At 37.1% G+C, this 144,179-nt stretch overlaps 1 long non-coding RNA gene across 2 annotated transcripts; it reads right to left on the reverse strand.

Annotated features, from left to right (window-relative positions):
• Nucleotides 1–16,242: 16,242 nt before the first annotated feature.
• On the reverse strand, nucleotides 16,243–77,253 carry LOC103096189 (uncharacterized). Of its 2 annotated transcripts, none has more exons than XR_008915602.1 (4): nucleotides 76,690–77,253; nucleotides 45,087–45,176; nucleotides 19,450–24,363; nucleotides 16,243–17,009 (listed from the first exon to the last, which is right to left on the reverse strand). It is a non-coding gene; the product is annotated as an uncharacterized LOC103096189 (long non-coding RNA). The 2 variants fall into 2 exon arrangements; XR_459092.3 differs by having other exon boundaries at nucleotides 19,450–19,613; nucleotides 76,690–77,101.
• Between the last annotated feature and the right edge of the window lie 66,926 nt (nucleotides 77,254–144,179).

A 144,179-nucleotide genomic window follows, 5' to 3' on the forward strand; every position in this document is an offset into this window, starting at 1 on the left:
CTTGGCAGAGGACCTGCCTGAATATAGATCTAAAAACCATGTCCTACTACCCCTCTCTCCCCCAAAATTTATGTACTCAACCTTGACATCCCTCCCTACCTAAGATTGAGCTGTCCTGATTGGTGAGTAAATATAAACTCACTTAACTCACCATATTTTGCTAATCCCAGACCACTGTTAAGATTAAAATTCCCTAGAGACTGTATCATAATTTATAATTATTTATGAAATAATAAAAATAGAGCCAGGGAAGAAGAAGGTACCAGCCACATGTGGCCAACCTGACCAGCCTCCTTCCTGAGCTGGCTGTGCTCAGTTTCACTGCCAGAACTCAGACACTCTGGTACTCCCCTAGCTAGCTCTGCACCCAACCATGTGTGTGTGCCAGGCTTCCATAGGCAGACCTGAGCCAGCTTACCCACACTGGCACTCTCTTGGTACCCCCCCACCCCGGCCAGCTGTGCACCAGCACTCTCCTAGTCACCCTCTCTGTCCTCAGTTCTGAGGCAAAAAAAACCCAACCCTACTTCCTTCCCCTACTCCAATTTATGTTCCTTTTGATGTCCCTTTCTTGAGCACCTCTGATTTGGCAGACTCCTACCTCAGATTGGATCAGAGACAGTTCTTCCCCATGCCAGGAGTTACTACTTGGTCCTTAAAAATGGCCACACAGCATCAACACCATGTCTCCCAGCATTGTAGAGAGGACTCCACCCATTGCCTCAGAGAGATATGTTTCAGAGGTTCAGAAGTAAGATCTTTTGCTTTAAAATAGAAGAGTTATCTTGGGGTGCCAAAAAAGGGGTACAGACTAGTATTAAATTTCCACACCATACTTCATATTGCATCTATCTAGATATCTTCCCATTTGTCCTGCCACCCTAGTAGGAAGTTTCCTTCTTTCCACCTCTTGTTCTAGGAATAGTAATAAAGTCAATACTAGGGTTGTTTCTAGAACTAGCCATCAATATGCATCTACCAAACACCTCTTCTGTGCTTAGGCACTGTAGTAAGAAATGACACAAAGAATCAAAACTAGTCCTTGCCTTCAAGACACTCACAATCTAGAAGGGGAGATGAAAGAGCAAGGTCTATGTAAATATAAGACACATACCCAATAAACTGAAGATAATCACAGAGGGACAGCACTAGCATTAAGGGAGACTGAGAAAGGTTTTTATGCAGAAGATAGGATTTTTGTTGAGAAGGAAGGCAAAGAGCCAGAGAATAGAGATGAGAAGGGAGAGACTTGTAGGAATGGGTGAGCCACTGAAAACACAGCCAGGAGATGGACCATCTTATACAAGGAACAGCAAGGAAGCCAGTGAGACACAACTCACAGACTCTGTGGAGTAGGAGGAAGGCACAAGGAGACTGGAAAAGTTAGAAGGAGTCAGATTACACTGGACTTTCAAAGCAAAAAAAGAGAATATTATGTTTGATCTTAGAGACAATGGGGTGCCATTAGGTTTTACTGAATGAGAAATGACAGGATCTGATCTGTGCATTGGATAAATCATTTAGATAGCTGAGTGAAGAATGGACTGGAGTGGGGAGAGAACTGAGGAAAGAAACCAACCATAGTCCAATCATGAGGTGACAAATGCTTATCCCAGTCATGGCCGTGTCAGAGAAGAGAAGGGGGCATATGTGAGAGGTATTACAAAGACAGAATCTTGGCACCAGATTGCATATGACAGGATAAGAGAATGAAGACCAGAAGACGACACAGATTGCAAGTCTTGGTAACCTGGAGGACCCAGGAGATGTAGAAGTAAGGAAACAGAGGGTTCGTAGGTAAAAATAACATGTTTAATTTGGGACATTTGTTTCAGTTTAAGATAGCTCTGGAATATCCCATTCTTGAAGATCTCCAGGAAGTAGTTAGAAATGTGAGAAGGGACCTGAAGAGAGAGGCTAGGTCTAGATAAATATATCAGAATCATTAGCCTAGAGATGATAATTGAATCCATGGTTTCTGATGAGATCACTAATTAAAATAGTACAGAAAGCAGACAGCTAAGTGACTCATTGGATTAAGAACCAGGCCTAGAGATGGGTGGTCCTGGGTACAAATTTGACCTTAGACATTTCCTAACTATGTGACCCTGGGGAAGTCACTTAACTCTTGTTGCCTAGACCTTACTGCTCTTCTGCCTTGGAACAAATTGATTGATTCGAAACAAAAAACTAAGTTCTAAACAATTAAAAGATTTATTCTAAGGCAGAAGGTAAGGGTTAAAAAACAGATACTGTATAGAAGAAAAGAATAACTAGCCCAGGCCAAAGCATTGGGGTAGAGGGATAGTCAAAGTCAGGATGTGGGATCTTGATGCAGATCCAGAAAAGAGATTTAAAGGGAGTTAGAATCAGGACAGAGAATTGTGACAAAAATCTAGAGACTAGAATATCAAGGACAAGGTAAGAGACACAGTCAAAGGCTACAGAGAAGATACAAATGATGAAGACTGAGAAGAGGTTTGAGAATTGATTGCCCAAAGAGATTGACTCTGCTGAAAATTGCTTATGACTCTTCAGGTAAAAATAACTCTCTTCCTCTCCCTCACACTCCTTAGAAATGTTCTCTCCTCAATTAGACTATAAGCTCCTTTGATTAGAAAACATCTAAGGAAGCTATGGTACATGAATGTAATGGAGTATTCCTACACATAATAATAAATTATGAATATACATGAATCTGAGAAGACTTAGGTGAACTAACGCAAAATGAATTAAGGACAATCAAAAACAAACACAATGAACACAATGCTATAAATGGGGGGGGGGAGCAAAAAAAATCAAAACCAAATACTGTAAAATTTAATACTCAAGCTTGATCCCAAAGAAGATATTTGAAAAGCCAGGTTTTTTGTTTCCTTGAAGAAATGTGGAATTATGGGTATGCAACACCACAAACGATGTTAAATATCCAAACAAAAATGTAAGTTCCTTGAGGGTTGGTGCTGTCTCCCTTTTGTATTTGTGTCTTTGATTCTTGGACCAGTGCCCAACCCTGAATAAATGCCATTGCAGTGATTCTCTTCTGATCTCATGGGCCCACCTAGGCCCAACAAGACACAGCTGGTTTTCTGTATGTTCCTGAAAGTCAATTGAAAGATGAGTATCCTGATTTGTCCCCTGAGCAATAGCTAAACACTTTTTTCATGCCCAATGCCAAGTGGACGCCCTTTTTATTTGGCACCAGGTATGAAAATGAACTCAAAAGTCTTAAGTTACTGGTGTCAGCAGGCATCCCCACAAACTCTCAGGGTTGGGATGTGCTCATTTCAGTGGAAAGGGTCTGCTGCTGGACAGGGAAACTATGTGTGAGAATAGAGGGAAGGAATAGGAACCAAGAGCTAAGGGTCAGAGGCAGTTAACCAAAATGTGGGGGGGGGGGGCTGTATACTCTTTTCCATCTTTCAATTATATGAGAATAGGAGCAAGTGCCTTCCTGACTGTGGGAATAATGTCCCCTCTCATTCATCATCTTTATTCTGGGCCCCTCAGTGTTCTAGCAATGCCTCCCCATAGAAGTTAGACAGTTGGCTATAGCACCAAACCTCCTCAGTAGAATGCTTGCAAGAAGTTATGACTAAGTAATCTTGCTTCTTCCAGAAGGTTCCAGAATAGTATTAGTATTGGAGGCAGCCAGGGGTACAGTGGATAAAGTGTTGGGTCTAGTGTTAAGGTATTTTCAATCATGTCCAACAATTTTGAACTATTTGGGGGGTTTATTGGCAGAGATACTAAAGTGTTTTCTCCAGCTCATGTTATAGATGAGACAACTGAGGCAAACAGGAATCCAGAACATATCAAATCTGGCATCAGACTATCTGTGTGACTCTGGGCAAGTCACTTTGCCTCTGATTATCTCAGTATCATCTATAAAATGGGATTAATAATCGCACTTATCTTGTGAGCTTCAAATGGATAATTTCTGTAAAAGAACTTAGTATAGAGCCTAGAATATAGGAGGCACTCCGTAAATGCTGATTCTCTTCTTCCATGTCCTTAAGTACAGAATATATGTGAAAATATTTTGTAAATACTAAAGCATTGGACCACATGGTGTGAAAAGAAAAAGACCAGGCAAGGATCTTTTGAGACCCCGAAATCAGAAGTTAAAACTTAACACATTAATTAACAAGAATGATTAGAAACTAATTAATTGCAAATCTCCTTACTATGGGACAGCTAAGTGGCTAGAGTACTGGACCTAGAGTCAAGAAAATTCATCTTCTTGAGGTTCATGATTGGTTTCAGATACTTACTAGTATGACCCTAGGCAAGTCACTTAACCCAGTTTGCCTCAGTTTCCTCATCTATAAATGAATCAGAGAAGGAGACAGCAAAACACTAGCATCATTACCAACAAAACCCCAAATGGAGTCATGAAGAATCAGGCTCAACGGAGCAATGGGACCCAAACTGGACCACTGTACAATTTTTCAGTTTGTGAGAAAGAGAGAGAGAGAGAGAGAAGGAAGGAGGAAGGAAAGGAGAGAGGGGAGGCGGGAGAAAGAAAGAAAGAGAGAGAGAGAGAGAGAGAGAGAGAGAGAGAGAGAGAGAGAGAGAGAGAGAGAGAGAGAGAGAGAGAAAGAAAGAAAGAAAGAAAGAAAGAAAGAAAGAAAGAAAGAAAGAAAGAAAGAAAGAAAGAAAGAAAGAAAGAAAGAAAGAAAGAAAGAAAGAAAGAAAGAAAGAAAGAAAGAAAGAAAGAAAGAAAGAAAGAAAGAAAGAAAGAAAGAAAGAAAGAAAGAAAGAAAGAAAGAAAGAAAGAAAGAAAGAAAGAAAGAAAGAAAGAAAGAAAGAAAGAAGGAAGGAAGGAAGGAAGGAAGGAAGGAAGGAAGGAAGGAAGGAAGGAAGGAAGGAAGGAAGGAAGGAAGGAAGGAAGGAAGGAAGGAAGGAAGGAAGGAAGGAAGGAAGGGTGTTGTAGGGCCTGTGGGAAAGCAGGTATGTTAATATATTGTTGGTAAAGCTGTAAATTGGTCTAGACATTCTAGAAAGCAATTTGGAATTACACAAAAGAATTGGTTAAAATGTTCCTACTCTTTGACACAGAGACCTCACTACTAGTCATAAGCTCCTGGGAAGTCAAAGAGAGGGGGTGAAATGATATATTCACCAAAACAAAACAAAACAATAACAAACAAACAAACAAAAAGAAATAATGAAGAATCAGAGAAGCATGGTAAGACCTATATGAACAAATGTAGAAAGAAGAATGCAAAACAATCTATTCAATGTCTTCAGCAATGGAATGGGGGAAAAAACCCCAAAATATTAAGTAATTAAAGGCCACATAATTACAGTATTTGAATTTATTCACAAAGATTTAAAAAAAACATTTCTCTAAAATAACTGAAACTGAATGCAATAAAATTATGACTTAAGAATGGCCACAATAAGAACCTGAGAATTTATGAGAAAGCACCTTCCCAGACTTCTTTCCAGAAATGAAAGACTCTAAAGGGCAGTTAGATGCTAAGTGAATAGAGAGTTAGGTCTGAGATGGGAGATCCTGGAGTCAAATCCGGCCTCAGACACTTCCTAGCTATGTGACCCTGGATGAATAACTTAACGCCAATTGCCTATTCTTAACTGTACTCTATCTTGGAACTGGTATTTCTAGCAATTCTAAGACAGAAGATAAGAATTTGGGGAAGGGGGAAGTAAAGGACTCTGAGTGTAGAACACTGCTTATTATATTGGACTTTTTCAATGTGTTATTTAATTTGCTGACCTGTTTTTTCTTCCGTGTGTATGTGTGTGTTATAAGGAATGGCTCTCTGGGAGGTGAAGGGTAAATTAGGAAATGTAAATTAGCTTATGTAAAAACAAAAGACAGCAATAAAATTTTATTTTAAAAGAAATCTTAGTACTAAAGGTTTATTAGTTCAGCCTTCTTTCCTGCTAAGAGAAAGTAAAGAATAGGAAATAAGCATTTATTAAAAACCTAATATGTGCTAATAGATACTTTACAAATATTATCAAACATCATCTTATTTAATCATAAATCAAATTAGCTAAAGCAGCAAGAAGTCCTGGTATATGAGAGAGAATTGAAAGGAACAAGCAGTGGGGGACAGAAGGATAAAATAAGGTTTTACTGGGGACATAAACATCCTCTGGAAAACATTTGCCAAGACACAATCCCCAAGATATTTTAGTATGGCCCTGAGGACAGTAAGCCATTTTTGATTCTGATAACACAGGGCAGGGCCTGCCCAGCTGAATTCCTGGAGAGGAGGGACAGCCCCATGCAGCACAGATCTCACACACATGCTTTTTGCTTTTACTTCCAATTTAAAAGAAAATGCGTTGCATTCTTGTTCTGTATTTATCCACTTTCTATGTTTAATGATGAGTTCCAGTGATAATTACCAATTCCTATATTTATAGAAAACTGGCACCTCTGCAGAAGATAAATAGAACAAGCAGACATTTCAGAAGTGCTGATTCTCTATAAATAAAACTATTTGATAATCAGCCCAAGCATGAACTGCTAAAACAGCAGAGGAGAAAAATAACAGTGGGGGTCCTTCAAATTGCATTAGAATGCAGGAGAATGAATACTTTTGCCTCCTGTTGAGCCCAGGAGGCATAAGTTTGCACCCCTTATTCTTTCTTTAAGCAGAATAATTTCTGGCAAAGGGAACTCCCTCACTTCTGTGGCCTGCCTAGTGGTACACAGGTCAGTTCACTACATGGATATCTTGGCCAATCACACATTAGCAAGTACATTTAGATGAAGGGGTGTCATAGTGGATAGAGTATTGGATAAAGTCAAGGGAAAATAAGTTCAAATCTGGCCATCAGTCATCAGTGCAAATCATTTAACCCTGTTTGCCTGAGTTTCCTCATCTGTAAAATGAGCTGGAGAAGAAATGGCAAAGCAGTCCAGTGTCTTTGCCAAGAAAACTCAGTGGGGTCACAGAGTTGGGCATGACTGTACAAGCTCTCCAGAGGATATATCCTTATTTTTGACCCCATTCTCTTGATCACAGCAAGATAACTTTTTTTTATTTTTGTACTACTGTTATAACATTTTATAATACGGTTCATCTGCCCCACCTGAAGTTCCTAGAATGGCCAGGTCCCTGGCAGAGAAGCCAGTCCAGGAAAATACAAGAAACGTCCTGCCTGAGGCAGGTATTGCCTCATTATCAAGGTTCCTCTGACAATATTATATACCTTTGCCTTTGTGCATGCACTAGAATAGCCCAGAGATTTGGGGAATGAAGTCATAGATATAACAACCTTCTGCTATTAGTCAATAGTTACTCAAGAAATATTTATTAAGTATTTATTATGTGTCAGGCACTGGGCTTCCTGCTGTGGACACAAAAGATGGCAAAAACATGGTCTTCGCCCTGGAGGGATCCACATTCTGGTGGGGAAGACAACATGGAAATAACTATGCACAACCAAGACATATAAAAATAATGTCAAATAAAATCTTGTATATTAAATACATAAATAAAATCTTATATTTTAAATATGTAAATATACGACACAAGGTAAGGGCTTAAAAAAAAAAAAACAAGCCATGGAATTGAGAGGGAGCATTCCATTGAAGGCACAGCAAGAAGCCTTGTGTCCTACTTAGTAGGGAATGGTAAAGGGAGTAAAGTAAAAGATTGGAAGGGTAGGCAGTATCCCAGTTATGAAAGGCTCAAATGTCAAAGACAGAATCTTGTATTTGATCCTGGGGGTAATAGAATAAGGTCAGACCTGTGCTTTAGGAACATGACTGGATGCTGACAGAGGATGCTCTGATGGGGAGATGTTTGAGGAAGCCACGAGCTGGTGTTATGTATGCTCTTTGTGACTAGCTGATAGGTGATAAACATACTGGTTTGGCCCCAGCACACAACTTCAGACCAATAGTTTTTACCATGTGCAAGAAACATTATCTTGTAATTATTGTTTTAGTTGTTTAGTTAATTGTCACGCCCAACTCTTCATGATCCCATTTGGGGTTCTTTTGGCAAAGACATTGGAGTAGTTTACTTTTTCCTTCTCTAGCTCATTTTAGAGATGAAGAAACTGAGGCAAACAAAAGTTAAGTGAATGCAAAGGATCGCATGGCTCAATTTAATCTTAGGTCCTTCTGACTCTAAGGCTGATAATATCTATTGCACCACCTAGCTGTACACTGCCTTAGTAGGATGAGTATTTGAACTGTAGAGAGATGAGTTGGCTTGTGGGTTAGTCATCTATTACCTTATCTTCTCCTCTGATATCTGTAGGGTTCCTCACTCCTGTCTGGTTTGGTTCCCTTGTTTCGGACACTCTCACATGCCTTGCCCTTGCCCATCAGTGTCCTATTTGATGCCTGATTGCTTGTCTGTCAGTTATCTAGAATACATTCTCTCTCTCTCTCTCTCTCTCTCTCTCTCTCTCTCTCTCTCTCTCTCTCTCTCTCTCTCTCTCTCTCTCTCTCTCTCTCTCTCTCTCTCTCTCTCTCTCTCTCTCTCTCTCTCTCTCTCTCTCTCTCCCCTAAGTATCTTTGGTCTTTCTTTGTAACCCTAATGGTTAGTGGAGTGCCTGGCAAATAGGAAACCCTTGCTTGTTGATGATGGCTGGGGAAAATGGGACAAAGGTGACCAGCTCTCTTGGGGAAACTTTGAAAACAAAAGTTTCCTCAACACAATTTCACTCAGTACCTTAGCTCCCTCCATAAGTTTAAGAAGCCCTGTTGGACCACATACTGGCATTAGCCTGGAGGGCTTGACAACAGTCCCATACCAAGAGAATAATGTTTATCAGAAGCCTATTGCTCTTGAAAGTAAAGGACTTTACTGAAAGTAAGACTCATCACAAAATGGTGTTCTTGGCTTTGAGACAAGTTGTCACTGATAAATCCTGAGAATATATATACATCTCAATTTCACATATGGACTGACAACAATCCAATGACATATTTTGACCCGATGCTGCCTGCCAGAAATTGGTAGCAGCATTAGCCATCAGTAAGCACTAAGATCTAAGAAAGATGAATACAGATGAAGACTCCTTGTCTCAGACACCATAGAGACCAATATTCTATTGACAGGGGTAAAAGTGGTCCTGTAAAACATAAGGAGCTGAGTCCCATCAAACAAAATTTCCACTGATGGTTTGGAAATTTCCCTGAAGGTCGGGTTACCAATATGTAACCAGATCTCCTTATCCCACTTTTCCTGTGTGTAATTAGAATTTGCTCCCTAGGATTCTCTCTCCCATCTTCCCATTTATGCATCTACATTAACTAACATAGAGAAGATATGTTTTGTGTAGCTCCACCCTGGCTCTCTGCTTCCCAGAATGAGGCTATGGCCATTGGGTGAGTGTCAGATAGGAGAATTTTACTCATGTGGCTTTACTTAGGCTTTTACTTTTATTCTTGTATTTCTTCTACTTCAAGTGATTACTAATAAATCTTATAAAATATAACACTTGGAGTTATTGGATATTAATTTAAATCTTATACCTGGAAGAATAGATAATTAACAATAGTCCAAACTAAGAAACAATGACCTTCTCAGAGACTCAGGTTTTATTACCAAGAATTATAAGATGGCAGATCTTGTAACTACAAAAAGAATACTTACTTATAACTGAACCCATACATTGAACTAGGAAACAATTAGGGTAACTCAAAGAATTTTGTTCTTCTCCATGAAAAGTTTACAAGATGGTTTTGGATACCTGAATCAAGAAAAATCCTTGATCCTAGAAGAAAAAAACATTCTAGAGGCCCTAGAGCAGATATCTATAAGTAATATCTAGATATAGATATCTATAGATAATATAGATATCTAGAGCAGATATCTATGAGTAATATAAAATTGGTGCTCAAAGGAGCATTAAGAACTTGGGTTGTATTCTTAGATGGTACAAAACTAACACATCTTTGGAATTTATATAATAGATTATCTCTGTAAAGAGGTAGGAAGAATATAAACAATGTTCTAGCAATGGTAGACCATTTCTCCTTATAGTATATATCTACTCGAAAATGAGAAAGATGCTTCAGTAGGTTTCCTGCCAGGATCCACTATGACCAAGGCAGAGCTATAAATACTCCATTCCGCCTCCAGGAAGACCTATAACTTGAGTGTTTTGATAGCATATTGTTGAACATGCTGAGAATGCTGAGAACTATGCAAAAGGCTCAATGGAGTCAACATGATACCATTGGCTTTATTCCATATCTGCTAATATTTGGGCAAGAGTTGTATTTGAGTAGCAACAAGCTATGGAGTTTCAGAAAATGGAAATGATATAGAGACTTACAAACAGTAAAATCTCTCAGCTGAGAGACAGGCTAGAGGAGTGGGTGGAAGAAGATCTTTATTAGCTATGGCCTCATATCAGAAAAAAAAAATAAGATAGATCAGCTAGTCAGCACAGTGGAGAGAACAGCAGACCTGGAGTTGTGGAGGCCAGGTTCAAATCTGGCCTCAAGCATTTCCTAGCTGTGTGACCCTAAGAAAGTCACTTAGCCCCAATTGTCTAGCCCTTGCCACTCTTCTGCATTGGAATCAATTCTGAGTATCAATTCTAAGACAAAAGGAAAAGTTTTGTTTTGTTTTTTTAAAGAAAGGAGCAGCTATATGATTGATGATTTAGTGCTTTGTCAAGATCTTTAATAAGGGAACAAAGTTCTGCTAAGAAGTCTTCATCTTGAAGCCAGATAACATATCATTGGAAAGTCATCCATCCTATACTAAGTTGTGGGAAAGATTAGTCAATTTGCTAGTCTATGCAGTAGTCTCAGAGAATGACTGGGGCTACACAAAGATATCACAGTCAACAATTGCTATTATGGAACTGGACTCTGGTAAACAGGATGAAGAGAGTTGTTCAAAAGGACTCTGAAGTGAAGAGCACAATCACTAATTTCCAAAAGAATGATGATTCCAAAGAGGAAAACTGAGAGTTGACACTCATTAGCTGTTTAGGGAATTCAACCATGTCTATCCTAGTCACAAGGGGTTATCTATTCAAAAAGGGCAAAAAGACTGAATCCTAAGGCTGTGCCTTTGTTCCTTAATGCTCTATCTCTAAAGAACCCTGGAGAACAGGAGACAATGCATAGAAACAAGAGATGGTAATAACAAGTCTGAGTTGGTCAGGGTTAGCACTGTAGGACTGTAGATTATGGTAGTTAACCTGTGTCACTAGCAAACTGAGGATGCCGTGCCAGAAATGCCTATTCAATCAGTGATCAAGCTCACTTTTGATCCTTCTAGGAAAGTGTGAGAAGCAGTTACCCACACAGCTTGATGATGCCCAGGGCTGAAACTTTTATGAGTCTTCCACTTATCATTGTGTATCCTGCATGACTAATGAGAGACCGCAGGGCTTGGTGTATAAAGACCTGGCCTCAGAGTCAAGAAGATCTTGATTCATGGTCTAACTCTGATATGTACTGGCTGTGATTCTCTGCAATTAACAACCTCTTAAAGTCCTAGGCAACTCTCTAAGACCTTAAGTTGAGGAACAAGTAGTTATCTGCATTGGTAGACAGAGTTCCTGTACTATCCAATAGTTATATGACTAAAAAGATGATGGAAGAGTTACTTTCTGTAAGTTCTTCCTGCCTCAAATGAAAGGAATTATTTACTAGACAGAGTAATTAAATCTTTTTTCCCTTTTTTAATTTAAATTTGTTCCATTAAAACACCTAGTTAACTCTATCCCTCCCTTCTCTCCCCCATTAGAGAAGCTATCATTTAACATGAAGATATGTGTATATATTTCTATTGATCAGTTTTTTCTCTTGAGATGAACATACACAAGCCATTCTTCAAATAATATTTCTGTTGCTGCATAAAAGGTTCTCTTGGTTCTTATTTCACTCTATAATTTCATGTTGGACTTTTCATGTTAATATATAAGATTAGAAAATGGTTCCTCCAGCTCCACACATGAGATAAAAATATGCCAGAGAACTTTAATGTTTGGAGCTCTCATGTGGTATCACTTCTCCTAGCTGTGCCCAGGTACTTTCTTCAAGGGGTACAAGCAAGGTGAGAGATCTCTCACAGTAGTGACTCTAGCCACCTCATTTTTCTTCTATCTTGAAAGAATATATATATACATACTGATTCTACCTAATGACTCAAAGGGCAACTAGATGGCCCATGATATAGAACTTTGGGCCTGGTTTCAAGAAGACTGATATTGAATTCAAATCTGGCCTCATTCACTTATAGCAAGTCACTTAACACTGTTTGCCTCAGTTTCTCATGAACTAAAGAAGGAAATTGCAAACCATTCCAATATCTTTGTCAAGAAAAATTCAAATTGGGTCATGAAGAACTGGACATATCTGACACAAGTGAACAACAATAGTCACTCAAAGGATAGCCAGAAGGAGGATGAGGTGGAAAAATACAAGGAAAATCTGAAGTTGAGTGATATGTTGGCATTCAGAGGGGAACAGAACATGATCTTGAGTAAATACGATCAAGAAACCCCAGTTCTCCCTGAGAAGTAACTCAGGACAGGAACTCACACCAAGAGCACCCACATAACCCCAGTAGAAGGCTGAGGGTGCCCAGAATCCCTGCTATGCACCAAAAGAAGGAAGGATTAAAGAATAAGAAGAAATCCCAATGTTTAGTGAGGGAAATACAAGAGAAAAGCTTTGAGAACAAAAAATCAAGAAAAAGATATATAAACCCATTTCTCACAGAGAAAAACTAAGATAGTATCATAATACAAAAGGAAGGATGGATGAAGCTTTTATATATGGGGTCATGAAGAGTTAGACACTACTGAAAAGACCAAACTGCTTTTGGATATGTGTGTGCTGATACAAGTGGTCATGTTTATTCTATGCTGTTATAATATGGCTATGTACAAATGGAATAATAATTATTCTGGATATTGATCTTTTATGTTTTACATAATGCTAAGTAATTATGTCATAGAGGTTTCAGTATACCTTGTGTCATCCCTGCTAGGACTTCAAATTATTTCCAGAGATATGCTATTCTCACTTGCTTCAGTTTCCCCTTCTAAGTAAAACACATCTAAATGGTACAGTGGATGGTGTTTTAGACTTCAGGTCTGAAAGACCAAGTTCTAATTATGGCTCATATATTTACTAGCTATGTGACCTTGGATGAGTCTCTAAACTTCTTTAAGACTGCACGAATTTATTTTTAAAAATTGGGGATCGAATAATAGCCCAAGTCTGTTTAAAAAGGTCCACATAGATAACATATATAAAGCAACAAGGATATGGTATTCTATTCTAATGTAACAAATATATTGGTTTCTGACTAAATATGAGACTTATAAAAGGTGAGATTGAGGTCACAGTTTATAAAATATTAACCCCTAATTCAAATTGACTGTTAGTAGTTTTTATTTACAACGTGGTAGAGATAGTGAAAGTGGGAAATACAGGAAGGAGACAAAGCCTGGTCTAGCCTACCAGCCCTAAGTTCTTCTCTGGTAAAATAAAGTCCAGTTCAGTACCTGGAAGGGGCTTCCCCAAGTCCAGATCTACACTTGGATTTCCCAGTAGTCCTCAGCCAGAAGTCCTGGTGGTGTCCTTAGCTAGAGATCCACCAAAACAGAATGACTCCAAGGAAAAGTGTGTCTCTTCAGCTCTACTCACTGATGCATTATCCAAGGGAAGAGTCTTTCCAAAAGCCAAAGCAGGAATAGTCTCCCAGGAACCAATCTCTCCAAAATCCAAGGAAGGAAAAAAGACCAGACCATGTTGGTGTCTTCTTTTATACCCCTTTTTTCCCCCACATCATTTCTTGTCTTTCCCCCTCTTCACAGAAACCAATTGCAGTCTTTTAATTTGCCTAGCACTGCCCAGGGATGGGCAGTACCCTTTGGAGGTGAGAGTTTTCTCTAGTAAATGACTTGTGAATTCTCTTACTTAAGTGTTAAATAGTGTTGGGGTAAATTTTAGGGTTGAGACTGAATATATTATATTAGTGGTCACCAGGGATTTAAATTCTAAATCCCAATGAAATACTCAAGTCAGAATAGAATTTTATGGCGGTTTATTTACAATAGAAGGAAGAAAGAAAGAAGAAGGAGAAGAGGGAAAGGGTAGAAGATCTGCTCTGGCCTGGCCTAAGCCAGGGGGAGTTCAGAGGCCTCAGCCAAGGGGCCTTCCCAGAAGATTAAATCTAGCTCAGCTTCCAGCCATGAGGCCTCCTCCAAAATGAGGGGCCTCCTCAGAGGATAGTGCCTTCAGAAGGTCAAGGAAAAAAAGAGTCAGCCTCATCACTCACCAAGGCTGATTCCAGGAAGACACCTCACCTAAACCACACTACAGAGCTCCTCTCAGTAACTCCACTGCCAAAGTCCACCAAAGCCACAAGCACACCAAACACCACCAAAAGCTCCCAACACCGCCAAGAGAGAGCTCACAGGAAGTGACATGAAATATATAGGCAATGTGTCTCACATGTACCAATTGTGGCTTAAGCTTGGCTTAGGACAGCCCAGGGGGTCAGTCAGTTGTTTCTGATTTGTCACTTGCTAGCGCATGTCAGTCATAGGCCATCCTCCCCGACACTTAATCCTTAAGTGGGGGTGTATACATTCCTGGTTGCTAGAATTCTAAAGACTAAGCAACATGGAGTAAATCTAAAATTCACAATAGGGATATTTTGAGTTATTGATTGATTGATTGAGTTAAAGGTTGCTGATAGATTACATTAAAAAAGACAAAGAGAGTTAATTCTCTCTTCACACTAGCATGTCTGGATCTGTCATGAAAATTGTGAAACAATCTTCAGAGGGGCAGCTAGGTAGCACAATAGATAGAACACCAGGCCTAGAGATGGGAGGTCCAGGGTTCAAATCTAGTCTCAGAAACTTCCTAGCTATGTGACTCTGGCCAAATCACTTAAGCCCAGTTGCCTAGCCTTTGCTGCTCTTCTTTCCTAGAATTGAAACTAACACAGAAGGCAAAAGTTTTTTGGGGAAAAAAATCACACTTTAGGAAGTTTGGGACCTCAAGGCCACCAAACTTGTGCAGATGACCCTAGCAATTTTTGTATTCGCCCACAGAAATAAAAATCATTTTGCCAACATCACTGAGCTGGCCAGGTAAGACACATAGGACCACTGCAGAGGTCAGTGGTAGCCAGTATTGGTCTAGCAGAACTATTGCAAAGACTTGTAGAGCCAATGTTCAGTAACAGTCTACAAAAAAGGTATTCTCACTCATGTCCCACAGAGACTAGATAATCCTGATTGCCCTTCACTTCTGAGGTTTGGTGATATTGGCCAATACACAAAGCTAGCTCACTTGTCCTATTGCAATGTTCCATCTGTTAACAGAGGATGTGGAGAACTTAAAAGATAGGTCTAAGGATCTATTTATGCTGAAATCCAGTCAAGAAGAAATCCAGTCTCAGATATTTATTAGATGTATAACCCTGGACAAGTCACTTAACTCTTTGCCTCTATTTCCTCATTTGTAAAATGAAGTAGAGAAGAAAATGGCAAGTAACTCCAGTATCTTTACCAAGAAAATCCCAAATGTGTCACCAAGAGTTAGATATGACTTAAATGACTGAATGACAAGTTGCCCAAACTCTCAATTTTCAAGGAAAGAAAGACATGCAATAAATCACTGATAGTTTAAAATGCCCCAGATATATGAACCTGACCATTATTAAAGGCATAAACAATAGAGTTCTTTATATTCTGGTTTTTAGATTCCTAGAATTTTTTTTTAATTTCCTGACACTGGGGTTTTGGAGTTGTGGAGGTTGTTTTTGTTTTTGTTTGAGGATATTGTACTTGCTAATTCATGATGGGAAACTATCCTCTATTCCATAGGTCACAGAGTTAGAGCTAGAAAAGATGTTTGAAGGCATCTAGTATAAACCCATCATTTTGCCGAAGGGAAAACTAAGTCTTAGGTGACTGGTCTATGATCACATGGGTAATAAGTGGGACAGTTGATCATTTGCCTTAGACAAGCAATGTCCTAAGCAGAATTTCATTGTTTGCCCAGATCTGGCAGGTTGGAGAGTCAGGGAACAATATTTATTGCCAGCTTTAAAGCTTCTCGAGGTTCCTGAATTGATTCAGCACCAGCTCTCCCCTTTTGATGCCCCTATTCCCATTGCTCTTTTTATGTTGACACAATATTATTCATAGCTCACAGGTAAGGGCATATGGAATTTAGTCTATTTTTTGTTTTAAGAGAGATAATTATGAGTGTTGAGTGTTAGATTTTAAATCAATAACTGCAGGTTCTTATTTTCCATAGAGTTTATTAATTATCACTTGAAACAGAGAAAGCAGATATACAGAGATTTAAGCCTAATCTAATATAACTCTGACCATGTGTTTCTCCACATGGCTACCTTGTTCAGCCATGGTCCTTCCCCACCACCTCCAAGGAAATAAAGAGAGCTGGCATGTCTTGTCCCACACCTTTATCCTTTCTCTTGAACCTGGACCAATAACCTTTAGTTCCGGGTCATGTTCCTAGGACTCTTCACCTATGACCTCTGTTAGGAGCATTCATGTGACATCCAGCCATGCAGGAAGGTGGGGATGAGCTGGGGGGAGGGGAGCAGAATCCATATACACCATCCCCCCTGTGATTCTATTGGGAGATGAGCCTGTTGAAATCTCCCAGATTTATATGCCTAGTCTCCCCAATGAATCATCTCAAATATCCAGCTTATACCTCTAAAGATCTTCTAGCTAAAGGTGCATATAATACTTCACTTTCTAAGGTGAAATTACAACAGTTTGAAATAAGAGGGAAATAAAAGAGGAAGAGAGCAAAACCAATGATTAGTAGGCACATTGACAAAAAGCCTATTAGGAGGCAATTCCCTTTGGCATAAGAGTTTACATTCAAAATAAATGTGTTCAACCCCCCTCAGTTCAATTCATTACATCCCAAAGTTCATTCTGAATCTTCTGGTGTCCACAGACTTCTTTATGGTGCCTTCTTTAAAGGAGTTCACTTTCTTGATTCAGGGAGTTAACAAACTTCTTTTCCTGAAGTTTCTCTAAAACAAAAATTTAAATCTTGGATTGTACAAAAATTATAAACAAGTTAGCACACAGAGATAAGTATTGTCATTAGACAATATTTCGCTTCATCTACTCACCAATTAAGAAAAGGAAGGATTATGGCTTCTTAAAGGTCTTAGAATATTCTAGGGCCATAAGTAAGATTTTTAATTAAAATAGTCACTTTGAGATCTTATAGTAGCATCACCTTCTTCTGAATAGCAATATCATTTGTAACATTAGGGAGTCAGCTAACCTTATCTGTGAGTCATAGATCAATAAAACAGGTGCTCTGATAGCAGTAAGTGCCAGTGACAAAGAAAAATGCTACACCCAAAACATTATCTACTTTATTATGAAAATTAACCAGGAAACCATCTCCAGGGATTTCTGAAATAAATGAGACTCAAATGCTGTGTTGGCAAACCTATGGAATGAGTGCTCGAGTGTGCAGGAAGGGGTTACTGCTTTCCCCCTCTCAACACACACCTGAAGACATTTTCCCCATCACCCACCCCTTTGCCTAGCAGCCCAATGGGTGTGCTTCCTCCCTCCTCTGTCTGGGGTAAGATGGGGGGCTCATATGTGATGTGAAAGTTTCAGTTTGGGCATTCCATCTCTAAAAGGTTCACCATCATGTCTCCACTCTCTAGCACAATTTAGATTGGTGTATAGCTGCTTACAAAATGCTTGGAATTCTTTTATGAATGGCAGTGGGGGAAAATTAGAATTAGGATTAGCCTCTGCATGCTGGATGAGCAAGGAATCTTGACCACAGATCACAGAATCATGAGCCAAGCTCTGGAAGGGACTCATTTTTACAGATAAGATAACCTCATCTTTACAGACTATATGCCCAGACAGGTGTAGTGCCTTGTGCATACCCAGACACATGAGTTGTAAATGCCAATGGTAGATACAATGCAAGACACAATGGCCACTGAGGGGGACAAATTGAATGCATTTGGAAACTTGCAAGTGGTATTCCTCACTCCAAAGGAAGACCCCTTTTCCAGAAGCTCAATCTCCTTCATTTCACAAATAATATATTGGGGGCAGCTGGGTGGCTCAGTGGATTGAGAGCCAGACCTAGAGTTGGGAGGCCCTAGGTTCAAATCTGGCCTCAGATACTTCCCAGCTGTGTGATCCTATGTAAGTCACTTGACCCCCATTGCCTAGCCCTTACCACTCTTCTGCCTTGGAGCCAATACATAGTATTGATTCTAAGACAGAAGGTAAGGGTTAAAAAAAAAACCAAGCGCAAATAATATATCAAAAGTGAGTTTCTAAAGCAAACATGGAGTGTCAGGCCTCCTAATTCCCAGTTCAGGACACTTGCCAATACATGAGAAGAGAGCCATAAACCAAGGCAGCTCATTTTCTCATTCATTCTATATAGCTGATCTGAATTATGTATCAAAAGTAGCAACATAAAGAGATTTAAGGAAGAAAACACTAGAGTTTAAGGGATGTTAGGATTAATAAAATCCAAACAAAAATCACTGCTGAGGAATCAGAACCATAAACTATTTTTTTTAAATGAGAGAGACAATAGGGAAGAATTATTCAAAAAGACAAACCCAGAAATACAATAGTAGAAAGAATAATATTTTCTTTAAAAAGAATTTTTTTTAAAGTATGGCTGCAATAAGGAAGAAAAAGGTGAAGTATCTCTTTTATAAGACTAAAGTCTTTTAAGAAAATGAATGAAATTGAGCAAAAATACTACATTGAGGAAAAATACATCTCCATGAGGTTCCATTTTAATTTTTTTCCTTAAAAAACTTTACTCTTTTTTTCCTGCTAAAATTTGTGGAGTACTACAGTGAAAAGAGAGTTCAGATGAAAGCCAAAGGATCTGGGTTCAAATCCTTCCTCTACCATTTGTTATCTCTGTGACCTCAAGCAAGTCATAATCTCTCTGGATCTTTTTTTTTTTTTTTTAGGGTTTGGACTTGGTAACCTCTAAGGTCCCTTCCAGATCAAATTTATAATCCCATGATTATGCCCACTCTACTTTGTGTCTGCTGCTCTGCCTGGTTGCATACCCACACAATAAAATGCCTCTCCCAGGATATACTCATAACTTCTCACTTCTAATCTCATCAACATAGTACTTGCTGATTGACCCCGCCTCCCTTATCCTCTCTTTAAGATTCAGAGGCCTGTGGAAAGAACACCAAACTCTTTTCAAAGCTTTCCTTTATAGAGGGCTGAAACTGGACTCTCAGCTCACTCTACTAACTGGTTTCAATTGTTCCTCCCAACCAGAATTCCCTCTTTCCTCTTCTTTCCTTATCTGTGCAATTTATCCCTCAAAATCCACTTCAAGTCTCACCTCCTCCAGGAAGACTTCTCTGATCACTCCTGCCCATAGTAGGCTGTCCTTTCACTATACAATATTCACAGTCATTTTTATAAAAAGTTGTTAATTACCTCTGATGGTCGACTTTTGTATCCCGTACCTAGACTGCAGATTGTTTGTAGGTAGGCACCACGTTAGTTACTTATAAAGCGTTTGTTGGCCTCCTCATCCCCTTGAACACTTTCTCAGTTTGTCAGGAATTAGGTTATTCAATATATCCAGAAATGTCCTTCTACTATTAAAACAGAATAGAATTCAGCATGAGATAACTGTGTTTTGGATATTGGACTTTTTTTTAAGTCTACAGAGATAGAGTAGATAGAAGATACATGGGGAGAGAGCAGAAAAGCTCAGTTGTCCACAGGAAATGACAGGATTCTTAGAAATAAACCTTGAATTGAAAATAAAGCTGAAGCAATTTTTTTTTTCCATATAGTGTTAAAATGGACCATTGAAAGCATTTGTTAGTGCTTTGGGGCTTTGAAAGGGCAGTGACAAAGCTACAAATTAGAAGTTTGTTCAAGAAAATTGGATTGAGAAAGTTATTAGGGGTTTATTCTCTTGAAAATATCTATGATGTGGGTTTGTGTTACCAGAGTTTTGAAATACATACCTTGATAAGAAGGCCCCTCTGATGTTCACACCAATAGATTTTTTAATCGTGGTTCCCCAGAGCTGAAATAAAATCCCAACCCTAAGAGAAAAGTGTGGGGAGGTATGGCTGTGGCAAGATTTTTCGAAGAAAAGTAATAAAATATAAAGGAAAAGAATCCAAATTATTCTTGTAATTTGAAGAATGGGTCCTTGAGACATTTAAGAGAACTAGCCAGCGCACTTCTGCCTGTCTATGATCATCATTGAGGAAATTTCTCCCTATCTTGCGTCATTTTCTTGGTCCATTTGCATACTAGCAGGAAAAATAATTACATTTGTGTCTATGTCATACATTCTGAAAATACTTCAGAAGAACAAAAAATTCTAGACCTATATGATGCCTTGCTATGTAGTAAGTGGGTTCAAATCTAACCTCAGGCACTTGCTAGCTGCATGACTCTGGGCAAGTCACTTAACTCCTTTTGCCTAGTCCTTACTGCTCTTCTCTCTTGGAACCAATATAGAGTATTGGTAAGATAGAAGGTAAGGGTTTTTAATTTTAAAAGATAACAATATGGAAGCACCCTTTCATTTCTTATTCTGGACATTATATTTTACTAATCTATCCAAAGCTGCCTTTAGATTTTCTGGCAGCCACATTTAACTGTTGACTTAGATGCCCATGTTGCTACCTTTTGTTTAAAGATAATGTACCAACCAACATCTTTCTATACCACACAGGAAAATCACTGTCTTTTAGGCATAGATTTTTTTAACTTTGTACTTTCTAAACTTGCTACATCTAGTTGGTAAAGTGGATAGACTGATGAGCGGGGAGTAAAGAAGATTCATCTTCCTAAGTTCATATTTAGCCTCAGCCACTTACCAGCTTGTGACCCTGGTCAAGTGACTTAATACTTAACTATGCCTCAATTTCCTCATCTGTAAAATGAGCTAGAGAAGGAAATGGCAAACTACTCTAGTATCTTTGCCAAAAAAAAAAAAAAACAAAAAAAAAAAACAAACCCAAGTGGAGTCATGAAGAGTCAGACACAACTAAAATGACTAAACAACAAACTCTGAGAAAGTGTTTAGGTTCTTGGCAAGGAGGAAGGTGGGAGGATTTAGTTCACAGTATCATATTCTTAGAAACTTAATTAAGTACTGATAAAATTTTCTTCATTCAGGTAAATCTAGAAAGGTCTTGAGACTGGAAAAAAAGATATATTTTCTCAGTATTAAAAAAAAAAAAGATGGCAGATGAGAGAGACCTTAGTGTGCTTCCACTAGTATGAGGGCATCATTGTCTGGAGCATTGAGCACATGGCAGGTGCTGATCTTCACTGGTAGTGAGAATTTCCTTACTAGGAATTCCCTAGGACATCTGTCTGGTTTTAAAAAAAATAGAACAATAACAGTTTGGGGAGGGGGTGGTGATGCCGTGAGGAGTGGTATCTGAACTGAACTCTGAAGAAATCTAAGACAGAAATGAGCAAGAAGTATATTACAATCATGAGAACCCATCTGCCCAAAGACACTTGGGTGGGAGGTGGAATGTTGTGTATGGGCAGTAGTAAGTACAGTAAGCCAATATGAATGGAACAGAAAGGGTTTTGAGAGACTATTGTGGAACAAGAATGGAAAGAGGGGTAAGAGCTGGCTTGGGGAGGGCTTCAAATGCCAGACCAACAGTCTGTCAGATACCTTGCCCCCAGAAGAACAGATCTTGTTCCTGATTACTACATAGAAGGTTGGTTGTCTTTCAGCATCTTGGCTTCCTAGTGGCCATATCCATGTTGCATCAGTTGAGGCTGAGAAGCATATGCTTGATTAAGACATGTTCACTCTTCAACCTAATCTGAGCTTGCCTCACATCTGCTCACCATTTAGCAGCTGGCTGAGGGGAGTCCTTCTATCATTCATTCTTTACATACTTCCAGCCCAACCAAACCCCGTTGCCAGGAACATGCCTTTGCTGCTAATAAAGTAGCTACATTTAAGGGGGAAAAATAATAACCCAGGTCTTGTTCTAATGATGCCATTCTCTATTTATTTCTCAGTACAGGTCACAAGGTGTCATTAATGAAGCTGTTCCACAAGCCAGCTAAATGCATTTTTCTATATTCCTAGTCTTGGAAAACTTGGTGTTTGGTATCCATGGAAACATTCATATAGGGAAAATAAAATACTCTCTCAGTATAGAGGAAAGAACCCTGGAGTTGTAGTCAGAAGGCTTGCCTTCAAGGGGTCCTTCTTATAACCAATCTGACCTTTAAAAAGTCATTTACTGGGGGGCAGAAGATGACTCAGTAGATTGAGAGCCAAGCCTAGAGAAGGGAAGTCCTGGGTTCAAATCTGACTTCAGATACTTTCTAGCTATGTGATCCAGGGCAAATTACTTAATCCCCACTGCCTAGCTCTTACCACTTTTCTGTCTTGAAACCAATATACAGTATTGATTGTAAGACAGAAGATAAGGATTATTAAAAAATGAGTAATTTAATGTAAGCCTCAGTTTCCTTCTCTATAAAACAAGAATAATACTACCCATTCTAATTCAGAGAATTGTTTGAAGGCTCAAATAAGATAATACATATGAAAACATTTCAGGTCACAACGATAAAGCTCTTTATAAAAAACCCAAATGGTAACTTATTCTTCACCGACACAAAAATTACATTGACCATAATCTGTCAGGAGGCTTTTTAAGACCCAGACTTAAAAGAGAGACCCTCTTGGGAATAACAACTGAAGAGGAAGGACAGGAATCTGCATTGTTTGAAAGGTCTGCTTGTGACTGAGATCAAGCCTTCTTTGACACTAAGATCTTGGACACCACCACTGAAAGTAGTCTCATCTCCAGGCTTAGAGATGCAGGTCAATAACTTCACTCTGTTAGGAGATTAAAGACTTCAACTATCCTTGCATTCAGCAAGATTTCAGATCTCAAACCCGACCCTTCACAAACTTCACACCACAAAAATAGTGTTCTCTTTAGTGTCCATGGAGACCTGGAAATTATAACTTTCAGTCTTGCATCTTGTAAATGAGGTACAATTTGGTCAGAGTGCCCCAAATTTTATTCCTATTCTAGTACAAGGTAACTCTTGGCAAATCACTTATCCTCTGTGCCTCATTCATTCAACAAACACTCATAATGTGACTATTAAGTCCCAGGAACTGTGCTAAAGTGGGGGATGAAAATCTAGGAAAGGAAATAACCAGGAATGTAGGTAAATATTTAATAATCAGTACTCTGGTGGAAAGGGAATACAAATCACCACTTTTCAATTTGATCTGCATTATTAGCATGTGATCCCACTTTCTGAAGTCTAGACAATTAATCAAACAATAACACAAACCCTGATTTGTAGTATTTGTCAGTTTCTGAGTTGTAAATGCTATCCCTGAAAATTTAACAACAGGCTCTGATGAGTCGGTTTGAGCTGCTTCCAGTATATCAATGAAAAAACACACAAATAAAAACATCTTGAACCAGGAGATGACTAGTCAATGTTTATTAGATTGAGAGGTAGCATGGTGCAGTGGAAGCAGGGCTAGATTTCAAGCCAAAATAGATGGGATTAAGAGCTGCTCCAGTTCCTGTCCTTTGTTATTTCTTAAGTCCCTTCTCTTTTCCAGGGTTTAATTTCCACTTCTGTAAATAGACTAGATTATCTTCTAAAGCCTGCTCCAACTTTAAAATCTATAAAATGAATTGATTTTTAAAAATCAAATATGATGAGAAAAATATAAGCAAAGTTTTAAAGAGCAAACTTGTTTAAGGAGATACTATTGACTTGTGGCAATAAGATATCAGATAAAGGATGGTTCAGAGGTATCTTCAAGCTGGGCCTTAAAGTATGGATATTTATCTGAGAGAGATGGAGAGAAGATAGTCCAGACATTTCTACAAAATCATACTATGACAACTAAGGAAATAAGGATAGAAAAGATAAGGGGTCCTCAAATTCAATAGCTCCAATCACTTCCTCTACCAGATTTCTCATCAATCTTGCTAAGGAAGGATCCAAATGGACTGATAAGAGTTTCATCCTTCCTGGCCCTAAGCACCCTCTAGTGGAGATGCTACTGAGCTCTGACCAAAGTTCAAGTAGCTGGAGGGAAAAAAAGATACTGATTGGGAAAATCATCCAACTTTGCATTTTACAGGAGGGAAGATGGAGAATTATTGCCCCCTCTCCTCCACACATACAAACTCACCATCTGGAAAACTTTGTCTACTGACCTGGAGATTTTCCCAGATTACTTTGTAGAAGTACCTATCAATGATGGCCTAGATAATATAATCCTGCAGTAATGAGAATTGACTCTACTTGCCATATATGTGGATCAAGGGATTATACCTACAGAGATCCTTCCAAGGAAGGCTGCAAAAACAAACAAACAAACAAATAAATGAATGAATAAATGAATGAATGAATGAATGAATGAATAAATAAATAAATGAACAAATAAATAAATAAAAATAAATGAATAAATAAATAAACAAACAAATGAATGAATAAATAAATGAATGAATGAATGAATGAATGACAGTTACAATAGTATGGTACTTGGTAAGAGTGTTTGAAGACTATGGCTCTCAATAAAGTTCACAAACCCCTTCCTACCAACTTGTTCCTATTGGCAGGAGTTCTTTATAATTCATGTAATAAGAGGAACATTAAAATGTTAATTTTGGAACCCAAAACTTCTTTGTTATTATGTCAAGAATTCCACTATTTCTCACTTCTTTGTATTGAGGCATAAATGGCACATTTTAACATACATATGTCTATATCTATAAAGTTGTTCCTAGATCTAGGCCATTCAGTCTGATTTCCTCATTTTATTTGTAAAGGAACTAAGACCTGAGAAAAATTCAGGTAGAATTTAAGCCTAGGTTCTTTGGCTTCATAGTTGGTACTCTTTTAGTTGTATTACCCTATTGGTCTTGGGAAGTTAGTACCCATTTTGGTATATATGGATACTACTACTAATAAACAACCTAGTTAAGGTAAAATATGGATCAGTTGTTACTGAGGTAGAGCTTGGAAAATTCTTCCTCCTCCTCCTCCTCCTCCTCCTCCTCCTCCTCTTCGTCCTCCTTTTCCTCCTCCTCTTCCTCCTCTTCCTCTTCCTCCTCCTCCTCCTCCTCCACTGGACATCACTGAAGCTTTGACTTACCCTATTTCCTACCTGGGTCAATTGATTCCTCCTTAGGTAATTCAATGACCCCCTTGCCCCTGAGGGCTCATATTAATGCCACACTTAGTGAAGATATATGATTGGCTTTAGCCTTACTATGGCCCAGAGAAACCTAGATGAAGCATTCTACCAGCTTTAGCTTCACCAAAAGCAGAGATTAAAAAAATATTTTTTAGTACCAACCTACATTTTAGAAAGGAAGAGAAACAGAACAGTAAAGTTTTGGTGAAAGATCTTATCATCTACCACCTGGTTGATTTCAATGATGTTTAGAAACTCATCATTCTACAAGGTTAAATAAACTCTGAAACTTACACCTCCTCTGTACCCCCTACCCTTGAGGCCTCTTTTTCCTTATAGTTGGAGAGGGTGAACGCTGGAGAACTCCTTCCTGAACCACCACCATCTTAAGAAGGACACTCAACAAACTCACCTCGTCATTTCCCACTTGGCTAACCTCTTGAATTTCATGATTTCCAGAAATTTATCATTCTGGAAGATGAAATCAACTTTATAATATATGTTCTTGGGTCACATCTCAATCATCTGCAGAACGTCATCATCCCCTCCACATCTCTATAAACTTCCCCCTGACTCCCTTTTGATTTTTTAATGTGCTGTGTCCCCCATTAGATTGGAACCCCCTTGAAAGCAGGCACTCTATTGCCTTTCTTTGAATCATCAGCTTGTAACACAGTGTCTGGCATATAGCAGGATCTTAATAAATATTTATTAACTATTGACTAAAATAAAAGAAGACAAACATGTACAAAGAACAGAGAACTGACAAGGAAAGGTTTATCAGTGAGAATTCTATATATAGTCCAAGGTCAAAGGCAAATTGCAACTGAATGATAATGGGCACTTATGAGTTGAGAAGAAAATGAAAGAGAAAAAGGAAGCCCAGGAACTGGAATAGATGTGAGTAAGGGTGATTACAAATAAAATGGTGGAGAAGAAAGGTGTCTTTCGGATTCTCCAAACTCAATTCAATTCAGCACACTTTTATTAAGCCCTTAGTATGTGCAAAGCATTTTGCTAGGAAAGGGTGATAATATGAGGGGAAAGAATATGAGACAAGGTAGAATGGGATTAGGGGAAAGAGTCAGACAAAATACTCTAACAGGTTTTGAGGAAAGGGTGATTATTTTCCAGAGGGGATCAAAGGAGGCTTCATGTAGTTGGAAGCATTTTTTCCCAAAGAAATTGAGAGATTTCAGTAGGCAAAGATTAGGAAGGGTTCTTTTCAGCTTTGGAGATTATACAAATGCACAAGTGAGAGGCACAGATAATAAATTAAGAGCCACTCTAGATTGGCTGTACCATAGTCAAGTCAGGACAAATCAACTAGCAATTATTAACATTTATTTAGCACTGACTGTGCCAGGTTTTGATAAGCTCTGGAGATACAAAGAAAGGCAAAAAAGCAGTCTGTACTCCTAAGGAATTCACAGTCTACTATAATGCATGAAAGGTCAGTAGGAGATAGGGACTGAGCCCCTGACTTTCTTGATATATGGAACTCCCAGAGGGAACACCCTTTAGCAATACAAGTTGGCACCTTCTCTGCAACTTACACTCAGAAAATTGTCATTTTCATGAAGAGGGGAAAGCCTTGCCCAAGGTCATAAATGCGCTTGCTTTGGCAGCACATATACCATGGTCAGAAATGTTGGAGGTAGCATTTAAACTCAAATTATCTTGCTCTAAGACGAGTGTTCAATCTATTGGGGAAGCTGGATACTGTGGATAGAGTGCTGGACCTTGAGGTAGGAAAACCTACGTTCAATTCTATCATGAGATGTTTACTAATTGTGTGTCCTTGGACAAGTCACTTAATCTTTGTTTGCCTCAGTTTGCTCATCTTTAAAATGGGGATAATAATAGCACTGACTTCCCAAAGTTACTGTGAAGATCAAATGAGATAATATGGATAAAATGCTTAGCACAGTACCTGACACATTAAGGCACTATACATATATATATATATTTTTTCATTTTTATCATTATTATTGCTACTAGGCTATGAAAGGGGAGTTGTGGTAAATAAAGATGGAAAGGTAGAGGAAACCATTTTGTTAAATTTCCAAATGCTGAGCTAAGGTGTCTGAAGTTATTCTAGAGGAAAAAGTAAACTGGTACCATTTCTTTCAGCTCCAGCTCTATGATTTTAAGATCACGCTGCTTCCTTGAGTGAACGGAAAAGAGAACAAAGCTCCTTCATAGCAGAAATGGTCCTTTGTCTTTTTTTATGGCCCCAGGACTTAGCACAATGCCTGCCACATACTTAATAAGTGTTCCTTGACTGACCGATGCTTCCTGGCCATGAGAAGACAGGAGACATCCTTGATTTCTGAGTTGCATTAGTTGTCATTGCTGAAGCTGGCAATCAGCAGCCCTTCCTCTCCCAAATCCTCTTGCTGGCATTTTTCTGCCAGTGACAGGATAAGAAACCTCCAAGGAAGTCCAGCTCTACCACTCAGTACATAGAGCTGACTCCTGACAATTGATAGACATCGTTGGAATTGCCCATCAGGCAAATACATGAGACAATAAGGAAGTTATGATGTGACATACAACTTATTTGGGGAGGGACCAGACCTGAGATTTTATCAGCAAAGAGAGCTCTTAGTTAGGAATTCTTTTCTTTCTACAAATCCAGGTAAGCATATTCTTTACATGTTATGGGCTTAGAGAATGACCAGGAAAACTAAGAGGTCAGTGGGGACAGAGCCAGGCCTGGAGAACAGAGGTCCTGGGTTCAAATTTGACCTCAGACATTTCCTAGCTATGTGACCCTAGGCAAGTCATTTAACCCAAATTGCTTAGTTCTTCCCATCCTTATGCCTTGGAACTTGGTACTAGTTCTAAGATAGAAGGTAAGGACTTAAAAACAAACAAACAAACAAAAAAACCCTAAGGGGTCAAGTGACTTGCCCAGGTCCACAAAGACAGCAGGGGTCAGAGGTACGACTTGAACTCAGGTCATCCTGATTCTGAGTCCAGATCGCTAATCACTGTATCACAGAAGCTCTAAATAAAACTATAGCTGGGTGGCACAGGGGATAGAATGCTGGGTCTGGAGTCAGTAAGACCTGAGTTACAATATGGCTGCAAATACTTCCTACCTGTTTGACCTGGAGAAGTCACTTAACTGCTGTCTGCCTCAGTTTCCTTTCCTATAAAATGGTGAAGATAATGGCAAAAATAATAGCACTTCCCTCTTAGGTTTATTGTGAGGATCAAATGAGGTAATATTTGTAAAGCACATTTGCAGAATCCCTAGCCCATAGTAGACATTTAATGAATGTCCATTTCTTTCCTTCTACTCAAGGGAAGCAATACTGGATCTTGAGTCAGAGAGTCAGGATTTTAATTCTGACTCTGCTATTGAATACCCATGAATAAGTCACTTGATCTTTCCAAGTTTCAATTTCCTCATCGATAACATGAAAGATTTGGACTAGATTGACCTTTAAGGTCCTTCCTAACTCTAGATATACTCTTCTATGAGGTACCTGACCAAGAGATTAAAGGTAGAAGCAGACAGAGAAAGGTAATGTTAACATTTTGGGTATCAACACCAATAAGGTTGACCATTTCTGAGCCCAGAATGAAAGTCAATAGGAAAACTGTATTCTACTTACAGAATCTCATTTAATAGAAAAAATGTTCCAGTCTCCCCTCATGTAAAATGAAATACACTTGTATAAATGAAAACTAAGTGCATAATCCTTTTTCTATTCTATGATAAATTCATAAAACCTCTCTAATCACAAAGGGGAAAAAAGACTTTCCTCTATACCAAGTACTGAATAGATTCACATCCTTTCAGATCAACCTGATTAATATTTGGAAGATAAGAGAGATCTTGAAATTATTTATCTAGATCTTAGCCAAGCATTTATTTAATGAACTCTGATGTTATTCTGGTAGAAAAGACAGGAAAATGTAGTTAATAAATAAAGTTATATGTATTCAGACCTGACTGAATGGTTGGTCTCGAAGATTTCTCTCTAGTGAATGGAGATCAAGTTGAAAGGTCCCCTGAAGTGCCCCAGGGATTTGGGCTTAGCTGTGTGCTGTTCGAGTCTTTTAAATCAAGTAATTAAATAACAGACATGTTGTTGTTGTTTAGTTGTTTTCAGTCATGTCCATCTCTTTTGAGATTTTCTTGCCAAAGATACTGGAGTAGTTTGCCATTTCCTTCTCCAACTCATTTTATAGGTAAAAAAAAAATGAAGGCAAAAATGGTTAAGTGACTTTGCCCAGGGTCACATAGCTATTAAGTGTCTGCAGCCAGATTTGAACTCAGAAAGATGAATCTTCCTAACTCCAAATCTGCACTCTTTCACACTGCATACCTACTTGCCCTGGAATAAAGGTATAGCGATCAATTTGATCAACTTTGGGTGTTAACACAAAGCTGAGAGAGATAGCTAACATACTATATGAGGGAATCAGGATTCAAATAGATCTTGATGGGTTAAAATATTGAACCAATATAAGTAAGATGAAATTTATAGAATAGAGGGCATAGGGCCAGATTTGAATTCACTAAGACCTGGTTTTAGTGGACAATATACTCAATATAAATATAATATATCCACCAAGAAAATAGTATTAAGTTACGGAAACCTGCCAGAGTCAGACTGCATCTGCAATGCTTGGTCCAATTCTGGGAATCAAATAGAAGAAAAGATGAGTTGGAGAGTGTCCAAAAGAAGGTATGCAAGTTGATGAAGGGTCTGCTATTCATTGCATATGAGGGTCAGTTGAAGAAACTGGGACTATTTAGTCTGATGAAAAGACAATAAGACTAATGTGATTAAATTTATTTCACCTAAGCCCAGAGGGCACAACTAGGAGCAATAAGTGGAAGTCACAGAGAAGCAATTTTAGACTTGACATCAGGAAAAATATTCTTAATCTTAGAATTATCTAAAAATGGGATTGACTGAACCAGCAGACAGAATTCCACCTTCACTGAAGGTATTTCAGCAAGAACTTTGTGCACATTAACAGCAAAAAATTACGACTCATTGTGAATAATTTAATTATAATCAGCAATGATCCAAGGAACTTATGATTGTAAACCTCAAATTTCCTTAGACTTATAATTGTTGAAAATTTCACCATTGGGATATTTCATACTTGGAAAATTTCTTACTGATAGTCTATTGGAATGGGAACTCCATTGGCATGGGAGGTTCCTTCTCTTCCCTTCTTAAGATTACTTTAGGACAGAAACCCTTTGCTGAACAATGGAAAGGACTTTGACCTATGCTTAAGCATAGAACAGGAATTTCTTTGAGTCTTGATTGATTTAGAATTGATACAATGGAGATACTTGGAATCAATCTCCACCCTATTCAGTCCTAATAGGATTGAGTAAGGGCTGCAGCCTAGATCAAAATTTAATTATTCCAATCTCTACCATACTCAAGTTAACAGGATTTAGAAAGGGCTGTAGCAAAGGAGTATAGATTTAATCATTTGAAAAATATGACCTTCAAAAGACATGTGCAAAAGCCAGAAACCTCTGGGCGGTCCTGGGTTAAGCGAGAGCCTCCATTGACAGGGAAATTGATGAAGAGTGATTGGTAGATGTGAGGACTGAGGGGAGGCAACTTGGATGGTGTCCTTAAAGATAGGAGGGTCTGGAGAGAGAAGGGGGGTGGATTTTTGGGTCGGTGTTGTTCCTGGGCTCTGAGGAAGCTTGCTCTGAAGGAAGCTGAAGGTGGGGGCCTCTGAGACTGTTTCTCCATTTTGGACACGTGAGTAATAGGGACTGATCTCTTTTCTTTGCCCCAGCTATCTAAGGGCTTGGGCCTTTTGGCCCAGCCTAAACAGAAGGGGTATTTAAGCCCTATTCCCTTCTCTCCCCTTTCTCTCTCTATATATATCTCTAATTCCTTTCTTGCTCCTATTGTAATTAAACTCCAAAAAAGGCTGACGGCTGACTTGAGTTTTTCATTTAGGAATTACATAGCTGATTCCTTGGCGACCTTAAATTAATATATATCAGTCTTTTAAAGTGATTCCCTTGTAACATGATGGAATAGGCCAATGATAGTGAAATTTTTAGAGAGGTGGGTGACATGAAAAATATCCTCAGGTACCTGTGGTGATGGGGAGGGGACCAGCCCATCCCTGTGTCCCTCTGGCTTTCTAATAACAAACTCTGGCAAACTCTGTGATGGTGTGAGTGCCCCCTCTAGTACACATACCATAGGTTCACCACCATAGAAATAGGCTATCCACTCCTATAGAAAAACTGACAGTCTGAATGCAAATTGAAATATACCATTCTTCACTTTATTTCCTCCATGAAATTTTCTGGTGTGACATGTGTCTTCTTTCACAACATGATAAACATGGAAATATGTTTTATATGATAACACAAGTACAACCTATATCATATTGCACGCTGTCTTGGGGAAGAGGAAGGGTGTGGAGGTAGAAAGAGAAAATGGATTTCAAAATGTCAGAAACTGATTATTAAAAATTGGATCAACATATAATCTAGAAGAAATTAAATAAGAAAAAAATAAGCAAAGCATGAATGATCATTTTGTCTGGTATGTTATAGAAGAGAACCTTTTTCAGATGGGATTAGACAAAATGGCCTCTAAGATCCCATGCAACTCTGAGATTCTGTGAAATTCCTGGACATGTTTAAGTGCAATAAGGGTATCACTCCTAGAAGGATACTTCTTTCCAAATACTTGATCAATCTAAGATTTTTGCTTATATGTGTGAGAAAAGTTATAGAGAAAAGAAGATTTAGGAATAATTTCTTTTCTTAGCTATAAAAAAAATTTATTGGATACAATAGGACCTGACAGGTATGAAAACTCATTAGAACATAGCTTCCTTTTAGGCTCAGGTTAACCATGCATACTCTTATCCTTACCTGAAGTCAGTATTTGGTTCTATAGGTCAAAGATGTCAAGAGGGAAATTTAGGCTTATTTAGGAACAACAATGTCTTAACAATTAGAACTATCCAAAAGTGGGATGGGATTCCTCAGGAGGTTTTGAGTTGTTATCTTTTATTGGAAGTCTTCACAAAAAGATTACTTTGGTATGTTATATAAGAGATATTCATTCAGAATTGGATTTCACTATATGACTTTGGAGATCTCTAATCTGAGATTCTACAGTTTTGTGACTCAAGTTATCCATATCAAAGGCACAGACATGCCTACATTGTGGCACACAGAGACTATGATCTATGTATATCTTTGACAAAGGGAAGATGCTTCCTGGCTGAAGCAGAATTGACCTCCATTTAAAGCTCCTCTTTTTCTATGGCTTCCAATCATTGTCTTATCTTGACCTCTGGTTTCCTCCTTATCCTTGGTTACCAACAATCCACTCAGTTTTGTCTGCCATCTATCTTTAACTACTAACTTCTGTCTCCATCATGGCTCTAGACCATCCTGTCCTGGCTCCCAACTCTGACCCTCTAATCAACCTCCATTTCTCCCTGATGAGACATGATCTTTTCTCAAAGGAACCAAGTTCCTTTGCAGTACCTTGACCATGCCTCTGAGGTAGTAATCAGCCTCTGCTCCATTCTACTGACAGGAAAATGGAAGTTCAGAACAAAGAAGAGATTTGCTAAATGTCATACATCCAGTTGATGGGAATAAAATTGGAGATTAATCCCAGACTCACCACAAGAATTCCTTGAGGCTTTTCTTAGCAGAGGCAGAGTAAGATTTGGCTGTTGAGCTTAAATTACTTCATGATTATTCCACTGTACTTTATCTGTACTATGATGTATTGGTTCAAATTGGTAATGGGAAGGAGGAAGGGTTAGAAGAAGACTTTAAATGTTCAGATAATTATTTTCTTAATTAAAAAGGCATTCTAACCAAAAGTATGACTAAGTCGTTGTGTTTATTTATCATCAACAAAACACATGCCTGAAGATTGTAACACTCGTCTCATAACATGGAAGAGAATTCGTCTCTATCCTCTAGGAGTTACAAATTGAAAGTAAAGCCTAATACATGAGAGGGTAGGAATAGAATATTGACACTGATCTGTGAAAGAAAAAAAAACATTTATTTCAAACACAGATGCTTCAGTACCCATATCATGACATTCCTCTAATTAAATGTCCTCTAAATACCCTCATGAATCTGGAAAAATCTCAAAAAGGCTTCAGAGCTGAACCATTCTCCCTCACTGTACTCTTCCTCTTCTATTAGCCTACCTATATGCCCTGCTTAATCCAGAGCCACTTTTTCCTTTTTCCCTCTCCAATGGTTCATAAAAGCTAAGGCACATTCATTCTCTACAATTCCTCATCTGTAAAATGAGCCAGAGAAGGAAATGGCAAACCACTCAGGTATCTTTGCCAAGATAATCTCAAATGGGGTCACAAAGTGTTGGACCCAACTGAAATAAATGAACAACAATATTCATTCATGGCAATCAGCTTCTTACCTTCCACTTCTACTTCCTAAAAATCTCTGCTTAAATTCACCTTCCTCCATGACAAGCTACCCAAAATAGGTCTCGTCAAACTACTAACTCAAACTGAATTTGACCATATTGTTCTCTCTGCATTTGTTTGTTGGGCTTTATGACTACTGGGTCCTCTAGAAGACAGAAGACTGATTAGAGAAAGTTACACCTTTTATTCTGACATTTTAGGTCAATAACTTAAAAAAACAAGAGACAAGGTTAAATTTTCTCCTTCCTTATTAACTTTGACTTTTCAGAGAGGAAGGACTCCTTAAAATCAGTATGACAATGGAAATAGAGAACTGAACAATTCTCTATTCTCTAGAAACCTAAAAATGAGTACTTAAACAGTGTCTTAAAAATTTCCAAGTGCTTTATATAGGTATTTTCTTATTTGAGGTATGAGTTTCAAAATGTTGTGATGGGAAACTGCATCCCCCAGTGTGCCTCAGGGGTCTCTCCTACTTCCTGGCCATGGTATTGTTCTTGAATGGACCAATCCCATGGTAGGGAGGGGCCATGCACCCTACTTCCTGGTGGAAGATTGGTCTATATAAGAATCAATCCAGGCCTAGGAAGGGGGGATCATTCTCATGAATGAGGGTGGTGAATAGGGTTAGTAGAAGGGAAAGTGTTAGTTAATTTCAGCCAGGAAAACTGGTTGTTTTTGCTTTCAATAAAGCTTTAGAAAGATCAGAGTGAGAGAAGAGTTTTCTTTTTTGCTTTCCTCGGAGGCATATAACAATCCTATGAGGCAGGCACTACTATCTAGTAAACTTATTCACTAGTAAATGCCATACATAAAAGGAATTTGAACCCAGGTCTTCCCTATCCCAAGCCTAGAATTTTATTGATAATATCCTTCTACTTTCTCAATTCACATTTCTACCATATCTTATTTTTCCAATAGTAGTAGTAGTAGTAGTAGTAGTAGTAGTAGTAGTAGTAGTAGTAGTAGTAGTAGAACACTTAGGTTGCAAAAACACTACAGATTTTAACTCATTTGATCTTTATAATAATCATAGGAGTGTTAAGAGAGTTTTTTATTATTAATTTCTCCTTTTTCTATATAAGAGGGAAAGGAGGAATAAGATTTTGGATTAAAAGACCCCCTGTTGTGCTGCTTGGCAGTTGGTGACAGTTAGAAGGGTGTGGCTGAGTGGGGCTTGTAAGTTGTAGACCATTGGAAAGGGCTTTTTGTCTCTGGATGCTCTGGGGAGAGGAGTGTGTGACTTGCTCTCTCTGGGACTGTGAGGAAATTGAGAAATGAATTTAAGGCCTTAATAGCCTTATTAATTATTAATGATCTGGGTAGATAGGTAGATAGATAATTGTTACATTATTAGATAGAACAAGTAGGAGAGTAGATGAAGGCTTAGGTCTAGCAGAAGATACTGTTCTCTGAGGCAAACAGATGTAAGGTTTTTTTTAGAAAAATTTAGTTAGGATTCAGATCAGGGGTATAGTTATAATCTATGATAAGATTTCTTTCACTTTCTTCCTTCCTATTTCCTATCCATATTTCCTAATAATAAACTAAGTGTTTTGCATTTAACAAATTTCACACTGATTTTTGATCAAACTCCTGCCCCCCAAAATTTAACCCTTCATAGACTGGTGAGCCAACTAGGAGTTTGATTAACCAATTGATCTCTTGTTCTTTCCAATATTAGGAAAAGGATAGGAGTATAACCATGCTGTTCAATATCATGTCCTGCATTGCAAGGAGATAGTGCCTCATTACTTCAAAGAACTCCCAATACCTGGGACTTTCACTAAGATTTTACAACTCATAGTTTTAGATGGTTTCCAGTTAATACCACTTATGGGAGTATTTGTTCTGTCAGGATTGTTTCTAAGATACCAACTGTATCAAGTATTTAGTTTAATCCTTACTAAGAAAAAGAAGCAACTGAAAGAGAAATTAATGGAGACTAAAGTTACATATCTTGAGGATTGCATCTTTCAATTAACACTATTGACCACCAAACTGAAACTATCTCAAAAGTGGAAGATAGTATCTCTCAAATGACTAAACCTCTAAAGTAACAAAATAAACTATCTCTAAAGTTGCTCAACTTGAAGATAGTATCTCCCTAATGTATAAAACTATTACACAACAAAATGAAACTATCTCTGAACAAAAAGAAATTATTGCTCAGTCTACTAAATCTTCTTCTCCTACTGTTCCCAATTCTCCTATCAAAGTACTTAAAATTAAAAGCCAAAAGAAAAAAATACAAATCCTGGCCTATTCCTTTTAAGATAAGTACCAACTCTTAACACTAAGAAGAACAAGTTAGTAACCATTAGGCACCACAAACCATTTATCCCCCAGTATATGGATGGATTTAAGTGCAACATCCCTTCTTTTGAGGAGGATCCCACATTGGTTATTTAAAAAGCTTGAAACAATATGCAGGCAATTTGATCCAACTTGGATTGATTTCTAATATCTTCTTGATGAGTTACTAACTAAAATATAAAATATATAAATATAAAATTATCAAGCTTTATTATCAATAATACAATCAATCATAATTATCAATGAGGAGAGTACATTGACTTAATAAGAGAAAGAGACATTAGACAATTGAGAAGGTCATTTGTAACAGACTGTTGTAAAGTAGTCAAGGACTATTTTAAAACCAGTTGCACTAACTGGAAGAATATAGACCTTGATGAATTAAAGAGAGTGATAGTTTATGCTTATAAAGGGCTTGAAATGAAAGATGCTGATGATAGTGATTTAGTGGATGCATTTTAAAAAAAAAGGAGATAAAAGCACTAAAGTGAAAAATGGATAAACTTGAAAAAGGTGATAAAGTTTTGGGTTAGCTATGGCTCCTATGCAAGAATATACAACCCACAGAGAATATACAAACCAGAGGTCAATGTGCTACTTGTGTAGAAAAAGTGACGATAAATTGCAGATGCTATAATCAAATATTCCACAATTTTAGAAATAATGGTGGAAACTTTAAGAATAAATATTCTAGAAATAACAATAATAACAGGAACAATTTCTGAATTAGTAATTTTGGAAATTATGGGAATGATAGAAACAGTAACCAAACTGAGGCAAATGGCTTATTATAATATAACTGCAATGGGGCATAGCCATGTAACAGCCAAATTGTAACTTCTCAATGTGAGGAATCTCAGAGGGCTACACGTGGTCCTTTATAATGGTTTTCCAGGAAGAAAGAATTCTGAAATTAAATAGTGAAACATTTGATTTTTCAGACCCAAATATAATTTAATCAGTTATTCCAATCTATTCTTCCCTAGATAGCTATGAACCACATCAAATGATGTAAAAATGTAAATGTTATTAATGTTTGTATTTAACACTAATTTCCAGAGTTTTATTTTATGGTCTAGGAATTATAGATGAAATATAAAGATTCTTACAGGTGATACAGTTTATATAAAGAACTTTCAGTGAACAGAAGCAATTCCATTGCAGATAAAATGCCATTCAAAATGATTAGCTGCATAAATAGACAAGACTACAGATACAAATGGATGCTGTTTTTTAAGGACATTGAAATTCAAGAATACTACAAATGAACAATTACACAATTGGACAATACTTACAAGAACACTGGATTACTACAAGGACTACTACAAATGGACATTATTTTAAGGATACTGAACTTTGTATTTATATAAAAGTTTCTCATACATAAAGGTTTGAAATTGAATGTAATGGGTAAGTGTATAATTTGTTACATTATTTTGTTATGTTATTTGTTATGTATTATGTTATATGATTTATTAGTTCTAATTAGAAATAATTATAATAATAATACTTTTATAAGATTATTACAAAGTTATAGAAATAATATACTTGATAAGAAAAAGTTAAAAGTAACTAAAGGATAAATAAATGGTAAAGTGTTATAACTGTTCATCAAGGCCCTCCTCAGGGGGGAAATATTAGATGTATAATATATTAGAATATATATTAGATGTTTAAATGTACATATTGAGATTAGATCCACCTCAGGGGGGATATTAGATGTATAAAATGTGTTTATAAGGTGGATATTAGATGTATATTAATGTGTATATAAGGTTCTTGTTTATTTTTAGAGATATATAATGTGTATATAAGGTTCTTATTTATTTTTCTTGTTTATTTTTTTGTGCATAGTAACCATAAGGTGTATTTGAATTAATATCTTTAGGTTATTATTTCTGTAGAGTATAATAAGAATAGGTTTTATTTCTGTATAGCATAAATTTTGTGACTGTAGTTTCTGTAACTGTAAATATTTGGAATTGTATATTATTTGAGACTTGTATATTGCAAGAATTATTTTGTTTTTTCCTTTCTCTCTTTATTTCTCCCTATTTATAATATAGAGTATAGTTTTATTTGAAAGATCCATTGGAGAGACTATTTTCCCAATGGATCTCAGTGGGGATATATTAAGTGAATTTTTTTATTAATTTCTCCTTTTTTCTATATAAGAGGAAAAGGACAAATAAGATTGTGAAGTAAGAGACCCCTTGCTGTGCAGGTTGTCAGTTGGTGACCCCCTGCTGTGCTTCTTGACAGTTGGTGACAGAAAGGTGTGGCTGAGTGGGGTTTGTAAATTGCAAACAGTTGGAAAGGGCTTTTTGTCTCTGGGTCCCTGGGGGTGGGCTGGGGGGAGAGTGTGTGATTTGCTCTCTCTGGGACTGTGAGAAGACTGAGAAATGGATTTAAGGCCTTAATAATCTTATTAATTATTTATATATATTTATATATGTAGCCTAATTACTTATTAATGATTTGGGTAGATAGGTAAATAGATAGTAGGTTATATTATTAGATAGAACAAGTAGGAGAGTAGGCTTTGGCCTAGCAATAGATACTGCCCTCTGAGGCAGATAGATGTAAGATTTTTTTAGAAAAATTTAGTAAAGATTGGGATCTGGGGTATAGTTATAATCTATGATAAAATTATTTTCACTTTCCTCCTTTTTATTTCCTATCCATATTTCCTAATAATAAACTAAGTATTTTGTGCTTAATTAACTACACTCTGGCTTTTGATCAAACTCCTGCCCCCCAAAATTTAAGTCCTCACAGGAGGTAGGTGCTATTATGGTCCTATTTTACAGTTGAAGAAAATGACTTATCCTCTTCCCCATACTGAATCTGTTATCAATATGTTCACTTTTGCAACATTTCTTGAATATGTTTCCTTGTCTCTTCTGATACTGCTGGTCCTGGTGAAGACTCTAATCACTTCATGCCTAGATTATTATACTAGCTTAATGGTGGTCTGACTGCCTTGTCTCTTCCCAATCCTATATGTCCTCCAGTCAGCCATCAAAGTGATTTTCCTAAAGCATAGGTGTGATTATGTCATCCTCCTACTCAAAAAACTCCTGTGGTTCCCTATTGCCTCTAGGACTAAATACAATATACTCTGTTTGGTATTCAGAGTCCTTCATAATCGACATCTACCGCTACTACCTTTCCCGTCTTCTCCATGCATCCTCTTTAATTAAATGGCATTGGGTTCTTAGCTTTTCCTTGAACACACCACTCAAACTCTTGGTTCTGGACATTTTCTTCAGCTGTCCCCCATGCCTAGGATGCTCTCCCACCTCATCTCTACCTCCTAGCTTCCCTGGCTTCCTTTAAACTCCAGTTAAAATCCTATCTTTTAAAAGAAGTCTTTCTTAATTCCTCAATACTAGTGCCTTCCCCTTGTTATTATTTCCCATTTATCCTGTATGTGGTTTGTTTGTACATTTGTCTACTTGTTGTCTCTCCCATTAGACTGTGAGCTCCTTGAGGGCAGGGAATTTTTGCCTCTTTTTCTATCCCTAGTACTTAGTACAGTGCCTGGTTACATAGTGGGATCTAAATCAATATTTAATGATTGATGGATTTACTTGTCCAGGGTCACACAGCTAGCAATTGTTTGAGACTGAATTATATAACTCAAGTCTTTATGATTCCAGAACTAATACTTTATCCACTGTGTCACTGAACTGCCTCTAAGGATAGTCCAAAAGTTTTCACTTAAAGGTAGTAGGATTTTTAAATAATATAGAAGGGGATAAAGAACTTGAAATTTTCCTATCAGCTTGAAAGAAAACAAGATTGGTCTTTGTTACACTTTCAAAGATTGAAAAAACAATTTAAAAATGAAGAAACTGAATATTTGTCTCTCCAGTGCTATTTAAATTGAGGTCTCTAAACTAGAAACGCTTTTCAAGTGTAACTGCTTTTAGATTGAGATATTGATAGAGCCCCAGATGCTGGTTCATTTTTAAATGTTAAGTAGATTCCAACACAGATTTCTAAGGTGACTATGTTATTGACTGGGAAGCAGGGGGTAAAAATGTCCACATGAAACCTCCTATCATATTTTCTTGGAAAAACTTCCATGCTTTCCTTATTTTAGTTAGCATCCTTTATTATGATCAAAAAAAGCATTTTCTACCTTTAAAATCTTGATACCCTGGAGTTGAGGCATCACAGCAGTTCAACGGAGGTCTCACACTGTCACAATTAACATGACTGAATGATTTTCCTATTTGTAGATGACCTCCGGGGGGTGGGGGGGGGTGAGGAACATACTTCATGGAAACGGACAGTGCTAGACTAAGAAATAGTACACTCATCTCTGGTCTTTCTGTTTCCTCTTAAAAAGGAAGTACTCCATAGAATATCTCTCATTCTCTCTAGCAGACTTTTCTTAAGACTAAGGCAATCTACCTGCTGTTTGCCCCCTAGAGGTAGAGATAGAACTACAGAGAAGTGCAGGTACTACGGAATTGAGTCAAACTTTGTAAGTTTCCTCATACAAAACCATACATACAATTTCAGTGGTGGATGGAACCATAGGGAATATTTGCACTAGTTCCTTCATATTGCATACAAGGAAACTTGGAATTCCCCAGGAAAGGGAATTACTATACCCAAGACCAGTGGCATATCCTGATGCAGATTTCATGTATCTATAGTTATACTCCACTGCTCACTGACCTTTCCAGTGGAATATTCTGCCTCTCCTTCATTTGTTCCTTCATTCATTCAACAAAAAAATATTTTCTAAGCATTCATTATATAACTCTTTCTTAGGTACTATGAGGCAAGAAAAGAATTATAAATAGTGCCACCCTCATAGAACTTACAATCTACTTGGGAATATATGACATAAAAATGCATTTAAAAATAAAATTCTTAAATTTAAATTTTTAATTTTAAAAATTAAATTTAAATATTATGCTATCATGAAAGAAATAATACTGGGAAGTTTGGGATTAAGTATCTAATGAAAGATAATGGTAGCAAGTCTTAAGAGTTTGGAATAATGATATCTCCCTCTGAGATCAAGAGAAAATATATTAAAGATCAAGAGAAAATATATGTAGACATTAATAACCATAAAAGAATCAGTGCAAAATATGAAGATGAGATCTTTAAAGATGGAAAGATGTTTTCTACCTGGAAGGGTTAGGGAAGGTTTCATGTGAAATTCAGAGACTCTTGAATTTGGCTTTGGAGAAAGAGGCTTCAATAGCCAGAGACAGGACAGAATGTAGGGATTCTGTTCTTAGAATTAAATGAGCAAAGATATAGAGATAGAACAAGGGAGAATAAGAATGAGAAAGAACATGTCCTAAGTTGATTAGAATATAGGATACGTCAAGAGTAATATATGACTGGAAAGGTAGGTTGAAACCAGTTTGTAGTAGGCATTGGATGCCAAGACTAGGAGTTCATGCTTTAGAAATTAGACAATGGGGAGTTGATAAAATTTTGTGGGAGATTTATAGTTGTTTTTACTATAAATATATATAATTGGTAATGCCAAGTTTGATCTTATCAGACACAAATCTATTTCAATGTAAACTACATTCTTTTTTACAATCTATTTCCATTTTATAGATCATATGCTTATATGCTCATTCATTCCATATGAATGATTCATAAATGGACAGGAGGCAGCATGACTCACTGTTCTAGGAATCAAAAAGATCGGTTTAGTAGTCTCACTTCTATTTCCATGAAATTACTAGCTTGCTGGGTGACCTTAAGCAAGTCACTTCATCTCTGTTGGTTACATTTTTTAATTAAGAAAAAAGACTATATGATCTACAAAATCTCTTCTCATTCTAACATTCTATAACTAATTGAATTGAGTATTTTATATGTGTGCCTTGGAGGGTGAATCTTGTGGCTTAACTAATTCATCCTTATAGCAGTTGCTTACTGTCTTTGAATAGGATAAGGTCATCTCCTAATTGTCTCATCTCTCCTACATTAGACCCTTTTCCCATTCCAGAAATCTCCATGTCTGAATCAGTCCAGTTGGATAGGATATAAATGGGCAGAGCCAAAAGAGGGCAACTCTAGACATCCCAATAAGTCCATGTGGACCACCTCTGATTTATAAGGAAATAATTTCATTCTGAGGAGCAAAAAACTTACAAAGGCTGAGCTAGAAGCCCAAGATTGCTTTCTGGTGGTGGGGTGGGGGGTGGATTATGATTTAAGAGCATCTCTTTCATGAAATTATCTTATAAAAAGGACCCTCTGCTACATAGGTCATGTTATTAATTAGTAAGTACTAAATTATTCCTAGTAAGTATGTTCATCCCTGTGCTAAGTACTATGGATGACAGAGAAGTATAACTCCTTCAAGGGAGTCTGCAATCTACTTGGGAGGGTAAGACTGACATGCATGAAATAAGTAGTATTTTACAAAATTAAGCAGTATGGTCCTTAATCATAGAGAGAAGATATAAAGCCACAAAGCTAGCAAATGGCAGAGCTAGGATTTGAATCTAAGTTCTCTGACTCAAAATTCAACACTTTTTTTCCCAAATAAGGGAGGGTATCAACTTTTAAGAGTCAGCTAGGTAGTACTGGATCAAAAAGCACTAGGATTTAATCAGGAAGACTTATCTTCATGAGTTCAAATATGATTTTGGACATTGTGTGACTCTGGATACGCCACTTAATCCTGTTCACCTCTGTTTCTCATCTGTAAAATGGACTGGAGGAGGAAATAACAAATCACTCAATTATCTCTGACAATAAAACCCCAAATGAGGTCATGAAGAGTTGGGCACATCTGAAATGACTCAGCAACAATAGATTTATAAGTGCTTAAGTGTTAGACAGTTTTTAGTGAGGACTAGAATTAGGAAAGGCTTCGTTGCGGAGCTGGTACTCAGAAGTTACATTCCTAGAAAGGGAGCCAGGTTGAATCTAATTTATCCAAAATTCTGTTCTATACTAGGAGACTTGTCTTTGTGGATGAATTTTTGGACCTGAAGTCAGGAATACCCTAAGTTCAAACTTAGTTTCTGACACTTACTAGCTGGATAGCCACAGGTTTAACCATTGAACCTTTCTCAGTCTTAGTTACCTCATCTGTAAAATGGGAATGATAACAACTGTGGTGCTAAAATCACAAAGTAGTTTTAAGGTTTAGATGAGATAATATATGTAGAATATCATATAAATAAATGCTAGTTGCCAGAATTGGGCTAGGTCCCAAGGCACTTTCCTGAGATGGATATGAGAACTCTTTAGAAAATACTTGTTTTTCTGCCTTTTGATCTGCTGGGAAAGAAAATGTTTCCTTTGAAGAATAAAAAAAGGCAAAGCTGATCTGATTTCTATAAAACATAATGCAGAATTATTTTCAACCTTCTGAATGAAGCACAGATTATGTGTGTAGTCACCAGTAAATGGATCTAGGAACTGCTTCATCAGAGTTGATAGATATGGCTAAGCTTGTGAATGAGATAAATGCATTCGATCAATATACTGATTTTTACCCCCAGCCTTGCAGGCTCAATTTAGAATCATCATCACTCAGAAGCCCCTTGCCAGGTCATTAGGACTAAATGTATCATTGAGAGAATAACAAACTAGATCTTCATAGATTGATACAAGCACAGTTACTTATAAATTACATGGAGAAGAATTGAATGACTATCTTATTCCCTCTCTCTTGACCTCATATTCCCAGTTTGCCTTGCAGTTGGGCTGATGGTAACCAAGTTTTGCCTTATGTTCAGGAGAATGTAGCATCTAATAGTATGATATGATTTCAAAGAAACCTTCCTTTCTTCCCTCACTATCTATGTTTTCATCAGCGTACCACAATGAACAAAGACTAGGACAGGGAATACTCCAAGTCGATTTCATGATGAAGTATAAATAAGCTGGTATATGGCATTCTGGGCTTGATTTCAGGAAAACTTGTTTTTCATGGATTAATTAAATACCCACAGATTTAATTACAACCTCTATGTGAATGATTCTCAAATCTTCCTATGCTGCCTCAAACTCTTTATTGACTTCCGATCTCATATCTTCAAATGCCTTTCATCTATCTTGAAGTGTATGTCCAATAGAAATCTTAAATTAAACATGTCCAAAATATAACTTATTATCTTTCCCCCTAAATTCTCCTTTCCCTCCTATCTTCCCTATTACTGTACAGGACAACATCATCCTCCCAGGTTCTCAGGCTCACATCCTAGGAGTCATCCGCAACTCCTCACTATCTTTCATCCACCCTCTATACAGTCTGTTGCCAAAGTTTGTCAATCTCACCTTTGCCAATCTCTTTGAATATTCCTTTTTACTTCCGACACTGGAATCACTCTAATGAAGGTCTTTATCACTTCATGCCTAAATTATTGTAATAAACTGCTATTGGATATCCTGATCAACTGCCTCTCCTCTCCAATCCATCCTTTATTCAGCCACCAAAGTGACTTTCCTAAAGTGTAAGTCTGTCCATGCCACACCCCCTACTCAATAAACTTCAGTGGTTCCCTACCATAGCTGAATATGAATGAGATACATGTATGCATGTATATATGTAATTTTCCAAACTTTAGGGACCCATAGAACTGTTAGCTATTATTACAAATGATTGATAGTAGATACTTCTTAAAAAAGCAGCTGTCTTTTTTGGAGGGAGAGAGGAAAGGAAAGACTATGAGGTCAACAAGCAGTTGAAGAACCATAGAATATCAGACAGATTTCAAAGGATTTTAGAGGTCACTTAGTCCTGTTCCTACTTCAAAAAGGAAGAAAGGTATTAAGGTGGAGGAAAAAGGGCATGAAAGGGAAAAAATGATAAATTCTTTGTTTCATTGTCTTGCTACACTTCTGCTTGCTACATTTAATTCCCATTTTCTACAGCACTTCTTAAATGCTCAAATTCTTTCTTCACCAGGTAGATAGTGTATTGGGGTATATGAGATGTTAATGGAGGACTAGCATCTCTCATGAGTGAGAATGCCAAGTTCTTTTTAGGATTGCTCATCTACCCTTAATGTTTGCTTGTTAACAAACTCTTACCAGCCACAGACCAGTAAAACCATCTCAGCAGACTGGCTAAACTAGGTTGAGAGTAGCTTTAAATCTGTGATGTGGGTACCTTAGAGCTTGGTAAGACATTGAAGATGCCGAGGTCATCCAGTCCATCACCACTTGTCCTTAATTCTGTCTTGCCAGTGAACTTCAATGACTATGGAAGAGAGAGTGAAGCAGATGATTTTGCATAATTCTGCCTCACTAAAATTCAATTCACATGCAAGTTATCATTCATTTTGATGTCTTCCTTGAAAAATAATAACAACAAATGTATTATTATCCTCATTTTACAACTAAGGATGTCTTTTAGCCTCAGCAAATTAATTTGTCTTAACACAGAAAACTCTAGGACATGTTACACCATCATACTTAAATTGAAGAATTTTATTGTGAGGGTATCAACTCTGATACGTACCTACTTATTTTCATGAGTTTTCTGCAAAAACCTGACCAAACTAATTCCAAGTGCTATAAAAAAGTTAACCTTGATCTCAGAACTTTTGTTTATGTCCATATCAACAGTATGTGTGTATCAGTCATGACTGCCCAAATTAAACCAGAGATTTCTTGAGGGCAACAATAGATGCTTTATTTAATAGATATTTAATAAGGGGGCATCAGAAAGTATCAAACAAGAATATTCCTTGAGGCTATATAAAATTGAGATATGATTCTTTATTCAAATATTCCTTTATCATATCATTTCACATGAGCCTATGTACTGTGAAGATAGAATTAACTCTCCCTTTGTCTATTTTTAGTTAATCAAATCAAGAAATCAATGTACCCTACATAGTAGCTAGCTAATCATTAGGTAAGAGAGCTCACAAGTCATTTACTAGTTCACACCCCCAAAGGCCACAAATACTTGGGCAGTGCTTGGCAAATTGGGAAATTATAATTAAATCCTTTGAAGAGGAGGAGAGACAGGAAAAGAAAAGGAAAAAGGAGGATAAAAGGCCAAGCCAAAAGACTGATTCATTCACTTTGTGTCTGTGAGCTGGGCTGAAAGAGGTCTCTTGGCTTTCTTGGTTTTGGAGAGACTGATTCCTTGGAGAGACTCTTCCCTTGGATTTTGTGTTGGTGAGTAGAGCTAAAGAGACACACTTTTCCTTGGAGCCATTTTGTGTTGGTGGAAATCTGGCTGAAGACACCACAGAGACTTCAGTCTGAGGTCTACCCAGAAATCCATGTGGAGATTGGGACTTGGGGAAGCCTTAGCAGGGAGCTGAGCCAGACCTCACTGGAGCAACACTTAAGGGCTTGTAGGCTAGACCAGGCTTTGTCTCCTCTCTATATTTCCCACTTTCACTATCTCTACCTTGTTGTAAATAAAAGCTGCTGACAGTCATTTTGACTTAAGGGCTAATATTTTATAAATGGCAACCACTTTTGTAACTCTCATACTGAGTCAAAATCAAAATTTAATTGCTACATAACAAAGAAGCATGATGGACTGGGGTCAAGAATGAAATGCCAACAATAGAAGATGCAAAGAGCAGAGAAAAGTATAGGTGGTAGATAAAGGATTGAAGGTGAAAAAACAAAGATGTCAAGAAATAAATAGTAAAGACCAGAATATAGTGGAGATGGTAGGAAAATAGCACCCGTATATGGAGCTGAGACATAGACTAGAAGGAGGTCCATTAGAAGACTCCCAATGAGCTATTTGAACACTATCAGAATTCATTTCTTCAAGTAGATTATGGAAAGCTCCATTCTTTCACTGCTGCTGCTGCTATTGTTTTGTGGCTGCTGCTATTTTGGCTATTTGTTTGTTTTGACTCTAGATCTCCCTATTTTATCCAGGCTGAATATACAATGGTCATTCACTTGTCCAATCTCAATACTGATAAATGCCAAAGCTTTAACCTGCTCTTTTTTCTTCTATCAGAGCTGATTCTCTCCTGTTCAAGCAGTATGGTGACCCTCCACTCCCAGAGACTCGTTATATTTGTATCAGACCTTATAGATAATTCTACTGCAGGTCTGAATTCTCCAGCTCAAGAAATCAACCAGGTTTAGCCTCACCCAGTCTCAGAAATTACAGGCATGTACCACAAACTAGGCAAAAGTCCCATGCTTAGTGAATTTCACATAGAAATAAAAAAGCAGAGACTTCCAGTCAAGATGGCAGCTTAGAGAAAGCTAAAGTTCAGATCTCCAGAAACCCTTCCCTACCGAACTCAAACTATATGCTCCTAAGGCACTAAAATTCAAAACAAACAACAGCATAGACCCCTGGAATCCTCCTCCTGGACCTGGACCTGGATCAAAAGGTATGGTCCCCCCCAAAAGCCAGAACCCGAGATTACTTGGACCTAAGGGGTAGGCAGAAGGAAGGCCCCAGGACCCATCCCCCCAACCCAGAGCGCTGAGTCTGAGGCAGCAGAGGGAACCTCAAAGCCTCATGGCTGGCTATCCTGAAGGCCACTTCCTGAAAACAACTGGACCCAGTCGAGGGGGCACCCAGACAGCAGGGAAACAGAGAGAGACAGGAGGAGCCTATAGCCCCCTGACCAGTTCCTTCCATCTGAGTCTCACCGAAGGTCCCTGCTTCAGGGCATACTCAGTCTGAGGTTAATCCTATCACCAGCCCTCAGAGCTCTGGGAAGCCATGGCCCCTCCCCTCTCAGAGTGCTGGCTCTCCTGGCCAGCTAAGGCACAGAAAGAAACACCCCGTGGAAAGGGCCAAGCCAGGCTTAGAGTGTGGAAGTAAGGCAATGGAGAAGCATCGGGAGGGAACTGAAGAGGGCAGTAACACAGAAACACCAGCAATTCCTGGCTTCCCCGGGAAGACAGAACAACAACTTCATAGAACGGACAATCTGCCTAGGGCTAAAACCTCTGAACACCAGACAGAGATAAGAAAAGCTAGTCCTCTCCACTCAGATAAAGATGGCAAACTCCACAGAAGCACAAAAGCCCCAAAATTTCAAGAAAAACAAGAAGAAGGGGGTGACTTTGGACACATTTTATGGAGCAAAAATACAAAATACAGAGGAGATAGATGAGGAAACACAAGCAAATGCTCTGAAACCTTCCAAAGGAAATGGAAACTCTCCACAAACCCATGAAGAATTTGAATCTGAAATGATAAAAAAGATGGAAGCCTTCTGGGAGGAAAAGTAGGAAATAATGCAAAAGAAATTCACGCATCTACAAAACCAGTTTGACCAAAGTGAAAAGGAAAACCAGGCTTTAAAAGTCAGAATCAGGCAACTCGAAGACAACGAGCAAGAATTAATAAAGAAAAGCCAAAAGACCAAGAAATTAGAAGAGAACATAAAATATCTCACTGACAAGGTGACAGACATGGAAAATAGAGGAAGAAGAGATAATTTAAGAATAATTGGACTTCCAGAAAAGCCAGAAATAAACAGCAAACTCGACATCGTAATACAAGATATAATCAAAGAAAATAGCCCAGAGATTCTAGAACAAGGGGGCAATACAGCCACTGACAGAACTCACAGAACACCCTCTACACTAAATCCCCAAAAGACAACTCCCAGGAATGTAATTGCCAAATTCCAAAGCTTTCAAACAAAAAGAAAAAATCCTACAAGAAGCCAGAAAAAGACAATTTAGATATAAAGGAATACCAATCAGGGTCACACAAGACCTTGCAAGTTTCACTCTGAATGATCGTAAGGCATGCAACATGATTTTCAGAAAGGCAAGAGAGCTGGGTCTTCAACCACGAATCAGCTATCCAGCAAAACTGACTATATACTTCCAAGGGAAAGTATGGGCATTCAACAAAATAGAAGATTTCCAAGTTTTTGCAAAGAAAAGACCAGAGCTCTGTGGAAAGTTCAATATTGAAAAACAAAGAGCATGGAATACCTGAAAAGGTAAATATGAAGGAAAGGGAAAAGGAAAAAAATGTTATCTTTTTCTTTTACTCAAACTCTCTTCTATAAGGACTACATTTATATCAATCTATGTATACTAACATGTGGGGAAAATGTAATGTGTAAATAGGGGGAAAAGAAAGAACAAATAGAATAATCTTTCTCACACAAAGATTCACACGGGAAGGGGAGGGGAAGAAAACTCCTATAAGAAGGAGAGGAAGAGAGTTTTTACTTAAACCTTACTCTCAGGGAAATCAACTTTGAGAGGGAAGAACATCCAGATCCACTGGGATCTTGAATTCTATCTTACCCAAAAAGGGAAGGGAGAAGGGAAAACCAAGGGGTAGGGGGGAGGAAACACAAAAAAGGGAGGGAAGAAGAGGGGAGAGGGGGAGGGAACAAAAAGTGAGGGACTAGAAAGGGAAACATATCAAAGGAGGGGAGAAGGGGGACTGATTTAAAGCAAATCACTGGCCTAAAAGGTAGAGCTGAAGAAGAAAGGTTAGAATTAGGGAAGAATATCAAAATGCCAGGGAGTCCACAAATGACAGTCATAACTTTGAACGTGAATGGGATGAACTCACCCATAAAAAGTAGACGAATAGAAGAATGGATTAGAATCCAAAACCCTATCATATGTTGTCTTCAAGAAACACACATGAGGTGGGTAAACACCTACAAGGTCAGAATTAAAGGATGGAGTAAGACCTTCTGGGCCTCAGCTGAAAGAAAGAAGGCAGGAGTGGTAATCATGATATCTGATAAAGCCAAAGCAAAAATAGACCTGATCAAAAGGGATAGGGAAGGTAATTATATTTTGTTAAAAGGGACTTTAGATAATGAGGAAATATCACTAATTAACATGTATGCACCAAATAATATAGCACCCAAATTCCTAATGGAGAAACTAGGAGAATAGAAGGAAGAAATAGACAGTAAAACCATATTAGTGGGAGACTTAAACCAACCATTATCAAATTTAGATAAATCAAATCAAAAAATAAATAAGAAAGAGGTAAAAGAAGTGAATGAATTCTTAGAAAAATTAGAATTAATAGACATATGGAGAAAAATAAATAGGGATAAAAAGGAATACACCTTCTTCTCAGCAACACATGGCACATTCACAAAGATTGACCATACATTAGGTCACAGAAACATGGCACACAAATACAAAAAAGCAGAAAAAATAAATGCAGCCTTTTGAGATCACAAGGCAATAACAATAATGATCAGTAATGGTACATGGAAAACTAAATCAAAAACTAATTGGAAATTAAACAATATGATACTCCAAAATCGTTTAGTTAGAGAAGAAATCATAGAAACAATTAATAATTTCACCCAGGAAAATGACAATGGTGAGACATCCTTTCAAACCTTTTGAGATGCAGCCAAAGCGGTAATCAGAGGTAAATTCATATCCCTGAATGCTTATATTAACAAACAAGGGAGAGCAGAGATCAATCAATTGGAAATGCAAATAAAAAAACGCAAAAGCAATCAAATTAAAAAACCCCAGCAGAAAACCAAACTAGAAATCCTAAAAATTAAGGGAGAAATTAATAAAATCGAAAGTGATAGAACTATTGATTTAATAAATAAGACAAGAAGCTGGTACTTGGAAAAAACAAACAAAATAGACAAAGTACTGGTCAATTTAATTAAAAAAAGGAAAGAAGAAAAGCAAATTAACAGCATCAAAGATGAAAAGGGGAACATCACCTCCAATGAAGAGGAAATTAAGGCAATCATTAGAAATTACTTTTCCCAATTATATGGCAATAAATACACCAATTTAGGTGAAATAGATGAATATATACAAAAATACAAACTGCCTAGACTAACAGAAGAAGAAATAAAATTCTTAAATAATCCCATATCAGAAAATGAAATCCAACAAGCCATCAAAGAACTTCCTAAGAAAAAATCCCCAGGGCCTGATGGATTCACCAGTGAATTCTATCAAACATTCAGAGAACAATTAACCCCAATACTATACAAACTATTTGACATAATAAGCAAAGAGGGAGTTCTACCAAACTCCTTTTATGACACAAACATGGTACTGATTCCAAAACCAGGCAGGTCAATAACAGAGAAAGAAAACTATAGACCAATCTCCCTAATGAATATAGATGCAAAAATCTTAAATAGGATACTAGCAAAAAGACTCCAGCAAGTGATCAGAAGGATCATTCACCATGATCAAGTAGGATTTATACCAGGGATGCAGGGCTGGTTCAATATTAGGAAAACCATCCACATAATTGACCACATCAACAAGCAAACCAACAAGAACCACATGATTATCTCAATAGATGCAGAAAAAGCCTTTGATAAAATACAACACCCATTCCTATTAAAAACACTAGAAAGCATAGGAATAGAAGGGTCATTCCTAAAAATAATAAACAGTATATATCTAAAACCATCAGCTAATATCATCTGCAATGGGATAAACTAGATGCATTCTCAATAAGATCTGGAGTGAAACAAGGATGTCCATTATCACCTCTACTATTTGACATTATACTAGAAACACTAGCAGTAGCAATTAGAGAAGAAAAAGAAAGTGAAAGCATCAAAATAGGCAAGGAGGAGACCAAGTTATCACTCTTTGCAGGTGACATGATGGTCTACTTAAAGAATCCTAGAGATTCAACCAAAAAGCTAATTGAAATAATCAACGACTTTAGCAAAGTTGCAGGATACAAAATAAACCCACATAAGTCATCAGCATATCTATATATCTCCAACACAGCTCAGCAGCAAAAACTAGAAAGAGAAATCCCATATCACCTTAGACAAAATAAAATACCTAGGAATCTACCTCCCGAGACAAACACAGGAACTATATGAACACAACTACAAAACACTCTCCACACAACTAAAACTAGACTTGAGCAATTAGAAAAACATTAACTGCTCATGGATAGGATGAGCCAACATAATAAAACTGACCATCCTACCCAAACTTATTTATCTATTTAGTGCCATACCCATTGAACTCCCAAAAAAATTCTTTACTGATTTAGAAAAAACCATAACAAAGTTCATTTGGAATAACAAAAGATCAAGGATATCCTGGGAAATAATGGAAAAAAAACACAAATGATGGGGGCCTTGCAGTCCCAGTTCTTAAACTACATTACAAAGCAGCAGTCATCAAAACAATTTGGTACTGGATAAGAGACAGAAAGGAGGATCAGTGGAATAGACTGGGGGAAAGCGACCTCAGCAAGACAGTATACGATAAACCCAAAGATCCCAGCTTTTGGGACAAAAATCCACTATTCGATAAAAACTGCTGGGAAAATTGGAAGACAGTGTGGGAGAGATTAGGAATTGATCAACACCTCACACCCTACACCAAGATAAATTCAAAATGGGTGAATGACTTAAACATAAAGAAGGAAACCATAAATAAATTGGGTAAACACAGAATAGTATACATGTCAGACCTTTGGGAGGGCAAAGACTTTAAAACCAAGCAAGACATAGAAAAAGTCACAAAATGTAAAATAAATAATTTCGACTACATCAAATTAAAAAGCTTTTGTACAAACAAAACCAATGTAACTAAAATCAGAAGGGAAACAACAAACTGGGAAAATATTCATAGAAACCTCTGACAAAGGTTTAATTACTCAAATTTATGAAGAGCTAAATCATTTGTACAAAAAATCAAGCCATTCTCCAATTGATAAATGGGCAAAGGACATGGATAGGCAGTTTTCAGATAAAGAAATCAAAAGTATTAATAAGCACATGAAGAAGTGCTCTACATCTCTTATAATCAGAGAGATGCAAATCAAAACAACTCTGAGGTATCACCTCACACCTAGAAGATTGACTAACATGATAGCAAAGGAAAGTAATGAATGCTGGAGGGGATGTGGCAAAGTAGGGACATTAATTCATTGCTGGTGGAGTTGTGAACTGATCCAACCATCCTGGAGGGCAATTTGGAACTATGCCCAAAGGGTGATAAAAGAATATCTACCCTTTGATCCAGCCATAGCACTGCTGGGTTTGTACCCCAAAGAGATAATAAGGAAAAAGACTTGTACAAAAATATTCATAGCTGAGCTCTTTGTGGTGGCCAAAAATTGGAAAACAAGGGGATGCCCATCAATTGGGGAATGGCTGAACAAATTGTGGTATATGTTGGTGATAGAATACTATTGTGCAAAAAGGAATAATAAAGTGGAGGAATTCCATTGAGACTGGAACGACCTCCAGGAAGTGATGCAGAGTCAGAGGAGCAGAAGCAGGAGAACATTGTACACAGAGACTAATACACTGTGGTATAATCGAACATAATGGACTTCTCCATTAGTAGTGGTGTAATGTCCCTGAACAATCTGCAGTGATCTAGGAGAAAAAAACACTATTCATAAGCAGAGGACAAACTGTGGGAGTAGAAACACTGAGGAAAATAACTGCCTGATTACAGCAGTTGAGGGGACATGACAAAGGAGAGACTCTAAATGAACACTCTAATGCAAATACTAACAACATGACAATGGGTTTGAATCAAGAACACATGTGATACCCAGTGGAATCACGCATCGGCTATGGGGGGCGGGGGGAGGAAAAGAAAATGATCTTTGTCTTTAATGAATAATGCTTGGAAATGGTCAAATAAAATATTATAAAATAAAAAGAAGAAGTAAAAAAGCAATGAGCCAGAAAACCTGGATTTAAATCTCCATTCTGTCCCTTATCAGCTGTTTGATCTTGGGCACACTACCTTTCTTCCTTTGACCTGTTTTCTCCTCAATAAAAAGAAAGATTTATACTAGATTAGCACTAAAATCCTTTCCAACTCCAAAATTCTATAATTCTAAAATTAAGTCCAACATCTTTCTCCTACGCTATCTGAGGTCAAAATACCCCCAAAATGTTCTTTTGCGCCAATATGATAACCCCGAGTCTTATCATTTCCCCTTGAATTCAGAAAGGTTATTTCAAATTTGAACTTTCAGAATTTCTGCTTCCTCTAACTTTGGCTCTTCTTTCACCAACACCAATCATAAAGTTTCTAAACCACTTCATAATTTATTCTGCACCTAAATTTCAGCATCTCATGACCTATAGTACCTGCTGGTGAACCTCTCTAAGCTTTAGCCAGTCTAATACTCAGAAAACAAAAATGTTGGCTGGGACTGGATGCATACTTTATGGATTCTACATATCAGAACTTGAGCTCTATGGAAAAGTTGAGAAATCTGGGTCCCCTTACAGCTATGACAAGGTATCTCTCCATGACACCATTTGAGGTTTTCTTGGCAGAGACACAGGACCAGTTTACCATTTCCTTTTCCAGATCATTTTACAGATGAGAAACTGTAATAAACAGGGTTAAGTGACTTGCCAAGGGTCACATAACAAGTATATGAAACCAGATTTAAACTCATAAAAGTGAATCCTCCTGATTTGAAGCATAGTACTTTATCCATTGTACTCTTTAGCTGCCCGAGTTTCACTTTAGTTGAAGACTAGATAATATTATTAATACAATCATTTAGTAATTTAAGTTTTTAAAAGAACCTCTTCTGATAGATTGAGTCAACTTCTATTACTTTATATATGTTTTAAAAATTACTATTATTCTTTCAAGTAGCAGTTCTTAAACCTAGTAGCTATGTCCCTCAGCAGTCTGTGGAGAGAATTCCAGGGCTTCATGGATTTATGTGGGAAAAAATACATTTTTATTTTCATTAGCCTCTAACTGAAAGTTAGTATTTTCTTCCATTATGAATCTAGTCAATAATGATTATTGTGAGGGGTCCATAGGATTTGCCAGCATGACAAACAGGTCCATGAAACAGAAAGGTTAAGAACCCCTGCTTTAAAGAGTGCCTCAGCCAGGCAACAACAGAGAGGTATCACTCCTCTGGGGTTAGAAGTAAATGGTGGGGCATTGCGAGGGGGGGGGGGTTGGGAGAAGTATCTAGGTGGCTTAGGGGGGTGATAGCCAGGTTTAAACTTGGGAAGTTCTGGGTTCAAATCTGATCTCGGACACTTTCCAACTATATAATTCTGGGCAAATTTCATAATCTTCATTGCCAAGCCCTTATTACTCTTTTGCCATGGAACCAATATACAATATCAATTCTAGAAAATAAAAGAAATAAATGTGGGTCTTAAGGGACAAAAAATAGTAGGTGAAAATGTGAGCAAGTCTATCTATTGTCAAATAAGATAATATGTGCAAAGCACTTCACAAACCTTAAACACTATTTAAATGTAGCTATAATAAGAACAATAATAAATAATATTATTGTTGGCAAATTGCAAATATTATTATTATTTTTTAACAATATTTTATTTGGTCATTTGAAAACGTTATTCATTGGAGACAAAGATCATTTTCTTTTACTCCCCCATCCACCTCTCCCATAGCCAACGTGTGATTCCACTGGGTTTCACATGTGCAAATATTATTATTAACACATTATTTTATTGTCTGAGGTTGCAGCAAGTAAAAGGAAAATATAATAGAATGAAAAGAGAGTAGACAGTAAAAAGTAGCCATAGAAGGAAAATGCCAAGTAAAACATATAATCGAATGATCAGGGAAGATTGGAGGCAGTAAGTAGAATGCACTTAGTCAGCCATAAGCTAAAATTTAGAATTTTGGAACACACTAAAACAACCAATGATCTGGGAGAGGATTTTGAGTGATCCTCAAAGTCTATGCAGGATACCTTTAATGTCACAAAACAATCATTTTAAACTCCTCCTTCAAATAGCTTAGTTGCCAAAACACTTTTCTACCAGTGATTGGTACCTGTAATTGAGATATGTAACTACATGGATGGGTAATTGAGTCTGGTTCTGGTGAGAAAGGGATCTCTTTTCTAAGTGAAAGTTATTAGAAGTCAGGTGACTAACATAGCCAGGTCCAAATAGAAGAACCTGAAAGGGAGATTCAGAGCAAATTCATACTCTCCCTTTTTTCCCCTTTCCCAGATAATGTTATTATCCCAAGGTACCCAGGTCACCCAAGTCAATGAAAACAGTCATCATTAACACCTCCTACTCCCTTGACCCCTTACTCAGTGGTCAAATACTATTGATTTTACCTCCAAAATATCTCTTGAATTCATCCCCTCTTACTACCACCATTTTTATTGAAACTCTCATTCTGACATATTTAGTCTACTGCAAAAGCCTTAAGATTCTAATGTCTACACACTAATCTTTCTTGTTCTTTTGTTAGTCAGTAATTTTTCAGTTGTGGCTGACCCAATTTGGAGTTTTCTTGGCACAGATATTGGAATGGTTTGCCATTTCCTTCTCCTGCTCATTTTACACATAAGGAAATTCAGACAGAGTTAAGTGACTTGCCCAGGTTCAGACTGCCATGAAGTGTCTGAATCCAGATTTGAACTCATGAGAATGTGTCTTCCTGACTGCTACTCTGGCATTCTATCCACTGAGCCACCTAGGTACCTTTTCTTTTAATGCTAGAGTTTATCATTATCATTATCATAATAACTTTTGGCATATGGCTTTTATTTTCAAAGTGTCTTCACATTTTTAAATTTTTTTCATTTAATCTTCATAATAGTTCCATAAGCTATGAAGAATAGGTATTGTCCCATTTGTAATGAGAAAGCTGAGGCCCAGAGAAGTTAAATGTTTTGAGAAGTCACACAGTGTCAGAAGTACTAGCAGGCATGTCACTGGCCGTGGTGCTGAAAATACTAACTACCTATCAGAGATAAGCTGGAGGAGGCTTTGGCCACAGGGTTCCCTCTTTGTGACTAGTAACTTCCCTTACATATAAGAGGGATTCAGCCTCTAAAGCCTTGTCATGTTATAGCAGGACTATAATAAAGCAGGAGTCTCAGATAGAGAAGGACCAAGAAAGTAGGGCAATACTCTGGACCATTCTGTTAATGGAGATCAATATCATAGAATCATCAGTTGAAAAGTTGGATGGGATCTTTGAGGTCATTGAGTCTACTCCCCCTTTGATTCTAAACTGGGACTGTGGAAGGTTAAGTGATTTGTCTAGGGTCACAGAGGAATCCAAATGGCAAGAGGAAGCAGGTGTGTGGGATCAAGATAGACAAGGGAAGCATTCAGTACTAACCAACATCAGAATTGATACAAAGTACCAGAAGGTGACCCTGATGCTGAGGTTTCACATATGTTTCTTGTTAGAGCAAAAACCAATCCCAGGTTTATGGGTAGCCTTGAGCTTCCAGGGGAATGTTATAGTAAGCAATAGTACTTATCTGGAAGTCATTGTGAGGAACAGCAGCTAAAAGGGCTGGATAGACTGACACAGACCCCAGAAAGCAAAGGACAGAATCCAAAATGCAGGCAAAGAGCCATGTGAGTGAAATATACACTGGGACTCCTCCATAATAGGTGTAGCCATGATTCTTTGGGGAAAGAGAGAGGAGAAACATGATCTTTTACTCTGTTCTTTCTTTTCAAGTTTAGGATCAGGACATTGTCCTCAACAACCAATCTTTGCTTGGCTCCCAAACTTTCAGTGCCAGCATTCACAAAATCCAAGCAAGAGGAAAGGTCCCTGGTTTCACTCATTGAATGCCAGCACTCTATCTAGTTCCCAGAGGACTGCAGAAGCTAACTTCTATAGCAGAGACAATGGGACATTTTGTGGTAATCCCTATAAATGTAGCTGGGCTATTCAGCAAGAAAGATTAGGAGGGAGATAAGAGGGAACGGAAAGCTGTCCTCTTGATAAATTTGGCTGAACTGAATAACTGTGTGTGGCAGAAACATCCAAAGAGCAAAATACAAATGCTGCTTTTAGATGCTTCACCTTCATGTTGTCTTCTGATAACATTATGACCAAGTGATGTTTGCCCCCATCATAATAAACCAGTCTATTTTCTTTCCTGGTACTACTGCACTTTAAAAGAAATAAATAAATGAGAAAGGGAAAAAAAGAAAGGGAAAAGCTCTTTATAAATGCTCTTGCTACTAGCAAAGAGAATGTGGCTATTCATGAATATGTAACTGAATCCTAAATAAGTTGAATACAGGTTGACTAAGACCCACTCAAGCTATTCATCATTACCAAATCTGGAGGATAAAGGACTGGAAAATGGAATCTATAGCTAAAGACTGAAGACAGCCAAGATTAGTTAACTAGAAGAAAGAAGACAAAATTGTCTTCAAATCAAATTCACTTATTTAATTCATAGAGACCACTATTGTTCAGTTTCACTAGTGAGAAAGCAGGAAGTAATGAAAGAAAAAACTTGGGAAAACATTTAAGCCCCTCAAATTACACCATATAGGCAGGAAACTACTTTGGCTACTTGTATAGTGGAAAACACCACTTTGGGTAGTGATTGGGTTTTGGGATTCTATGAACACCAGCTTTACCTAGTAAGAGAAAGAGGAAAAGAAACTATTGATAGTCTGTTAGGACCCGGGAGGAAAGAGTGAAGGGGGGACGTGGAGAGAGTCTTAACCAACAAAGGACAAACAAAGCTTAACACGGAGTTGATATTTCAGGTAGAGGGCAATTCCTCCATGAGAGAGCATGCTTCCTTTGTCCCTGGGACTCTGCCTCCCCATTGGACTGTATCACCTATGCTGCCAACCCCATTTCTTTATCTTCCAGCTTCCACAATTGTGACTGCTTTTGCCCCAGGTGAAAATGCTTGTCTGTTCAGCTCTGGACATGGAAGAACTGAATACATGGTAGGTCTGAGTAAGAACAAGAAAAGATCTCTTCATTGTTGTTCAGTTGTTTCAGTCATGTCCAGTTTTTCATGACCACATTTGGGGTTTTCTTGGCAGAGATACTGGGATGGTTTACCATTTCCTTCTCCAGCTCATTTTATACATGAGGAAATGGAAGCAAATAGGGTAAAATGACTTGTCCAGAGTCACAGAGCTAGCTAGTAAGTGTCTAAGGCCAAATTTTGAACTCAGGAAGATGAATCTTTCTGACTCCAGGCCTGGAGTTCTAGCCATTGTGCCTCCAAGCTGACTTCCTTAGGCGCTGTAAAAAGATGTGAAGAAGGAGGTCAGAATTTGGATCTTAGGACTTAGAACTAGATAGGTCCTTATAGGACCCCTCATTCAACCTCAAATATAAATGAAGAAACTGAATCCCAGAAAGGTAACATGACTTTTTCAAGGTCATACAGATGATTATGAGGATAATAATAATAATAATAATAATAATAAAATTTATATTAGCTTTGGAGTTTGCAAAGCATTATATATATAAATGAGAGTGTATATATATATATATATATATATATATATATATATATATATATATACCAAGAGCAGAGCCCAGATTCCAAACTAAGAGCTTCTAAATGATTGTAGTATATAGTCCTGGCCTAGCATCCAGAAGATGTGTTCAAATCCAGCCTCAGATGCATGGTAGATGTGTGATTTAGTCATTTATTCTCTGTTTGCTCTGTTTTCCTCATTGAAAAATAGAGATAATAATGGCACCTACCTCACAGAGATGATTAAAGATGAAATAGTTAATATTTGTAAAGCAAGTAGCACAATGCCTGGCCCATAGTAGGTGCTATACAAATGTTTATTCCCTTCCCCAAATCCAGAGCTCTGTCTGCTATGCTAATCTGTACTTCATCTCTAGAGATAGGTTAAAAGGACTTTAACTCTTTCTTACTTGGTCCTTGGCCTGCAATTCTTAGTTGGTCCTTGGTCTGTAATTAAAAAGAACAAAACATCAAAATAACTAGCTTTGTGAGCATACCACACATGATTCCCCCACCCTCATTTCTTTGATAAGAAAAGTGTGGTGACATTAAACCTGATTTATAAAATGAAAAGGAAAGCTTAATCCCAAAGGTTTGGGGAAGAGGAACTGGATAGAATGGGACCCTATGGGCCCTAAAGATCAGGACATACACCATCAGAACTCACATAATAGGACTCCAGTTTCTGAAAGGATGTCATGTGAATTAGGTATTTACCCTGAAAATGTCTTCTAGCAAGCAGACCTGATTCTAGACACTAGTAGCAAGCTTGATTTCTTGCCTGTGGCTTTGGGAATGGAACTATAACACTCTGCAGAGGTAATACGAGGAGTGTGCCATTAAGTGTTTAACAACCATCTCTCCAGAAAAAGCAAAAGTAACCATGGCACACTTTTAAGCATAATCTGCATTATTGTCACATTCTTAAGCCTAAAGAGTCAACAAAATAATAAACTAAGCTCTTATTTGTAGTATTTGTAGATTTCCACATGTCAATATTCATATTGGAAATTTAACAATTGGAAAAAATAAAAAATAAAATTTAACAATTGGCTTTCCTTGAACTTGTTTAAGTCAGTTTCAGCACATCCCTAGGTGACACCTAGCCAGGCCAAAGCCCACCAGCAGGGAAGCTTCTTTGTCAGAAGTAGCTAATTTGCTAATAGTTTAATTAGATGGGCAGCTGCCTAGACACCTCCAAAGACTAGTTGGTGCTGCTGGAGCCTATACTACTTTCACTGAAGCTGAGAAGCCTTCAATGGAGTGGTAGGTGCCAACGATTCAAATAGGTTGGCTAATAAGGTCTTTTTAATTTAATTCCCTCTATAAATTTCAGTTGTGAAACAGTCACAAAAAGTAGAAGAGGGCAGTGACAGTAAAACAGGCCTTAATAATTGCCTTGGCTAACAAAGGATTACTCATCAGCTTGGCTGGACCCAGACTCTCAGGAGCTGGATGTACCCAAGAGTAAATGTCAGGGGGTGATCTTAAAGATTGTACTCCGACATCAGGACCCTTTGAACAACTCTGAAGTAAAATTCTAAGCCCTGAGAGCTGCCTCTGCATGAGCATTTAGCCAGATCCACTATAGAAGGAAGCCCAAGGTTGGCCGAGCGTGTTTGTGTTCAGCTTTGTCCTCCAAATGAAGCAGGATTTCTTTCCCAGTGACTCTGCCAACAGCCTTCTGGACATGAATGCTACAAGATGCCTGTAACTTGTGTCCTTTTCAAGTTGAAAGAAAAACAAAAAAGCAAAACAAAAAAACAAGCTCTGTATTTTTAGTATCTGAAGAGACAGATAGGGAAGGGCTGAGAACAATGCAGATTTCTGAGACTAAAATCACAAACGCACTTGTTAAAAGCAGAGAGCCTGTCAAAGCCAAGGAGAGACAACCACTGTACAGTAATGTCTGAAGCAGTCCTGGAGAAGTGGAGTCTGATAGCCATCTCCTTCTCCTATTCATTCGACTCAGCATCACCTGGACAAATATACAAAAGGGCATCCCTTATCCCCTTACGATTAAACTATACAGGGGGCAGCTAGGTGGCTCAGTTGGTTGAAAGCTGGGCCTACAGACAAGAGGTCCTGGATTCAAATATGACCTCAGACCCTTCCTGTGATCCTGGGTAAGGCAATTAGCCCCCATTGCCTAGCCTTACCTCTCTTCTGCCTCGGAACCATATACAATTTTGATTCTAAGATGGAAGGTAAGAGTTTAAAGAAAAGATGAAACTATAGAATCATCCAAGCCAAGAAACACCTCAATTCAATAATAATTACTTTGCAATATTTGAAAGGGATCATGTTGTGTTAAAGATATAAAAATATAAAATGACACAAACCCTTCCCACATGAAGCTTATAGTCTCATAGGGGATATGACACATATGGAGATAGATAAATAGAAGGCAAAATGGGGAGAGAAGAGAGGCAGAATGGCAGAGTAGATGAAGAATCATCATGAGAGTGAAAAAGGCTTGGCTTCTACTTTTGGCAACCACATATATTTGTTGTATGATCCTTCCCAAAATGTTTAACCTTTAGCATCCCAGGCAATTCTCTAGGATAATAATTTGCAGAACAGATGTCAATCTGCATTGGTGGAAGGAGCTCCTCATGTGGAGTCTATGCCAAAGAATTCATAAGTTTGCTCCCCTCTCAACCCCACAAAAGGAGATATCAAATAAAGGGGAGTTGAGATTGTATCTAGGGACCCACAGAGAAAGTGGGCCCTCCCATTCGCCATAATTATGATCCAAGAACTAATCTTAGATTTGAAAGGGCCTTAAAATCATCTAATTCATTCTCTCTAAACAGAATTAGATTTTAAAGAGTGTGGTAAAGGAGAAAGGTCATGGAATTTGAGGTCAGAAGACTTGGGTTTGAATCCTAGTAGAATTGGGTGGCCTTGGGCAATGAATCACTTAGTCTCCTTAGCCTTCAGTTTCCTTAAGAATTTGGACTCAAAAACTCTGAAGATCCCTTCTAGCTCAAAGCCTCTGAGCTTTTTAGACAGATGATAATGATTCTAAAGGACCTCCTGAGAAGGCGATTGCACAGTGGCCTTCAGTGACTCATTCTGGTGTCTCACGACTATGATGGAGTGAGAAGAACACTTGGGTTTGGAATTAAGAGACCCATAATCAAATTCTAGCTGTGATATTTAATACCTGTGGACCTCAGGCAAACCATTTCTCTCTGCTTGGCCTTAGTTTCCTCCTCAAAAAATAGGGAGAAGAAATGAATTAGATGATTTGTGAGACTTCTAGAGTCTATGAATTCATCCGTCGATCATAAACATTCATGAAGAACCTACTATGTGCCCTGCACTGTGCTTTTTAGCTCCATTCTGCTTCCTGCTGTAATTTAAACCCAGTTGCTTTTGTTTGGTCTCAACAGAGAAAAGGAGTTAGTCATTATTCCACAGATGCCAGCTGAGCTCATGTCTGAAGAGCTTTGGGAGAGCAAAAAATGAAGTTCAGGGAAAGCAACTCCAAGTCAACTGCTTCCATTTCTGGGATTTCTTTTTTAAAGAGACCTCTCTGGGATGGAGCTCAGAGGTAAACACACCCTTGCCTCTTTTCACATACATTTAAACTCTTTTTTTGAGACTGTTAAACTATAAGCCAGATTTCCAACAGTCTTAGCAGGCTCTCCTTTTGGTTCCAACTTTTGTTCAGCACTGAGTCACAGACAGGAAAATTAATTCCAAGTCCAGCTGAGTTAACCTGTGAAAATGTGTGTTTAAGCTAATTCAGAACTTTTAATAAAATTTAGAGGGTTGGGGAACAGTAGAGGATAAGAAGTCTTAACTTCACAATAGTATATAAGTCTCTTCTATACCATCTTTGACAAGTCATCATCATTTAGGCAGCCTGAATATTTCTAATGATGGGAAACAATATCTCACAAGGCAACCTGTTCCACAGGCAGAAAACTATTATTGCTAGAATATCCATTCTTAGTGGGGCTACAAGAAATATCATTTGTTAAAATTTAGGTTGTGTCAATAAAAGATTTGATTCTGCATATTTGTTACAGGCCAAGGCAAGGAAAAGCAATATTTGGTACAAAGTGTATCTATAAGACAAGTGAGCTTCTGGATACAAGCTTTTCCCCACAGGAACTTACATTACACAGAAAACACAATTAGTCTGGATTAATGATCAATCAACCAGTGGAATTGGAGGGAAACAGTTAATGACTTGCCCAGGATCACGCAGCTAATGTCTTGATTTGAACTCAGGTGTGCCTGGCACTTTGCCACCTAGTTGCCCCAGGAACAGGGTACCTGGTTTCATTCTTTGTCCATTAGTCATGGTTGTCATTGCATTGGTCAGAGTATCTCAGTTTGCTGTATTTCAGGATGGGAAAAATGAATTTCTAAATCTGCTAATCTATAATATCTGAGAAAAGAAGAGGGAATGAGCATTTATTAAGAATCTACTATGTTCAAGGCATTGTGCTAGTTGCTTTACAAATATTATCTGAATTGATCTTCACAATAATCATGAGAGACAGATGTTGTTATGATCTCCATTTTACAGTTGAAGAAACTGAGGCAGGAAGAGGTTGGATGACTTGTCCACATTCACTCAGAGCCCTGTTTGGAACTGAATTTGAATTTGGCTCCAGCTGTAGTACTCTATCCATTGAACCTCCTAGCTACCTCAGGCAGGATGCATTCTATTTGAATTTCAGGAAAGCACTGCATAAGAACTGGAAGAAAGGGAAAAAAAACAAACATAGGGTTCAGTGTGATTGTCCATCATCTATACTTAAAATGAAATTTTCTTTTAATAGCATTTCTTTGCCAGTAGATATGAATTATCAAAGAATATGAATAGGCAAATTACAAAGGAAGAAATGCAATCAATCAAGACCCATATGAAAAAGTAAACCAAAACATGAATACTTAGAGAAAGACAAAACAAAAATCTCTGGGGTTTTATCTCATAGCCATCAGAATGGTAAAGCTGACCCCCCAAACCACCATTAAGCAGGCTTCTAGAAAAGAATCAGTCCATCCATTCTGGAAAGCAATTAGGAACTGTGTTCAAAAAGTGACTAAATTGAACAACTTCTTAATCCAGAATTGCTAATAGTACATTTCTTTCCCAACAAGATTAAAGATTATGGAAAAATCCATAGGTACAAAATCATTTAAAGAAGGCATTTTTAAGAGCCATGGGCTGAAAACAAAAGGGATATGAGTGTAATGGAATATTATACTCTAAGAAATAATAAAATCAATAATTTCAGAAAAACATTCATATAAATTATATAAAGTGAGCAGATACAGAAGCATATATAAAATAACATTTTAAAAATTAAAAATTTAAACTTTTTTAAAATAAAAAAAACTTTAGAAAGATTTAGGAACTTTGATCAATGCAGTGACAACCAGGATTCAACAGGATAAAGAATGAGACATGCTATCCTGCTCCTGGAGCAACTAGGTGGCACAGTGAATAGAGTGCCAGGTCTACAGTCAGAAATCCCTGAATTCAAATCAAGACACTTATTAACTGTGTGATCCTGGAAAAGTCATTAACTGTTTGGCTCAGTTTCCATATCTGTAAAATGAGCTGGAGAAGGAGATGGGGACATGAAAAGTCAGACATGACTGAAACAACTCAACAATAACAACAAAACCCTGCTCCTGACAGAGAAATGATAAACTCAAGATGCAGAAAACATGTGTTTTCAGACATGGGCATTGTGGAAGTTTGTTCCATTTGACTATTTGTATTTGTTATAAGAAAGAGTTCTATTTTGTTTTAATTAGGAGCTGAAGTGGGAGGTAAAGGAGTAATAAGGAATAAGACAACTCCCCTTACTACCCACCTAAAAGAAAAAGATAGAAAGACAAGGTCAATGAAGCATTTTTTAAATGGATGGAGAATGGAAGGTCAGGAAGAACTGGACAATAATGAAAATTACAAGTTGGATTTTGTTATATATAAAAGAAAAGCAAGCTGTGCATGTTAGAGATTTGAGTTTTCATGTAGAGTGATGCTTTTTGCTCTGCTGTATATATTGAAATCCCCATTTTATTTGGTTTTTGTGAATAATAATTATTAATATTAATTAATAATAAATAATAAAATATGATGAATAACATATATCTTAATAAAATTAAAGCTTAAAAGAAACAAAACTGTGAAGAAATGGAAAACACAGTACCCCACTCTTTTTCTATTGAAATCTGTTCTCTATAACTTCTACCCATTGCCCTATTTCTATCAAAATACACCACCATTCTTACAGTCTCCTGGGTTCATAACATCTGGGTATTCTTGATTCCTCATTTTCCCTCACCTCATAAATCTGATAATTTGCTGAATCTTGCCATTCCTCAGATTCAACCCTTAATCCAGATCTGATTATAGTTACTCTCCAATCTAATAAAATCCAGTGTTTCCCTGTTGCCTCTGAAAATAAAATAAAACCCTCCTCTGTTAACATTTTGAAGATCTTCACAGCTTTGTCTCAATTTATCTTCTTAACCTCACTGGACATTATTCCTCTTCCCTGCACTCTGAGCCAACCAGAGTGGCCTTCTCCATCCCTCACCAAATATTTTAGCTCTCATCTCTCAGGCTTTGTATTAGTTGCTCCCTGTGCTCAGAATGCACCCCTTCCTCACCTCTGCCTTATAGAATCCATCTTTTCCTCAAGAAGGGGTTCAGGTACCATCTTCCAAATGAGAATTTTCCTGACCCTTCCATCTCCTAGTGACCTTCCTGCCAAAATACATTGTTTCCAACTTTGTATTTATTCTTTTTAAATTTATTCTGCATAAAATCTCTCTGTCTATACTTCTTGTCTCCCTTACTAGAATGCAATTTTCTGAGAGTAGGGTTTGTTTCATTCTTTCGTTGTTTTTAGTATTCACTTGTTATTTTTGTCATTTTCAGTTATATCTGATTTTTTATGATACCATTTGAGATTTCTCCTCAAAGATACTAGAATGATTGGCCATTTCTTTCTTCAGCTCATTAAATAGATAAAGAAACTAAAGCAAACAAGGTTAAGTTACTTACCCAGGGTTATATAGCTATTAAGTGTCTGAGGCCAGATTTGAATTCAGGAAGATGTCTTCCTAACTTCAAGCCCAGCACTCCATTCACCATGTCACCTGGCTATCTACTATCACCATAACAGGTATTTAATAATACCTCCTATTCTTCATACCTCCTAAACCTATTCTTTGAGCTCAAATCAACTTCCCATTATTCCATCCTTCTATTTATCCCTTCTCTAGACTCACTTTCTTCCTTTTGAAATCCTGACTATAGTTAATCAGTCCAACTTGACCCTGCCCTCTATTCTTGAGTTCTTTTTCTCCTAATCTTACCTCTGCCTTCTCTACTTCTATACATGGGCTGCCAAATACCACTAGAGTACTTAAAACAACCCTGTTGACTGAATCCCCCATATATTCATACTGGCTACTCCAAAGTGTCTTTCACTGTTACATGGGAGTATCACACTCCTTACCATATCTGTTCCAAACCTTTCTCCTCTCTTTGAGCAACATTCAATATTCCTCCTATATCCCCCTCAACAAAAGGCTTTGTTTGATCCTATGTTGAGAAAATTAAAATCATCTCTAAGAATTTCTTTTATTTCTCCACCTCCACATCTCAAAGCCTTCTAACATCTTCCCTCATTCTTTCCTTTGTTCCAGTCTTAGAAAAATAGATGATCTCTTTTTAAACCCATACTTTCTGTCTTAGAATCAATACCATGTATTGCTTCCAAGGCAGAAGAGCAGTAAGGGCTAGGCAATGAAGGTTAAGTGACTTGCCCAGGGTCACAGATTGGAAACAAGAAATAGTCTTATTATTTACCAATATCAACCCCTCAAACTCTGCCCTGAATATCATCCTTTCCCATCTTCCCTGTGAGCTAATCCCTTTGATCACCCTCTCTTTCTTTAAAAATCTTTAAATCTTGATTTTCTGGCTTCTCCTCTCCTATGTAAAATCATTTGCAATGTCCTCTATCTTTAAAAAAATCTTCATTCAACATGACCATTCCCTCAAGTGATTGTCTTTTTCCCCCTCTGCCAAATTTCAAGAAAAGCTATCTATATTCAATGCCTCTACTTTCTCATCAATCTTCATCTTTTTTTTTACTTCTTTGACTACCTTTTCCTCTCAGTTACTCTCTGGGTAAACTGGGTTTGTTGTTGTTGTTGGTGGTGGTGGTGGTGGTGGTGGTAGTGGTGGTGTTTGATAAGATTCTGCTCTCCTAGTTCTTCTAATTATCTGACTGCTCCTTATCAATAATTTCCCTTCATGAATCATTTTCATATTCCCATATCCTTTCTGTGGGCCTCCTTTCTTCTCTTCACTATGTTTCAACAATCTTTCACTATCTTTCAACAATGTTTCAACAATCTCATCAGCTCCTATATATTCTGTAATTATCAGTTAGAGTCTCTATGCAGATGACTCCCAAATCTATAACTCCAAAATACAAATGTCTTTCATGAGTTGTGGATCTCTAAACATCAATTGCCTGCTTTATGTTTCTATGTGAACATTGTAAAATGGAGATTTGAAACCTAGACTTCAATCCTCAGAAGTCCTTGGCATTTCCCAGAATTCCCTATAATCTCACCTGAGTCTCCACCTGGGCGACATCACAATGAGTATTTAACTGGCTCTCTGCCTTACATGCATTCTCTTCCATTGAAGTGATGTAGTGGGTAAGCTAAGCACAAGGGTTTTGAAAGGGCTAATCAGCCCTAAGCACATGTTTTTTTTATTTTGTATTTCTTTATTCCTTGATTTATAATAATCCTTAATAAACCTCATAAAATATAATATTTATATTACTAGAGACTAAATTCAATTTTTACAGTTTTGGCAACCACCAGATTTGGATAAGAACTTCTCAATTTTTTTAATGAGATAGCCTAGATAATGTTTTTTAAGCCACGTTTCTCGAAAGCTTTTTAGCAAACCCTCTTGACTCAGTTTGCTCCTGTTGCCTGCTTGCCTGCTATCCGCTCCTGCCTTCATTCATCTGCTCCTGACCTGCTTGACCCAGATCACTCTCCCAGTCCTGACCCACCCCAGCCCAGCCCCAGCTGATCTCCAGCCTCTGAGCCAGATCACCCCAGACCAGCCCCAGGACCCAGGCTACTGGGAGCTGCCCCAGTTTCTTCAGAACTCACAAACTAGCTGGTAAAAATGGGGGAGATCTTTCCTTAGGCTACAGTTAGCCTCCATGGGGCAGGGGACCGAAGGGGGGAACAATGAGGAGAAGGAAGAGACTTTTCCAAACAGGAAGTTACAAGCATGGCTTATTTAAATGGATATCTTTTGAGTGCACTGATTCTGTTACTTATCTCACCTGAGATTCAGGGGAGAAATTCATCTCCCTGAAACTCTTTGGCACACTATGAGATTCCACCCTCACTAAGGGGGAGCAGCTCAGTGGCTCAGTGGATTGGGAGCCAGGCCTAGAGACAGGAGGTCCTGGGTTCTAATCTGGCCTTGGACACTTCCTGGCTGTGTGACCCTGGGCAAGTCACTTGAACCCCATTGCCTACCCCTTACCAATCTTCTGCCTTCTGACAATAGGCATCTAAATGGATAAAAAAAAACAAGGAACTTTAAAGAGACTGGAGGTTATATTTTTAAGACTTTTCAGTCTTCAATGTTTCATAAAAATCTCTGTATTTTATTGCATTTTGCTGATTGTTTTGTTTAAGATTTAATTTTGTGGTTTTAAGTTCATATATTAATGTATTCAATACTATTCTGTTACACTGAATCATTTTAATGTACTGGGTTTTAACTACTGTTAAATTCTGTTGCTTTTCCCTATAACTATACTGAACAAATACTATTAAATAAGCCCATATATAAAAACAGCTTTTTCTATTTTTGACTTTGTCAGTTGTCACATAGATGATGGATGGACTTCATCAGAACTGGTTACAATTTATAACAACCTTTGGAAAATTTAATGAGCTAAACATCTCAAATTGATTTTAAGGGGTCTTTTAGACATGATTTTTAGATTTTTTTCTCAACTCTGATCATTTTGCCTGCCTCTAACAGGAGGTAAGGTCCACTTTAGTAGCTGAAGTGAAAAACAATTATGATCCCCACCTCCCACATTTATAAAAATGTGAATGAATGGGACATCACAGTCTCATACCAAAGAAGCTGGGAAGTTAATCCCAGGGCATTGTACCCCTGGATGACTTCCAAAAGAGGAGCCTCTCTCATTTATAACTGTTCAGCTCACTTACTTCCACCAGAATGATACCTAGATTTCTTGATGATGTTCTAGACCCAAATAAGTTTTGTTTAAAAATGTATTTGCCAAGGTTGAAAGATTTTCTATGTCTGTAAAAAAATTGTGACAAATATCCATCAGTTCATAGGTTCTTTAAATGTCATACAACAACTTATGTAAAATATGATAGTGGGCAACAAGCAAACCAGCAAGAACCACATGATTATCTCAATAGATGCAGAAAAAGCATTTGATAAAATACAACACCCATTCCTATTAAAAACACTAGCAAGCATAGGAATAGAAAGGTTATTCCTAAAAATAATAAACAGTATATATCTAAAACCATCAGCTAATATCATCTGCAATGGGATAAACTAGATGCATTCTCAATAAGATCAGGAGTGAAACAAGGATGTCCATTATCACCTCTACTATTTGACATTGTACTAGAAACACTAGGAGTAGCAATTAGAGAAGAAAAAGAAATTGAAAGCATCAAAATAGGCAAGGAGGAGACCAAGTTATCACTCTTTGCAGGTGACATGATGGTCTACTTAAAGAATCCTAGAGATTCAACCAAAAAGCTAATTAAAATAATCAACGACTTTAGCAAAGTTGCAGGATACAAAATAAACCCACATAAGTCATCAGCATATCTATATATCTCCAACACAGCTCAGCAGCAAAAACTAGAAAGAGAAATCCCATATCACCTTAGACAAAATAAAATACCTAGGAATCTACCTCCCAAGACAAACACAGGAACTATATGAACACAACTACAAAACACTCTCCACACAACTAAAACTAGACTTGAGCAATTAGAAAAACATTAACTGCTCATGGATAGGATGAGCCAATATAATAAAAATGACCATCCTACCCAAACTTATTTATCTATTTAGTGCCATACCCATTGAACTCCCCAAAAAATTCTTTACTGATTTAGAAAAAACCATAACAAAGTTCATTTGGAATAACAAAAGATCAAGGATATCCTGGGAAATAATGGAAAAAAAACACAAATGATGGGGGCCTTGCAGTCCCAGTTCTTAAACTACATTACAAAGCAGCAGTCATCAAAACAATTTGGTACTGGATAAGAGACAGAAAGGAGGATCAGTGGAATAGACTGGGGGAAAGCGACCTCAGCAAGATAGTATACGATAAACCCAAAGACCCCAGCTTTTGGGACAAAAATCCACTATTTGATAAAAACTGTTGGGAAAATTGGAAGACAGTGTGGGAGAGAATAGGAATAGATCAACACCTCTCATCCTACACCAAGATAAATTCAAAATGGGTGAGTGACTTAAACATAAAGAAGGAAACCATAAGTAAATTGGGTAAACACAGAATAGTATACATGTCAGACCTTTGGGAAAGGTCTTTAAAACCAAGCAAGACATAGAAAGAATCACAAAATGTAAAATAAATAATTTCGACTACATCAAATTAAAAAGCTTTTGCACAAACAAAACCAATGTAACTAAAATCAGAAGGGAAACAACAAACTGGGAAAAAATCTTCATAGAAACCTCTGACAAAGGTTTAATTACTCAAATTTATAAAGAGCTAAGTCAACTGTACAAAAAATCAAGCCATTCTCCAATTGACAAATGGGCAAGGGACATGGATAGGCAGTTCTCAGATAAAGAAATCAAAAGTATTAATAAGCACATGAAGAAGTGTTCTACATCTCTTATAATCAGAGAGATGCAAATCAAAACAACTCTGAGGTATCACCTCACACCTAGCAGATTGGCTAACATAACAGCAAAGGAAAGTAATGAATGCTGGAGGGGATGTGGCAAGGTAGGGACATTAATTCATTGCTGGTGGAGTTGTGAACTGATCCAACCATTCTGGAGGGCAATTTGGAACTATGCCCAAAGGGCGACAAAAGAATATCTACCCTTTGATCCAGCCATAGCACTGCTGGGTCTGTACCCCAAAGAGATAATGGACAAAAAGACTTGTACAAAAATATTAATAACTGTGTTCTTTGTGGTGGCCAAAAACTAGAAAACGAGGGGATGCCCTTCAATTGGGGAATGACTGAGCAAATTGTGGTATATGTTGGTGATGGAATACTATTGTGCTAAAAGGAATAATAAAGTGGAGGAGTTCCATGGAGACTGGAACAACCTCCAGGAAGTGATGCAGAGCGAGAGGAGCAGAACCAGGAGAACATTGTACACAGAGACTAATACACTGTGGTATAATCAAACGTAATGGACTTCTCCATTAGTGGCGGTGTAATGTCCCTGAACAATTTGCAGGGATCTAGGAGAAAAAAACACTATTCATAAGCAGAGGATAAACTATGGGAGTAGAAACACCGAGGACAAGCAACTGCCTGAATACAGTGGTTGAGGGGACATGACAGAGGAGAGACTCTAAATGAACACTCTAATGCAAATATTATCAACATAGCAATGGGTTCAAATCAAGAAAACATCTAATGCCCAGTGGATTTACGCGTCGGCTATGGGGGGTGGGGGGAGGAAAAGAAAATGATCTATGTCTTTAATGAATAATGCTTGGAAATGATCAAATAAAATATTTTAAAAATATGATAGTGGGTTTGTTTGCTATTGTGATTAACTGGGCTATTGTGAATTTTGGGGATTTTGAACTACTGTTCTTTATAAAAAACTGTTACTTTGTAAAATTCATTTGCTTGTGCTCAGAGTGGATCATGGCCAGGAATGAAGAAGAAATGGATCTCATTTTTGATGAGAAACCTTGCATTCTACATTTCCTTAACTGACACAGTGTATGTATCAATGATTATAAGCTATATTTTTGAATTTTAAAACTTTTATTATTATATTTTTATTGCATGCACAATATGCTATTTCAGTTTTTATTTTTTCTCTCCTTTTTATATTTGAAGCACATGTCACCAGTATTAAGATTTTCTTTAACTTTTTTGATTTAGCAATAATGTAAGTTTAAAATACATTTGCTATGTCAATGCATACCCCCAAAACTTGAGACTATAAAAATGATGCCATTAATTGTTCTAAAAAATTATGGGACTTTGCTTAATGATTCTGTCTGATTCCAGGACAAGATATACAAAAGAGCCATTACACAGGGCCAAAGATGCACAAAGCTAAACTGCATAGTGCCAATTGAGCACAAGGTCAAAGAGACCAACCAATCCCAATGGGGTTGATGAAAATTCTAAACCAATACAAAGGACTTGAAGCTAGTGTGAGACTCGAGGTTGCTATGCTTGACAAATGTTAAGATGTAGGTCTTCCTTGTATTCACACTCTTCGTGAAAATGCTTACAGACAAGTATATCAAATTTGGCTCCTACCTGGCTCCTATAATCTAGTTCCTTTTCTGTCTTTTATAGTGTGGCAACTTTCTGTAGTCCTGGCTCCTGACTAGGTAAATGCTTAATTGCTTATATCATTTTAATTGGGCCCTGATTCAAGGACCTGTTATAAATTTATTTCTCCTTACTTAGAATTTTTACACATAGACCTTGATGGTCTACATTTCATCCAGAAATTATCCTTTTTTTATTTGGATTTTTTAATGTTTTTGATTTCTCTTACCAATTAATTCATATACCTCATAACTCAGCCATGACTCCCTAAGTGATCCCTGTGTTTTTCAATCATCCTCTTCAGGGGGGGAATGTATAATAATTATTGTTAATTTAAATTGCAAAGTTTACATTTCTTTTGAGAAGAATTTTAGGTTAAGAAACATGCTACCTCTCCGAATCCAGAAACTGAACTGTTTGGAGAAGTCCTTGATGCCTCCATAGACCACAAGCTGCATGAGAAGATCAAGAATGAACTTTGGGTGTGGTTGATTGAACATTTATTTGTATGTATACTTTCATGCCAAAGGGGACTGCCCCCTAACTAGCTTTTTGTCAATGTGTCTAGCAATTATTGGTTTTGTTCTTGTTTCCTCTTATCCTCAAATTATTGTAATTTCAAAGTTGGAATGTTTACAAGACCCAGTGGAGAGACTAGTCTTCCTCAGGCCTCAGGGAGAATGTAAAATGGAGATTTGAACCCTAGACTTCAATCCTCAGAAGTTCTTGGTATTTCCCAAAATTCTCTATACTCTCACCTGAGTATCCACCTGGGCAAGATCAAAATGAGTATTTAACTGGCTCTCTGCCTCACATGTGCTCTCTTCCATTGAAGTGATGTAGTGGGTAAGCTAAGCAAGGGAGTTTTGAAAAGGCCAATCGGCCCTAGGCACATGGTTTTCTTATTTTGTATTTCTTTATTCCTTGATTTCTAATAATCCTTAATAAACCTCATAAAATATAGTATTTCTATTTCTAGAGACTAAATTTAATTTTACAACATCCCACATCAAACTCATTATTGTTCAGTTATTTCAATTGTGTCCAACTCTTTGTGGCCCTATATGGGTCACATTCCTTGGCAAGGATACTAGTGTAGTTTGTCATTTCCTATTCCAGTTCATTTTACAGATGAAGAACTAAGACAAATAGGGTTAAGTGATTTGCTCAAGGTCACATAGCTAGTAAGTGTCTGAGACTGAATTTCAACTCAGGAAGATGAGTCTTCCTGATTCCAAATTCAGTGCTCTATCCTCTGTACCATCTAGCTACTTCAAACTCAGCATATCCAAAATATCTCCCCATATCTCCCCTTTACTTAACTTCCCTATTTCTTTCAACAACAACACTACCCTTCCGGTCACTAAGGTCCACTAACACAAGATTATCCTGGATTCTTTACTGCCCTCCAGTCTTCATAGCTTCATGGCATCTTGTGTCCAACCATAGCTGTCCATTTACGAAATCATGCCCTTAGTTCAGACCCTCATCAAGTCTTGCTTGAACAGTTGCAAAAACCTTCTAAGTGGTGTTTCTGATTCCTTTTCAATCCTCCCACTACGCAGCTTTCAAACTTATATTCTGAACTTTAGGAGTGATTTTATCACTCTCTTGCTCAAAAAAAAAATCCTTCAGTAGTTTTCTATTAAGACAAGGATCAGAATTTTTAAAAACTCCTCTATTTGACATTTTAAATCCTTTACAACCAACATGAGGACAAAGTACATAAACTCTTGTTTAGCTTTTAACATCCTTCACAATATGGCCCCAACCTATCTTTTCTGCATAGTTTTGCATTACTTCCCCCTGAACATACTGCAATCTAACCAAACTGCTCCACTTTTCCTCTATACATGATAATCCATTTCCTGCCCTTATGCATTTTCACATGTTGACACCCTTGCATGGAATATGCTTTCTCTTCATCTATCCTAGAATCCCCAGTTTCCTTTCATGTCTCAAGTGCCAACTTTTACCCAAAATGTTTACTGATTCCCGGAATCATTGTAGCTCTCTGTACTCAAAATTAGTTTGTATTTACTCTGCAACAAACTATAACAATATTTAACTCTGCTCATATTGTTTTCTCCCTAATATAACGTAAACTCCTTGAAATCAGGGACAGTATCATTTTTGTCTTTGTATCCTCAACACCTAGCATAGTGCCCAGACCATAGTAGACATTCAATAAATATTTGTGGAATTGAATTGATTTACATACTTCCTGTAATAGTTACCAGCTGCATGACAATGAACACATCACTTAATCTCTCTCAAACTTAGATAACTAAGAATTATCTCCTAAATTACTGAGTTTTGTTCTCCACTGGTGTTCCACCAAATGAAACCTAGATCTTTAACATTTTGATGTAATAAAACAGAATAAATCTTCTCCATATATACAACAACTTTCCAAATATCCAAAGGTAGTTTTATGTTCCTCTTTACTATTCCTTTCTAGAGCCTAAATGTACCCAGATTTTTCTACTATTCCTTGAATGACATGGTTTCAACACCCTTTATCACCATGGTAACCCTGCTCTTGACACAATTGAATTTGTAAATTCGAGATTGTCCTAGGTATTTCCTAACATGGAATCAACCTGAAAAGGAATATAGTCTACCAAATAAATTAATGGATGGTGGACAAAAAGACGTTTATCCAAGGAGCAATTTTTGAATCAACAACTTGCTCTCTGATGTTGAGCAAGTCAAAATCTAGAGGTCATTTATATATAGAATGGGGCAAATAATACTTTTCTCTAACAGACCTCATAGTTACTGGAGCTTGATATAGAGATAATATTATAAGATCTAGAGCTAGAAAGAAGGCTTCCTTGCTTTACAGAAGACTAAAATGAATGTCCAGAGAGGTTAATGGATTTGCCCAGTGTGGCACAGTTAATAAGCGTCCTAAGTTCAAATCTGGCCTCAGACACTTCCTACCTATGTGACCCTGGGCAAGTCACTTAACCCCCTTTGCCTATCCCTTACCACTCTTCTGACTTAGAACTAATACAGAGCATTCATTCTAAGGTGGAAGGCAAGGGTTTATTTTTAAGTGTCTAAGGTAGGGTTTTCCTAATTATTTCCTAAATTGTTTTTAGATTGATTAGATTCCTAATATTTATATGTTAGCTTCATAATAATTTCCTAAATTAAAATGCAGGATTCCATCTATTTCCCCACTTCAGCTGCCTAAGAGGCAGAAGAAGGATTTGAACCAATTTCTCTAAAAAACCAACATGAAAAGTATCATCTATTATGTTATGTATTCTGCCCAAAACATTTAATGCTGCCAGCTCATCACTCATGAATTTGATGCTCAGAAAGATTAACTAATATTCACACTAAGAAAATCTCTCTTCCTAGACATAAACTTTACTCTTAAATCTGACAAGATGTGACATCTTGCAAATGGGTTCCATTGGTCACACAGAGAACCTGGATGGTATAGGATGACTTAGCCTAATCTATCATTACTGGGAGAAAAACACCAACACATCACCCACAAAATCTCAAAACACATGGCCTGCTGAAAGTCAAATCTTTCATCTTTGTTCCTAAGGGAAAGCACTATTTTTTAATTTTTTTAATTTTTAGATTTCATTCCGATACATCAGCAAAAGATATTATCTGATGACTTAGCAGAGATGGAGCTGCTACCCTTGTGTATTCCAGAGACTCACAGTTTTGGTTGGCTGCCTGGAAATAGAAGCTCTGAAAGCCAATGTAAGTTAATGATTTCCCTCCTAGAAGCAAATATTGAAGAAAGCCTTTTTTTTTTAAATCCTTGTGCTATAACCCATGTGATGAACCCTAGAATTTGCATTGCTGTGAAGCATGCCACAACCCTCTGAAAGCATTAACTGGAGACTAGTAGAAGACACCACTTCCCCTCTTCTCCACCCCAAAATGCCTCGTGCCCAAACTTCATGCATATTAATACCTGCAATCAGATGAGGGTCTTGTTCTGTTTGCCCTGTGTGAGAATGTGATTTTGAGGCTTATAAAAAATGTTTTCATCACCAGAATCAATATTCTTGATTACAGCAGGTCCTTACTGTTTCCACTGAGAAAGAAAACAGCACAGAGGAATATGGGAAGTGACTCCATTGGCATTTGAAGATCCTACTCTGGGAGGACTTCTACTGACTAATTTTAGCTCCCAGAAATATGTTGGCATAATCAAATGTCAATAGGGGTGTGGGGAATGGTGTACAGACAAATTTCCTTGAGGAATCTGAAGGAAAAGGAAAGGAGAAAGGGTGATGCTGTGGCATTTACCTTAAGACAGCTGCATTGCAACAAAGGAGAATATGTCTACTTGCACAGCTGTTTCAGGACTTATTCCTTTTTCTCTTTGACCCTGGGTAGACGGTGTCTTGCTAAAGCTCTAACCCCATTTGGGACAGTTCTCTTCTGCATCTATTCTCATCATTCTCTTCTCTGGAAATTTTCTCACAATCATTGAATGTTAACTGTGTACAAAGACAATAGTTGGAAAAATGCTTTCCTCACTCATGATTCCAAAAGTATAATGAAGTCCCAGTGTGGAAAGTTCTTTGACTGGTATAAAATGACAACTTCTACAAAGTATAGCCTTAGAGAAAGGCTTATAAACCTTGTTCTGTGTGTCATAGACATTTTGAAAATCTGGTGAAGCCCATGGATCCTTTCTCAGAAGAGTGTTTTTAAATATAAATATGCATAAGATTATAAAGAAAACCAAATATATTGAAATAGTTATCAAATGTAAATGACAACAAAATAAAAAGTTCACAGATCATAGGCCAAGAACCTCTGAGAGTTCTTTGGGGTATTAGAAAGTTAGATGACTTGCCCACTGTTACAAAGCCAGTAAATGTCAAGAGACAGAATCTGAAAGTTGAGTATCATGATGCTGCTTCTCATGGTTCAGATGATAAAAAATAGAAGCCATATCCCCTTCTCATTAGTATGATTATAAAGTTCATATCTTTACAGGAATCATTTTAAGCTTTATCTTGGGGAAAGAGGGAACAACATTGTCTTCCTTCTCTTCAGAACCCTAAGGGAGGAGGCCCTTGGAACTTTGGCCTTTCTAGCTATGCCTGGGGTAATTTCTCTACTTCCTTGCATCCTCTAGTTATCCCTCCACATTGATGAACCTTTAATCCTTGCCTTTGTGCAGTCTTCTGGGAAATGTACACTCTGTTGGAGCTTTGTGGGGAACTGTGTTGCGATTGAATCATTTTTTCAGTTATGTCCAATTCTGATAAATGTCTAAGGCCAGATTTGAACTCATGAAGATGAATCTTCATGACCCCAGGGCTAGCATCCTTATCCATTGCCCCTAGCTACAGGGATCTAACTTGGGCATATCCTTGAGCTCCAGTAAGCTGCCTGATTTGGTGGGTAGAAAGAGGTAAAATGGAATCAAAGTATGTAGGCTCAAATCCTAACCTTACCACTGATTGTCTGTGTGACTTTGGGCAATTTACTTCATTTCTCAGAGACTAAGTTTCCTCATTTCTAAAATGAAAAGGTTTAACAAAATTATCTCTAAGGTTTTTTCTTTTATTCTTTTTTAAACTCTTACCTTCTGTCTTAGAATTAGCTGATTTCAAAGCAGACAAGCAATAAGGGCTAGCTAGTCAATTGGGGGTTAAGTGACTTGCCCAGAGTCACACAGAATTGTTTGAACCCAGGACCTCCCATCTCCAGGTCTGGCTTTCTCTACACTGAACCACCTAGCTGCTCCCTCTGAGGTTGCTTTTAGCTATAAGTCTATGGATCTATAAAGAGAAGGAATGCCTTTTGGTTTCTGGCATTGGCTGCCATATCTGGGCTTTCTGAAGTACTTATTGTTTCCAAGTCAATCAATTATTAAATAAACATTTACTAAGTGCTATTACCATATGCCAGGCATTGTGCTAAGTGGTGGGGATAAAAAAAGAAGCAAAAGACATCTTTGACCTCAAGCAGCTCACAACCTAATGGAGAAGAGATACCAAAGTACTAATGCTGATAATTAGCCCTTAGTTTCTGGTTTCCCTGTTTGATCACAACTTTTGTTCACTTAGGCTTAATGCCCAAGAATAATAGTACCCTCCACCTCCCCAGTGCTTAAAAGGGTCTTTACCTTAGAATACATACTCCTTGCAGAATCAGGCAATGGTCTTTGAGACTTTGTCTTTAAAGCATGACTTACATACATTTCATGGATGTTTTAAGGGTTTTGCTCCTGTATGAGGAAGCTCCAAGCTCAGTGTCAAAGCACTTCTACTTAGCAGAAAATGGCTTAGAACCAATTTAAGCTCTGGTAGTATAAGCCTGATAACTGCAACACAGTACACACACACACACACACACACACACACACACACACACACAAACCAGCGCTTCTAGTGAATCTACAAGCTGGGGAGAAACCTCCACAGGTAACTTATCTTTAAAATAATGAGGGGTTATGTCCTAGAACAGGCAATGAAAGAGAGGTTTTAGGTACCACATTGGGAATCATGAGGATAAACTGTATTGGTTCTGCCCATCCATGAACAATTAATGTTTTTCCAAACATTTAGACCTGTGTTTTATAATTATGCTCATGCAATTCATGGGTTTCTTTTGGCAGATATACTCCCAGATATTTTATAATATCTGTGCTTATTTTAAATGGGATATTTCTTTTTACCTTTAGCAGGACTTTGTTAGTAATGTATAAAAATGCTGATGATTTATGTGGGCTTATTTTATATCCTTCTACTTTACTAAAATTATCAAGTTTCAACTAACCTTTTAGTTCAATCTCTAGGATTCACCATATATACCATCATAGCCTTTGCAAAAATAGATAGTTTTGGTGCCTCTTTGCCATTCTGAGTGCTTCAATTTATTTTCTTTATTCTTATTCCTATTTCTAGCATTTCTAATATTATCATGTTAAATAATATTGATGATAATGGGCATCCTTGTTTCACTCCTGATCTTATTGGGAAGGGTCTAGCTTGTCCTCATTACAAACAATACTTGATGATGGTTTTAGGTACATTTTTCATATCATTGTAAGAAAAACCCCACTTATACCAATGCTTTCCAGGGCATTTAATAGGAATGAGTGTTGTATTTTATCATAGGCTTTTTTCTACATCCACTGATATGCTTATATGACTTTCATTATTTTAATATATATATTAATACAATCAATTTTATTGATAGTTTTCTTTATATTAAATCATCCCTACCTTCATGGTACAGATCCTATTTGGTCATGATTTATAATCTTTGTGATATATTGTTGCAGTCATGCAACTTTATTTAGGATTTTTGCATCCATATTCATTCATGAAATTGATCTATAATTTTTTCTGGTTTTGCTCTTCCTAGTTTAGGTATCAGTACTATATTTGTTTCATAAAAGAGGTTTGGTAAAGTCCTTTCTAAAACTATTATTTCAAACAATTTATTTAATATTAGAATTAATTGATAGTTAAATGTTTGGTAGAATTCATTTATGATCCATCTGGTCCTCATGCATTTTTTTAGAAAATTCATTTATGGACTGTTCAATTTCTTTTTTCTAAAATAGTCTTCTTTCCTCCTTTGATTGTTAAGGCAGTTTATTTTTTGGTAAGTATTTTTTTCATTTCACTTATATTGTTAAATTTCAGGGGCAGCTGGGTGGTTCAGTGTATTGAGAGCCAGACCCAGAAGTCCTAAGTTCAAATCTGGCCTCAGATACTTCCCAGGTATGTGACCCTGGGCAAGTCACTTAACTCCTGATGCCTAACCCTTATTGCTTATAAGGTTTGTTTGTTTTTTTATTAAGTGTGTTGGCATATATTGTTACTACCAATTGTTTTAATTTCACCTTCATTGGTGGCATATTCATCCTTTTAATCTTTAATGCTAGTGATCTGTTTTTTTTTCTCTTTTTTAGTCATACTAACCAATGGTTTATTTATTTTGTTGATTCCCCCCCCCCCCATAAAACCAACTTTCTTATATTCAATTTTATTTATCTGGATTTTAATTTTTTGGATTTCTAATTTAGTGTTTAATTGACGATTTTTCATGAGTTTTTTTCTAAGTATGTTAATTTTTGTTTTTGTTTTTGTTTTTAAACCCTTACCTTCTGTCTTGGAATAAATTCTATGTATTGTGGAAAGGGAAACTGAGATTGAGTAGTCATTGTTTGGAATGTGATGGGAGGGGGAGTGGCAGTTGGAGTGGGAGAAGAGGCTTGTGGGAGAAACTGCTGAAGAGTCTTTGCACTCTGAATTCTATTGAAAGAGGAGGTAGGACCTTGAGTTCTAGATTCCAACCTGTGGAAAAAGCCTTGCCTCTATTTCCCTTACCCAGAAGAAGAGAAAAGATTCTTGAATGTTTGAGAGTATCAACTGGAGGAAGAACCAAACAACTGCTGCTAAAAGGGGTTGATCTCTTAACTTCAAGGAGTCACCCTGAAGATCCTTTCTATCCCTTGACCTTCCCAAGAAGAACACTTGCCATCTGTTAGGATAGAGACAGTGATAGAGAAGGAGAAAGATAAGTTGAAGCTGAGCAATTTTGGCTCAACTGAAGAAGCAAAGACAACCTATAGAGTTTCCTATTCCCACAAACCTATCCCCTTTCTTTTATTACTAGAATTATTAAACCATTTTATAAAATATAAACTTGCAGTCAGATTCATATTAAAGGAAGTACAAAGAAAGAGAGGGTGGTGGGGTAGACTAGCCATTTAGCCTTGGCTAAACAACTAAAGCCAATAGTGACAGTATGACTGCCAGACAAGGGTGACTTCTGGGTTTTCAAATACCAACCCAAACCTTGGAAGAGTAAACTCCACTATTCTACAGATGGTCACTCAAAAGACATTGATCCTGTCATCCTTAACTTAATAATATTATCCAGAGGTATCTCTCTTGTGGGTTGAGTGTGAGGGAATTACAAAGATCATCTCTCAGCTCCAATGGGTACCTCTCCCTTTGCCTCACCAGACCTCCATATTTTCCCTCTGTCTCTTCACCTCCTCCATTCCTTATTACAAACCCTTCCTTATCCCTTGTACCTCAGTCCTTACAGTATTGGTTCCAAGGCAGAAGAGTGGTAAGGACTAGGTAATGGGGGTTAAATGACTTGTTTAGTGTCACACAGCTAGGCAGTGTCTGAGGCCAAATTTGAACCTAGTACTTCCCATATCCAGACCTAGATCACAGTCCAGTGAGCCACCTAGCTGCTTCTTTTTCTAGTTTTTCAAATCGTATTACCAATTCATTGATCTATTTTTTCTCTATTTTATTAATATAAGTATTTATTGATATAAATATTTCTCTAATGACTGATTTTGCTACATATCCTTCAGGTTTTTGGTATATTGTCTCTTTATAATCACTCTCTTTAATGAGATTATTTATTCTTTCTATGATTCATTCTTTTTTATATTTTTTGTTTTTACCTAGTACATGTAATAAAAAATTTCCACATAAGTTTTCTGAAGTTATATGATCCTAATTATCTCTCTTCTTCCATTCCCTTCCCCCTTCAGGAGCTGGCAAGCAATTTGATCTGAGTTATGCATGTATTATCATGCAAATATATATTTCCATATTGTTCATCTTTGTAAAAGAATAATCATATGAAGCCAAAACCCCAAAACAAAGTGAAAAATTGCATGCTTTGATCTGCATTACAACTCCAACAGTTCTTTCTCTGGAGGTGGAGAGCATTCTTTGTCATAAATATTTCAGAACTGTCCTGGATTCTGGTATCGCTGATAATAGCTAATCCATTCCACATTACTGCTGATCTTTTGTATAATGTTCTTCCGGTTCTGCTTACTTCATTCTCAACAGTTCATATAGACATTTCCAGCTCTTTCTGACATCATCCTATTCATATGATTTGTTCTTTAACCAATTTATTCTTTAAGATTGTTATTACGTCTCCAATTAGTTTTTATGTTGTGTTGCCATGTCTCTCATACATGATTTGTCATTGCATTATAGACCACTAATATTTTAGAAGAGACTATATGTAAGATCACCTAAAAGGTGATAGAAAAACTAAAATATATATTAGTAGTGAATCCTAGTTGATGTGGCGTAATCTAGATTCTAGTGGCTGTAATTTATAGTCACCTTCCTAATCCCCAGAACATTCTTCTTCTTTGGTTATGTGAGATTTAAAATGGTTGAGGTCTTAAACTGTAGTGAGTTAAAATAGTGGAAGATATAAATTGTGTTAGATATAAGAGAGGGTGAGTAAATTTTGACCGCAGAAATATGTTTCACTGCAATGTCTTGGATTTTAAATCAAATATAAGGTGGTCGCCAGGGAAATATTCCCAATTATTCAAATACCCAAGTCAATTGGGTTTTATAGAGATTTTTAATTAACAATACAATGAGTAATCAAAGAAAGAGAGAGAGAGTAAGAAAGGAATAAGTATGAAGGGCCTCAAGCCAATATGGCCTAGACCTGAGTCTTAAGAGAGAAATCAGTCAGTTTTTTTTAACACTCACCACAAGGTCTGACTAAACAAGGATTCTAGTAACACCAGGCCAGCTCCATCTCAGCTGACTTCATCAGAGAGCCTTCCAGCCAGATACTGTTCCAAAGGGCCTCTTTCCAGAACCTCCAGAGGGACAGAGTCCCCTTAGAGGAGCTCCAGAAAGACCTCCTTAGAGATTGTCCTCCAAAAGCTTCCCTTCTCCAGAGCCTCTCTCAAGAGATTCTTCCCAAGCGATCCTCATCAGAGATCCTCCAAAAGGAATTCTCCAAAAGGATATCTTCAAGAAATTCTGCTTTTTCTTATATAGGGGTTTTTCTCCCATGTCACCTCCCCAAAGTCCCTACATCTACCAATCACTGTAGATGCTTTCCAAAGGACTGCCCATCTGAATTCCTGCTAAGTCGACAAATCTCCTCAGTAAGTCTGAACCAATGAAAACACAGCTGAGTCAACTAATCTCATTAAGACAAAACTTGCCTGACCCTTTTAGGTACCTAGCATCTCATTGCATCAATTCTAAAAACAGGCCTGGCTCAAAGAACTCCTTGCCCCACCATAAGCATGGATCCAAGTACTTTCTTTGTTTAGCAAGGAGTTTTTTTTTTTTCCCCTAAAGCAGTCTTAAGTACAGTTGGAGTAGAGGTCCTCCCATTTCTGATCCTGGCGAGTTCTCACATCAAAATGGGGAATGTTTCTCAGTAGGGAATTTGTTCCAATTAAGAACTCCCTGATGGGGAAATTTTTAACATTCACAAGTCTGAGAGATTTCAAGATTTACAGTTAGTATGTTCAGGGTCTTGATGATAGTCATTTTTTACTCTCTATCACCTGGCCTCATAAAAGTATTTAAAATTTCCCTCTCAAAAATCCTAACTTCTCAATTCCAGTGACCTACTCCTCCATTTCACTTGAACCTCAACATAGAGATGGTTATATTTTTTACCTTGCCAGACCCTCACATATTCTACTTTCTTGTTCATGAAGTCTGAGATTCCTTCATATGATCACAATCTTTTATTTTTCCTTCTTTTCATATAGTTTGTGAGTCTTCATTCCCATCTTGACATCCATTCCTTCTGCCCTTTTATTCTTTTCAGATGTGCATCCTTGAATATCTCAAATTCTTGATGAACCAACTCCAATCTATGTGATTCTATGCCCTTGGCTTCTGTGCCCCTTAGTCTTATCACTTACCACCCCCTAAAAATCCCTAACTCTGAAATATTCCCTTATGCTTCTGTTGCTTTCACTCATATGCTACCAAACAGAGATAGGGGAAATAATAAATCCATGGTGAATGGACCTTCTACAAAGTTACATAATCTCATCTCAACTTGGCCCTCACCATATTGAAACTACCCAGTGGGAAATCTTTCTATGGCAACCTTGATCCTGTGACCTGTTATTTTCCATTACTATCCTCACTCTTTTTTTCTGTTCAGTCTTTATCTTACACGCACCTTCACTTCTACCTACAAACATGTCCATAGATTTCTCATTCTTAAAAAAATACTCTTTTGATCCCAGAAACCTCCCATTAAAAAAAAAAAGGTCTCATACTTTCTTCCACATTTGTGGCTGCACACTGAGAAAGCTATTTACACTAGGTGCCTCTACTTTGTTGCCAGCTCTTCCAGCTTTCTAAAATCTGGCTTCCATTCTCATCATTTGAAGGAGACAAGTTTCTCCAAAACTGTCAATGCTCTGTTAATTTCCAAATCTAATATTCTCTTCATTATCCTCGTTCTAATATTCTCTTTCTTATTCATGCCTCTCTTTTCTTCAGGATTTGACACAGATGACCAAATCTTCTGGTCCTGAATATTCATCCTTGGTTTTTGTGATACTGTTGTCTCCTTGTTCTCCTCTTCTTTGTCCAATCATTACTTCTCAGGCTTTTTTTTTTTGCTGGTACTTAATCTATATCATGCTCAGTAATCATGAATTTTCACCAAAGCTCTGCTCTGAGCCCTTTTCTCTTTTCCCTCTATACTGTCTCATTTGGTGATATCACCAGCTCCCATGGGTTCCTTTATCGTCTCTGTGGTAGGTAGTTTTGAGACATATATATCCAACTGTAATCTCTCTACTGAACCATAATTGTGCATCTCCAATTGCCTATTGGATATATCAAACTGGGTGTTCCATAGAGATATCAAATTCAATGAAGAACTCATACTCCTCTCTCTAACACTCCCCCTTCTGAGCACCCCCATTAGTGTTGAAGATACCACCACACTAGGTGTTGCCCAAGCTTGGTGTCATCCTTGAATCCTCATTCTTATTCACTCCATATATCCAATCTGTTTTCAAATCTTTTTTTGTTTCTTCTTTCATAACTCTATAGTCCCTTTCTCTCAATTCATATTTCCATCAAAGTTTGGATCTCATGACCTTTTACCTAGACCATTATAATAGTCTTCTGTCATCTCACTATCCCAATCCATCCTCTATTCAGACACCAAAGTGAATTTTCTAAAACATAGGTCTGACCAAGTCACTTACCTACTCAATGAGCTACAGTGGTTATAATTTCCAGATTAAAATATAATTTGACTGTTTGACATTTAAAGCTCTTCATAACCTTCCCAGCCTTTTAACATTCTGTCCATCTCTCTATATTCTACCATTCACCTACTTTGGATTGTTTGCATCTCCTCAACAGAGATATTCCCTCCCCCATTGCCATGCCTTTGCATTAGCTCTCTTCCATGTCTAGGATGTCCCATCTATTTACCCTCACTTTTTAGTAATCTTGACTCTTTTTGGAAGACTCCACTCAGATCCCACCTGCCTCTTTCCCCATCCCCCAAGCTTTTAATGCCTCAGATTACACTTGTCTACTCTGCATAAAACTTGTATACACACATTATCTGTCCCATTAGAATATAAGCTCCTAAAGGACAGGAACTATTTTCTTCTGCCTTTCTTTGCTAGACATGGTGCCTAGAACATAGCAAGTGTTTAATTAATATTTATTGACTAGCAGATGTGTATGTTCAGTTTTTTAAAAATAACATTCACTGATTAGAGGAATTTGCCAAAGAATCTTGCTCAAGAGCTATTGAATTATTTTCACCATGTGGTAAATAAAAATGATTGGACAAGTTTTCAGGACTTTTAATGGATTGTATTGTTAACAAGGTCACAGCTCAAAATGCCCTATTAGGATTATCCTTTAATGCCTTTGACATTGCTAAAAAATTTCTTCCTGGACCTTTATGAAACATTTTCCCTTTGATGGTGTCCTCTATTGCTATAGAAATTTGCAGGGTTTAAATGCTACCCTAGGTGGTGACTGTTTTCAAAGGTCCTAGAATGATCAAAGCAAAGTACATACAGTATCTTATGGACACAGAAATTCACATGTGGTCTAGCCCATTTCTCTGCCAAACCTTTTGTAGGGGCTAGCCTGACCTCATAGTGCTACTCCTTCACCCATTCTGATGGCATCTGTGCTAGGCAAAGAATTTTCTTCACAATGGTCCTAGATGGTAAGTAGTACAAGTATCCCCATTTTACAGATGAGAAAACACAGCCTAATAGAGATTAAGCAATTTGCTCATGGTCATATAACTAATAGCTATCAGTCAGAATTCAAACCCATATCTCTTGACTATGACCTCAGGTCATACAATAACAAGTTGTTCCCCTGAATGATAATTTCAAGGTCAGACAGGAAGTAAATATGATGGTTTCAGGAGCATTCCCCAGAGATGCCAACTGGTCAATAGTTAGTGTTGATGGTTGTGGGGATGACAGGCTTCTTCTCCAGAAGAGCTTTCCTCCTAAGTGACAGCTTGACTGTGTAGCCTGAAGAGTTCTGCTATTTCCAGAACTCCTGAGCATAGCACCAGGATTTGTGGAAAATGGTAGTAGTGATTTTGCCTACCTAGTTTATGCCACTACAATCTTTTTGCCTGGTCGATACAGGCTAACTTGACTACCCCTTGGTGGCAGCTGATGTTAGTGATGCAGGGGATGGTAGATTCCTTCTCCACAATAGTTTCTTCCCTTAATAATGGTTGCGGTGGCTGATGTGGAAGCAAAACAGTAGTCTAGGTGTTGCTGCTCTTTCTTGTAACCTAGAGTAAGATTTCCAACTGAAAACCTCAATAGAGAATGTATAGAAAAACATGTATTGGAATATCATGAGAAGGCTTGGAGACATAGATGTTTACCTTACTGGAGTAATGACCTTGACAAGAAAAAAAATGAGAAATATTGTATAAATCTCAAAGCACATTAATGAAAATGGATAATTCAATGTCCCATGTTTGTATGAAGACTAGAGTTGCTGAGAGCTTGAAAGAAGGAAAATCTGGTCTTCTGTGTTCCAGCTTTAGAAGAGAAGATAAATAATTCTAGACTCTTTTCAGGTATCTGAAGGAAGAAAAAGGACTCTGAGAAAATGCTGACATATAGAATAATAACTGATACCTTGATCATTTCCCAATCTCGAGCCTACTCCATTAGACACTTTAGGGAATTTCCCCTTGGGTGAGATAAGAGGGACATTCTTTTGGGTGAGTTGAGATATATCACTTCTAAAAGAACTCATTTACTCTGCGCATAATCTGATATGTTATTTGCATACCTTCTCTGCTTCCTATTTGATATTGGCTTAGATAAATGGGTTTATTTGCTATATGCTTTCTGGTCTTTGTATAAATAGAATAAGGTGGGAAGGAAATCATACCTTGGATATATGATTTGGGGCACTCTACCCAGTAAGTGATCAGGAGCTCAACTTGAACCTAAAAATTATTTTCCCTTGGACTGATGATATTTAGGACATCTATTTGGATAGATATAATTCTAGTCTGATCCCCTTTCTCTGAAGAGAAAAAAGGGTCTAATCTCTGTCACCAATCTCCTACTCCCTTTCTGGCAGGAATCAAAGTCTCCCTCTAAAAAAGTGGGGAGAGGAGACTAAAGGTATCTATTCATGCCTCCCATTAAGCCACATCCAGAGGGATCCATGTGGACACACATGACCTTCATCGGTAATACACAGCACATACATCCCTACACAATGATTATTAGAAACAATATCACTCCTCCCCATTCTAAGGTAGACTATTGTCTTCCATCTGTTTTTATCTCAGATTCTAATAGGTGAAAGAGGAACCATGAACATATTCCAGGATCATAATGAGAAGGAAACAGCTAAAAACAAGGCAAAGTTGGCACTGGAGCTAAGCCTCTGAATGGGAACAGCCTTTGGGAGTATAGATTTCCCATATATAGGCCAACCCTATATCCACAGGAACCCTGAATCTCAAAAAATGAACAGCTACTAAGGGAGAAAATTGTGTCTTGTGAGCTCCCCAAAAAATGCAGAACAAAAACAAGAAGCAAATGAAAAAGATATATCTCAAATGCTCTTCTTTTCAAAACTTTGGTCTTCCCTCTCATCCCTCTTTAAAGAGGTAGGGAAGTATGGACAGGGATTATTGGATATACTGTAAGGCATGATTGATGTGTTGTTCAGTTTCACTGCTTTTCCCCCTTTTAAAAGAATCTTTGTTAAGAGAGCTAAGAGAGGCAAGAGATAGGAGGATAAATTAAAAGTTACATAAAAACAAAATATATTTATAAATTTCTGTTTTTTAATGTTTGTACCATTCTTTTGTTGAATTTAGGATTAATAGGAAAGTCTTGCATTAGATCCTTTAAAAGGTTTTTTCTCTCTCCAAAGAAATTCTGAAGGACCTCAATGAAGAGGAAAATGAATGTGAATAATGATAAATCACTCTTGGCAGAGAAGGCCTGGTCAGACAGAGACAGAATAAACCAGAAAGATAAACAGGGAAACATGCTTCATTGCTGCTCCAAATGGATCCTAAGTGAAGTTCGTAAACCATGATGAAAAATACTTTTTTCCATTCTAACTTTAAATAGCACAAGATAAGCTTGTGTTTGGAAGGTGTCTTGGGGCAAAGGTCAGAGCAGCCAAGGCACAAAGTGTAAGAATAGCTATTTATATAACATATAATTTATAATATATAATATTATTTATGATATATTATTTATGGGCATATTTGTATAACATATAACAAATATATTATTTACATTATAATGTAGTTATATAATTTATTTTTATATATAAAGGTTTGCAAGCATTTTTTCAACAACTGTGAGGTAGGTCTGCTTGAATGTTATCATCACTTTAAAGATGAAGATTCAAAAGTAACTAACCCCAAACCAAAAGTGACTAACCGATAAGGTGGAGAGGTGGGCTATGAAGCCAACTCTGAGGACTCCAAGTCGGGAGTTACTTGTTACATGTTCTTGCTACTATTTCACACTTAGTTTCCTCATCCTCTTCCTGGCCTTGAGACCACTCCAGCAGGATGGAACAGGTTACACACTACATTTTTCTTTAGAAGTACTGAAAATATTTTCACTCATCTCATTTAACCCCACTCGTAACTATTAAATAATTTTTAAGTACTTGTAATCGGTCAGCTTATAGTTACTGAATACTTATTGAGAGGGGAATATGGTGCTAGGAGCTGAGACATAAATCAAATATCAATTCAACTCAAACCCCACCTTCAGCAAACACTACCCCTAGCAGAGGACATGGCACAATAATGAAAAAGATAATAATAATAATACCAATAATATGAGCTAGCATTTACATAATGCCTACCATGTACCAAGCATTATGCTGAATTCTTTAGGAATATTATCTCATTTGATCCCTACTCTAACCATGACATCCAGAAGCTATTATTGTCCCAATTTTACAGTTGAGGAAATTGAAGCAAACTATGGACAAATGATCTGCCCAGGGTCATATGGCCAGTAAGTATCTGAGACCAGATTTGAAGTCAGCTTTTCCATACTCCATGCACAACATTCTATCCACTGTAGTATCTAACTATGCAAAATAAATATTCAATAAATATGTGTTGCATTAATAAATCACCAAGATATAATCTTACAATGGAGCAGATAGCTGGCATAGTGGATAGATTGTCAGGCTTAGAGTCAAGAAGATGTATTTTCCTTAGTTCAAATCTAGCCTCAGACATTTACTAGCTTTGTGACCCTGGACAAGTCACTTAGCCATGTCTGCCTAATCTTGCCCTTCTGTCTTAGAATTGTTACTAAGATAGAAAGTAAGGGTTTAAAAGAAAAAAGAAAACACCGAATGGAGTCACAAAGAGTCAGACATGACTGAAAAATAACAAAGATACAATCACTGCCCTCAAAAAGCTTACAATCAACTGTGGATAACAAGGCAAACGTATTAGCTATCACTGATAGACAAAATAAAACAGATCAGGGTTAAGACACAGAAGTAGTTGGCATAATAGACTTGGATTCTGGTCTTGGTTCTATGTGATCTTTGGAAAGTCTTGGACTTCCATCTCCTAATCTCTATGTAGCCCATGGTGGGGCCTCAGTTAGCTATCCCAGGTTCTAGATATGTTATCAGTTGGATTCATATCCATACTGTAGCTCATAAGCCCCCACTGGCATGCTTTGCTTTTAGCAGTCAGTCATGGAATACACTTACTTAATAACAGAAGCATTTTAATTAAATAGTCATATAAATAGACTAATGATATAAAATTTGCCCCATAAATCTTGAGCTCATTCTCCCATGAATACATGCACACTAAGTGGTAAGAGTGAATATTTATATGAATTTTCTGTGGGGCATTCACACATGGTGAACATATGGCCATCCACACATGCAAAGATACATACATACATATATATATATATGTATATATATATAAAATCACATGCCAGAACAAAAGTAATCAGGACATACATTGAGGGACAATTCACTCCCCCCAAGACTGAAAAAATAACTGTTATCTTTTACTTATTTCTTCAAGCTCCTCTCTAAGGGGTCTGGTTCCTGACAGGCATTGCTTTCTTTTTCAGCTGGTCAATGCCTCTGGCTATTTTTAGGGCCACCTGATACCTTGAAATCACATCCAGTAGGAATGCTGTGGTTACAGCTTTTTAGCCAGCTCTCCCATCCATTGGCAGGTCATGTGGTTAATAAGCTGCTCTCCTACAGAGAAAAGGAAATAGTTCTTTCAGTATCTTTCTGTGCCTTTTCCACTATAGTCCTCAGGTGAGGCGCTATCTTCAGAGCCACATGAAACTTAGTCTTCCTTCTTCTCCAGGTGATGGGATTAGTAAATCTTTCACAAACAGGGAAAGCTATAGTTAGCCCCAGTTAACATTTTCTGCCTCTAGCTATGAAGTTTGCTTCTGCTCTCTCAATCAGATATCTCTCAATAGTGGTAAAACTGAATTTTTCTTAGGCTGTGTCAGAAGATACAAAAGCATAGGGTAAGATCAAGTCTGTCCTTGGGCCTTTTCTGAGAATTAACTCTTGTTCTTCTGAACTTCTCAGTTATCTGCTAAATTATGAACTCTTTCTATACTTAACTACTCTCATTTTTACTATCTTCCTTTCAGTTCGTCTATCACCTAAGTTATGGTCAAATATCTATTTTAGTTCTTAGATTGCATCATATCTTGTTGAGATAAATTTCCTGAGGACTCTATTTCTTCAAATGGAAAATAGATTGAAAGACATTGTGGACCCTGGGCAAGTTCTTCTGTCTTAGAATTGATGCTGCCACAGAAGGTAAGGATTAAAAAAAAAAAGAAGAAGATGAAAGACTGTGCTAAGGGAATTATTTAACCTTACAGAGAATTCTCTCTGTACTTTACAAAATAACAACAGAAGTTATGGGTAGAGATTTCTGAGAGTCTTTTGACCTTTGACACTCTCTAATATCCTACAAAAGCCTTCTTCTTGATTTCCATGCTTCAAGCCTCTCCCCATTCCAGCTCATCCTCTACTATACTATTAACCTAACACACACACACACACACACACACACACACACACACACACACACACACACACACACACACACACATACACACACACCTCTCTATAAAATTAAAGGATTGGGCTAGATGATCTCTAAGATTCTCTTTAGCAATAACATTCTATGATTCCTTGATTTAGAAATTTAGGTCAATGAATGGTATCTTGGCTATAAAGTAGTCCCCAGTGAGTACTCATCTCTTTCTGAGCTCAAACTAAATGGCTTCCAGACACTTAGGGGTTTCTAGGAGTATACCATTGTCTCTAGAAGACAGAGTAGATTCAGAGTAGGTCCAGGAAAAGGGAACCTGCTCCATTTCACAGCTCCCTCTAGGAAATAAATTATATATGCTTGTTAGACCCCAAGATTCATGAAACTTCTGAGAAGCAGGACAGTTTCTTCTATTTTCCCTTTTCTCCTTCCTATCCCAGGATTCTGAAGAGAACCATAAAAAGGGTTGGGGATGTGATGGCAGGTCAGACAACTGAGCAAATCAGTTCAGTTCAAAGAAACTCTAAATCACAAAGAATAGAAAATAGTCCTGGCTGAAAGAGTAGACCCAGGTTTCTTCCCTTCCCAATGTCCCAGTCATGACCTACATACCTTCATCTTTGTCAGTAACCTATGAGTCTCAGATGTTTGAGAATATTTGTGATAAGACAGAAGAGAGTATTCCCCACCCCCCTCCTTTTACTGGTTGGTATTTGGTTTGGAGAGAAAGTCTCTGGTAAAAGTCGCATCTGGAACTAGTGAGGGGACCTGACCTATAGTAGAACCAAAGAGTTGCAGGATGAAAGTGTTTAACAAATTTGGGTTTGGGTTTTTTTTTTTTAACTGAATCAAAAGTCCCACATTAAGATGTGCTATTCTGCTAATCTTCAACACATACTTTGTACAAGCAACTATTTGTTGTGCCTGCAGAGACATTAGATTCTCCATCAACTTAGAAATCAGATTTTCTTTACCAAAAGTTCCTATTAGAGTGCTCTTCCCAAGCTAGGGGGAACATATTATGCACATAAAGCAAATTCTCTGTTTTTGCTGAATTTACAAAATAGCCCACACAAAGAGTTGTCCCTCTGAGTGTTCTTTCTATCTATTCAGCTAAACACGAGTAAGCAAAACACCCCAGCTGAGAACCAGGTATTAGGAGACATCGCTAGAATCCAAAGGCCCAGGAAATTGAAAATTGTTGTCGAATAACACTTCTAATTTTTCACAGCACTCTCATATCAATAACTTGATTTGACCTTTATAACTGAGTATGTAAGGAATGTGGTAGGAGGTGGGGCATCTATTATTATTATTATTCACATTTAACTAGGGTGAAAACTAAGGCATAGAGAAACTAAGTGGTTTCCTTAAGGTCTCATTATTAGTGCCAGAGTTAGGAGCAGAACCCCAAATCTCCTAAAATATTTAGCCCATTATCTTCCCCCTCCTAGCTTGGGACATGGAGCAATATGCTTAAGGGTGTGAGATAGGGGGGAAAAAATTGTAGGATCATAGCCAGTGATATTGTGAGACTCAAATAAGATAATGAATTTAAGGCACTTTGAAAACTTTAAAACTCTATAAATGTCAGTTATTGTTGATGCTGTTATTATTATTAGCCTATAATCAATAAGCCTCTAGTCTGGTAATGACTTCATTCCATGAATTTCCTGCTGAGCTCAAGCAAGGTTTATAGAGCGACAGAAGGGTGTGCTGAGAAACCAAGGTCTTCATTTTTTTTAAAGTTGTGCCCTTGCACTTTTAAATTTAATCTGCATTATTAAAATTTTCTTAAATCTAGTCAACCAACAAAGCAATAAATAGATCAAGCCCTGATTTTTAGATAGCCAATTCCTGAGGTATAAATACTCACACTGTAAATTTAGCAATCAAGTCCTTGGTTAGAGCTGGCTCCAGTATACCCCTGATCATAACTTATAGATTGTGGTTGAAAGGGGCCTTGGAAACCATCTAACCCAACCCATTCCTTTTACAGAGGAGGAAATTGAGGCTCGTGTAGATTCGATGACTTTCCCAAGGTGGTGGTGGTGGTGGTCAGTTATTTCAGCAGTATCTAACTCCATTTGGGGGTTTTCTTGGCAGAGATACTGGAGTATTTTGACCATTTCCTTCTCCCGCTCATTTTATAGATGAAGAAACTGGGGCAAACAACATTAAGTGAATTGCCCAGGTTTACATAGCCAGTAAGTGTCTGGGGCTGGATTTGAACTCATGAAGATGAGTCTTCCTGATCCCAAGCCCTGTGCTCTAGCAGTTACTAGGCCGTCTAGCTTCTCAGGGTCACCTAGGTAATACATGTCAGGGTCAGGATTTGAACTAAAGTCTTCTGACTCCAAAGCTAGTGCTCTTGAGATGAATTTGGAGATAAAATTTCTTGCAGGTGCCATAGTTTCTCTCTCAGAGTGTAAAACTGTAGCCTTATGCATCTTGGGTAGAAAGATTAAGCTTAACTGCCTGGATTCAAGTTCACGAGAATATGTGCTTGTATAGCAGTTATTATTAGGGATCACAAACCCCTAAGAATAATATGTATTAACAAGTCTTCTACTCTCATTTCAAGCCAGTGGCTCACTATTTCTCATTTCTGTATCAGAAACCAGCTGCAAATTCCTTTCTCAACAAAACTAAAAGAAATAATAATAATTAAACAAAGCTTACTGCTTATTTTAGAGTGCTACCACCAACAAAGAGCTGTTTGGTATTCTATACCTCTGGACTCCCTTTCATCATCTCTACAGATTTTAATGGATCAAGAAAGGAAATATAAGGTAAAAGTCTCAGGAGCCATTGGAAACTTGCTTTCTTTCTACAGTCCCACATTTCTACAGTCACTAAAAAAACAATTTTCAGGTCTTTCCAGCTAATTTTTCCATTTGCTTTGCTTACCAGCTCCAGGCTCAGAAATGGTGATTTAAACAAAGAGGAATAGAGTCTGGATGTCACATTGAGTGTCTGGACCATCACAAATGGGCAAGGGCAATATGATCTTGAAGGGACTCAGTGAATCAAAGAGGATAACCTGCAGATGTCTCAGGTCATATCTAAGCTCCCTTGATCAAAGGAAATTCTACACCACTTTTAAAAATCGCTAAAAAGATTAATTTCATGGTGATAATGAGTGTTCTGGCCCCATTGATGATTTCTAGAATATGCAATGGTCAGACCACTTTTGGAGTATTGTATTCAGTTCCTGGTGCCATATTTTAGGAGTCATTGATAGGTGGGAGATTTACCAAAGAAGAGCAAATAGGATGGTGAAGTGCTTCAAAGGCATGCCATATAAGGTTTGGTTGAAGGAACTATGGATACTTGACCTGGAAAAAAGGAGGATTTGGTGGGGAGGGAACATCATAACTGTTTCCCAGTTCATAAAAGGCTATCTCGTGAAAGGGTTACAACTTTTTCTGCTTAACAAAAGTAGGAACAATGAGTAGAAGTTGAATTAAATGGTCAAAGATGTTCTTTCTAACAATGAAATTTTTTATTCTTATTCTAAAACAGAGGGGCTAAAACTTTTTTTGTAATTTAAACAATCAGAAAGAAATGTGCATTTTATCTATCAACAATAAGAGTTACCAGAGTTGTCTGACTAACCCTAACTTTTCTAGAAGAGACTTTTATTGACCTTAGCAGAATGTCTGTCTGGTTGACTGATAGATTGAAAATTGGAATTGATGACCTATATGTTTTCCCACGTGAAGATTAGATTTAGCTATCTCCTGATTGTAACAATGAAGGTACTTAGCTCTTCCTTTATAGGGAAGCTAGAATTATAAGCTACAATCTGTTTTTAGATTTTAACTACAAAAAGGTGTTAAGTAACTACAAAAGGTGAATTAACCACAAAAAGTTGTTAAATAACTACAAAAGATGAACTTAACAAAAGAGGATTTAAGTAACCCGAAAAGATAAAATCTAACCAAAGAAGGTGAGAACTAAAGAATGAGCAGTCCTGGAGAAAAGCATCTGCTATGATTGGTAGACTTGAAAATTTAGAGGAGGTGACACAAGAGAAAAAGGTCTTTAAATAGAGGGGAAAAGACTGAAGTGAGACAGTCAGTCACCCAGGCTTGGAGTGAAGGATCATTCATTCCTATTTAGACAATCAAATGGAGTTGGACTGGAGGAACTGGGCCCCTGGAGGAACTCATGCAGAAGACCTCAGACTGCTTTCATTTAGACAGTCATTGTTAGTGAGTGATAGGCTGACTTAGTGACCCCTCATTTCTGGAGGCATGAAGACTTCAGGTAAGGCCCATCTTCTTGAGACTCTCTTCCCCTGGCTCTGGGACTTAGAAATTCTAACTGGTATAAGAAGAAGCCAGAGTTCTCTCTCATTCTCTCTCATTCTCTCTCTCTCTCTCTCTCTCTCTCTCTCTCTCTCTCTCTCTCTCTCTCTCTCTCTCTCTCTCTCATTTCTTAATATCTTCCTTCTATTGTAGATATTGTAAATAAACTACCATAAATTCCATTTACTTTAGTAATTCATTTTAGGTTTTAGAAATTAAATCCCTGGTGACCACCTAATTAATATATTATTCAGAGTCCAACCACAATTAATTTTAACACTCAAAAGGTTTCTTACACTTAACTGAGACCAGGCTTTTCATGGAACTAAGGAGGAATCGATACAGAGATGATTTTAGTTTTGGATAAGCTGACTGAAATGCTGGCCAGACTTCCAAATGGAGATATCCAACAAGTAGTTATTTGGAAATGTGATTTTAAAACTAAGAAGAGAGGTTATATCTGGAGAGAGGTTTAGAAATTATTTATTTTTATTGCCTTGTGATCTGAAAAGGCTGTATTTACTATTTCTGCTTTTCTGCATTTGTATACCATGTTTCTGTGACCTAGTACTGAGAAGAAGGTATATTCCTTTTTGTCTGTATTTATTTTTCTCCATATGTCTATTAACTCTAATTGTTCTAAGATTTCATTCACTTCTTTTACCTCTTATTTATTTTTTGATTTGATTTATCTAAATTTGATAGTGATTGGTTCAAATCTCCCACTAATATGGTTTAACTGTCTATTTCTTCCTTCAATTCTCCTAGTTTCTCCATTTGAAATTTGGGTGGTATACTATTTGGTGCATACATGTTGATTAATGATATTTCCTCATTATCTAAAGTCCCTTTTAACAAAATATAGTTACCTTCCCTATCCCTTTAAATCAGGCCTATTTTTGCTTTGGCTTTGTCAGATATAATGATTGCAACTCCTGCCTTCTTTCTATCGGTTGAGGCCCAAAAGGTCTTACTCCATCCTTTAATTCTGACCTTGTGAGTGTCTACCCGCCTCATGTGTGTTTCTTGAAGACAACATATGGTAGATTATGGTAGGGGTTTAGATTCTAATCCATTCTGCTATTCGTCTATGTTTTATGGGTGAGCTCATCCCATTCACGTTCAAAGTTATGATTGTCACTTGTGGACTCCCTGGAATTTTGATATCCTCCCCTAATTCTGACCTTTCTTCTTTAGCTATAACCTTTTCAGCCAGTGATTTACTTTTTTTTTTCAAACCCTTACCTTCCATCTTGGAGTCAATACTGTGTATTGGCTCCAAGGCAGAAGAGTGGTAAGGGCTAGGCAATGGGGGTCAAGTGACTTGCCCAGGGTCACACCAGTGATTTACTTTAAATCAGTCCCCCTAGAGCCCTCCCTTGATATGCTTCCCTTTCTAGCCCCTCCCTTTTTGTTCCCTTTCCCTCCCCCTCTCCTTCCCTCCCTTTTTATGTTCCCTCCCCCCCCCACCCGCCTTGGTTTTCCCTTCTCCCTTACCCTGTTGGATAAGATAGAATTCAAGATCCCAATAGATCTGGATGCTCTTCCCTCTCAGAGTTGATTTCACTGAGACTAAGGTTTAAGTAAAAACTCTCTTCCTCTCCTTCTTATAGGAGTTTTCTTCCTCTCCCCTTCCCATGTGTATCTTTGTGTGAGAAAGATTATCAGTAAGGGTACATGGAAAACCAAATCAAAAAGTAATTAGAAATTAAATAATATGATACTCCAAAATCGGTTAATTAGAGAACAAATAATAGAAACAATTAATAATTTCATCGAGGAAAATGACAATGGTGAGACATCCTTTCAAACCTTTTGGGATGCAGCCAAAGTGGTAATCAGAGGTAAATTCATATCCCTGAGTGCATATATTAACAAACTAGGGAAAGAAGAGATCAATCAATTGGAAATGCAAATAAAAAAACTTGAAAGCGAAAAAATTAAAACCCCCCAGAAGAAAACCAAACTAGAGATCCAAAAAATTAAGGGAGAAATTAATAAAATCGAAAGTGATAGAACTATTGATTTAATAAATAAGACAAGAAGCTGGTACTTTGAAAAAACAAACAAAATAGACAAAGTACTGGTCAACCTAATTAAAAAAAAGGAAGGAAGAAAAGCAAATTAACAGCATCAAAGATGAAAAGGGGGACATCACCTCTGAGGAAGAGGAAATTAAGGCAATCATTAGAAATTACTTTGCCCAATTATATGGCAATAAATATACCAATTTAAGTGATATGGATGAATATATACAAAAATACAAACTGCCTAGACTAACAGAAGAGGAAATAGAATTCTTAAATAATCCCATATCAGAAAATGAAATCCACCAAGCCATCAAAGAACTTCCTAAGAAAAAATCCCCAGGGCCTGATGGATTCACCAGTGAATTCTATCAAACATTCAGAGAACAGTTAATCCCAATACTATACAAACTATTTGACATAATAAGCAAAGAGGGAGTTCTACCAAACTCCTTTTATGACACAAGCGTGGTACTGATTCCAAAACCAGGCAGGCCAAAAACAGAGAAAGAAAACTATAGGCCAATCTCCCTAATGAATATAGATGCAAAAATCTTAAATAGGATACTAGCAAAAAGACTTCAGCAAGTGATCAGAAGGGTCATCCACCATGATCAAGTAGGATTTATACCAGGGATGCAGGGCTGGTTCAATATTAGGAAAACCATCCACATAATTGACCACATTAACAAGCAAACCAACAAGAACCACATGATTATCTCAATAGATGCAGAAAAAGCCTTTGATAAAATACAACACCCATTCCTATTAAAAACACTAGAAAGCATAGGAATAGAAGGGTCATTCCTAAAAATAATAAACAGTATATATCTAAAACCATCAGCTAATATCATCTGCAATGGGGATAAACTAGATGCATTCCCAATAAGATCAGGAGTGAGACAAGGATGCCCATTATCACCTCTACTATTTGACATTGTACTAGAAACACTAGCAGTAGCAATTAGAGAAGAAAAAGAAATTGAAGGCATCAAAATAGGCAAGGAAGAGACCAAGCTATCACTCTTTGCAGGTGACATGATGGTCTACTTAAAGAATCCTAGAGATTCAACCAAAAAGCTAATTGAAATAATCAAGAACTTTAGCAAAGTTGAAGGATACAAAATAAACCCACATAAGTCATCAGTATTTCTATATATTTCCAACACAGCACAGCAGCAAGAACTAGAAAGAGAAATCCCATTCAAAATCACCTTAGACAAAATAAAATAACTAGAAATCTATCTCCTGAGACAAACACAGGAACTATATGAACACAACTACAAAACACTCTCCACACAACTAAAACTAGACTTGAGTAATTAGAAAAACATTAACTGCTCATGGGTAGGACGAGCCAATATAATAAAAATGAACATCCTACCCAAAACTTATTTATCTATTTAGTATTTATCAATACCCATTGAACTTCCAAAAAATTTCTTTACTGATTTAGAAAAAACCATAACAAAGTTTATTTGGAAGAACAAAGGATCAAGGATATCCAAGGAAATAATGAAAAAAAAAATACAAAGGAAGGGGGCCTTGTAGTCCCAGATCTCAAACTATATTACAAAGCAGCAGTCATCAAAACAATTTGGTACTGGCTAAGAGCCAGAAAGGAGAATCAGTGGAATAGACTTGGGACAAATGACCTCAGCAAGACAGTATATGATAAACCCAAAGATACCAGCTTTTGGGACAATAATCCACTATTCGATAAAAACTGTTGGGAAAATTGGAAGACAGTGTGGGAGAGATTAGGTTTGGTTCAATTCCTCACACCCTACAACAAGATAAATTCAAAATGGGTGAATGACTTGAACATAAAGAAGGAAACTATAAGTAAATTAGGCAAACACAGAATAGTATACATGTCAGACCTTTGGGAAGGGAAAGACTTTAAAACCAAGCAAGACTTAGAAAGAGTCACAAAATGTAAAGTAAAGAATTTTGACTACATAAAATTAAAAAGTTCTTGTACAAACAAAACCAATGTAACTAAAATCAGAAGGGAAGCAACAAATTGGGAAACAATCTTCATAAAAACCTCTGACAAAGGTTTAATTACTCAAATTTACAGAGCTAAATCAATTCTACAAAAAATCAAGCCATTCTCCAACTGATAAATGGGCAAGGGACATGAATAGGCAGTTTTCAGATTAAGAAATCAAAACTATTAATATGCACATGAAAAAGTGTTCTAAATCTCTTATAATCAGAGAGATGCAAATCAAAACAACTCTGAGGTATCACCCCACACCTAGCAGATTGGCTAACATGACAGCAAAGGAAAGTAGTGAATGCTGGAGGGGATGTGTCAAAGTAGGGACATTAATTCATTGCTGGTGGGGTTGTGAATTGATCCAGCCATTCTGTAGGGCAATTTGGAACTATGCCCAAAGGGCAATAAAAGACTGTCTGCCCTTTGATCCAGCTATAGCACTACTGGGTTTGTACCGCAAAGAGATAATAAGGAAAAAGACTTGTACAAGAATATTCATAGCTGTGCTTTTTGTGGTGGCCAAAAACTGGAAAATGAGGGGATGCCCTTCAATTGGGGAATGGCTAAACAAATTGTGGTATATGTTGGGGATGGAATACCATTGTGCTAAAAGGAATAATAAAGTGGAGGAATTCCATGGAGACTGGAACAACCTCCAGGAAGTGATGCAGACAGCAGAACCAGGAGAACATTGTACACAGAGACTGATACACTGTGGTACAATAGATCATAATGGAATTTTCCATTAGTATCAATGCAATGTCCCTGAACAATCTGTAGGGATCTAGGAGAAAAAAACACTATCCCCAAACAGAGGACAAACTGTGGGAGTAAAAACACAGAGGAAAAGCAACTGCTTGACTACAGGGGTTAAGGGGACATGTCTGAGGAGAGACTCTAAATGAACACTCTAATGCAAATACCAACAGGATGGAAATGGGTTTGAATCAAGAACACATGTGAAACCCAGTGGAATCACACATTGGCTATGGGGGGGGGGGGCGGGGAGAAAATGATCTTTGTCTCCAATGAATAATGTTTTGAAATGACCAAATATAATATTGTTTAAAAAAAAGAAATTATTTAAATGTGGGAGATAGGGAGATTTTCAGGGGATAAAAGGATCAGATTGGACAGAACAGGAAAGAAACTTCAGAAATGTTTACATGAAGACAAAGAAAAATAGAATGGAGAAAAGGTAAAAGAGTGATCAAAATAATTATTTCTTCTTTAGAGAAAGAATCAGTGGAGATAAGTATGCACAGGTTTGGGAGCTAGGAAAGAAAATTGAGGGAAATCTTTATCAGCTAAAATTAATCTTCCCAGGAAAGTAGGAGGTGAAATAATCTGCTGATTGGTAGGGTAGTGGGTGTGGAGTTGAGAGCTGGAGGACAGTGAAAAAGATTTGGAAGGGCCTCAGGAGTAAGGTAATAGGGAATAGATAAGAGATTATTATGAAGATTGCCAAGAAGTAATGAGGAACCAGCTGAGGTTAAATAGCATAAATTTAAATAGCATAGGAAAACAAAACTCAGATCTGTGATTTCATCAGCATGGAGAATTGCCCATATCAAAGCAGGTTCAATTCATTAATGATGTAGTAGATTCTGTCCTACACTATTGCCAGAGGTTGTGACATCCCAGAGACAAACAAGCATTTATTAAACATCTACTAAGTGCCAGGCACCAAATTAAGATAGTCCTTGTTCTCAAAGATCCAGCTTGTGTCAAAGGTGAAATATGAACCCAAATCTTATTGAATTCTAACACGGACCTCTATCTACCATATGACAATGCCTCTGTGAAGCAAGGAGAGAGAAATAAAACTTATGGTAACAGAGTGGTGCCAATAATAAACATAATGAGAATTCCAAGAAATTAGAAAGAGGTGGGTATTGGTAGGAATGATAGATAGAGCAGATGTCCATGAAGGTAGAGCATGAGATGATTTCAAGACCAGACTGTAGGGGCTAGACTTTTAAAGGAGTAAAGACTAATATCCTAGATACTACCTGGAAAGTCATCATGATCAAATGAGATAATGTATGTATGAGATATGTAAAACATTTTGGAAACCTCAAAGCACTGTATAAATGTCAGCTATTATGGTAATTCATAACTGACATTTATATATCGATTAAAGGATTGCAAAGTGCTTTACATACATTATCTCAGTTAAGCTTCACAACAAACCTGGGAAGTAAGCAGTCCTCCTGTAATCATCCCCATTTTGCTGACCAGGAAATTGAGAGTCAGAGAAGTTAACTAACTTTCTCTAGGGTCACAAAGCTAGTCAATTTGTAGCATTTACAACTATTTGAACCCAGGTCTTTCTAAATATCTCCACCATGCCACTTTGCCTTGAAGGTAGTATAATTGGACTTGGGCCAAGAAGAAGCATTAATACAATAGGATTTTTACTTAAGATAATACAGTGAAAGACCAGTGCTCTGCTCATCATGATGAGCATAATAGTGAAATTCTGACTCCCAAAAAGTCAAAGAGAAAGTTGTGTTAAAGCCTCTCAAGTTCAAGGGAAGCTGGAGGTAGGATGCAATAGAGACTATGGTACTCTTATTTAGGGCCCTGTGTTCTATCTTTCTTCTCTGTCCTAAGACAGAAAGCTGTTTAGTCAAAAACAGGTGCTAAGCCTCAAGGAAATAGGGCTGGCAAGCCCTCAAGAGCAGTGATGAGGGGAACAGAAGCAGCTGTTCTCATAAACATCTCTGAAGTTGTATCCACACTCCCCTAAGGGAGAGATGGTCAACAATGGAGAGGAAAGAGGGGATGCCTCTAAAGATACTCCCTACCAGGGCCTGATCAGTGCCTGAACTTGTGGTTTTTCATGATGCCACTCTCTCCTGGTTCTCCTCTTAATTGTCTACTTGCTTTTGTTCAGTCTCCTTTGCTGACTCAACATGTGTGTTACCTACCCCATGTTGGTGTGCTCCTCAAGTTTTCCAGGCTGTCTTCTCTCTCTCTCTCTCTCCCTCTCCCTCTCTCCCTCTCTCTCTCTCTCTCTCTCTCTCTCTCTCTCTCTCTCTCTCTCTCTCTCTCTCTCTCTCTCTCCCTCCCTCTCTCCCTCTCTCCCCCCCCTCTCTCTCTCTCTCTCTCTCTCTCTCTCTCCCCATATATATGTATGTATATATACATATATATTTCCTTCACAATGATATTATTATTATTAATTCCCATGAGTTTAATTTTTATACATATAACTCAGCATTCCAAACTCACATGTCCAAAAATTAATTCATTATCCTGTCATTTCCATAAAAAAGGATTCTTCCCTCTTCCCTCTATTTCCTATCTCTGTTGAAAGTATCGCCATCTTTCCAGGCTCCTAGGTTTATGACTTCAGAAGTATCATGGATGCCACATTCTCTCTCACCCCAAAATCCAATCAATTACAAAATCTTGCCATTTCTACCTTCCCCAAATGTCTCTCATTTGACTCTTTCTCTCCACCCAAACAGAGACCTCCTTTGTTCAACTCCTAGTCACCTCTCACCTGAATTATTACAATAGCCTCTTTACTAGAATCCCAAGGTCAAGTCTCTCCCCACACTAAACTCTCTTTTACCCCTTCGGGTCCTATTCCCTACTTGATTCAGAGTTATCACTAAGAATAATTGCCCTGACTCTTGCTTTGAAAAGGAGCTACTTTAGCAATCATATGACTGGTGCTGCACAGGAAATAATGGACAGAGGGAAGGAGGTGTTGATGTCTGAATACTTAATGTCCCTTCTTTATACATAAATATAAAACGATACTAGTAATTTATTTAGTGAACACAGTGCTAGAGTTTTGCTTTCTTTGACTGCCAGGATCTCTTGACTTCTGACACAGGCATGCCTAAGAAAATAGGAAAGGGCTTGTAAAGTATTACCAAGAATGGAGCTATAACTGACATTATGGCAGGCCTTTGATGTTTCCCAGGCCCAATAACTCAGGAAAATCACAGTACAACCATATATACTTGATGTCCTCAGGGACAGACACCATATAAGGAAACCAGCACAGAAGGAAAGTTATTCAGATAACCAGAATTTACAGAGCTGTCTGACTCTACCAATAAGACAGATCACCTAGATTTCTTGCTCTCAAAGAGTCATAAGACATTAGAGCTAGAAAGGACCTTATGTTATTGAGTTGATTTTTCAACCATGCACAACTCTTTGTGACCCTATTTGAGGTTTTCTTGGCAAAGATAACTACAGTGGTTTGCCATTTCCTTCTTCAACTCATTTTGTAGATAAGAAAACTGAGGCAAACACAGTTAAGTGATTTGCCTAAGCTCATATAGTATCTGAGGCTGAATTTGAACTCAGATATCCCTAACTCCAGACCTGGCACTCTATTTACTGTGCCACCTACCTAGCTGTCTCAGAAGGGATCTTAGAGATTAACCAGTCCTACAACCTCATTTACAGATGATAGAACTAAGAAGGAAAAATAAAAAAGAAAATGGCAGAACCAGGACTCAAACCCACATCTTCAAGCCCCAAATCAAGGGCTTTTTCCACTACACTTCTTATTATTGTCATATTTGCATGAAAAAAATTCTCTTTCATTAACAATAGTACCTGACTTTCCCTATATACCATTTCTTTAGCCTCAGATAGGCAAGACCAATGGCAGTGTCTGGCTATAACTACTCCCAAAGAAATGCAACCTACTAGTTAGCTAATTAATCATCTTCAGAGGACACAGAAAACACTTGCACAAGATAAGGAAAACCAAGGCTTTCAAGGAAACTAGCTGTTTCTGCATTGTTAGCGAGACTACCCTAACCTCACTCACACACAAATTACTCTACAGACCACTGTGGGTGCACTAGTATACACTCATCATTTTGGGAATAGACTTGCTCTATCTACAGACAGACTGTTCCTCTACCCTAAAATATACCAGCATTTTAGTCCATAAAACCTGACTAAATGGCCTCTGGTAGTATTGGGGCTAACTGGATAGTTGTGAGACTCAAATGAGATAATATATGTAAAGCATTTTGCAGACCTTAAAGATCTGTATAAATGCAAGGTTGAGACTTGGCAAGACATAATCAATGATAAAGGGACAAAGCACTTGACTATAGATGATGGGTCACCAAAGGATTAAGATAGAAATCAGTTCACCAAGGGCATTAAGAGGAAAAAAAAAAACAGGAGAAGGTAGCCAGTGCAGGGGTGTTGACCTGGAAAAGATTTGAAGGATTAAAGGACTGGAGATCATTCTGAGAATGAAGAATAGGTTTAGGGGTCAAAAGGCAAAGAGAAAGTTGAAATAACAAAAGATTTTACTCTGATAAAGGAATTTTAGAGCTCATGAACTTAGAAGTAGAAAACTTATAGATGATCAAGCGCAAGATGAAGTCTATGACTATGTGAGTAGATGAGGTGGAATAGAGGAGTAAGTTATGGGAAAGGAGTAAATGGAGACTTGGAAGTTAGGGTATTTGAGGAAATATCGATGTGTATCTTGATATCCCTTACTTTGAGGGCAGAAAATTAGAGAGGAAAGACTGTGAGTTGGGCACTAAATTCTTTTAAGAAAGAAGGAAGAGTGCTCTGGGGATCAGTAAATAACAACTACCAATATCTTGATTGGGTGATAAATAAAGATTGAATGAAGCTCAAAGGAACAGAGTTTATTGAATAATTGTGGTAGAGGGAGAGTCTGACAGTGGCTAATGGGAGTAAGGAGTATGCTGACTCTACCACTTCAACCAGTGAGTTGGGATGAGTTAAAGTACAGATAATAGAAAGATTGTCAAGGGATATTGTATCATCAAGCAGGAACCAGGTCTCAGTAAGTGCCAGAAGAAAGAAGGTGTAATAAAGAAAGAGGTTTAAGTTGAAAGTGAAGTTGTTAATGATGAAGCAGGCATGCCAGTGAGCACAGTAGAAGTGGGGAGTAGATGTGGAATAAGACATTTAAGTGAAATGGAGTGGGGGAGCAGAGAGTGAGGGATCTGGGAAAGAATTTGTAATTTGGCACCTAGAGGTTGAAAAGACTATGATGAGATTCCCCAAATGACAAATGGTCAAAGGACATGGACAGACAATACTCAGATGAAAAAATTAAAAACTATCTTTAGGCATGTGAAAAATGTTCCAAATCACTATTAATTAGAGAAATACACATTAAAACAACTCTTAGATATTACCTCACACCTATCAGATTGGCTAATATGGCAAAAAAAAAGGAAAATGTTATAAGTTGTAACATATGTGGGGGAAAAATCTGTTAACTGATACAAAAATCCTAGAAAACAATTTTGAACAATGCCCAAAGGACCATAAAACTGTGTAAACCCTTTGATCCAACAATACTTCTACCAAGTTTGTATCCCAAAGAGATCAAAGACATCAGAAAATCACTTGCTTGAACAAAAATATTTTAATAGCTCTTTTTGTAGTGGCAAAGAATTGAAAACTGAAGAGTTGTCCATCAATTGGGGAATGGCAACAAATCATGATATATGATAATTACAGACTACTTTTGTACCATAAGAAATTACAAACACATTGATCACAAAAATCCTAGAAAGACTTATAGGAAGAGAAGCGAAGGGAAGTGAGCAGAAGCAGGAGAACATTGTATAAGGTAATAGTAATAAAGTATGATGATCAGCTGTAAATGGCTTAACTATTATCAACAATACAAGAATCCAGGACAACTCCAAGGGACTCATGATGAAAAAGGTTATCCACTGCTAGGTAAGGAAGTAAAGAAGTTTGAATGCACATCATAGCATATCATTTTAACTGCTTCCTCCGTGAATTTTTTCTAATGTAAGCCATCTATGCCTTCTTTCACAACTTGATGAAAATGCAAATATGTATTATATTATACACATGTACAATCTATATCATATTATTTGCTATATTGAGATCAGGGTACGGTTGGAGGGAGGGAGGGATAGAACATGGATTAAAAATGTCATCAAACAGTTATTAAAAATTATATCAACATGTAATCTGGAAAAAATTAAATGTTTAAAAATTAGAGAATATAATGGGGTAGAAATATGTTAACCATTAAGAGATGAGTTCAAGGAGATTATCATTGATGAGAGAAATCCACAGAGGGAAAGATAAAAAGATATAACATGCTAGTTTGAAAGGATGGTAAGAATTTTGTTGTAGTGGAGGGCTTGGATATATTGTAAGGAAGAAACTAGAAAATAGGGAGAGATTGAATATTGAGGGTAATTTGGAGGCAATTTGGCAAAGATGAGATGGGATTGAGGATACATGTAGAAGAAATGGCCTTAAAAACAAGTAATCTCTTCATTAGAGACTAAAGGAAATAACAACTGGTAAGATGTAGGGAAGAAAAGAGATAGTTCTTGATGAATACTCTCTAACCTCTTAATGATGTCAATGGGGATGTCCTCAGCTGAGAAGATGGGGAAGATAATGGCTTGAGAAGCTTGATGAAAGAAAAGATTTGGAACAACTTCGTGATGAGAATCAAGGAGGAATAAATATATTGTTTTGTGGTAATGAGGGCCCAGTGGAAATTATAAAACAAAAGTTTGCAATTAATCCAGTCCACATATCATGGTGTTTTGGGTAAGAAGTTGGAAAGGGTGGGGATAATGATCAGAACTAATACTCATAGGCTCAGATATCTGTCTTTATACAAACTCACCAAATATGAGGAAACAAGGAAATTGGAGATTTCAATACAAAAAAGTAAATGTATTCTTGCAGTTGTGCTGAGACTTTGTAGAATGTGATCAATAAAATAATCAATCACCTCTACAGCTGCAGAATAGGGATATGTTAGAAAGACAATGCCAGAATCATTGATCTCCCTAATTTTATCTGTCACATATAGGTAGTCTCAGTATGAGAGAAACATCAAATACTAGTTAAGCATCAGCCATCATTAGGACTATTAGCAGCAACTCCTGTATTTGTGCCTCTACAACTCAACTGTCCCACAAAGACACAAAAACCTGTATTCAAATAAACACTATTCCCCTTCCAAATAGTCACTGTGGGAGGCTTCACACTGATTCTGATAATGCTGTCTTTGCTCAAAACATTTTCAGAACTTTTTCTTTGGTGAATGCTTTTAATTTCTGTAATCCAAAGCCAATTGAGTGTACTTGCAGTATGGGAAAATCATCATCCTTTGAAATGTTCATAGTAAGTTATAGATTTGAAAATAGGATGGATTTTAATATCGTTCAGACTAATATTCTCATTTTCTGCCTGAGGATCTGAAGACCAGAGAACTGAAATGGTCACATAAGTAGAAGAATTAGGATTTGAACTCAGAACTTCTGACTCCAAATCAATTGTTTTTCCTATTACACCAAACTGCTGTCAAAATAGAGCCAAGACTGATAATAAATAAATGATCAGCCTCAGAAAAAGCATTATTGGTCAAAAAATGAAGTGTCATTACAAAGTAATTCCCGATATCCCATGAGACACTCTCAATGCCTCAGGAGGCAATTTCTACAATTTCTATCAAGGGCAAGCTGAGGCTCATTACCTGTCAATGATACCACTTTCCCTATTCTAGTGGTATAGTGGATAGAGTGCTGGGTCTGGAGTCAGGAAGACTTATCTTCCTAAATTCAGATCTGAATTTAGATACTTATAAGCTGTGGGACCCTAGGCAAGTCACTTAACTCTGTTGGTCTCAGTTTCCTTATTTGTAAAATGAACTAGAGAAGGAAATAGCAAACCACTCCAGTATCCTTGCTAAGAAAACCTGAAATGAGGTCATGAAGGATCAGATATGACTGAAAAATGAACAATAACATATATACTCCTCAGGTATCCTTCTTGTCACAGTTCCTCCATCTCTATCTCACCTAAAAGATGCTCTTGGTGTTCATTTTAACAAAACTTGACAAGCATAAAAAAGATCCCCATTCCCTTGGGTTGGCTCTTTTGTCCTTTTGGTATCTACCATAGCTAGTTACTATGGGCTACTCAAGGGAGTATTAGATATGACCTCTTCCCTCAAGTAGATTACAATCTAGTTTGAAACACATAAAACAATTATAGTAAGTCAAGACACTATATAAATTAATTAGGAATTGCTATAATTGCTAGAGAGTGGAAATCAAAGGCAGAAAAGTTTAATTTCAGTTCTGCCTCTGACACATACTAACTTTTATCAAGAGCAAATTCCTTAACTTCCAAGAGCCTTAGATCTCTCTAAAAGACTCTAAATTGCAAAGGAGTTGTTTATCTATATTGGAAGAAGTTTCTCCATCTATAAGTTCCCTACATGAATAAAATCAAAGTCCAATCCCTATCCCTGGCCTTATAAATTAAATATTAAAGCATGGATTATATACTATAAAAACTATAGAAAATTGGAGAGATATTAATGTAAGTTAGAGAATAGCTAGGTGGCCCAACAGAGAGAGTGCCAGGCCTGGAGTCAGGAAGACCCATCTTCCTGAGTTCAAATCTAGCCTCAGACACTTAGTAGTTATGGGACCTGGGGCAAATCAGTTAATCCTCTTTACCTTAGTTTCCTTCATCTATAAAATGAGTTGGGGAAGGAAATGGCAAACAATTCCAGTATCTTTGCCAAGAAAACCCTAAATGATGTTACAAAGTTGGACACAACTGAAACAACTGAACAATAATAAGATGGGCAGTAGAAAGCATCATGGAAGAGGTAGGATTAGAGATGGATCCAGAAAAAATAAGTAGAATCTCAATAACAGAGGAGAGTATTCTGGATCAAATGAATTATCTCATGAGCACTAGAATTTCACCTTGAATTACAAAACAAAACCATATCACAAAAGCAGGTTATGAGAATGGTACCGTCTCCATACAGTGGCACTCTAACTTTGAGTAATACTTGCAGAAGCTCATCATCGTATCTTCTTCACAGAAATATATTTAAGTAAGACTCTTGGAATTTTAGTCATAGTCTTTCCCTAAAACATCTAAAACTAGAACTATCCAAAATCCTAACCATATAAACCATATAGCCATTCAGACCCATAATTATAACCCAATAAGAAAGAATTCAAGGATTATACATGGAGCACAACAGGAGATTGTCAATAACCAAGTTTAGGCCATTGATTTTGCCTTCCCCCAACTCCTCCACAAAGACTGCTTTTAGTCATCCTATAAAAATAAAACTAGCCCAGTTTCTAAACCATTTTCTCTAAAACTAGCCCTTCCTCACTCCTCAGAGTTTATGGTATTGTCAAGGGTGAAAACCAAGAATTTCAAGGAGGACTTTTATGTAGTAAAACTTGGTTACTCTGAGGGATTTGGTTACCTGGCTAGCTTTTCCTCTTTCTCTCTTTTCCCATATTGGTTGTCTTCCTGAAGAGAGTCTCATATAATAGGCCCCACCAAAACCTACTAAAGATCTTAAAGGCATAGCATACACCAAAAGGTTTGATCATTGATGGCACTGTCATAAGGTCAATGAAATCTACATCTTTGATGATGATGACTTCTCCTTTCCTTGGATCAGCCTGCTTGTTTCTGAAATTGAGGGACTCTGGTGGTATTACGAAGCCCAATATTAGGTTCAGGTGAGGCTCCCAACTTATCAGGGATATCTGGACACAGTTGAACACAATGGATAAGAGCACTAATCCTGGGAAGATCTGAGTCCAAATCCAGACTGAGATGCTTACTAGCACAAGTTACTTAACCATTGCCTCAGTTTCCTCAAGGATAATATTAAGATAGTATTATAATATCTTATTATAATAGCACTTGCTTCCTAAAGTTGTTGAAAGGATCAAATGGAATTATATATATATATATATATATATATATATATATATGTATATATATATATATATATCACTTAGCACAATGCCTGGCATATAATAGGCACTTAATAAATGTTTGTTTCCTTACTTCATTTCACTATCAGAGAAAATACAGCTACTATTGTTTCATAGGATCACTGAATAATCCAAGAGAGAAATGGCAAATTTTACACAATTAATGATGTAAAGTTTGCATAAATTTGAAACAAAAAAAATTTAAGTAACTAAATGATGAAAGATTTAGCCAGACAGGGTAAAGTGTTTGAGTTATGGTTTGTCCTTTGCAAACATTTTTTATTTCACCAAAGGGAAGCACCAAGGGACCACTCAATTATTTTTATCCAATAGATAGGTTATTGCAAGGCTTTCCTTTTTGGGCACATCAAACTAGGGAATTTGGCTTAAATAAAAAGAAAATCTTTGAGAAAAATGAAAAAATCACCATGTTTGATAGAACTATAACAAGATCAAAAGACAAAGAGAGACAAACTTTTTTTGTGCTGTGGCTGCAGTGTTTAAGGACAGTTTGGTCTGATGGCAAAAGCTTATGATGGCAAGAGGTAGAAAGAGAAACTCTATTTAAAATCACTCTAGACAATATAAAATATCTGGGAATCTATTTACCAAGACAAAATTCTCTGACAAAGTTCTCATTTCTCAAATATATAAAGAACTAAGTCAAATTAATAAGAATCCAAGTCATTGCCCATTTGATAAATGTTCAGAGGATATGGACAAGCAGTTTTCAAATAAAGAAATAAAAGTTTTTGATAATCACATAAAGTATTCTAAATCCCTCCTAATTAGAAAAATGCAAATTGAAACAATTCTGAGGTACCCACCTCATACCTACCAGATAGATCAATATGACAGTAAAGGAAAAAAATAAATATTAGAGGGAATGTGATAAAATTGGGACACTAATGCATTGCTGGTAAAGTTGTGAATTGATTCAACCATTCTGGAGGGCAATTTGGAATTATGCCTATTAAATTTATGGTTGCACCAAATATTTAATAGGTGGTCATCAGGAATTTAATTTCTAAATCCCAAAATGAATTACTAAAGTAAATGGAATTTATGGTAGTTTGTTTACAATAGAGGGAAGAGATTAAGGAAGAGAAAAAATGGGAGAGAGAGAGTGATAGTTTTGGCTTCCTCTGAACCAGGTAGAAATTCTCAGGCCCCAGTCAGGGGAAAGGAGTCACAAGAGAATGGGCCTCTCTCAGAGGTTCACACCCCCAGAAAGGCAAGGAAACTAAGTCAGCCTTTACACTCACTACGGTGACCACCTAAAAAGAAAGCAGTCTGAGGTCTTCTGCATGAGCTCCTCCAGGGGTCCAGTTCCACAGCCAAGTATCTTCACTCCAAGTCTGAGTTCTGTCTTCCAGTCTCTCAAGTGTCTGTCCTCCCTCCAGCTCTGAATGACTCTATTCACTCCAAGCCCCAGTGAGTCTCTTCCAGTCCAACTCCAAGAAAAATGAATCCTTCATTTTTCTCCATGTGCCTCTGTTTCCTCTATTTAAAGATCATTTTTTGTGTGTGTCACATCTCCTAAATTTTACATCTACCAATCACAGCAGACGCTACTCTCCAGGACTTCCCACTTAATGTATGAAATGGGTGTTCATACCTTTTGTGGTTAGTTCACACCTTTTTGTAGTTAGTTCACATTTTTGTGGTTAAATTTACTTTAAATACTGGGTTAACACTTTGGGGGATTAAAATCTAAAAATAGATATGGGATTACAATTTAATCTTCACAATAAAGGAAGAGCTAAGTACCTTCATTGTTACAATGCATGTATAACCCAGATTGAATCATTTGTCAACTCCAGGGGAAGGGAATAAGGGAGGGAGACAACATGAATTATATAACTTTGGAAAACTTATGTGTAAATTTTTCATTAAAATAAAATAAAGATAAAACATTTTTTAAAAAAATTTATGATGGTAAGACATGAAGGAGTTTTCCAGTTAGATCATGCCATTGTGGTTACTGTTGGCCTCACTTTGAGAATGGAGACAGAGACAATATTAATAGAATAATGCTCCAGAACCTTTTTGTGCCCTTTATATATTCTACTTTCCAACAAAACTAGCTTAGTTGATGTTTCCCATACAGAACATTTCATTTTTTTGTCTCTCTATCTTTGAACAAACTGGTCCTCATGTCTGGATTGTGTGCCCTTCTTAATTCCACTTTCTAGAATCATCCCTAATCTAGTTCATGTGTGGACTCCTTTGGGAAGCCTCTCCCCCAAACCCTAGTCATTCACTTCTTGTATTATCATGCTTTCATGCTATATACCCAAGTGGAATATAAACTACTTGTGAACAAAGACTGTTCTTTTTCTTTGTCTCTGCAGTGGCTGGCACAACACCTTAAACATAGTAGGTGCTTAAAATTCTTGTATTCAATTCAGTGAATTTTTTAAAAGGACCTACTATGTTAGGAGGCATGGTGCTATGTACTGTGTAGCCCCCAGTAATGAGAATAGGTCCCAGTAAAATCACAGCCATAGTTTAGAAGTAGTCAGACATGTAGCTTGCCCCCTAGCATGAGAACTCAATCCAACTCCTCCCCAAATACTAAATGTCCTTCCAAGAAATTATCAATGCAGGAATTCTATGAAAAACTCTGTTAGACAGTTACACATTGACATATTGAATTATCATCTATAGAAAACTGTTTAGAACCACTGAGGTAATCTACATCCATTCCCTCTATTTTGTAAATCATACTAGCTATTGTCTCTGCAAAAGGCTTACCCAATCCCTTAACCTATGTCATTCTCTCTATAAAGTATGTACCCCAAATCATTAAACCTTGTTACTGATCAGCATGAGCACCTTTGCATCTGTCTGTAAGTCTGTCTTTTGACCCTCCTGATCCCAACTCTATTTCTCTTATATTGATCCTTGGCCAGTGAATAACTTGACTGATACTTTACAATACTGGAGATGTAAAAACAAAAATTAAGCTGACCCTGCCCACTAGAAAGCTATATTCCTCTGTGGGGATGAGGGTAGAGCAGATAATAACATGTAAATAGCATATATAAATTAATTTTAATGGGGAAAGAATGTTAATAACTTGTTGTCAAAGGAAAATGGCATAAAGGAAGGTACTATGTAGAAGGTAGCATTTGATATGAGTTGTGTTTTGAAGGAAGAGATTATGGAAGATGAGGGTAGGAATATATTTGAACTTTGTAAACTACTTGCTCAAATTTAAAGGAAATGGAAGTGAATGTAAGGGGAAGAACCAGCAACCTAGTTTGGCTATGATTGAGTATACAGAAGGGAAACAATATAAAATAATTTTGAAAAGATAATTAGGAGCCAGAGCACCAGGCCTAGAGTCAGGAATATTTGAGTTCGAAATGTAGCGTCAGACACTTACTAGCTATGTGACCATGAGCAAGTCGTTTAACTTTTAACCTCAGTTTCTTCATCTGTAAAATGAACTGGACAAGGAAATGGAAAACCAATTCATTATCTTTGCCAAGAAAACTCCAATTGGAGTCACAAAGTATCAAACATGACTAAAAACGACTAAACAATGAAAATTACAAGCCACATTGTATAGGGCTTTAAATGCCATACAGAAAAGTTTATATTATTTCCTAGAGACAATAAGGATCTAGTCCAGATTTTAGAGCAGAGGAAGGCTATGGTCAGATGTGTATTTTAGGCATATCAATTTGGCAGTCATATGAAGGTAAATTGAGAGGCATGAAACTAGACACTGAGAGATCAATTAGAAGGCTAATCATTTGAGCAAGAGGTTATGAGGATCTGAAGTTGGGTAGATGCTGAGTAAAATGATGGAGATGGAGATGGAGATGGAGATGATGGATTAAATTAGATTGCTTTAGCCGTGAGGGGTTCCATTTTTGTCAGTGACTAGTGTGGGTGATGTGAGGTGAAGGGAAGCTGTGTGGCTAATCAAGGAACATAGAGTATATTATCTGATTCTCTGGAGCAAGAATTACATCATCTTGGTCTACCAGATAAATCAGTATTCAATTTCTGATAGAACTAGTGGTCCTGGAATGGAACTTTAGTCAGCCTTAAAAAACCAAAACTAGAATAACAATATTATAGATCAAGAATAAGCTTTAAAGCTCAGAGAGTCATAACCTTTGGTAAAATGGAGTGAAGATTAAGGGACTCCTTCTCTAAATAATGTTTTTAAATGCATAAGCAACAATGTTAGAATTACAACAGAAAATATAGTCATTGAAATTCTTTTTTTAAATTCTTGTATGCCAGGTTAAGAACTCTTGATTTTGTCCTTCTGATAAGATTTTATATCCAAAATATATAGGGAACTAACAGAAATAGAGAGAGTATCCCCCAAGGGATAAATGGTCAAAGTGTACAGAGTTCTCAAGAGAAGAGTTTCAAACTAGTAATAGTCTTATGAAAGATTGCTCTAAATCACTAATAATATGAGAAATATAGATCAAAACAATTCTGATATCTCACCTCACACTCAGGAAACTGGCAAAGCTAACAAAAGATGTTAATAGCCAATGCTGGAAAACTTTTGGAAAGATAGGCCGAACCAATAAACACATTACCCAAATTGGATATTACATTATGTTCCATGCCCATAGTTTTCCTTTTTTTTTTTTAATTAAGGGAGGGAGGTATTATAAAAGATGGTTTGAGAAAAAAGGGAGGAGGTTTATAGTTGAAATTGAAGATGACATAAAACAAAAAAGTTTTAAATCTATTCTTTTGGCCATTTTGTAGATGTAGAAATGAACCAGAAAAGGGAAGGGGGGAGGAAAAGGAGAGATACATAATTATAATGAAAAGGTATTCATTTGCATAACGGATTCTCAAAAAATTTTACATTTCCAATGAAATACTTTTATTGATTCTTTTGAGTATAATTTGACTATTTCTTTTAATAGTGATATAATTTGCTATTTGGACCTATGCAAATGCTTAGAGAACCACAGGTAACTTACCCGAGAATTCAACTACAAATATGACCCTAGTTTTGGGAAGGGCTAATGCTGATGTTTGGCACATGAGTGACACCAGCACACCCTAAATGGGTGATGAGTATACTGATCGATATGTGCCTGACCAAAGCCACAGGAAGAATATATTGTCAGCAAATTGCATTCAGTCCAATCCAACAACTCAAAGACTATTTATCACCACATGTTCCCTGCTATTTGGAAGCAATAATTTGAAACCAGTTAGTGTAAAAATAGGAAAGGGGGAAATATGCATCTCTTTGAGGACAAGAAAAGGGTCCCTGGTGAGACCCAGGGTGGACTGAAAAAAGAGCACATAGCCTTGAGAAGGAGGAGATCTTAGATCTTTTCTAACCAGTCCATCAAAAATCTCTATATCTTCTTCTTGTTTCAGTTTCTACCATCTAACAATCATGCCCACAATTTCATAAAAATGGGAAGAAACTGTAAGCAAGTGCTCTGCTCCTATTTTACATAGAAATTATATTTTCAAAGTTGTCTGACCTGAAGAAAGGGAGAAGCAGCCAACTATCAAGAGAAATTCAATTTGTAGATCCCCACCCCTCCAGTCCCTGGGCTATAGGAAGAGCTTATTGGGAGCTTGTCCCAGGGAGGATATGAGCTCAAAGCATGCTAATGATTAAGAACAATTCACACTATGTTATGGATGGGAAACTTGAAGAAGGGCAAAATCTGAGTCAAGATCTAAAAGAGTAAAGAGAATGCTATGCTGTGTCAAGTTAGAGTTCAAGAGACATGCCAAATTGAGCCTTTGAAAAGATCTTGTTATCCTCTTTTGCTGAAAATTTAAAAATGTCTATAACTGAAAATAAAATAATTTCCATTTTTCTTTTGCCCAGTGCCTAATGTGGTCCAGACTGCTGGTAGCAGAAAAGTAAGTAGATCCATCTGTGAGGCACTCTTTCACCTTTATTTCCTCTGCCCTTTGAGGCTGTTGGGCATTCCCAGATGCTATATAACTCCTAATTTTTATTGTTGAGTCATTTTCAACACTTCATGACCTCATTTGGGGTTTTCTTGGCAATGATATTAGAGTGATTTTGCTTTATCATGGCAAGAAGCAGGATCTTGCCTTGTTATCTTACCTTGCCTCATACTTCTTGCCCACCATCTCCAAATCACACTGCCAGGCAGATAGAAACCCTCCATACCTACTTTTCAGATGACATTTATCTATTAAAAATGTTAGTCTCAGTACTTATAAGAAGGAATGCCATTCACCCCCGAAAGAACTGTGGGAGTAGAAACACAGAAGAAAAGCATATTGATTTATCACTTGTTTATATGGGTATATGATTTGGGGTTTTAGTTTTGAAAGATTACCATATTACAAAAATGAATAATATGGAAATAGGTATCAAGCGATAACACTTGTATAACCCAGTGGAATTGCTTATCAGCTCCAGGAGGGGAAAAGGAGAAGGGGAGGAAAAGAAAACAAATCATGGAAACATATTTTAAAACAAAGAAATAAAAAGTAAAAACATTAGACTTCTTAAAGGAAATCTACCACAATCCATTTATCTTTATATCTATCTAACTGCAAGTATTGATTGATAAGCTGAACCTAATAATACCACCCCTTCCTTGGGCTTTAACCAATGAGGTGTGGAGGGGGGAATCTTATCCAATTTCCATCTTATCCAAGTTCATTCAATCCATAATCCAATCAATCAAAAGATATTTATCAAGTGGCTACTATGTGCCAAGTACAATGCTAATCATAGAGTTTATTACCATATGCTGAGGCTAAGGTTATCACAGTGGTGTCTCACCTACTCTAAGTAACCTCAGAAACTAGTCCTCTCTAGGCAGATTGTATGTTGAGTATAGCTTCAGGAAATAGTCAGAGATGAGCAGCAAGTCTTCAGTATCATTTTATTACTGAAGAACTACTCTAGGAAATTCACTACAGTAAATAACTATGGGCACAAAAAGAATGCTACAAGGCACTAAGGAATTCAAAGGAGATGAAATCATTTATTGCATTATAAAGCTTCCAGGCTTCATAAAGAAACTCAAAACTATGTCCAAAGGGTGATAAAAGACTGTCTGCCCTTTGATCCAGCCATAGCACTGCTGGGCTTGTACCCCAAAGAGATAATGGACAAAAAGACTTGTACAAAAATATTCATAGCTGCGCTCTTTGTGGTGGCCAAAAATTGGAAAATGAGGGGATGCCCCTCAATTGGGGAATGGCTGAACAAATTGTGGTATATGTTGGTGATGGAATACTATTGTGCTAAAAGGAATAATAAAGTGGAGAAGTTCCATGGAGACTGGAACAACCTCCAGGAAGTAATGCAGAGCGAGAGGAGCAGAACCAGGAAAACATTGTACACAGAGACTGATACATTGTGGTACAATCGAAGGTGATGGACTTCTCCATTAGTATCAATGCAATCCCTGAACAATCTGCAGGGATCTAAAAAAAAATACTACCCACAAGCAGAGGATAAACTGTGGGAGTAAAAACACCGCTGAAAAGCAACTGCTTGACTACAGGGTTGGAGGAGATAAGACTGAGGAGAGACTCTAAATGAACACTATAATGCAAACTCCAACAACAGGGAAATGGGTTCGAGTCAAGAACACATGTGATAACCAGTGGAATCATGCATCGGCTATGGGAGAGGGAAAGGCGAGGGGGGGGAGGGGAGGGGAGGAAAAGAAAATGATCTTTGTTTCCAGTGAATAATGTATGAAAACAACCAAATAAAATAATATTAAAATTAAAAAAAAAAGAAGAAACTCAAAGCAAGGATCCAGCTAGCTGTTTTGATTTCTTTTTTTTTCAATTAAGCATTTATTTTCTCTACCTCCCACTAAAAAAAAAAGAAAGAAAACTCTCATAACAAATGTACACAGTCAAGCAAAACAAATTCTCACAAAAATGTTTGTCTGGGTCTGCATCTTGAGGCCATCCCTTCTCTATCAGGAATTGAATAGCATCTGTCCTCATCAGTCCTCTGGAATCAAGTGTGGTTATTGCATTGATCAGAGTTCTCAAGTCTTTGACCTTTATTTTTCCTTACTGTAGCAGTCCACCCCTAGCTATGGGCAAGGGGAACAGTTGGTATGTACAGATTGCCTTAGAAGAGAGCATGCTCAGTCTTGAGCATGCTCAGTATTGCATGTGGCTGGGAAAGCCTCTGACCCTTGACCCCAGCTTCCCCCAGGTTAGGCGGGAACACAGGTTTCTTTGTGCTCACCTGGTTAAGTGAAACCACACCTATACCTTGTCATTAACCAATGATAATCATCCCTGTGTACTGTGTATATTTGCATATCAAAGAGATTAAATATGGCTCAGCCAGCTCCGCCTTTCTCTCTTCTGCTCTTCCTCCCTTCCAGCTCGCACTGATGCCTGTCCTCGCTGGGGCCTGGCCTTTGGCCAGGCTCCATCTCTAATCTTTCTCTATCATCTCTCCAACCTGTGTGGTATTAAATCTATATCTCTGGACTGGTAAAGGCCTTTGGAATGGTCCATTGATCAGAGCTTGGCTGTGGCTCATTGATAATTAATAAAGACTCATTCCTGCCACCTCATATCTCTACTTCGACTCCATCATCCCCCTCGTGGTGTCTAAAACTTCTATCCTTTCTCTATCTTCCTACCTTAAAGCTTCTCTCTCCCCTCTGAGGAAGCTTTACTTGCTGAGCTGTACTATTCTATAAATTATTCTCCCAGTTCATCTAATTTCATTCTGCATCAGTTAGTACAACTCTTACCATTTCCCAGTTTTCCTCTGAAGCCATTCCTTTCATCCATTTCTTAAGGCAAAATAGTATTTTATTTGATTCATATAAGATAATTTGTTTAACCATTCCACAAATGAAAGGTATTTATTCCCTTAGTTTACAGTTGACAGCCACTGCAAAAGGAGCTACTATAAATATTTTGTACATATGGAATCTTTCCTTTCTTTCATCTTTTTGAGGTAATAATATTGCTAGATCAAAAAATAGACAAAGTTGAGAAGATTTGGGGATAATTTTCCAAATTGCTTTCCATAATGGTTATATCAATTCATACTTCTACCAACCTTGTGTTGGTGGGTTTTTTTGCCCATGACTCCTCCATTATTTTTTAATCAATTTTGCAAATTTAGTGAGCAATAGATGTAGAACCTCAGAATTGCATTAATTTGAATTTCTCTTCAGTTTTTAACCTAGAATTCATGAAATTTGGTGTTGTTGCTATTGTTTAACATATTGTTAACTATTTTTAAATTTTATGGGTTTTCTTTTCAATCCTACATATTTTATTTTAAGCATTTAAAAATATTATTCTGATTATTTATAAATCTTATAAAATATAATACTTGGAGGTATTGGATATTCATTTTAATCTTACACACTAAAGATATTAACTAGGTATGCTATGAAAAAACAAAATTGTGTTCTAGTCACTCAGAATGTATTATAATAATTTGCTGATGGAAATGTATTTAATTGTGTAGAAAAAAAATGTAGACCTACATGGATATCCAAACTTACTCATCTAGAGCACAGAGGTATCATCATTAATCTTAGAAGGTTAATGCAGCTACAAAAGTTTTACTCATTGTGAATATTTTTATTAAATTATAATCATTGGAAACAACAATAGACAAAAAAGGATCATTATTATTATCAACTATCTTAAAGTATAGAAACCATCCCTTCCCTTCTTATACTCTAACACTTTATATGTGAATGATTGCTAATGTTCTCAAATGAATCTCTTGCTGATATGAATATACCCCATGTTTTTCTTCCCTATTCTGTCCTAACTTGTATATTACATGTTATGGGCTTTTTCTGATTTTTCTGACTTCCATCAAAATCAGTTTGTCCAGGGAAAATGATCTCTTTCTACCTAACATTTACTCTTATATACTGTTAACAAATGCTGATGGATTATCTTGTTCTTTAAGTATCACATTTAGTTTCTCAGAAAACATAGATTTAGATCCATCAGAGATCACAAAGATGTCCTTCACTTTATAGAAAAAGAAAGTAAATCCAGAGAGCAGACAAGCTTTGAATAGACAATTCTAGACTGGAAAAAAATCTAATATCAAAAGATATCAAATTTAAAAATAAAATTTTAAAAATGTAATATCAAAAGTGCAAGAGCCATGATTCAAACTCATTTTTAAGTATATAATATATAGAGATTTTTCTTGTTGGAATTTATTTGCACATCACAAAGTATCATGAATGATTACTTAGTTAAGTAGATAGCAGATAGTAGATAGTAGATAGCTTGAAGGAAAGCAGAATAGCAGAAAATGGTGCTAAATTTGCAATTGGAGGACCTTGGTTCAAATAAAAGCTGTGTTATTTACTACCTGTTTGGTGTTGATTAAATCCCTTCACCTCTCTGGAACACAGGGCCCTCATCCATAAAATGAGAAGGTTGGAGCAGATGATTTCTTGGGTCCCTCCTGTCTCTAATTCTACAATTTTTTTGATTCCTATGTCATTGGTGGCCCCAAATTCCGACAATACTTACTTCTCTGATTAAGGTATTGAAGGCTTCTCTTCAAATACTAATGTTACTTAGAAAGAGCAAAATATCCAACTATCATCAGCCAACAACATAAGAACCTTGAAGAAATTAGAATGGGTAGATTTGAAAGCAAAGAAGGAGGAAGAGTTTAAATCAAAAGAAGCTTTACCAGGAGAGCAGGACAGAGTAAAACATCACAGTGGGGACCCATCCATAGATTTCTCAAGGCAATGGGAATATCAAGAAAAAGTCACAAAGCATAAAGATGGTAGAGAAAGTAGGAGGTAGAATGATGCCCAAGACAAATTTAATCATTTTGCCAAGGTAGAGTTCAAAAATAGATAAAGCTGAAAGGGACTTTAAAGGTCATCTAGTCTAATCCCTAATTTTGTAAATGAGAAAATTGAGCCTCAGGGAAGTTATATGATACACAAGTATTAAGAGAAGGATTGGCTCAGCCTATGCCAATGGTGAAGTCCCTTTGGTAATATGGACAATAGAACACCTTCAGTCTCCTTGACTATTAAAAATCCATGAGCCCCAAAATACCAGTTCACCTATATATAGCTTCTAACTACTAATGGCATTGCCTCCAGGCTTCCATTTCTCACTTTTATTCTTCGAGCAGCAAGAGAATAGAATGCTCTTTTCTGAAATCTTTACAGGTACCCTGAATCCCCAGACTGTTCACATATTAAGTGCCACCCAGAGCTCATACTTGTGGAGGTGGCCTCCAGGACTATAAATTATTCAATAAGCTCCTACCATCAGAAGCTCTGAACAGATCATTTATTCCACCCCTTCCCCCATCATGCCCAAGCTATTTCAGGACATTTTCACAAATGCCTTTGTCTTTTAAAATGAACTTTTATACCAAGAGTAAAGAACAGAGGGTAAATACAAGACTGCCATCAAATTGATTCCAGGAGAAAGGATCTAGCTTTGTTCATGTAAAGTAAATGAAGAATTGTTCTGACATTCACTGGTGGGTCTAATGGGGTGGGGGCACTGAAAGAGGAAGGTGGGGAGGGAGCTGTGAATAGAAAAAGTCAATTGGAAACACCAGCATAAAGCCCCAGGGCCTCTTGAGAACCAAACTCCAAAATACCCTCCTAGATAAATCAGAATTCATTTGGTTTCTAGTCTGGTGTGTTATAGAAAGCCTCTACATTAGTTAACAATACTGTGTGCCAAAAGTATTAGTGAAGCTTTTAGCTTAAAGCTCAAGTTTTGAGGCATCCGGTTTAGTAAAGGTGCTGGTCATATGGTCTTCTTTCTACTTTTCTGGGGATATTCTTGTGGGTTCTTGATGAATCCCAGTTATCATACTCTTCCATATTTGGCTTTTTAGGAAGGGTCCAATGCAGAAAAAGTTCCCTCAGGAATAGAGCAAGGACTAGCTTTCTGTCCCCTTTCCAGGCAGAATATAGCATGGATTACAAGAGCAAGCAGAGAAAAGAGCCTGAGAGCAAAAAGCCTGGATACCAGCACAGTCAAACACTTCTCACTCCCCAGGATTGGGCCTTAGCATCCCATTAAGGTTTTGAAGAATATGAAATCACTCAATGAACATCTTATCCTTCTTTGACATCTACCTGGCATTCAACTCTCACCATGGATCAAAGAAGCTGTAGCATGCACCTTGGCCACAGCCCAGTAAACCATCTCAGCCTATGGGCTAAACCAAGTGAAGGGGAGCCCATGGACCACAAACCCAATGGTGAGTTAGGGAAGTGTCTACCCCAAGCATGCGAAGACTTCCCTTGGTAGAATGGGAGGATCAGAACAATTTGTTCCAATGGCCGTGAAGGCAGCTGAAACAGGCACCGTGAAGTGTGCTTAGAACTTGGTTAGACATAGAAGATGCCAAAGATATCATCCCATGATGCTATCAGATCTCTGAAAATGAAGGACACAATGAAACCAAGGTTGTAAGGGAGAAAAATTGGGAGGGTAAATTTACAGCCAATATCTTTAAAAAGGGCCTCATTTCTCATATGTAGAGAACTGAGTCAAATTTATAAGAATACAAGTCATTTCCCAGTTGATAAATGGTCAAAGGATATGAACAGACAATTTCCATGAGAAGAAATCAAAGTTAACTACAGTCATATGAAATAATGCTCCAAATCACTATTTGTTAGAGAAATGCAAATTAAAACAACTCTGAGATGCCACCTCATGCCTATGAGATTAGTTAATATAATAAAAAAGGAAAATAACAAATGTCAGAGGGCATGCAGGAAAATTGAGATACTAATATACTATGGATAGAACTGTAAACTAATACAACCATCTTGGAGAGTAATCTGGAATCAAAGGGCCACCAAACTGTGTGTACTTTGAAATGCCACTACGATATCTATATGCCAAAGAAATAAAATAAAAAGAACACATGTGTAATATATATATATATATATATATATATATATATATAGCAGCTATTTTTGTAGTAACATAGAATTGCAAATTGAGAGGATGTCCATCAGCTGGGAAATGACTGAACAAGTTAGTGGCGTATAGATGTAATGGAATATTATTGTGCCATAAGAAATGATGAACAGGATAATTTCAGAAAACCTGGAAAGACTTATATGAACTGATGCAGAATAAAATGAAGAGAACCAGAGGAGTATTGTATATGGTAACAGAAATACTGTAGGATGATTTTACTGTGAAGAACTAAATTATTATCAGCAACTCAAAGATCCTAGATAATCCCCAAGGACTCCCAATGAAAAATACTATCTATAACCTTAGAAGGAACTGTTGGAGTCAGAATGCCGACTGAAGCATACCATTTTTCATTTTATTTCCTTCATAAGTTTTTTCTTGTATGTGTAATATGTCTTCTTTCATGACATGAGGAATATGGAAATATATAGTACATTGTGTTAAATTAATATAAAAACTTAGCCCCTTACTCAGCACATGCATATTAAGCAGTGTGGCCAGGAGGCTTTGGTAGTTAAGGGTAACCTGTTAATAATTTTCTCTCTTTTTTTCTTTTTTTATTAATAAAAATTATAATTTAATATAAAGTCTCTAAGAGTAAGTTTAATTATAATCCCATGACAACACTAGTATAACCTTTGTTAGATTATTTACTATGTCAGGGAAGAGGGAGGAATGAGAAGGAGAGAATTGGATCATAGAATGTCAGAAAACAATTATTGGAAATTGTATCTACATTTAATTGTAGAAATAAAATAAAAGAAACAGAAAAAATAAACCATTAGAAAACTACTCATTGCTCATGGGTTGGCCAAAAAAAAGTAAAAGAAAATGTTGGACAACAACCTCCCCAAATACAAAGCTGCACCCTACAAACTCCCCACTAAGTAGTAATGCACTCCCCACTCTTCCATTCTTCTCCATCAAAAGATGACTGGTTGGTTTTTATGGCCACCAAATTACTTAAACAATATCCTATTTCCTAATCTCTACAACTACTGAATACCCCTATAGAAACATCAATGCAACCAAAATGATGCCTGCATCTGCCAATTTCATAGAAAAGATAATAATAAAAAGAATACTTATTTTCATTACATATATGACACAACCCCAATTCACTCAACCTCCCATCCCACAGTACTGAAATCTCCTGACATCTGGATAGTGATATGCTGGTAAATGTTTACCAACTGAATATCCAAAAAAAAAAATGTATGCAGGACAGAGTTTTTTTTTTTTACAGCTTATAACACAACTTTTATTAGAAAAGTTATACATAACACAGCAAACAATATTAAACCTGATAAGCAACAAAAAACAGACTAACAAAATGTGTAACAAGAAACTAATGACCTTTCTATAATTAAACATTCAAATTATCTACAATGTCTTTTTACAAAGGGGGAATTCCATGGTTTACAGGCACGTTGTGTTGAAAATAAAGCTGCAGTAGCAATTTTATACAATTACCTTTCTCAAGAAATTGAATTATTAAAACAGTAATTATGCAGTCTCACAAATTTTTAAAACATTTCACATAATTTTACATTATTGGGTATATATGGAAATCTAAGTCAAAAGTTAAATCTTTTTCACCAAAGTGCCAATGTTTATGCCAGAAAAAAAATAATTTTCTAAATTATTTCTATTTTCTCCATAATTAAGTTACAACAAAACAATAAATCAAATGAATTTGTAGTGCTTGCTAATTTCTGAGGTGCAAATGCTCACACTGAATATCTAGTGATCAGCCCATCAGAGCTGGCTCCAACACACCACTTCAATCAGGGAAATGAGGCTTTTGATGACATTTGGCTACCTATATCTACCTGTACTTTTTGAGATACCCCCTAGCTGTAGCAGCTACTGTTCCTTGCAATAATCTATTGTTATTATATCTTCTTGAGTGTTTTATTTTAGTGCATTGTAGTATGCTCCTTTACAAAGTACAAAAAGGGTCATGGTTTCTTTAGGGGAAGCAAATGTAGACAATAGAATGTCCATCCTCTTTTGTAGACAAATTAGCATTTGGGGCACTTGGTAAAGCTAGGTAATGGTGGCAGCTAGAAATTCCAATGGAGACAAGCAACTAAAGTCTTAAAATTGTTGTTATAAATAAAAATAATATTGTTATCAGTGAAGTCTTGAGGTATTAATAACAATTCATGTCATCCAACCTAGGCAGTAGCATCACATTTGTTGATTTCTAGGCTGGTATTTAAGATTTCTTAACGAACTGCTCTTTATACATCAGTACCTATCATTTCATCATTGGTCACTTCAGTTTGCACAATGATAACCCTTCAAAAACTATGGCTTCATAGTTTCTTGATCTCCAAAAGCTCCTTTATATTCATTCCATTTCTTCAATTGGAGAGCATGGCCATTAATCTCATCATCACTTCAAACTGCCCTACTTCTAAGACCCTGAACTCTAAAATTGCCCTCTCTAACCAGGATCAAAGACACATGTAATACCCAGTAGAATTGCACATTGGCTAAGGGAGGGGTAGGGGGAGGGGAGGGAGGAAAAGAAAATGATTTTTGTATCCAAGGAATAATGTTTGAAATTGACCAAATAAAAAAAATAATGTTAAAAAATAAAATAAATAAAATTACCCTCTCTAACCATAAAATTCCATGCTTCTACCTCACTTACTAAATTTGTTCTTTTTCAGAATAACTTGTGGTACTATATTCCTTCCATTTTCTTTCAGTCTATCAGCTCCCTCTTGAAATCACTTGCCTTTTTACCTATCCATCATTAGCCTATTCAAAGTTCTTTGCCCAGCTTCAGAAAATCCCTTATCCTCTAGCCATACTTGGTCACATCTTGGACAAATCCATTATGAATTATCAATGCACCACTCTCATGCAGCCAAGTCTTGCTAGAGAAAGTTACAGAATTGGGTTGATTGATTCTACCACAAATACACACCACCTAATCTCAACTAGATAGTAGTGCTCTTTTTTTGTCCCACTCATCTTCTATCATATTCTCTATAATTGCTGTTCTAATTTTTCTCAAGCCTTTACCATAACACCTCTGGTCAAGTCTCTTAACCTCTCTGAGTCTCTTCTGCAAAATATTTTCTGATCTATAAAATGAAGGGATTGGACCTGATGAACTCCAAGGTCTCTTCCAAATATAAATTTATGATCTTCTAAGCATGGAGCTCTAAACTCCATATCCACTCCATATACTCCTAGCAAATGTCTTTGCTTCCTATTTTACTCAAAAGTGCTGAGTTTCCCACAGAATTCCACCAGGGAATTCATTAACAAGAGAAACAAGAGATTGAGGACCTCATTTTCAGCAGGTCTATTGAACACAGGGAATTTCGCATTAACTATAAAGAAGCAAAAAAGACTTTAAGAATTCTTTTTCTCTCTCCAGATTGTCAGGGAGAAGGAAGTATTCCTTCAACAAAGAACTATCTTCAGAGTCAAAAACAAAGGAGAAAAAAGATTTGAAGAAGCTGAGAGAAAATTTGACCTGTATCAGAAAGTCAGAATGAAAGATTGTGACACAGAAGGCATAGGGAAGAAAAAGGATCATTAAGCAATGGAAGCTAGGTAGAGATGGGAGGCTTCCTGAAGAAATGAACTTCATGAGGAGTAAGCAACTGTTTTATCTTCTGAGATATGATGATACGGATCTGAGCTGAGAGATGAAAGATCTTCCAGGAATGACCAGAGCAGAAGAAGGGATAGACACTGATGGTTGGTGGTCTTCTGCTAAGGACTACTAGAGTAGCTATTTGCTGACTTGATGATGTTAAAAGAAACATCTATTATCATCCTAAGACCTGTCTGAAAATCCCCCCAAATTCATTTGCCCAGATGGCTACTACCCACTTCTTATGATTCACATAAACACAAAAGATATTACAGAAAGGAATCTAGAAAACATTGCTAAAAATTATAAAAAGCACAGGTGGTGTTTCCATCACTGGTGTCAGTTGAAGACAAAGGTATTAGAAAGGAAAGGAAAAGAAAATATCAGAGCCAAATAGCTGGTTATGAAGATCAAGTCTCAGAATGGGATTTATTGTGATCAAAGAAAAATGAACTGGAGGAATTCCATGTGAACTGGAATGACCTCCAAGAATTGATGCAGAGTGAAAGGAGCAGAACCGGGAGAACATTATACACAGAGACTGATACACTGTGGTACAATGGAACATATGTCCTTCTCTATGAGTAGCAATGCAATGATCCAGGACATTCCTGAAGGACTTATGAGAAAGAACACTGTCCACATTCAGAGGAAGATCTGTGGAAGTAGAAACACAGAAGAAAAACAACTGCTTGATCACATGAGTCAATAGGGATGTGATTGGGGTTATAAACCCTAAATGATCACCCTAATGCAAATATCAATATATGGAAATAGGCCTTGACCAATAACACATGTAAAACCCAGTGGAACTGTGTGTCGGCTATGGGAAGGGTTTAGGGGGAAGGGAGGGAAAGAGCATGATTTTTTGTAATCCTGGAAAAATACTCTAAATTAATCAATTAAATAACATTTTTAAAAAGTTTAATGTATTCCATATTATTCATTTTTGTAATAGAGTAATCTTTAAAACTAAAACCCCAAATCGTATGCCCTAACGAACAAGTAATAAATCATATGTTTTTCTTCTGCATTTCTATTCCCACAGTTCTTTCTCTTGATGTAGATAGCTTTCTTTCTCATAAGTCTCTTGGGATTGTCCTGAATTGCTATTAGTAGCAAAGTTTATTACATTTGATCATCCTATATTTCAGTTACTATGTACAATGTTGTCCTGGTTCTGCTCATTTCACTCCTCATCATTTCATGGAGGTCTTTCCAGTTCATATAGAAATTAAGCAGTTTCATAATTCCTTATCGCACAATAGTTTTCCATCACCATCATATACCACAATTTGTTTAGCCATTCCGCAATCAAGGGACAGACCCCCATTTTCCAATTTTTTTGCCACCACAAAGAGCATACCTATGTATTTTTGTAAAAACATTTAAAATATATACTCATTGAGGAAATACAGAAACAAGAGGAAATATAGTGGAAATAATTTAATAAGAATAATAACAAATATTTATTTTATATGTAAACTTTAAGGTTTACACATGCTTGACAAATATTAACTCGTTATATCTTTACAACAAACCCTGGAAGATAGGTATTATTATTATTCCTAAGACAGAAGGTAAGGATTATACATTAATTACTTAATAATGAACTTGGTATGCTGGCTTAATGTAATAGAAATAGGGACTTTTATTTATCCAGATATCTGCTAGAGTGTTATTTCTCCCATCTCTTCTCCATTCTCTGCTTCTGTATCTGTCTCTTTATGTATATCTGTCTGTCGGTCTGTCTGTCTCTCCAAAGAAGATCCTAGCAACATTTCTTAACTCGCTTTAATTATAATTTCATTCTTTAGAAGGTGGAAGATCCAACAAGTGAAAATTCAATTCTGAATCTGACTGTCACAAACAAGGAGATCCTCGTTGCTGGGATAGAAATGAAGGAAACTTTGAGGAAATGAGACTAGTACAACATGGAACTTGTGATAGATAAGGTGAGTGAAGCCAGGCATAATCTGACATGCACCCTAGATTTTAAGAAAGTACATTTCAAAGGAATCAAACAAAACAAAATACTTAGGATCCTATGTAATAAAATTCTACATTGGAATACAATTCAGAATAAATTGGAAACATGAATAAAATTCTGAAGTCACAAAGAGAAGCCCCTATTAGGAAAGGGGGGAGGAGAGCTGTTATCTAAAGAGACTGATATAATCAGACAAAGGACTGATCACTTCTCTTATATGTATCTTTTTTCTCATTAATAACATGAGTTCCTTAAAATGCAAACTATCTTAATTTTTTAAATTTCTATTCCTTAGTCCTTAGTACAGAGACTACACCTAATTAGTGCTTAATAAATGTTTCTTTCATCTAATCAAATTGGATTTTTTAAAGAAAAAGATGTGTGCATAAGATGTTCACAATATTTTCCCAAGGCAGTTAATGAACAATGAATGCAAAAGTGTGGCTCTGATCATAAGGTCAAGGTAAAGAGTACTAAAATGTATAAGATGAAGATGATAAGTAAATCTAAAGCTGACCAAATGGAATGTTTGAAATCTATACTGGGTGTGAGAGTACAGGAGCACTTAGGTGGCTCAGTGCAAAGAGAGCCAGGTCTGGAGTCAAGAGGACCTGGGTTCAAATCCAGTCCCACATACTTCCTAGTTATGTGACCCTAGGCAAGTTACTTAACCCCAATTGCCTAGCCCTTGCCACTCTTCTGTCTTAGAATTGATATGAGACAAGATAAGATAATAAATAAATAAACAACTATACTGAGGGAAAAAAGAGAATCAAAGGCAGATCGAAACAATAGGCCTCTATAGACCATGAGTTGGATGTGCCTCACACTCCCTAAGGTAAGCAAAATCCCAAGGGAAGGATAAGTGATAATATTCTCCTCAGGGATGCTAGCATATCTCCGTGCACACAGCTCACATGCTATGTAGGTCTATGCATAAAGCCAACTCTCAGAGTGCATAGGGTGATGAGGTTTTCTTGCCAAAGAAAATGCTTGCACTAGAAAGGACAAAACAAAAAACTGATATGGAATTGATATCCATGTTAAGTAGAGAACTAGTAAAAGGATGCTTAGCTGCCCTCAATGAATTAGTCTCCATGCCAAAATAAACTATATGCTAAAGGTACTGTCTGAACAGGAAAGTATGATTACTGAGCCATTATCAGTAATCACTGAAAGAAAATAAAGTATGGGAAAGACATCATAAGAGGAAGAAAGAAAGAAAGAAAGAAAGAAAGAAAGAAAGAAAGAAAGAAAGAAAGAAAGAAAGAAAGAAAGAAAGAAAGAAAGAAAGAAAGAAAGAAAGAAAGAAAGAAAGAAAGAAAGAAAGAAAGAAAGAAAGAAAGAAAGAAAGAAAGAAAGAAAGAAAGAAAGGAAGAAAGGAAGGAAGGAAGGAAGGAAGGAAGGAAGGAAGGAAGGAAGGAAGGAAGGAAGGAAGGAAGGAAGGAAGGAAGGAAGGAAGGAAGGAAGGAAGGAAGGAAGGAAGGAAGGAAGGAAGGAAGGAAGGAAGGAAGGAAGGAAGGAAGGAAGGAAGGAAGGAAGGAAGGGAGGAAGGGAGGAAAGGAGGGAGGAAGGGAGGAAGGGAGGAAGGAAGGAAGGGAGGAAGGAAGAAAGGAAGAGGAAAAGGAAGGAGCTATCTTCATTTCTAGGTACCTTAGGGATGGTTTCAGGAATTAGTGATATATAGTCTGGAGAAAAGAAAAATTAGGAGGAATTTTATAGTTGTTGTCAAGTATCTAAAGTACTACCATGTTGATTAGACTCATTATGTATGGCCCCAGAGAATACACCTAAGAACAGAGGTGGAAGCTGCAAAGTGACAAGTTTAGGTTTGATATCATGAAATTTTTAAAAAGAGGCAGTTTATTGGAATGAATAGAAAGTTGACCTTTGAGTCAGGCAGATCGTGGTCCAATCCTGTCTCAGACATGTACTGGTTATATGACTATGGACAAATCTCTTAAGTTCTGAAGTTCTAGGTGACTCTCTTAAGTTTCCTTTTTTTCAGTTACATATAGAAAAAATTATTGACAATTGTTTTCTGACATTTTGGGATTCAGATTTTCTCCCTCCCTTCCTTCCCCCACTCTCCCCAAGATGGCAAATAACCAATTATTTCATGAAATATATATTTCCATATTGCTCATGTCATGATAGAAGACAAATATCACTTATACAATAAAAACTAATGATGGTAATAAAGTGGAAGATGGCATACTTTCACCTGCAATCAGAAACTAACTGTGGATAGCATTTTTAGTCCCTTGGAACTTGCTTTACTAGAAAGGTTTAGTCCTTCACAGTTGACAATCATTTAATATTTCTGTTACTGTATACATTATTCTCCTGGTTCTGCTCACTTCACTTTGCATCAGTTCATATATGTCCTTCCAGGTTTTTTCTGAACTCATCCTATTTATCATTTCTTATGGAGCAAGAGTATTCCATTACACTATATACCACAACTTGCTCAGCCATTCCCCAAATGATGGACATTCCCTCAGTTTCTGATTCTTTGCCATTACAAAAAGAGCTGCTAAAAATATTTCTGAATAAATAGATCCTTTCACCTTATGTCCTATCTCTTTGAGATACAGTCCTAATAGTGGTATTCCTAAGTCAAAGGGTCTGCATAGTTTTATGGCCCTTTGGATGTAATTATTTATTGCTCTCCAAAATCAACTCACAGTTCCACACACAGTGGATCAATGTCCTAATTTTCCCACATCCCCTCCAACATTTATCACTTCCCTTTTCAGTCATGTTAACTAATCTGTTCTTGAATCAAGAGATGTTTGGAACATTTTTTCATATGACTATAGAGTTTTAGTTTCTTTCTCTGAAAATCACAAGTCAATATACTTTGACCATTTTTCAGTTGGGGAATGTTTTGTATTCTTATAAATTGGACTGGGTTCTCTATACATTTGAGAAATGAGGCCTTTGTCAGAGACCCTTGCTATGCAATTTTTTTTCAAATTTGTTCTTTCCCTTCTGATCTTGGTTACATTGATTTTACTTAGAAAATATTTTTAATTTAATGTAATCAAAATTATCCATTTCATTATTCATAATATTCTCAATGTAATACTCTAAGTTTCAGAGCCTGCATTGGTAAAGAAAGTTCTTCACTGAGAGTTCTTTTTTGCTAATGAAAGATCTAATCTCTATATGGTTTTTATCCTTTTTCTTCTCCATGATGAAAAAAAGCATATTAACAATTAGTTAATGGGCTACCTTAGGAGATAGTAGTTTCCCTCACCATAAAGGACTTAAAATAAAATATGAAATGAGTACTTCAGGAATCTGTAGGCAAGATTTGTATTAAGATGTGGATTAGACAAAATGGACCTGAAGACCCAATTCTGAAATTGTATGATTCTAAGTAGTACATAAAGATACAAATAATCTGTCTTGATATCCTTTCATGACTTTTCTCTCTCAGAACTTCTGTATTGATTCTCCATTTTCTATTCTTCTTTTTGAAAAGTAACCCATATTCCTGTGCTCAATCTACTGTGCCTCCTCTGAAGCACAAAGATATGGCTCATCAATTTTCCCCTCTCTCCTATTATAGATTCTTAATCTTTTTAAAGTCATGGACCCTCTACACCAAGATAAACTCAGAATGGGTGAATATAAAGTATTATATAAAATATATATTATATAAAATATAAAATATAAACTTGAATATAAAGAAGGAAAATATAAGTAAATTAGGTGAACACAGAATAGTATACATGTCAGATCTTTGGGAAAGGAAATATTTTAAAACCAAGCAAGAGTTAGAAAAAAATCACAAAATGTAAAATAAATAATTTTGATTACATAAAATAAAAAGATTTTGTACAAACAAAACCAATGCAACCAAAATTAGAAGGGAAGCAACAAATTAGGAAACAATATTCATAACAAAAACCTCTGATAAAGATCTAATTACTCAAATTTATGAAGAGCTAAATCAATTGTACAAAAATCAAGCCATTCTCCAATTAAATAGGCAAGGGACATGAATAAGCAATTTTCAGTTAAAGAAACCAAAACTATTAATAAGCACATGAAAAAAGTTCTAAATCTCATAATCAGAGAGATGCAAAACAACTCTGAGGTATTCCCTCACACCTAGCAGATTGGCTAACATGACAGCAAAGGAAAATGATGAATGCTGGAGGGGTTGTGGCAAAGTCGGGACATTAATGCACTGCTGGTGGAGTTGTGAACTGATCCAACCATTCTAGAGAGCAATTTGGAACTATGCCCAAAGGGCGATAAAAGACTGTCTGCCTTTTGATCCAGCCATATCACTGCTGGATTTGTACCCCCAAAGAGATAATAAGGAAAAAGACTTGAACAAAAATATTCATAGCTGCGCTCTTTGTGGTGGCAAAAAATTGGAAAACGAGGGGATGCCCATCAATTGGGGAATGGCTGAACAAATTGTGGCATATGTTGGTGATGGAATACTATTGTGCTCAAAGAAATAATAAACTGGAGTAATTCCATGTGAATTGGAATGAACCAGGAATTGATGCAGAGTGAGAGGAGCAAAACCAGGAGAACATTATGCACAGAGATTGATGCACTGTGGTACAATCAAATATAATGGACTTCTCCAATACTGGCAATGCAGTGATCCTGAACAACCTGGAGGGATCTATGAGAAAGAACACTATCCACATTCAGAGGGAAAACTGTGGGAGTAAAAATACAGAAGAAAAACAACTGCTTGATCACATGGGTCGAGGGGGATATGATTGGGGATATAGACTCTAAATGATCATCCTAGTGCAAACATCAACAACATGAAAATAGGTTCTGATCAAGGACACATAATCAATACCTACTGGAATTGTGCATTGGCTATGGGAAGGGTGAAGAAGAGGGGAGGGAGGGAAAGAATATGATTCTTGTAACCAAGGAATAATGTTCTAAATTAACTAAATAAATAAAAAAATAAATAAAGTCATGGACCCCTTTGGCATTCTAGTAAAGTTAATGACCCTTTCTTAGTATTATATTTAAATGTTTAAAATATAATACATAAGATTTAAAAGGAAATCAATTAAATTGAAATATATTTATCAAGTTAAAAACTAAAACAAAAAAAAAGTTCAACAGTTCTCAGATTAGGAATCCTATATTGCATTTTCAATCTCTCCTTTTCCACAGGCTCCTAAATCTCAGGAACCTACAGACATACTCAAACTGAACAGTTATTCACAACCACTACCATATTCACTCAAAACCAGACATGCTGTTCCTCCTAACTTGTCTATTTCCATTAATGGAAGAATAATTTTTCTTTCATCCCACTTCATGGATAATCATTTAATCCATCACTAAGGCCTATTGATTCTATTTCTCAATGTTTCTCATATCCATCTCCCCCTGGTTTTTTTCAACTATCTCCTGGCTATTCTAGCTCAGACTTTCATTATCATTTGTCTGGACCAGTGCTTGTTAACCTATCTCTCTTCCTCCAAACTGACCCCATTCTAATTTATTTTACACACCAATCATCATAACACACAACTCTTGTCAAGTCATTCGTATTCAATAATTAAAAGCTTATATTTATACAGTGCTTTAAAGTTTATTATTAATAACATATCTCCTTTTTATCTTTTCAAAGCACTTTAAATACATTATTTTATTTGAACCTCACAACCCAGTATCACAGAGGTAAAATATCAGGTAGGATTTAAATCCATATGTTCTTGGCTCTTTGTCCTAAGAACTATCATACCATAGGCAGATAGGTGACATGATAGTTAGAGTGCTGGACCTAGTGTTCAAGTCTAGCTGGATACTGTGTGAGTGTGAGCAAGTCACTTAACCTCTTCTATCCTCGGTTTCCTCAACTATAAAAGAAAGATAATAATTGCATTTACCCCAGAGCTATTATTAGAATAAAATGATCTGGTATTTGTAAGAAAGCTGGCAAACATTGAAGTTCTATATAAATGCTTGCTGTTATTATTATTATTATTATTATTTATCATTATTATGCCTTTTACTGAGTATTTTCCCTCCAACTAACAAGGGAATTGGACAATACAGGTGTCATTATCCCCATTTTACAAATGAGTAATATTAGACTGAGAAAGATTAAGGGAATTGCCCATGATCACAAAGCAAGTATTTGTCTATTTTTTAGCCCATGTGTCTTCACTCCAAATCTAGTACTCCTTCTACTTATGTTGAATCCCCCACTCAAAACCCTTCAGAAGAAGTTTCTATTGCCTAAGGAGTCCAGATGCCTTAGGTTGGCTTTCAAGGACCTTTATAATCTGGCACCTGTCTTCCTTGAGAGCCATACCCATTCTTGCTCCCTATATTCCTTCCAAATTATACTATTTGTTATACCCCCAACCACATTCAAAGTTTACCAGCTTCTGTGTTTTATTTCAGACTGTTGTCCTTTGCTTAGAATGCCTTCTCCATAACTTTCCCCATTGAAGTGTAATCCATTCATAAATTCAGTTCAGATGCCTCCACTTCTAGAGTGTCTTCTCTGAATCTCCCCCTTCTCTTAATTCCCATAGCAGTGAGTATATTTTTTAATGGCACTTATCTCATTCTGCCTTGTGTTATAGCTATTCACATACAAGGCTTGTGTCCCCATCTAAACTGAAGGTTCTTGGCTATTATTCATTTTTGTATTCATTGGGTACAGTGCTTTATATGCAGTAGATGCTTAAACTGTTGAGTGAACACATGAATGAATACATGAATAACTGAATGGTGGTCAAGTATTAAAATAAATCTGTTTGGGGATAATGGAAATCTGGCAATGGGCCTATAAAAAGATTAGTTCCTTCTGTACTTATTTTTTTAACTCCTGTTGATTTCCATTCCATAAAATTCTGGGTGTTTGCCGGTGTTTCCTTATTAGTGAGACAATAACAGTAGAAGTTGGAGGAGATAGCCAGGAGCAGTGAGATTGGTCAGGGTGGAATGAAGTTATGCAAAAATCAGACCAAATAAGTGGGTATTCTATACTATAGCTCTGATGAGAATGGTGGACTGATGTTATTCTTTAAACTAAAGGTTGATCTTTTAGGTAGTTGGAATAAAGAATAGATTTCTTCTGCACTTTGAAGCACAAAGACATCACTTACTCCTTTTCCCTTTTCTCTCCCCCACCCAAAATGATCTTCCTAATTAGCCTCTTGCATTGCCTGAAATTTCACTATTTGAGTTGAGTTTCTTAGTATTAACTCACTTTTTTAAAATTTGAATATCCTTGAGAGGGTAACAAATCTGACTACCTATCATTCACACTTTAGTACAAATTCTCTTGCTCAATTCTTTTGTTCTTAAGAGCTAACTAAAACACTGACATTAAGGGAATCAGGGTCTTAAGAGGAGGTTAGTTTAAGGGTTGAAAGAATATTGGTTTTATAGCGTGGAATACTGCATAAATAAAAGGTTTTGGTTAGCTAGAAGATGCCATGACAACCCCAAATATTTAGGGAAGGACAAAAAAAAAGAAGGAGAGAAAGGTCGAAAGACAAACTTTTCCTACTGGTGTTGTCTTGAGCTTAACTTGCTTAACCAAGTAGGATTTTATAACTGAGGTAATAGGAATAGAGCATAGGAAGGGACTTAAAGCTTATTTGTTGAATTCTCTTCTTTTACATATTGGGAAACTGAGGCCTAGAGAGATTCCTAAAAAAATCACATAAGTTGTAAACAATAGCTCAAGCATTCAAACCCACTAGTCTGCAACAGAACAGGCATGATGGGAATTCCCAACACACCTGGAAAATCTAGAAAACAAAAACCCTAACCTATAGACATAAATATTACCTAATCAACTTCTATAGAGAAGGGCAGTTCTCCCCAATAGCAGAAAAAAAAATTAACTTACAATTTACTCAGCATCTAGAGGCCCTTTCTGAGATATCTTTTCTTGGCTGTTCAGAATTTTCTTTGCCATTGACTTCTATCCATAAACACCCAATCTTTTAAGACCCTTATTCCCTAAACACTCTTGGATTTTGGTCACTTCATTCAACGGTTCTCTCATTTGATACCAATAGGTATCATCTATCTGGGTCTGCCAGAGACCCTCCATTTTCTGTATTAGAAAGTGAGTGGAGACTGGACAGTTGGTTTGGCTCAGCAGTTTCCAGAACACTCCTGCTTTTCATTCTATTCATTCCCACAACCAGATTGACTCAGACACAATGAGGTCAAAGGACTTGCCTAGGGCCATAGAGCAAGTAGTTTGCATGGAACATAAATGCAGAACCTTCTCAGCTCCTCCCTGACCCTTTGCCAAAATCACAAGTCTATCTTGCCTCCCAGGGCCTTGGAAGGCCTGTTCCCCATTGTGGTCAGAAAGTCCCTGATTTTAAATTGCTCCATCTGTCAGAGCAAACAAAGCTGATGCCTGAAGATTTCCTTTCCTACTTAATGGTTTCATGAATTTAAACATAACTCTTGCACCCGTCCCTGACACATGATTTCTTCTCTTGCTTGTGGATAGAAGGATCACTAAATAGAGTTCTTATTCCCCAGCTCTAGCCTGTCCCAAACTGTCAGTTAACACCTCAGTCACTTGTGAATCTGCTTTTCTCCTTGGTGAACATGAGTGCATGTAATGTCTATGAAATTTCCAAGTCGGGCCCTGCTTGAGCTAGTGATACTGCAGGAAGATGGTGGTTTTGAAAAAAAAACAACAACAACTATATACGAATAGTAACACTGAATCTCAGCATCAGAAGGAACCTCACTGACCATCTATCACCCAACACTCACCATCATCATCAACAACAAGCATTTATATTTTTATTTTTTCAGTTACACATAGAAACAATTTTTGAAAACTGTTACCTGACATTTTATGATTTAGATTCTCTCCCTCCTTCCTGTCCTGGTGGCAGTAAATAGTCTAATATACTGCTGTCATGTAACATGTGATATGATATATACAATACATATTTCTCATGCCATGAGAAAAACAGTATCACATAATACAGTTAAAAACTCATGGAAAATATATAAAGTGAAAAATGTCATGATTTGATCAGCATTCAGACTCCAAGTTCCTTCCTTGGCTGTGGATAGCATTTTTTATCGTATGCCCCTTGGCTTTGCTGATAATATAGTTTAGTTCTTCACATTTGTTCACTATATAATATTTCTGTTCCCATATACATTGTTCTCCTGGTTCTACTCAGTCACTTTGCATCAGTTCATATAAGTGTTTCCAGGTTTTTCTGAACTCATTCTGTTCATCATTTCTTATGGCACAATAATATTCCATTATAATCATATACCACAGTTTGTTCAACCATTCCCTAGTTGATGGACATTCCCTCAGTTTACAATTCTTTGTGACTACAGAAAGAACTGTAAAAGGTCCTTTTCCTCTTTAGATATTTCTAATTATTTGAGATTCAAAGGGTATGGATATACATGTGTCAACCTTAAACCTTAAAAAACTCAGAACCATGAAAATAGTTAGAAAGAACAAGTCCTTAATCAGGATAAGAAAGATAATGCTCAAGATTTGGCCATGTAATAATGAAAATAAATGTAACATGTAATAATTAAAATGCTAAGTGTAATATTTTGAAACTAGTTTTGTTAAATAATATTAGTAAAAAAATTGTTGTGATCGCCATTTATAAAATTAACTCTTAAGTCACAAAGATGATTGTAGCTTTAACAATTTAATTTAACATAAATATAGTATAAGGAAGAAAGTAGAAATTTTATTTCCTAGCCTACCACTCTAAAGTCTGGTCCATAGAATTTCAGTTGGCTCCCCAACAAGGTTTCAATCCCCACATGAAAGTCCAATAGTCTCTTCCGCGCAAGAGTCTTACCAGCCCACGAGGGTGTCTTTTGTCTGAGCCACCAACACTGAATGGAGTAGAAGAATCAATCCAGTAAACTCATGCCAAAAACCTTTAATTTCCTCTATGGTCTCACCTTTTAGCCCTTTTCTCTACATTACTTCCTGTCTCTCTGAGCTGGTCTATCACATCTCAGGAGCCAATCAAAGTCTCTCTGCCCTGAGGTCATATTCCTAGGGCTCTTAACCTGTGACCTCTATTTGAAGCATTCCAGCCATGCTAATAGGATGGGGACAGACAAGAAGAAAGTTCACAAACCCTGGGAGGAAGAGATTCCCTTTACACAGCTACTACAAAGTCAGTTGCTAAATGCTACATAGAGCCAAAGCTCTGGGACTCTGGGAACAATGTCTCTGGGAAAACACATTGCCAAAGAAGCCTTTCCCAATGAGTTGAAGAACTTGGGGTCTTACATGCACTTTTAGGGAATATAGGACAGGAAAAGTCAATCCATAGGCTTTACAATGGACTCAAGGAAAGGAGGAGTTGAGCCATAGGCTGGACTTACCTGGGAGAAGCTGATTCTTTACAATGGACACAAGGAAAAGATGATTCCAGCTAGGGCCGGCTACCTGGGAGAGGCCTCTGATACCTGTGGGAGAAACTTCTAAGACAAAGGGCTACTTAAGATTTGGTTATATCTACTAATTCTATCTAAATTGAGATAATTGAGTACTTCTTAAGGTTTATTGTTCAGTCTAAGACAAGGTCAGTCTGGTACTTCCTTTAAGGTAAGTTCCCTAAGCATAGGAACAAACTTGGAGATTCCATAAATACAGTTGACACCTATATAAGCCAGATCAAATTGCTTACCATCTCTGGGAGAGGGGAAATAAAGGAGGGAGGAGGCAATCTAGATCTTAGAACTTCAGAAAATATATGTGGAAAATTTTTGTTACATGTAATTAGGAAAAGAAAATATCTTTTTTAAAAATTCATAGTTTTATGATCCTTTGGGCATGGTCCCATATTGCTTTCCATAAGTGAACAAGCATTTATTACATGCCTGCCATATGCCAGAATTGTGCTAAGTGTTAGAGATATAGAAACAAACAATTCCTGACCTTGAAAAAACTCAAGACAACACAAAAGTAACTAAGTACCTCTAAGAGATATATGTATAAATGGAAGGATACAGTAAACAGTTTAAATGGAAGGTAACCTCAGAGAGAGAAAAAAAGGCACTACAGGAGAGGGGCAAGTGAAAGAACATTGAGAAGGTACTGAGAAGAGCACTGAAGAGAACTGGGTTCCAGATGAGTCTTGAAGGAAGCCAGGAGGCAGAGGTGAAAAAAGAGTATCCTAGGCATGGAGAAAGCTAGTGAAAAGACATGGAATCAGAAGTGTCATGTCTGAGGAACAGCAAGAGAGCCAATATAAGAATCTCTGCCAGGATATAGTTGGCAAATCAGTACCAGTCTTTATTTTGAAGATATCTAGTGATGGGAAACCCCATGATCTACCTCCTAAGATAATTCATCCTACTTTGGGAGACTTCTAATTGCAAGGTTTACTTACATAGAACCCAAATTGCCATCTGTAATGTCTAACCATTGTTCCTAATTCTTCCCATAACACCAATCAGAATAAGTCTAATCTCTTTTCCACTTAATAGCCTTTTGGATAGTTGTAGAGGAGCTATCACTCAGATGGGAGAGAGGGAGGGAGAAAAGAGGCAGAGCAGATAAAAGCTTGTCCTGTCTAGCCTCAGACACTTACTAGCCTGGTGGCCATGTCATTTAACCCTGTTTGCCTCAGTTTTTCTCATCTATCGAATGAACAAGACAAAGCAAAGGCAAGCCATTCTCTAAGTAACTTTGCCACAACTTTGAAACAACTGAACAATAACAAAATCATTTACATACTCCCTTTTCTTGTCCAGGTTAAATATCTTCAGATCCCTAAGTGAATCCCCAATAAGGCATGAACTAGAAAACCTTCCCTTTTTTTAGTGACCCTCCTCTATAGATACAAATATGGGATGGGAGAGGTAGAGCTAGAAATTTACCCAAGTGAAAAATAACTGAGGGCAATAACCAAAGGATCCAAAGTTTAAAGTTGGAAGGGACCACACAAATTATCTAATCCAATACTCTCATTTTATGTGTAGAAAAACAAAGCTGAAGAGTTCCCAAGTTACTCGACTAATCATGCAACGTCAGAATTGAAACAGAGGTTCTTTTTTTTTCTTTCTGGTTAAATCCTTATCTTCTGGCTTAGAATCAATACTAAGCATTAGTTACATGGCAGAAGAGTAGCAAAGTCTAGGCAATTAGCATTAAATGACTTCCCCAGAGTCACACAGGTAGGAAGTATTCAGAGTCAAATTTGACACAGGACCTCCCATCTCCAGGACTGGCTCTCTATCCATTGACACACTCAGCTGCTCCCACACTACCTCTTTCTTTAAGGGCAACTATAACAAACAGTGTGACATGAGAGGTAAAAACACGGTGATCTTTAGTTGTGTTAACACTGGCATGATGTCCAGAGTTGAGAGAACTGCTTTGGTCTGATCAAATGTGAAGTGTTCCATTCAACTCTGGAGACAGCATTTTGGAAGAATGTTTCTAAGCTAGAGAACATCCAAAGGATAGTTATGAGAAAGGTAAGGGAGCCTCAAGATCATTTCATATAATGGTTACTGATGGAACTAAGGATGTTTATTTATACTGTAGACATTTAATGAATATGTTAGTGAATGAATATGAAGTTAGTAGAATTGAGAGCTCCTTGGGTAACCTCCTTCTTAATTAAACTTCCATGGAATCCAGTGGATAGCAGACAACAGTTTTCTCCTCTGGCACAACCCTGAAACATTTGATTCAGGATCTGTCATCACTGCCTAGGATGAGCTGTGGTAAAAGGACACAAACCCATGGATGAGCCAGCTCAGTCTCTCCCAGGGACTGGGTATTATGGTGTCAGAAAGAAGAAACCAAGAAACGAGCCAGTGCATGTTGCCCTGGCTGCCAGGATCCTGGCTCTCAAATCAGTACGTGAATCACATGAAACAAAAACATTTATATTTAGCTGGGAAATGATTTCACAGGATTTGACAAGGTCAAATGATATCATTTCATTGAAATGGTTCCAAAGATGGCAAAGATAAAAGGGGAAGAGAGGAAGAGGAAAGAGAGGGAGGCTTCTCCTTGGAAAGAGTAGGAAGCTTGGCATTTGGGGAGAGAAGAAAGAAAGAAAGAAAGAAAGAAAGAAAGAAAGAAAGAAAGAAAGAAAGAAAGAAAGAAAGAAAGAAAGAAAGAAAGGAAAGAAGAAGAAAGAAAGAAAGAAAAAAAGAAAGAAAGAAAGAAAGAAAGAAAGAAAGAAAGAAAGAAAGAAAGAAAGAAAAGAAAGAAAGGAAGAAAGGAAGAAAGGAAGAAAGAAAGAAAGAAAGGAAGAAAGGAAGAAAGGAAGAAAGGAAGAAAGGAAGGAAGGAAGGAAGGAAGGAAGGAAGGAAGGAAGGAAGGAAGGAAGGAAGGAAGGAAGGAAGGAAGGAAGGAAGGAAGGAAGGAAGGAAGGAAGGAAGGAAGGAAGGAAGGAAGGAAGGAAGGAAGGAAGGAAGGAAGGAAGGAAGGAAGGAAGGAAGAAAGAAAGAAAGAAAGAAAGAAAGAAAGAAAGAAAGAAAGAAAGAAAGAAAGAAAGAAAGAAAGAAAGAAAGAAAGAAAGAAAGAAAGAAAGAAAGAAAGAAAGGAGTGAGAAGGTATATGCACAGACTTGAGGAGTCTCATGGTTTTAGTAACCTCAAAGATGCTCTCCCTCCTGTACTCTGTCATCTTTTAACAAATACAGTGACAGTGCATTTAGTCTAAATATAGGCTCAAGAATATTACACAGAATTATTCAACAGGAACTAGGGAAGCTGTTCCTCATCACTGTTCTGACTGGCTTGATTTCATAATCAAATGAAGAGACTTTTTTAAAAATCCAAGTTTCCTGTGGTATTGAATATCAAGGTCTGGTAACACAGACTTGAGAGGTAATGGAATCACAGGAAAATTCCTTGCTAGATTTTTCATGATGATTTGTATTTCATTCACTTCTTAGGCATTATAAATGGAAAGAGCTAACCAAAGGAATAAGAGTAACTATTTTAAGGTAGGTCCTAGATCCAAGGCCATTCACGTATGTTGTTTAAGCCAAGGAAAAGACATACAATCATTTCTTTTCTTTAATGTAATTGAGATAGTTAGTTTCTGCCCTGGTGATAGCATCAAGTGGTGGTAGTTCCTCTACCTAGAGGCTGTACTACAGCATTCAAATCTTATCTTTTACATGTGTGCCTCATGCAACTGCCTGGAATTTCTAAAGTCACTGATAATAATGACCAATATAACAGCTCACATTTATATGACATTTTAAGAGATAGCTAGGTGGCACAATGGATAGAACATTAGGTCTAGAGACAGGAAGATCTGAGTTTAAATCTAGTCTCAGATATTTATTAGCTATCTGACCCTGGGCACATCACTTAACCCTGTTTGATTCAGTT

Source organism: Monodelphis domestica, chromosome 1 (assembly GCF_027887165.1).
Source record: "Monodelphis domestica isolate mMonDom1 chromosome 1, mMonDom1.pri, whole genome shotgun sequence".
Lineage (NCBI taxonomy): Eukaryota > Metazoa > Chordata > Mammalia > Didelphimorphia > Didelphidae > Monodelphis > Monodelphis domestica.